Below are 144,179 nucleotides of genomic sequence, written 5' to 3' on the forward strand. Positions count from 1 at the left end.
GGAGCAGACAAAGCAAGGTGTCTGCTCTCCTCTTCTCCTCCTGCACATCAGAAGAGGATCTGTAACTATGGTGCGTTGCCACGGCTTCCCCTGGGTAACGCAGCTCTATTTTTAAAGAGGCCGGGTCACTGGGAGCTCTCATTCAGTGGCAGACTGACGCACACACACTTGAACACGTACATCTGCATGTACACAGAGTGAATACTCACATCCTCTAATTATTCTCAGTACAGTATGCCTCTCAACATGCAGACAGGTGTGCTTGAGGCTGCTCTGCTTATCTTTGCTGGTGCAATCACCTCTGCCCTTCCAAGGCATTGATAAAAATGGAAAAAATGGATTGAAGTGATTGACTGAAATGGAAAAGATTTGTCTAGACTGGCCATGACTGGAACAGCACATACATGTGCAATGCTGTTTGAAAACACAGGTTGTTTAAAAGAAAAGCGCTGCTCTGTTTTAAGGCTCAGAGATGCAAACAATGAGAGTGTGTTTCTGTGCTTTGGGGATCATAGGAGTATAATGAAGAGGCGAAAGGTTTCCCCTCGTTTCGCAACTACTACTGTGTAGACTATATACACGATTTACGGTGACATCTCAGACGACACAACAAGTATATACAGTATTCTACATCAGTGGGGAAAGGAGGGATAGAAGGAGATCCACAGTTTACCCTACTTAGACTGGTTATTATTGCTGATGCATGATAGGCACAATAAAGATGCAATGTGTTTGTCACACTGTTTACACTATCAGAATCACTTATTACATGGTGTTTTGAATGTATTTGTAATCATTTTGTGTACAGGATGAGAAAGGTTCTCATACGGTGATACAGATCATGAAAATATATGTTGTTTTTTTTCTGAGTCTCCTTCTATCCTAACCCCACAAATAACAATCTTCAATAACTGAACATCAACAATGTGAGGATCTCCTAGATCCAGGAGCATCCTGCGGTCTCAAAAATATCCTTCTCCTAAACTTGTTGACAAACTGATGAGTACAACGTAAAGCATTTTAGTGCCGCACACACACACCTTAACCTCAGTCAGAGCTCATTAACAAACAACGCCTGTATCTAAGCCTGCGGTATCTTTTCTAAACTCCATCCATCCCTCCCTCTCTCTCTGCGCCTGTAATTCGTTGAAAGATGAAAAAGGTGGTCATATCTGGTCAGACTCACATTCCCATGATCCCTTCATCACAGCTGGGATTGAGGGCACTACAGCTCCTATTGCGGGAAATAATTACAGGCAGGGAGTATGAGGGCAGAAAGTAGGGGATAGGGGCTCTGGAGGTTAAGGTGATATGAACGCTGCAACAACCGGCAGTGTATTTTCTCTCCCTCTTGACTTGAATTTTGGTGGCTCCCTTTTTTCCTCTGTCTCCCTCTCTCCATGCAGGGCTGGGGCTTTAATGGATGGGAGGTTGTTTGAGCTCAGTGGATCATAGCTCAGACTCTGGCGAGCCAATGTTTTGGTAGCCTGTCTTGGTGCTGGTGCCGTAGTTGGTGTTGGTCATCTCCTGGGTGCCGCCGGGGCCTAAGTAAGGGCGTTGAACGGGCATCGGGGAAGGAGCCTCACTGGGGTTCTTGCTGAGGATGAAGCGCTGCTCGTCCTGCTCTTCCAGGTTAGAGATGTCCTTCATCATGCCTTTACGGTAGGAGACGGACAGTTTGTTGGATCCGTCCGAGATCAGGTTGAAATGGCGGAGGATGAAGACGATGGGTAAAGGCAGCATGGCCACCACTATGAGGGAGTAAGCCATGGCTAAAGCCCAGGGAGGGTAACTGTGGAATCGTTCTGCTCCCTGGAAAACAGAGGCACAGAGGCAAGAGGATGAAAACAACAACAATGCAACAATGATATTGCATCTCTGTTGATGTTTTAACTCTTTCTTTCTTTTCTCTAAAATTCACAGTGTGAACCCAGGTAAAAAAAAAACGAACAACACTGACCTCAGCCTCTACCCAGGCATTGTATCCTGCAGGACTGATGGCCATCTCAATGACAGTGGCGATGATGAGAACCACCAGGATGGCTGGAGACACGTACCTCCACATGTAATAATAGAAAGAGTACGGCCTGAAACCAAGCATGTCCTCCAGGTCCTGCATGAACCTGTGAGGAAGAGAGTGGGGAACTATTTTAGTTTCTTGAGTCTAACTGCATCATCATCATTCAACATTTATTCAGTCTCACACTTTCTTACGGATTTTGAATGCTTTCTTAAACATGTGGTTAACATTCAGAATAGCAACAAAACAACAAACAAACCCAAATTAGTATCAATGTTAAGAAAAAGACTACTGTTTGGGTAAAAACAAGTACATTTGTTGAGTCACATAACAATGGTTAAATTGTATGTAAGCATTTAAAACACTCTTTACAAATGGATCAGATACTGCACATCTCTACATGCTCTCTTTTAATACATTTTATTCAAGGGGTGGCTTCAGTCTACTTATCTACGAGTTACCTCTTAGTGCCGTAGATCCAAGCTACAGAGATGTTCTCCAGGATCACGACCACAGTGAGAGGCAAACCAGCGGAGTAGTCGTCAAACATGGTGACGAAATAGTTCCCAGAGCGCTGCACAAACAGCAGGCCTAACAGGAAGGCTATGACACAGCAAGCCACTGAGAAAGAGAAGAAAAAACAGCTTGTGACGATCGCAAATACTTTCAGTTTATACAGTTGGAGAGATTTGAATTAGAGACAGTCGGCTCACCACACAGGATCTCTTTGCGGATTTTGAAAGCATCGAGTATGGGTGTGGTGATACCGGTCATGGTGCCAATCATGCTGCCCAGACCCAAGTTGATCAGCATGAAGAAGAACATGACAGACCAGAAGGGGCTGGCAGGGAAATGTGTCATGGCTTCTGTGAAGGCGATGAATGCCAGACCAGTGCCCTGAACCGCCTTGAGGATGTAGAAACAGAGATGGTGGTCAAAGGTGGCTAATGATGGCTGAGGAACTGAATGCAATTGAGTGATTAAATGTGGGACACCCACTTTCAGTTTAATTGTTATAGTGAAGCTATGTCAGGACTCTGACCTTGTTGAGCTCGTCCTCAAGCACGCAGGCGTCCAGGCCCAGCTGATCGAAGATGTCCTCCTTCACTGTCTTAATGACGCCGTACATCTCCGCGTAGTCCTGGGTGGACAGGTGGGAGAAGTTGATGTGAGGGGGTATGAGCTCTTTGCTCAGCACACCTGTGTTTAGGAAGCCAATAATCTTCTCTGCATTACTGCCAAGGAAAATAGAAAATGTGGAGAAGGATGTTTTTGGTCAGTACAGGTTTTACTGAAACAACTGCTGAAGAGGGATTAGTCAGGTAGCTTTTCTTAAAGTAGAACACACTTACTCGACAACACACTTCTCATTCATGATGTTCGCCTTGAAGCCAAGGACGGCAAATACAACTAATGTTGCGAGGATGGAGGTCACGAAGTTGATGACAGACACCAAGGCTGCGTCAAAGTGGCAGTTGTTGTCTCGTTTGTTGTAGCTGGAGAAAGCAATAACTCCTCCGAAGCCCAGACCGAGAGCAAAGAACACCTGTGTGGCTGCTTCTCTCCACACCTGTGGCTCCAACATCTTTTCCAACTAGAGGGAATACAGGGAGAATGTCATATTTTCTGTCATTTAAACTCCAACGACACTGCTTCATGACATAACTTGAGGTCAAAAGTTAATCTCAGTTTATTCCAAAAACGCTAAATCCATTGAGCCCTCCCTCTGTTGTTTACTACTTTCTGTCAATTGACATTATATGATTACAACCTACTTCGATTACTACATTCAACCTAAAAACATCTTCTTACAATGTTTTATCACTGTGAAAAACAGTGTTTCATTTCATTTTACTGTACAATATTTAATTTACATTATGTTCTTGTGTATATCTTATTCTATTTATGTGTGTTATGTGCTTGCACTGTTTTTATTATATTTTAATTTTATTTTAGAAATTGTTTTATGTCTTATATAACTATGATGCATTTTTGGAGGAGCTCAGGCTACAATGTAGCTTATCTGCATGTCATTGAAACCTTTGAATCTTGAATCTACTGATTTGTCTATGTTATTAAAGATATTCACCACCAGAGGGAGACAACAACCCAACACAGGACTCACTGTGTTAAATGACATTCATGTATGAGTGGACTTAAATGGGCCTGCTTGGGTAGCAACAAAAACAATGAGACATTCACAGCTGAGCAGCTTGCAAAGACAAAGTGTCACTTATGTTACATATCTGTTGTGCTAATAGTCTGTGAATGAGTGATTACAACCAAGACTACATTCCAGCACAATGCAATCACTTTGTTGACAATCTTAGCAAAGAACTACACATTGCTTTAATGTTGGAAGTTCCCCCAATCCTTTAGATGCAACGCTGTTACAGAGTTTTATCGTTTTGCTTTTTCTCTCACCTTAGGGGTGAACATGTGAGCGATGCCGTCCACTGCTCCCTTCAACATCAAACCTCGCACCAAGAAACAGAAAAGCACCACATAGGGGAAGAGAGAGCTGAAGTACATCACCTAAGGGAGAGAGAGAGAAAGTCAAGTCCCTTACAGAGTGTTGCCATGGACACGCTTTTCTAAGGCCTCACACATGGAGGACCAAACTGCACAGACACACGATGAATCAACACCAGAACTGACTTGTGTTTGCTTTGCGCTAAATCTGCAAAATCTTTCCAAACGTGGAAAGGAGTCTTTGAGGTTTAGATGGATGAGTCAAAAAGCTGTCCTCCAGCGTTGCAGGGAATCAATGCACTACTAACAATACTAATTGGATTACCACGATTAGTGTTTAAAAATAAACTGTCAGACCTTGGCGATTTGAGTATTTTCCTTTTTGAAAGTGTACGCTGGATGTTGCGTTTTGAGATATGACTCACTCTCTGGATCGGGATAACAGGATGTTGTTGAAGTTGTTGCCAATAGCAGCATTTAACATCTGCATCCTGAACCGGTCTTTGCTTGGTACAGTTTAAGCTTATTAATGTTGCATATTTCTCTCTTTCATAATATAAATGAGATCTGAAAATAGACTACTGCTGATGAGAGGCTTTAGCATCCAAAGTATTAGCAAAGTGTATAAAACACTCACTGATAAGGATGAATTGTAGATTAAAAATACCTCCTGGAATGATTTTTTGTGAGCATCTTTATAAAGTCTATGTTAAGGTAAATTATAGAGAGCATTGCAGGGAAGACATGATTTGGTTGGAAGATATCATCGCTCCTGCTGGGGAGGGGTGTTTCTACTAACATGTTTTATGTGGTTGATTGTTAAAATGTCTTAAACTTGTGTTAACCCCTGACCTCATTACACCTATTTAACCAAAAACCCATTCAAAAACCCATTGGCTTTGAGGCAAAGGAACAGGAAGCGCGAAAACATTTTTTTGTGTTTTAACTCTTACATGTTCCTATAATTTGCAGGCTGTGCCCCTGCTTATACAGTAAGCCATGGAGACCCCGTACCTTCCCAGATGACTGGATGCCCTTGATGACAGCCAGGCAGACCAGGATCCAGGCCACCAGCAGGGACAGGACCATCTTCCAGTTCAGGCCGCCAGTGTCATCGATAGAGCTGGTGATGTTGAGAGTCTGGCGGTACCAGAAGTATGTGGTAGCCGAGCTTTTATCACACTCTGGCACCACAACTGCAACAACATCAAGGACAGGGGGAAAACAATGGCATAAACGATGCTGCCAAAGTGTTATTTTACAGGGATACAACTTCGGATATTATCATATAAATATATTTTGTAAACAAACCACCATGGAAGAAATACTAAGTATATTTGGTTTAAAGTAAAGTAGCAGACCCAGAATGTCCTTTGCATTTGACATAAAAAACAGCCCTTCAGGATCAAAAAAAGCACTTGATACTAGTGCTACAAGAACACAACAGAATACCTTTAATCTGCAAAGAAGAAGAAAATACAAGTTCTTTTAACTGTACTTGTGTAAATGCACCTGGCTGTTATACTTTCCTCTGCTGCTCATAGCTTAACTAAATCCCATTGGATGCTCCACAGCATCCTAGCGGCATATTCATTATCCTGAACGGTGTGGATATCCCGCCCTCTCATGGTGATGTAAGCTGATGCTGTCTCTCGGCCAGAACCTGCATGTGCCTCTGCCACAGCAACCAGCTGCTTGTCATTCGAGGTACTGACACTGTCGGCTGGGACATACCATCTGACAGAGCTCGCAAACAGAGCGGCTCTGTAGGATAATGTGGAGGGATATCCCAACAGACAGCACACACACTTATCTGTTAGCCTGAAGATGCTCTGCTGTTTCACTGCAGAGCCACAGCGAGGCAGTTTCAATGCAAAGACACGTTCTGCAGCTTTAAGCAACCTCTGTTATCGTTGCAACTGAGTTGTGCGGTACATTGTGTTGTTCGTTCACTGGTAGAGCTACAAAATGTGTCGACTGATACATTATTCTATCGACTAAAAAATAAGATGCAACTTGATAGTTGATGTCTTCATTATCTCATAACATTCCTGCTTTTCACAGTTTTATATCATATTCAAGGGACTTCCTTTAGGTTTTAGACTGACAAAATAGGACATTTCAAAACATCACGTTGAACTAAAATGTACATCTTTCGCTATTTTCTGACATTTATGTACCAGATGATTAATTGGGAAAGTTATCTGTAGTTTCATGGACCCTAAAAATATTGTTATCTGGAGCCGTACTCACTTGCTTGGCTTCCATTTCTCTGGATGGGGCATTCAGCCCAAGGCAGTGGATACTGGAAAGACTGGAAGAAATAGAAGATGCTCCAGCCGATAATCACATTATAGTAGAGGCCCACGAAACCACAAACCTGAGGGGAAATGAGATAAAACAGCAATACCCGTCAATCTGAAAAACAATAACTGTCTCCACACATAAACTACAGACAACACAGGGGATGAACAACATGGAGTTTGTTGAGGTGGACGCATCTTTTTGGAGTCAGGGTACAGATGCTGAGCCCACAACTTCAGTCGGGAGTGTGTATGAATTATTGAGCTGTTTGCTCTCAGCAGCCAAGGCTGGGGTCCTCTATGAGGAGGTATTTATAGCTGCTGAATCTCCCTCTGCCACATCAAGCCTGTAACACGCCTCACTGCCCCAGGCCTTTCCCTCCAATCTTTTGCACTAGATTGATTAAAACACTGTTAAAACTAGTGACAAACAGAGAGACCGACGCAGTTCATCACTGACTGCCTGATTTAGGCTGATGAGGATGATGGGATGGGGACATGAATAGTCACTATACTCATGCAGATGATGGGGATAGATTATGACAGAGATTATTTGCGCTGATCTTTGCATGCCGCTTGCTGTAAAACATCAAGAGGGAGTATTACAAGCCAGTAGAAGACACCAGTTGACTGAGTTACACAGCACATAGGTTGTCTCTGCACATTACATGTCCGACTGTGAGTCCTGAAGTGAGAGAGTGACAAACTTATATAAAACACAAACTCAAGAAAATTGTTGATGTTTAAGAATCTGAAATACACATAGCATTTCTTCAAAGCCTGCTGTTTTAACCATTGACAATAATTATAGCAACACATTACTGTTTTATAAAAAGGATCATAAATTCTCACTAATAGGTTTATTAATGATCTATCCATTAAAAGCAACCCGTTGAAGTTGTTAGTTTGTAAGTCCACAAAAGGCATCTGCTCTGTGCTTTTCTTCTGAAATTGTAACTCTGTATATTGTTTACAGTCTGTACGGCTGCCTGGAAAAATGTGACCTGGCCTTTTCCACTATATATTGAAGTCATTAATAAATCAGGCTTTATCCAGTGGGTAGGCACTCTAACAGTATATTCGGAGAGGTTTCTTTTAAAGTGACAGGTTAGTGGAAAGAAGGGCAGTTGTCAACTTTACAATATACTGTACATATATTCCAATGGGAAGTTTCCATGGCAGAGAAAAACCTCCAAAATCTCCCCAAAAAACCTTCTTAAACCTCTCTGTGCAGTATCACTTTAATGTGGGATCATAATCTGGCCACGGAAATGTTTTGACTAGGAATAATAAAATGTTTATGTCAGATAGTTTTGCTTATGTTTGAAACATTTAATGGATTGAATGCTGCTGTACCTTGTCAAACTTTTAAACATTAAGAAATAATGTCTAAATGTACTTATGTTGGTGCTCACCATCAGACTGGAGACCCCGATGCCTCCCAGCTGAGGGTAGACGTAGTTCCAGACCCCGATGCTGCCACGCCTGATCCTCTGACCGACTGCCAGCTCCAGGAAGAACAGGGGTATGCCGATGAGGATGAGGAGAATAAAGTAGGGCACCAGGTATGCACCTGTGAAAGGAAGGAAAAAGGAAGGTGTCATTAATGCAGAGTGTACAGTTACTCTGGTTCTGTGAAATCCATGATAGCTTATCCGAGGGACATTGTTTATTCTCTATTGTCAGGTTCTATTTTTGGCGTTAATTCCATATTATCCATCCGTCTCTTCCCATTTTACCTTTCACACTCTCGCTGTCTCTCTCTCTACATCTACGTCAACCTAAATGTACCTCTCCAAGAGACAAAGCAGAGAGAGAGATAGTCACGTCCAGTCTGTCCTGCTTACGCCAGGACATGAAGGGACACCATGGAGACAAAACCATCCACAGCCATAGAGGACGGGCTCATGCTGACGGGCAGCAGGGAGGAGCAGCCTGCTTCCTAAAAACAAATGACGTTCGACTCGATCAAAAACACTGATCCGTCATGAGGGGCTATTAGAGGTAGCAGCAGACAAAGGAAGCAAAGACAGGGACACAGTGTCGTCTTACCGTGTGGTATTATTACCTGGACCGTTAGAAGAGACTGTGTTGCTGCTTACTTTTACTCATCTTTGATGTTTATTCTGAGCAGCAAACAGACAAAGGAAATCAAAACGATCAAAAAGATCAGGAGTAGCTCATTACTTTTAACTACACCTTCACCTTTCATCTGGCTCTCTCGATTTCAAAGGTTGGATATATATTTGATAAAACTATTTATGGCACGAATAAGGCGATATCAAACCAAGATACATTATCGTGGGCAGCTATATAAGTTAGGTGTACAGCATTAGTTAAAAGCAAATACTGGTCTAATCAAACTATATCTTTAAAAAAATATTGAATGTTTATTTTGTATTCTTTTTCTTTACTATAACATAAGTTCCTGTCACTGAGCAATACCTCGCTCTCTACTTACTGTATTTCCATTCATTTTTTTAGGCCTTAGAACCATCCAGAGGGTCCTTGTGAAACAAGTAGCAAATAAAGATAGTAAACCCTTTCCTCTTTAGCCTCCTGTGATAATTCCTTCATCCGTTTGCCTTTACAGCTATATAAAAAACATTAAAGCGGCCAGAAGATCCTTGTCATTTTTTTGTTCCCTATTTCCCCCCCAAAAAACATTTACTTGGTACTCTTTTTTTTTTTTTCCGAGCTGTTCTCCTTTGCAGGAAACACAAATGTTAACAGCAAAGTAAGGACAAATGTTAACATACATTATGCAAGTACCACCATGAGACACAAAGCAAGATAGTACACATTACCTACTTAAATTATTTATTTGTAAGGCAGGATAAATTAATTTGTCTTCCGTGCTTCACTGAGGCTACATAGATGAGGCGAGTAAGCCCGTCATCATGATCTTCTGTTTCCCATAGAATTCATTTTTTACTATATAACAATATTTGATTTATTGATTATTGTCTTTATGATTAAAAAAAAAATAGCTTATAAACCTTCACTTGACTTGAACGTTGAGAGACAGAAAAAGATAAGACATAATAGACAAGAGACAATTTGCCTCATCTCTGGAACAAGCCCCGGCAAGACAAGGCAACACCTCCTAATAAGTGAAAATCCAGCGGGGATACATACTCATTACTGCACACACTGATTAAAACGATCCATCTTTGTTATATCATGCATTTCAAATACCCTCTTTACACACACACCTCCCACTCAAGGTAAACCAACAATGTCTGAAAGCCCAGGAAATCAGTATTTACTCTTCACTTCCTCCATCTTAGTCATCACCACCCTTGCAGCAAATCACAATACCGAAGAGATAAGCCTGAGAAACCTGCAAGAAAAGCAAATAAAAACCAGACAATAAGATCTGAGAGCGTATTACCAGACCCCTCGTTTTGCTGAGGGAAAATTATCTCATCTTGTAGCTGCTCACAGCTGAAGTCTAAGAACTGTCGAAGAGGCTGACTTTCTGACTTGCACTATTAGTTGGCTAATTGTTTGACAGGTTGCAATTTATCAAGGAGGAGGACGCTGAGCTGGACTCTGAAATGAGGAGGGAATCACACTAGGTACTTGTTATGAATTTAAATGTGTTTGGAAAACAGATTTTTGTAACATGATATGAATTATAATCAGAATCTTATTTGCTTCCTTGTCAAGACTAAGATGAGAAGATTGATACCACTCAGTGAAAAGTATTGTGTTTCTCATCAATGAAAGTGCATTTCCTTAAATGTTAAAGTAAACTTTCAAAATGTTAAGTAAAATGGAGACAGAATAGTATTTACATGATATGGTTATGTGAACAAAGTAAACTTCATAAGAGATTCTATCGTTTAAACCTGGATTATTTTAGAAAAGCCTTGTTGCAGTGTGCATTCATCTTTATTTCACTTCACTAACTCGCAGATGGTTAATCACTCAGAATAATGTCGACAGTCTGTCTGCAGCCTATGGTGCTTAGATGTTGTGGCAGTTTGGACAAGGTGGCTGAAACTGTCACCATAATGGATTGTTCATGAAGTAAATGTTTTCAATCAGCGAAGAGTGACACTGTTAGTGCTGTCTGTGTTAGATACAAGACAAGATAGAAAATACAGAATAATTTAACAGGAAGAGGAAATAAGAGCTAAATTAGTCAAAATAGTGAAATATTGTCTTTCTATAATGTGATGCAACTGAAGGTTGACCAATTCATCCATACATTTCACACCAATCCTAGAGACCAGTGGACATTATCAATCAAGTCATGTCTCAGGAAATAGTTGCTACAAGACTGTGGATCAAAAAATGCAAATGTCATGCTTAAATCAAAGTTGTCACATGCTATTTAGTTAACCACTACAAAATGGCCGCTTATCTTTATCAAGGAATTGCAATGTGAAGAAAATCAGTTCTCCTCAGTAAGTTAACCATCAATGAAACAAAAGCATGTTCTGTGTAGGAGTAATGTGCAATGTCTGTGTAATGCCTGAGTCTTATAACGGACAGGAAAACCCTGCTGTTAGCAGATCATGGCTAAAGGCTAAAATGTTTGGCACATAATTATGTTAACAAAAACTCACCTAAACACAGTCAATATAGAGGTCAGCGTCGAGTCTGAAGTCAGGTCTGTATCACAAGTAAAATGTTGATAATGTTGTTTTTTGACAGGCCAATGACATGGATAAAGACAAGTTGATCCACTCACCTCCCCCGTTCTTCTGGCACAGGTAGGGGAACCTCCAGACGTTACCCAGGCCCACAGAGAAGCCCACCTGGGCCAGGATGTACTCCAGCTTGTTGTTCCAGGCAGGTCGGCCGTCCTCGGCGTCTGGGTCAGGGGAGGGGATCAGGGCCTTCACTGGAGCGGTGGAGCCAGGACTCAGACCCATACTCATCTGACTGCTCTTATAGTCCATAGGGTGCTCCAGGGACAGCAGGTCAGCCACCGACTCAGTGACCGGCTCATTGCTGTGCTCCCGCTGCGTCACCTTGGTGTTCTTTGGCATGGCTCTAACACCGGAGCTCCTTCAGGCTGAAGGCGACAGAGGCAAAAAGGGAAATCTGAGGTGACGGACTGAAGGGGGATCAGGCCGCAGAAGGGAAAGAAAGTTGTGCTTACTTTCTTTAATCTGTGAAGAGAAAGAGTTGGAGACAGAACAGAAAATATAGGTCTTAGGGAAAGAAGTACTTTATCTGCATTAACCATAAAATGCCAAAAGTGTGCATCACTTTTCCTGTTTGCTACTAAGCTCATGCTGTAGACTATTTAAGATTGGTAATACAACTGCAGCAGTTTAGGGCCATGAAGTGGGGTATTTCAGTAATCGCCCTCTTTATGCTGAATGAGACAAAATGATTGAATCACAATTAATTTCACAGCAAAGCCCATTATGCTAAAGTATAGTCATGTGAATAGCAGAACAATCTGTGTGTCTGTTAGTCTCAGGCGAACATGGGGCTATAAAACTAAAGCCTTTAAGCATAAGCTACATTGGTTAATAACATCTGTATTTTCATCACAGAATTTTAACATCATGTCTGCAGTGTGTTTTAAGATTGCAGAGATTTTGATTAAAGAATCCAAGAGCAGATTGATCCTGAAAAGAGAAACCTGAAGTCAATTCTTCAAGTTCTCTGGTATGTGTCACCTTTTCAGAGGCCCTTTGCAACTCCAATCCAACACTAATCCTGTGTGTAGTGCCCCCCCCCCTCCCCCCCAGGGAAATGGTGTAGACAACAACACAGTATAAAAGCTACTGTGTTGTAGAAGGTCAGATTCTCCTGCATAATTAGATTTCTAACCCCGCTGCTCTTGAATGATGTTATAGAAGGGATCTTTAGTTCAGGTGAGGTGGCCTACTTTAGCTGTAGAACACAGTCGGAAAAAAACGTAAACACCAAAACGAACCCTTGTCAAATTAAATGAAAATTCGTAGCAGCAAGCATTCAACCCTCAAAATGGCATGAACAACCTTCAAGAGTAATGTTGAAATTTACATGAAAACATTGTGAGTCATATAGCATTCATTGCAAATGTACTCTAAAGGTCAGCTTCACAGTGAATGATGTGTTTAAATGCCACTGCATGAGAGACGTAAACCAGACTTTGAAGTTTTCAGGTTAAGATGTTCAGGACAAACAAGATCCAACTTTTCACTTGAGAGCAGTGAAACAAAACCAGAGGTGTTTGATCTAGAGACAAGGCCCTTTAATCTGAAATCAGATGCAGCCAACTGAAAATAGCAGGGAGTTTATTCACAGTGACTTCTCAAAAAACGGTTGCCAGCCGGCTGGACTCTAAGCCCACCCAAAAGGCTGCTCCAGCAGCACGCACATCACATTCCTCAACAGTGGCTGCTGACTGAGCCCCTCCAGTCACGATACACAGCAGCTCGGAGGCTGAGAGCTCGACACAGATCCTAGAACAGTAGTGACCTTTCCCACAGCAGTCTGCAGCTACACACACTGAGTCATCATCAAACTCTCAGCAAACGAGTTTTGAAGCAATGATGTGCATGTTTGCAAACACATTTTTTGGCCACACTGCAGCGTTTTTGGATGTTAGGTTGTTTAACGCATGTTTTGCCTTCATTTTCTTATGAATGGAACTGTTAGCAACAAACCACTCATTACTTATGAGGATGGTGGTTCTCACTCTTTATAATTGTGTGCAGTGAAAGTTGTTTTAATTTATGCAGAAATACACCAGCAACTTTCAGACATTCACAGTGTGTGCTGACACAGATGGCACATGACAGAGACAGCAGGACTTCACATGCAGTGCAAGACAGTGTTACATATATGATTCAGTTATCAATCTCCATCTGAGGGAATGGTGAGTGGCCAGAAGTGTTTTTTTGTAAACTGTGGAGAATAACATGCATTAAATGAGGAGCGTTGAGGATCAAAGAGGACAAATGAAAATGTGCTGCAGAAAGTTAAGATATATTTACTTTTTAAAGAAATACGACTGGTGGTGACAGACTCCTGGGAGGTTTGATACCTTTAACTGTTTATCTCCTGATTCGCCATGGACAGTTTGGTTTTAATGATGTAACAGCAGAGGTTCTTCTACGAAAAAGTGATCCACTTTTATCTCATCTGGTTGCTAAGCAATGGCTCTTCCTGCGAAATTGAAATCCCATCCCTGCACCATCAGAGGTCGCCTATCTCTCTTCTCACCACCAGAACAGTCATGATATTCCATGAGGGTCTGCTGCAAATAACATGGAGCTGCTATGAGAGGACTAAGTAAATGGGGGACGATAGATATTGGCAAATATGGAGGTGATGCTCAGTGTTATGGGATCTATTGGAGGGTGAACAGGCAGCATCACAGACAGATTAACTGTCAATGTAAAATATAAAGTTGGCACCGGTACCACCCCCAGAGAAATTTGATCTTAAACACAAAATGCATCCATGCAGGTACAAAACAGCACCTACGTGGAAATGTTCAGGTATGCTCTAAACACACAGGCCCATCTACCACAGCTGGGGACTGACTCGTGGATATAACCTTTGATGCTTATTCAAGGTCAAATGAATCACATATAGATGGAAATGAAAAGATGCAGGAAAACCGAATACAAGTCAGCAGGTGATCAGCAGCACCGCAGATGTTGTCATATTTGAGATCAAAATGTAGACACATGGCGTTGCGTCGTCAGACACGGGGGATTGATGAGCGACGCTCACCGTCAATGTTGCAGCGAAAGCACCATCTGTCAGATAGAGAGGTGAAAGCTGACGTTCGTCTGTATCGAGTCAAATCTAGAGGGTTGTTTTCGGTGTGAGGCTGGTTATTCGAGCGATTCTCGACAATGCAGTTTATAGAAACAAACATAGAGCCTTTCTATATTGATGAAATTGTGAAAATGGTTGTGATTCTTACCTCTTGTGGTGTGCAGAACGGGATGTACCGTCCGACTCAGCGTGACAGTATGAATCCAAAGTGAGTGGTGTGCGATCTCTTCATTCAGGCTCCGTATACATATCTGCGCGCAAAGAGATGCGAAATCAGCTTGCAGTCACACAAGGCGCATGGTGCGTAAAGTCTGACGCAGGAGCTCAACGCCTGCCACACGTTTGGTTGCAATATTAACATCAATTGGTTCAGAAAAAGGCTTATTGCGCCGTTCTGCAGCTCTGCAAAACAACTGCCCACACCTCTGGTGTCCACGTGCTTATGGCTGTGTTGTGGGATAAAGCAGTTCCCTCTAGTATGGAAAAATTACTATGGCAAGTCACGACGAAGTCTGACGCAGGTTTGACGCACCCGTTCGAGCGCACGTCAGTCGTTGATAAAAAAAAAAACATCTGCAGTGTTCCCAGGACGATAATAATAAGAGCACACAGGTAGCCAAACGAAGTGATTGAAAATTACCCTCATGCAAAGGATGCTTGGATTGTTCAACATTCTCATCTTCCCTAATGATTGATATTATTATTATTATTATTATTATTATTATGAGCACATATAAACTGATCGAAATTAGTCATACATATATTAGTCATTACTTAAATTACAGAGGCTTGATGTTAATAGACATGTCACAATTTCGCTGTTGTACCACAGTGATGTAGACTAAAATAGTTGTGAAAGGACCGTGCTCCCTAATGGATGTTTCTCAAGTGTAGATAATTTGTGGCAAAGTCATTTTTCTCTCTGACACCAGCAATGTATCCTGCCCTTGGCTCCGTCTGCCACTGCTCCACACTCCATATTTCTTCTCTCAGTTATCTGGGTGGCTTTTCATTTTCAGTAAATAGACAATGTATGATCTATATTTTTTCTCTCTTTTTTTGTTGCCTGCAATTATCATTAGCTACTCATACAACTATTTGGTAAATATTTTTTAGAACATGGTAGCTTTCAATTAGATGTGTCAGGGGGTCTTGGGTGTAATTTTAGACAATGTAGGAAACTGTATGAACAGTGCAGGTGCAGTCTGTACTGTAGCACGGTAACATCCTCCATCAGTCACTATCTCAGAGCGTGAAAATGAATCTTTCAGACGGTGTGAGTCAATCAAGGACACAGAAACTGTTTGAGGGATTACAGCATTTAGAAATGTGATGTGCTACTAGTGTGGCAGACACTGAAGGATTTCCTGTAGGAGTGACAATTTGTGTTTCCACTGATAACTTCTTCTCTATCATCATAGAGCAAGACACTTATTAAAAATGTAAGGAAAGTGATTAGACTGCTCAAGCTTCTGCGGTTGTATCATCTTTTAATCTGTGCGTCTTAAAAAAACCATACAGTTTAGTTCTCTTAACCATGCTGTATGTGTTAACCCTGGGCAATTTTGTGCTTTCATCAGAACACACACACACACACACACACACACACACACACACACACCACACACGCGCACACACACACACACACACACACACACACACACACACACACACACACACACACACACACACACACACACACACACACACACACACACACACACACTAGTAGTACTGCATCACCCGACAACACAAACCCAGTATGCTTCCTGTCTCCTTCAATTCACTCATGTGACTCACTCTCCAAGGGCTGACTGCTGGGATCAGTAGCCATGGCAACCACCAATCATATGATGGTTACTCATTTTTCCTTCTCTTGTATATCCCCCCCCCCCCCCCCCCCCCTCGTCTTGAACCTATTGGTGCTCTGCAGTACCAGTGAATGGGCCACTGAAGTAAAGTAAAACATCCTTCCTCCTCCCCCTTTGACTGAAGACATGACAAGGTTAGTTTTCCATCCTGGGATACATCGCTTCTGATCTGTGACTCTACCCACGTAAACGCGTAGTTCATCACACGTTTAAATTATGCAGCAGGAGACACATTGTGCCAAGCCTCCTCTCTGCTGCAGCATTACTCACCTTACAGCTCCATGAATGACCACAGGTCATAACTCTTGCAGTGATGATACTGAATCATAGAGGCAGGCATTGTGGAAGGAGAATTAATTTTTTCATATTTGATAAATGGTGAAATTTCACTCACAGCACAACATCAATACAGCCCTCCATCATTTCAGCTTTGACCTGAAATATCTTGACCTTGAGCTGGCTGCTCAGGCAGCAGAGAAGGTGGAGAGGGAGAAGCTGCAGTGAGGCCCTTGGATCCAGCTTCAATAATTCACATGTTGTTAAATTGAATTGACATCATTACTCAATTGTATGTTGATCATCAGCTTTAGAGCAAACTGTGAATGGTAGTTATGTTGACATATTTAATAATATTGTGAGGATCCCATTCACCATCAGTGGAGCACCAGCCCTTATCCCCACCCTCAGGAGAACCAGGTTGCCAGGTCACAAATTAAACATGCTATAGCACACTTGTGGCCAAAATCGGATCCATGTCACAGGGGGTGTTTATGAGCAGCTGAGGCTTACTAGCAAACACAATTCAACTTCCTCTCTCTGCTCCCCCTTTGCCTACTACTAATGGTGCAGTCCCAAATCTGGCAATGTGCTGACACCTTTGCCCATCTGCCTCTGGGTGTGAGAGTGCTGCCGTTGGAAAGAGATTGACAAATGGGTTAAGTCCCCTGACTGACCACCTGCTGTTTTCCTGGCTACATATCTTTAATAAGATTAAAGATATGGAAACTTTAACCATACAAGTGCAACAGCCCCATTTACATTGACCTCACATTCTACCTGTCTTCTTTATGGAAATGCCGCAGACGAAACTGCACTGAAAAGGTGCGGTTCTTTCACATTAGTTCAATAAAACACAATAATAAGGTTCCAGGACAGATATCTCATCAAGTATTCCTCCCTGCCCTTTTCTTGTTTCCCTTTACTGCCCATCCCTGCTGTTTAAGTGACAAGAGGCTCATTAGCACACAGTTAGCGTCACACCTCTTCCCTAGATAAGGAGCAATACACAAAAGTCATGACCGCGAGAGGACGAGCAAGAGTATTGACACCTGTGATGAATGTATGCTGAAAAAATCAATGGCAGAAATTTGGCCTTGAGATTGTGTCTTAAAAACAAAATTAAGTTGGTTACTTATGATGGCATAATCATGTAGACACAACAGCATCTGTTTTGAGGCTGTGAGTCTGTTGGATGAATATGGCTAACCCTTCTCCGACAAAAATAGACAATAAAACTGTTGGATGAAAAACAATATCAAGAGAGTTATTAACTACTATGCTTTTGTGAGTTCAGAGGTAGACAGTTTGCCTGTTATAGAACGACAATAAAAACCAGCCACTGGCATTTCATCAATCAAACATGTAAGAACTTTCAATTTGAGAGAAAAAATCTCCCATCTTTTCATCACTTCACATTGCTGACGCCTGCAGCCACTCTTTATCTACCCCTTTCATGTCAATTCAAAATGTAGAGATTGTTTCACATTTGGTTGATTTATTTAATAATTCACATTACGAGAGTTTCTTCAAATGGAGAATAAAGACTTAACTGCAATCCACTAATGCCAAATGCCTCCATAAGTGCATTGCTCCCTTTTGCTGTGTGTGTGAGGAGATGAAGCCGCTGGAAATAGATTACACAATTTATCATGTCAGCAGGATTACCACGTCACAATGTTTCAATCCTCTGCAGAAGAGAATGCTGTGCAGTGTGTGCCTTTAATATATGATGGCCTGATTGTGAAATTGCTATGCAAAATGGCGGAAACTAATTTGAATGTTAATTTCCAAAATCAATGATTTGTGTGAAATGAAACAATATTCACAATTGTTGTTTGCAGTTTTCAGCACTTCCACCATCTGCTTTAACATGACATTTAAAGGTCATAATATAAAGATTTTGATGATAGCGTAAACAATGGTCATGCCCTCCAGTGCACCAGATGGCTTTTCAGACCCTGCTGTTTGAGGGCGAACAGTAAAGAAATGCAGTATAGACTTTCCGCTATAGCCCATAGATCAATGTGTATTCATTCTTATCATGCGTAATGGAAACTCATCGGGCCTTGTTGACATTAATGGGCATAGGCATGGGAAAAAACAACAAAACAACAAGGGAGCTGTTGGTTTTCATGTTTGACCTATTCTGTAAACTGAGCAGTATACGTGATTCACATCATTTATGATTACAGTTTTTATTTTATTATGCAATGTGGCTCAACCTAAAGCTTTTAATGCCTCCACAGTGCAATAGTAGAGACCAGAGCAGCAATCTAAACAGCAACATGATATGCCAAAGCCTCGCAGACCCGGCAGTGACCTGTGAAAAGTCCACCTCACTGTGGAAGAAATTTCTCTGCCACCTCTGGATGACTAATCCACAGTGACTGATGCCAGGAGTGCATGGCAGCGCTTAAAGAAGCAGAGCATCCTATCATTTATGTAACAAGATAAAACACTGTGAACAAAATGTTTGCACCCTGCTGTTGTGAACCTGTCAGCTGAGTTCTTGTCAGAAATCTGCACCCCCTGGTGAGGAACAGGGTGTGTATGTGTATATGTCTATGCATGTTGTATTCCTATTGAGTAAACTCCCTGAGTTTTACAGTCTCTGTCTTGTTTAACCAGACTCAACCACAGCAGATACCGCTGTGTATTAAGGATGTCATGATGTCTTTTTTCAATTTCATGATTTCTTTATTTATGTTTTATATTTTCTTATCACGCATGCTTTGCTCAACTACTGGAATAACACAACAAGCCATATCCAAATTAAAAGTGAAACCTTTGTTGCCCCTCTCATGACAAAAATAAACATTTACAGTAAGGCTTATTTATTCACAAACACCTAATGGACAAATGACTCACATGTCCTCATATGATAGGGGGTTTAAAAGCCCTGCTCACAAACAAACCCCAGCCTGACTCAAGCTCCCCTGCCTCTAATACATCAGACGACACTGTGTGAGGACTGCAGTGCTTATTCTAAGCTGCCCTGAATAAGGAAAAGCCAGGACGTCAAAGTCTGCACACTAAATCATATTTTGTATCATTTATCCATCATTTAGAACAGCTGTCTCCAACACGTCGCTCACGAGCTACCAGTCGCTTGCCGCCCCCTTCAAAGTAGCTCGCCAAATAGTTTACATTTAAACCATAGACTGTATATGTAAGATTTAAACACACATTTTCATAATATGCCAATTTAATTTGTCACCTGTATATAAAGTACCGCTCATCTTCTATCTGAAGATATGTTGCTACGATATTTGTTTTCACAAAATATGACACAGAGCGCTGTTACCAATCGGTATTGCTAACAATGGCTAACCCGAGGTAATTGCTAAATCTGTAAACAAGGCGCGTTCAGCTTTTCCGACTTTCCGACCTCGAATGTGACGTCACTCCCAGTTCCGACCTCCGATGTAAACGCGGCAAACACCGAACGCGGCATTAGCTTGACCATGGCCGCTGAATGCAACAAGAGGCGTACTTTTTTCACGAGAATTGGGAAATAGACTTTTGTTTCACAAGTGTAAAGGACAAGTGTGTTTGTTTGATCTGTGGAGTAAGCGTGGCGGTCGGTAAAAAATGCAATGTGGAGCGCCATTTCACCACAGTCCACAGCACCTTCTCACGGAACTTTCCCGCTGGTAGCAATCTACGAAAAGAAAAGATAAAGGACCTGAAAATACAGCTACAACGACAGCAGTCTGTTTTTACCAGACCAGCACAGAAGGCTACTGCTTGTACGGAGGCCTCGTTTTAAAGTGGCGCACATCCTGACAAAACGCAAAAAGGCCTTCACTGATGGCAGTGTTGTAAAGGAGGCCATGACCGCGGTGGCTGAAACATTATTCAAGGACCATAAATGTAAAACAGAAATATTGTCTGCTTTTGCTGATGTACAACTTGGTGCAAATACAATGGCAAGGAGAGTGTCTGGGAAGACAGTTGGAAACTGACATTAACAGGTGTAAATGGTTTTCTATTCAGCTGGATGAATCTGTTGACGCGAGCGATACAGCCGAGCTGGCTGTTTTCATCCGCATGGTTTTTGATGATTTCACTGCGCATGAAGAGTTTTTGACTTTACTTTCATTGAAAACTACAACACGGGGAGTCGATATTTACAATGCTGTGAAGAACTACTTCACGGAACAGAAAATCCCTATTGAAAAGCTGGTGTCAATAACCACTGACGGAGCACCAGCGATGACAGGTCGTCACTCTGGATTTATTGCCCGATGCAAAGCAGACCCGGAGTTTCCGCCATTTCTGGCCTACCTTTGCATAATTCACCAACAGGCTTTATGCGCGACGGTCATGGGATTTGAACATGTCATGGAGCCGGTTGTCAAGATTATCAACTCCATCAGAGCAAAGGCTAAGCAACACAGGACCTTCAAGCAATTCCTGGAGGAATGCACTGTGGCCTATGGAGATCTCCTGCTCCACACTGACATCAGATGGCTCAGTAAGGGTAAAGTACTGCAACGTTTCTTTTCCTTGCTGGGTGAAATCAAGATTTTCTTGGAAGAGAGGGGGGAGGACACCACCTTGTTATCTGATGCAGTGTGGGTCCTTGATCTTGCGTTTTTGACAGATGTAACTGAGAAAATGAATAACTTGAATGTACAGTTGCAAGGTAAAGAGAAAGACGTCTGCAACATGATCAGTGCTGTTAACGCGTTCAGCGCAAAACTGGCCTTTTTCATCCAGCAGTTGAAGGCCAAAAGATTCCAGCATTTCCCCTCTGTCACAAAGGTTTTGGAAACCCATGCAGGGGTAGCTGATGCTTTGAACACAGAGAAGTACTGTGACCTCTTGATCAAGCTTGGCCAGGAGTTTGCAGACAGGTTCAGAGACTTTGAGAGACTTGAGCCCTGTGTGACATTAATTGCCAACCCATTCATGAATGTGGACATTTGTCAGATTTCTGGGCAGATGGCAGACCTTTTCTGTATCGATCCTGTGGAAATGGAAATGGAACTTTTAAACCTCCAAAACGACATACAGCTGAAATCTCAACAGCATGCTGAACATTTCTGGAGCTTGGTTGAGCCAGAAAACTATAAGAATCTGTGTCAAGCAGCTCTGAAGACAGCTGCTTTGTTTGGGTCTACATACCTCGGTGAATCTTCTTTTTCTGACATGAATGTCATCAAATCTAAGTTCAGAACAAGACTGACAGATGAACATTTGAAAGACTCCATAAGAGTGAACCTAAGTGGGTATATTCCAGCATACAGTTCTCTTGTTGGCACCATGCAGTGCCAGGTATCTCACTAACTAAAGGTGCTTGACTGAATATGTAGGCTAGTGAATAGATTACTGAAAGTGTGATGTGGACAAAGTTAAGAAGTTATAATTGTTCAACATCAATAGTAGCCTATGTGATTTCAAAGGTGTGAGTTATTTTTTGACAAAGTGTCAGTGTTTTGTAAATGTTATGCAAAAAATGTGAGTTTAATGTGTTTTATAGTTTGAACAGATAAAGAAATGCATATGCTGATGAGTTCAATTTGGGCTATGTTTTCACACAAAGTGTGAGTATTAGAGGTCAGTGTTTTGTAAATGTTATGCAAAAAATGTGAGTTCATCAGTGATAGCTGAAAAGAAAGACATGCATAGACATGCATACTGATACATATTTAGTTACATTTCTGTATTTTGAGTGTGAGTATTGGCTGCCAATATTTTGAAAATGTTCATGCAAAAAAAATATGTTGTTGAAAAGAGAAAGAAATGTTTTGACGTGCAGACTTTGAGTTTAATTTGAGTATTAATGTTCTTACACAAATAGTGAGTGTTGGATGTATGTTCCGTATATGCTTGTGCCAAACGAAACCTTATTCAGGGATTTAGATACGTGTGAATAAATGTTACACATGATATAAAACACAAGTAGCTCTCCGTAATTGTTTTTCTTTAGAGGTAGCTCTCAGAGGGGAAAAGGTTGGAGACCCCTGATTCAGAAGATAAGGATAAAACACGGTGCTGTAATTCAGAAAGCATCATTTCCGCAGTATAATCCCTTACTCTCTTTAGGTTTTACATTTAAAAACCTCAGTTTCACAATCCGTGATTTAGATTGTTTTGGGGTTGTCTTTGCAGAGTCGCACTGCAAAATAATTGAAAACAGATGCAGTTTCTAAGTAACATGACAAATATGCATGTAACTGTTCATCACCAAATTGTAACTTAAAGTGTAGAGTATATAATTCCTGTGTATTTTGTGCATCAATGATATACTATCATCCTTTCTGAGAGGAACCCCTTTATTTGTGGCTGAGGCTGTACTTAGCAGTAGTGGTGTAACGCTCTGTATTATATTGACAGTCTTTTTAATATTTTCTCTCCTCATTTTGTAAATATTGTAGGAAAAAGTGAGTACATGTAATAAGTGCTTTTAATGTTTTGATGAAAGTTATGATTCTTGCAAGCCACTGTGATATTGTTGCACCCTCTACTGGATAGAATTGAAGCAGCAACAGCAAATGTGAATTTAAAGACCAACCAGCATAAGAGATCCTTTAAAACGGTCAGTATCCTCAATAGACCTGTGGTGTAAAATGAGAAATAGGGGGGACAAGTTTAGAAAAACCATGCACACATTGATGATAAGATATAAAACGTGTACCTTTGTAATGTTGTCCTGTTAGCACTAGTTAGTTTAGTCCGTTGTAAGTACAAGATCAGTAAATGACAAATATTGATTGATATTTCACACAGTTTGCATAATCAGTCTCATGTCTCAGAACGATTAGGATGGTAATCTCCTCTCCTCCCTCCATCTCCTCTCCGGCTGTCGAGGCAGGCTGCTGAGATCTCTGCTGCGGAGGGAGGGCTCCGCAGCCATCTGGGCTGCAGCAGGGAGTGGCAACCAAGATACACATTTAACCTTCATGTACCATCAGAAAGACCCACCGAGAAATAACAGACTATTTTATGATTGATTAGAACAACAACAAAGAAAAATCCATAAAGATGTAAGTGTGTTCTTCTTTTATTGTGACAAAACACCTTCACAGTAACAAAAACATTGCTTTGCACATTATTGGAAACTGCCCAACTTTGTACAACATTTATCTTCCAGGTCTGTTGTGAAATATTCTGGGATGACAGACAGCTGCAGGCCTATGTTTACTCTGGGAACCTCAAAAATAAAAAGAATATTATTCAGAGTGATTCTGAAAAGTAAAAATAAAAGGTGTTTTCAAAGCTCAATAAATAAACAAGGACAAATAATAAAGAATACAGTATTGAGTCATAACTTGTAATACTGTGTGACAAGGACCATAATGAGCAAAAGTGCACACAAAAATGTATAAAGTATATATAGTGTCAATACATCTGGTTTTTGAATGTAGGTAGAAAACTAAATGCCAGGTCTGGGATTTGTTTGATACCTGCCCTGCTCTCCAGACTGATTCCCTGTCCTTGTTCAGATTCATGTCTTCATCTGTAACAAGGCCAGCAGTCGCTGTCATAAATTCAGCTGTTGTTCAGACGCCCTCAGATTTCGGCCAGCTACAAGCTCCATCAGCAGACAGCTCTGTCTGCACACCGCCTCTCTCTCCCTCTCCTGGAGACAAACGACCTCATCTCTGCCAGCGCTTTGTGGCCGCCATCGATTATCACTGCATGTGTGTCGTTCTCTCCTGCTCACCCTCCCATTCTGCCTCACTCTAATTCAATCCCTTGTTTTCTTCACACCTCGTTTCATTATCGATTCGAATGCAGGGTTGTCTGGAGCTTGATGTCTCTTTCGCTGTGTGCTGTTTTTATATACAGCAATAGGAAAGCCCGCAAGCTAAAAGCAAATACACTAACTAGCCATCGACTCAACAATATTAACATGCTTTTCACAAGTCGTTGATTTGACAAGATGCTTTAAATGATTGTTATTCCTGCTGTACAGATGCTAAACTTTGGGGTCAGCAGCATGTTGCCTAAGTTAAAATGATCCACTGCAGCCATGAATACTGGCAACTGTCTGCCATTAAAACCATAAACAACAGAGTAAAGGGAGAAATGACCTGGTCATAAAATCTGGCCAGTCACTGGGTTTGATGTACAGTTCTGGGCTCTATAAAAAGTTCCTTTGCTCTGAGCTCCACGGCCATTAGTGGGAATGATTATGGTCATATATTTCAACCTGTAGTCGCCTACTGAAGTTTTAGGTAATAGCAACTCCAAGGTCTTGCTCCTGACAGTGGGGAAAACAAATGATTATTATAAGAGGGTAAAGGTAATTGGCCATAATTCACAGGCCCACAAAATACGTTTTGGCTGTAATCAAAGCTGGTTTCCATACACTAAACGTGCCTGTTTGACAGGCCGTTTGTCTGGCTGCATAACGTTTTTACACTCCCGCCTCTTCATATGGGCAAACTTGAAGACGAAAATGACTCCGAGTTGCATGATTTCAATTATTTTAATTTCTCCAGCAAACACGCTATCTAAATGCATATTCGGCTTCAGGATAATTATAACCTTATTTTACATACTTACAAGATATAGTCGGGACATGCTGGAGGAGGCATACATTTCCTTTCATCAAGTAAAGCTACCACTATATTGTGATAAAAATCGAAATGTTTTTATTCCACCATCGGCTTATTGTCTGATAAGATATTCCATTGCTAAATCAGGAAAAGTGCTTATAATGTACTCAATTATCTTCCCCTTTATATATGATCATGGAACACATTTTTAATCACATAAGTCAAAAAGAGTGGCAATAAGAGCAGGACAGTTGAGGTTGATATAACTGTTAATCACCACTAGATGGTATCATTAATAACATTGAGATTCAGAAAGTGACATTGAAAACTAGCTGATGACTGAAAATCCATATAATTAAAAATGTGCATCTGTGTCTCACTCAGGACAAACACAAGCTGCATGTCGCAAAGTGGCACGGGACCAGGAAGTCATCGTTGTATAATACATGCACAAACTTCCTGCAATTGTAATTGCTCTGGCAGAGATATTTTGTGTTTGGTTACACAGTAATACTGAAATACTTACACAATAGCGAATGGGCATACACACTGATACCTGATATCAACTGGTACTACAGCACTAACGTTAGCAGGCAAGACAAAACAAACACATGGTTTCTGTCTGTAACTATAGATAACATGAAATTAATTTAAGAAACAGAAGTCATATTACTTGTGTGTGTAGGAAATATATTATAGCTTCCCAATAAAACAGCAAGCAATGGCAAATGGCAAAGTAAAAAGTATTAAAAGGCAATAAAAATGTTTCAAAATGTATTCTTTGAAATACATTGACACACACAGACTTCAATAAGAGCAGTTGCCTGTTTGATACACATAAGCTGCTGCTCTTTAGTCTTTTTCCTCGGGGTCAAAGGTAAAGCCCTGACTTGGTGAGGCCAACATGCTCTTGTTAATAAAACAATAAACAGCAGTCTTCTCTCAATAACCCCCCAGTCAGCACCCTGGCAGCAGGGTTAGCTTTCTGAAATGCACACTTTCATCCCTTTACTCCAAACTTAAACTATAACTACCATACAGGCATGCACAGGGGGCGTGCATAGAAATGTAACATTTGATCATTCCAACCGCAGGAATACAAGTCTAATAATAGTGATGCTAAATCCTGTTTACACATGAATGCAAAAAGGGAGTTTATTAAGTCTTTATTTACTCTTTGCCCACCATATGTGATGTTCCCGAGTGTTTGAAATCTAAGATCAGTCACAGAGGGGGGGCACTGTGGCTCTCAAGACACATAATACTCTGCGTGCTCCAGGGCCGGTGAGAAGAAAAAGAGCACAATTGGATTAGATACCAAAATAGGGTCAGTGTTTGTTTTAATCAATCTGGTGACACAGGGAGCTCTTGAAAGCAACGGGTAGAGGAGCCTGGAGAGAGAGAAAACGAGAGAGAGAGGAAGGCGGAGAGTAACAGAGACAGATAGTGAAAGGGAAGGAGAAAGGGAAAGAGAGAGACAGAGAGGGCAGCCGGGGTGATTGGTCCCCAGGCTATGGCTGCATAATGGAGACTAGAGGCTGGAGGGGAAGCTGTCTGGGGGGCGGCTGGCCTTCAGAGTTCACTATCAGGTCTCCAAACCATGGGGACAGTGGTCACTTCCACTATCCCAGCATTTGTCAAGATGAGCTTTGACCAACATTTGGTGTAGCTGGTGTGTTTTTCCACACAACGCTAACAAATCATTTGACAAAGAAAGAAATGAGGTTCCATGAAATCAAATATTTATCTGTTAAAGATTACTTAGATCAACAGCAAATGTTGCTTTGTTGGGTTTGTGTTGACAGGGTTTAAATAAAGTTGTCGCAAAAACATTTGAAATCTGAGGCTGGGAATGTCAACTGTCTTGTCTCGGTCTGGGATATCTAATTACCAAACATTTAGGCACAGCGGATAAGATGTTTATGAAGTGAGAGTGCTCAAGCTTATGATTCAGGAAGATAGTGTGCGCTTTCAGGCCGAAAGAGATCTCATGTAAGGGCAAGCCTCTGGCTTTTATTCCATCTAGGCCTAGGTTGTTGCAAGATTAATCTCCCCAGCCAAGTCGGCAAATGTTGGCTCTTGAGAAGCGAATAACGGTCGCAGCTGACTAGACTTTCCATGGCAGGGCTTAAAATCCTGACTAGGATAAACCGCTCAATTTTAGATGTCAAAAATGGTTTTCCTATGTCTCGGGATAAAATCATTCTTCATTGGGGGATACGTTTACTATAAACGTTTACACTATTGTTTCCCATGGACAGAAACAAAAACACCATTACCCATATCTGTGATGTCACATCTCAGCTCCCTAAAGATGCTAATAGGGTGCTGGAGTCTTCATCAAATGGATGCATTTTCTAGTTCATTACCAAACTCAAATCCAGTTTCTAATTTATGTTCAGTGTGGCGCCGCACTATATATCTAAATGGTATTACAGATTAATGTTTACGCTGTCCGGCTTTGCAAGTTACTCGGTTATGAAGCTCCAGAAAACCAATGAGTGCATACAAATTAGAGCTGTTTCCCTTTCAATGCCACCCATATTCAATCCTGACCTAACAGTTTCGTTCCACAAACAGTAGGAAAAATTCAAAGAATTGAACTCTTCAAAGTTAAAGATAAAGAAAGAGGGCAATACAAACCTTAATCATATTGCTGTGTGTAGCTGCTCAAAAACATATGTTGATATATATTTTAGTCATGTGTGCAGTTCTCTTGGTTGTGCGAGTGTATTTTTGTGTATCGGAAAAGGCAAAGGAGCATGGAGAGTGTCCCAACTCCTCTACATATGCATCAGCCTTCTCCATGGTGTTTGGTAATGCTATCCCCTGGCCGGAAGTGCAAATCCAGCTGCTGCGAAGTGGCCATAAATTAGATTTTCTGAAACTTGGTGTAGACGTAGTCTCCAGTGTGTCGTTTACTGGAGTGCTCAAGCCTTGCTTGCCAACTGCAGCTTTCATTATCATTACCTAAATCCCTTAAACTTTGCTGCTCAATTGTCACATACCTCAAATAATCTCAGATGTGCATCAGCTCTTTTTCCCGCTGCAGGGCTGCTGCTCTACAAGTCAAAGCAAAAAGTCAGTTCAACGTGAACCTCTAGCGGTACAATTTATCTGTTTTAAAAAGCGGAGACATGTTGAAAACATTACAACTCATGCTATTGCTCTCTGAGTCTAGAGGTTGGTGTGATGTGCCTGCTGAAAGCTTTTCCAAATCACAGAGAAATCAACTAAGCAAGTTCACATTTTTGCAGCTGCTTTCCATTCCTCAATGTGCAGAGTAATTCCAAACAGTTTATTTTCTATCGAGCCACTTCAGCCCCCAAGGTCATTTACTTTTTCTCTTTCTAAACAGGCAGGATTCTCACATGTCCTTTCTTGCTGAAACTCCACTCAGTCTAATTCGCTATGCTGATCTCTTCTTCCCCAGCAGACTTGTGGCAGCCCCGTTCAGTTGTGTCAGAGTTCCTTTAATTTACAGACCTCATCTTCTGCTTGCAGATCTTCTGATAACTGAATGAGGCCTGTCACACGAAATACACATCAGAACAATCATTGCATTGATTTTAAAACATGTACCCTTATTTAATTTACTATGGTTGAGAGATGGCACAAACAGTGAAGTATACCAGTTGTATGTGCCTTCATGTCTGTAAAATAATTGCATGTCCTGTACAATAAAAAGAGATTTGAAAGCAGAGGATGAGTCACAGTAGAAACAAAACCCACGCCACCATGCTAGCTTCAGTGAGCTGTGGGTGAAGTGATGCATTATGGTCAGTAACTGGGTGGCTGTTTGGGGGGTCGTGCTCTGTGCCCAGGCCCTCGGGGCACCAGTAGCAGGATGGGCCTGAGCATCCGCTGGGAGGATGACCCTGCCTTTCCCTGTGGAGTTTGGCTTGTACAGCTGTATCTGATTGGACAGGAACAAAGAGCAGCACTGCACCAGGGGGTTTGGCATTCAGCAGATAAAACAACGGATCCCCTGAGACAAGAATCTCTATATTCTCATTTATAGTTCCCAATTGTGTTGATCTGTATATCTGAAAATAATGGGATGATGTTTTAAAAATAACCTGCATCATGTAACTGTTTCTGCAAGGCAGATATGATGGGTTATTATCTCGAAATTTTACCAGCAGTAGGCATAATATTGTTTTAAATAACTTTCTTTTGTTATATTGTCTCAACACAATTCATACATAAATTGATTTTTGCTCAATTTGTTGAATTCCTTGTTTTATTGCTCTTTTATCTCTCTATCTCTCTATCTCTCTATCTCTCTATCTATCTATCTATCTATCTATCTATCTATGTTGTATCTTATGTATGTTATTTTGGTATTAGTTATCGTTCAGGTGGCTTGTAGGCGGGTTGAAAATCTGGTAGTACATGTTTCACATCGTCACTGCTTTGTAACATATATTAAATATCGAGTCTAACAATAACAGATAGCAACAGAGGTAAATGAGCTTTACATTTATCACATTCCTTCTTTCAGCTTAACTCCCAAAAAACGGAGGGATTCATTGTGTGGAGTTTCGAAAATAATTGTGTTGTGACTTTCATACGTTTCAATCGAGAATATAGCTGACTGTTTTTTTCCCAAAAATGTGAGAAAGCTAGGCTACCTCCTGAGACTTCCTGTGCGTCAGAAGTTTCTCATCTGATGCGCTGGAGACAGAGGCCGCTTAAGCAACAGAGCCTCAGAAATACAGACCTGTCTGTCTGTCTGTCTGTCTGTCTGTCTGTCTGTCTGTCTGTCTGTCTGAGACTGACACTGACACAAACACGACTTTAAAAAGGCAACGATCTTTATAAGACAATTGATAAACAATCTGTAAATTAAAGTCAATTGAGCTTTCGGATGATTAGGTTACGTTCTTCTAATCAAAGTTGAAGGATCAACTAAAGAAATATAATTAGACTATGTGAACGGTTTATTATTTAAAACTGCCGAGTATATAATATAAGCAATGCTTATTCCCCAAAAAGTGGGGAAAACCGGTTAATTTACTCCCCTATATTTTTAAACAGAGAGAAGGTTATATCATATTTGTGAGATGAAGTCGACTGTAACATCTTTACGCTTTTTTTGTGGACGCAGAGCACAATAATTATTTCGTTTTTTATGTATTTCGATAGCCAAAAATGTTTTATTCTGATGTATCACAGTGCAGAAAAAAACACTAGCCTAAAAATGGCAACAGATTTTTCGTCCTTGGATAAATAACCAACACACTGTTATTTTTTGTTATTTGTTAATCTTCTGAAAAATGTAATGTAAATCATTCGTTCTTTTTTTCGGCTCCAGTTCATTATTACACAACAGGATTAATATATACAATTTAATCTGTGAGACGAAGTGGGGAATTTTAAAAACCTACATTTAAAACTCTGAGAAGAAACTCGTTTGTTTCAATCAGCAGCAAACGATCCAAATGTATCTCCGGTGAAAACGAAATTAATCTGGAGATGGGTTATCTCCTGAAAAAAATGTTTCACCTATTTTATTATTTTGTTCATTGTGCTATAACGACCTCGAAAGGGTAAATAGTGAATTCAAAATATAAATTGACCAGACTGATAACAAAGACGACATTTTGCGAGTTTAATGCACGATTTAAAACGCTGTCCAATGGTGTATCCCATCCTTATTCCAGAATATATTCCACATTTATAAATACATGCTTGTTAAAAATCATCAATGTGACTGTTATGTCCCACTGAAAATCATAATCTTAGATTATAATCTGAATAGGTGGGAAAAGTTATTATCAAATTGGTTTAAATATCACTTATCATTAATACATCTCTGAATTGATAATACACATTGAATTGTCCATTATTAGCCTACACTCTGATTATTATTATTTTAGTTGATCTTTTAAGTTATTTTTATTTAAATGTACTTTTCAGTAACTCAAGAATCCACTCTTTTTCAGTGACAGATGCACATCAGATTTTCTATCAGGATGAACACAGGTGCGTCTTGATCTGAATATATACACTATCTACTCACCGGAAAGACAAGAGCACCTGAGGAGGTTCCTGTCCTCTGGCTCTTGATAATGAAAGTCCCATGATCTCCACTCCACTTCTCGACCACCTCTTATTCAATCCCCGGGTCACGGGCAGTGTTCGAGGTTGTTGTAAAAAAAAAACTGTATCAATAAGATTATAGCCGCAAATTGGAGCTAAAGTGGTCCAACAATTCGTCTTGCCAGTAACTCGATGCATTAGTCTACTTTTTACTCAACATCTTTTAATAAAACCAGTCATAAGTAGTCTAAATCATAACTCAACCTTAACGTTGGCCAGTCATTTTCAAGGCAAACATATAAACGAGGCTTTAGCCCAAACTACCAAAGAACTGTAGGCTGTGCTTCCACTTCAATTGACCATTTCTAATCTGATGTTATTTTAACTTCGTCAATAAAGACGTTTCTAAACTATTTTAAAGACTATTTTACCTCAATTTCCAAGATTAACTAAAGATATACACGGTTCAATTAGGTCTATATACCTTTATAGAATTTAAACAACATAAAATGCATAAAATAGCATCGTTACCGCATAACATTAAGCAAAACCACTACAGATTTATTTTTGAGGTAAATTGCAGGCTATTTCTAAGTCTACTCTGTTCCGCGCGCGTCACCAACAGGACCTCTTATTTTAGAATTATTTATTTTTTAGCTCTGGCGTGTGCCTGCAGTATCGGGGCCTTTAGCTGATACTTCCAGATGGTTTTGCTGAGTTTCATGTTTACGGATTCCTGGAGATTGTGAGTAGGGAGCGAGGCTGTATCGTTACCGGCGGTCTGTCCTTCATTAAGAGCTGTTCCTTAGCAGAGAGACGAATCTATCACGACAGACTCAGCCTTCATAACCCGATGTTCGTGCAAACACACATGCAGCATTTCTCATTCCTAGCTACTGTGCCGAGCTTGCATCCCCACCTAGCTTTCTGTGACCACTATAAAGGAGGTTAATGCTCGAATTGCTACATTTCTAAATGATCAGAGTCCAAGATGGCACCTGCATGTGCAGGGCCGGAACAAGACACCTGTGGCACTGGGCCCTAAATAGGATTATGTTTGGGGGCCCATTTTATTGCAATTGTAGGCACTTCGCATTGCAATGAACCAACTTTTATGTTACATTAATCACCCATCATGTACAAAATATATTCGCCTGTAGACCAGGGATGTGCACAAGACCAAGTTGCCTGAACTTGCCATTTGAAAAATAGTTGTCCATACTTTGCTGCAGTGGGTGCATAAACACAAGTACTATATAATTGAATAGCAAATCACCATATCTTCTGGACAATGTATTATTATGATTTGAAATTACACTTTAAAGAAGACACAAAGCAATACTCTGACAGGCATTTTTATAAAACACATTTGCAGAGGGAAAAATGCTTTATGTAGACAGATGTCATACATGTTAAAAAGTTTCACTTCACAAATTATCCGGTTTAGTTGAATAACAATATTTGACACCACTCAGATACAGTACATGCCGATAAGTGAAAGGTACAATAGGGGTGGGGGATCGGAGGGTCTCACTACTGCTTATATCGGCTTGGGCTCTTAGCATGTTGTCTTATTGTGAGTAGTTCCTATTGAAATTATTAGTATTTAGTTTTTTCTTTTTACACAACTGTTTCATAAGTCATTATAGCTGTCTCTATATTTATGCTGGGAAAAAAAAATGTGCAACGTAAAATAAATCTATTGAACTGCTACAGTAGTTCATCTGTTGTTGGCCTTGTTATTTTTGGATTCTAAAAATGTGCTCCTTATTTCTAAAACTGCCACATGAAAGCAACACACAGCAGGAGATTCACTTAACAGCAGACAGAAATTGTTTCTGATAAATCAACCAATAACTGTGTCCACATTTAAATTCAAATTTTAACAAAAGCTGCAGCACTTGTCTGTCTGCACTGTCTAACATCAAGGTCATTTGGCCTAAATATCACCAGGGATTTAATTCACCTTAATATATCACAAACTTTGTAGTAGTAAAATTAACGGAAAAAAAATATATCCTTTTCAATGGTTTGATGCTCTGGCAGAGCAGTTTGGAAAATAATATGATCGTACAGTAAAACAATAACATATATCTGTTCTTTTTGACAGATACGGCCCTGCTCATCTCCAGTGTGTTGTGGCTAACACTCGCTGGGCTCCATGACGCCTCACAGGAGGTCAGACAGAGGACAGCAACCCCACTTCCCACTTCCCTTTCGAAAAACCTCAACCCCCATCGCGACAGCGCACCATCTTAAGCTTCCCAGAATGCACCTCTCAAACCAGCTGACCCCCAGGTCAGCAACTGTCAATCACATCCTCAGCTGGCTCTGCAGCTTCTGGACATAGACTGGAGGATGTGAGAGAGGCCTCTGAGAGGAGCCCTGGCTCTCCGCATATGGGATCATCTCTGTGCATTCATGGCGGCTAATTAAATTAGCTATCCTTCTCCTATTCTAATGCAAACCTCAGGTTGAATCGCCACCCTGTACGTGAGAGGAAAGGCCCCAGGCAGTGATAACCAGACAAAGACAGACAGCTTGCATGAAGCACAAAGTTTTACTTCATTCTATCTAGCTGTCTATATTTGTGTTTCTATGGCAGGTCGGTCTTCTCTTCTAACTCCTCCATCTTCATGCTGTTGGATGATCACACAGATTGTCACTGGAAAAGGTCAGACCTTTGCTCTCCTCACTCAAGACTGTTATTCACAATTACAACATCACAAAGTTATTATATGAACTTTGAAATGGTATGAAATAGTGAAGACTAGTGCTTGTCCGATTTGATAGTAGTTATGTTTTTGTATCATGCAAGCCGCTGTACGTTTCCTTAAGTTGTGTGTGTTTGCAAGCATGAGGATGAAAGGTGTAACAGGGTGTGACAAAGCCCTGCAGACTGACAGCCATGCAGGATGTAATGGAGGGAGGGGTGGAAGTGGCTCTCTATCCCAAGGGCCGCAGGGTGCGCGGTGAGAGTGCAGGGTCACCTTTATCCACGCTGTCTGTGCCCGGTGCTGGAGGCAGCTGGGGGAGACCTGGGACTCCCAACAGGCTGAACTGATTTCCTGTGCAGGGTCATGCCCAGGGCAAGCTCAGAGGACAAGGGTTTAGGACCGCGGGAGCTGGTCATGGTATGGACATCGAGTTGATGTTATTTTCTGCTATTTCCCTTCTTTTAACCACTACTTCTTTCCCTATGAGTGGGTAGAGTTAAACTCCACACATCACAAAATGTGCGTTTTTATATAAAGGACAATGCTCTCTTAATGTTGGACTTTTCAGTGCATGATTGAAAGGACATCCCCCACTCTCTTTTCGAGTATAATTAAACAAACCACAGCTCACAAACGTCCCATACAGAATCATAGGAGGCTTTGATTCCTCAGCAAATAGCATTCCCATAATCCTCTACATCTTATGCTCTCTCGATGCAATATTCATATAAACACTGTTACCTGCGGCGGCTCTGAGATCATAGCGCAGACGTTCTTCCTCTTGCCCACATTTCTGGAATGCATTTACTCAGCTGGGTTTGAGCTCTGCTGCCCCAGGCTACAGAGGACATGCTTGTCACGAGCTGTAAGAAACATATCCGTGTCCCCCCTGTGTGTACATCTTAAAAACCATATACTCCCCTCTAACATAATTATGAGGTTTTTAATGGTGGTCAGCCAGACAGTTTGACAAATGCTGGCAAAGTACACATCGTAGGCTGAAGTTTAGGTGGATGAATACACTCAGAGTGTGGGAGGGTAAAAGGTGGCATTGTGGTTGTGATTAACATGACAGCGTGGTCTTTTTTAGCCTCTCCGCTCTACTGACTTTAACATGTTAATCTAAGTCATGTTACACATAAATGTCATTAGGCCTTATATCTAAGGTCACTAATCATTTTAAACTTGAAGGAACTCTTCCTTTCCATGCAAGCAGCTATGTCTTTACAATTTGTGTCCAGATGAAGGCTGGGGATTTTCATTTTGTTTATGACTACACTTTAAAGAGTTTCTTGTTAAAGAGAGGAACATTTTAAAGTATTATCTGCACATTGGAGTACGAATAATATTGTCATTACAATTGAAAACATGTTTTCCAGTTGGTTTATTGTTGTTTTGTGGTTATACCGAAAAAACAGTTGCTAGGTTTCTGTTCTCTATTTGTCATTGAAAATTCTGAAGTTGGAAGTTGTACAAATAAAAATTCAAGCAAGAATTTAAGCTCACATGTTGCCATCATTTACATCCCATCTTAACTGTACTTCTCGTTGTACAGCCTTTTTTCACTATGATCTGTTACTGTGGACACTTCAGGGCTCAACATGGAATCAAATGGGGCTTATGAGGCCTCTTGGCCCAAATGGACCTCCTGTTTACACACTTGTCCATCAGCTGAGGAGCATGTGGCCTCAGGTATCCACAGAGATGGTGAGATGTCCCCAAAACCATCGGTACTGTGTCTGAACCTGGTAAGTGCACTCTATTTAGACGAGGTTTGTCTAGATCGGAGATAACATGTCAATATCAAAAGCCTTTTATCTTATGCTGAGTCCAACTCGAGACATTCAGTCAGTTTTGAGCTGCGGTTTAAATGAATAACTTATTGTGCTCTGTGCAATGGACATACAATTTATTTTTATATTTATTAGTTTTATAATGATCAAAAATAATTGTCAAGTGAGTTTAAGTAAAACTCCCCCAAAGATTTAGTAATTGCATTGCATTAATTAAAACTGCATTTCACTAAAGCAGGGAACGTTATAACATGCTTAACTATTGTGATACTGTTTGTATCATTTCCGAAGGACATTCAGTAATATTTATTAAAACCACAGGACCAAGGACGTCGAAAAAACGGCGAAAATAACACTGTATAACAAGAAGAAACATCGGTAAAAAGTTAGTATTTTGTGTTTAATATTTTAACCAATATAATAATAATCATGTTTATTTCGATTTAGCATTTTTCTGGAATGTTACATTATTGTTAAAATTGTCGATCAAAAACATAAATCTGTCCAAAAGAATAGTCTCGCTAATGTGAAGTTCTTTGTTTGAGATTCACATTATTTAGGTTGCACGATTTCAATAAAAGACCAAGTGACATTTATGCCGTAACATCGTTTAATCAATAACCCGGATGTCAACGCATTTTCAACATACATTAAAAAAGTATTTATGACCATTTTTGTTCCAGAACCAAAACAGCCAAATATCAGTTAATACATCGTCTTTTTTTATACATTTTATTTTATGCTTATGTTTTCGTACGAATTTGTTTGACCGTGGCAGTATTTTGACCTTATTTCCACATGCTTTGTAATTGCATTAGTCTTTTTTCAATTTTATTAAATGATCAGACATTTGTGTCACAACAGTGAATTTAATAATTTGTGACATCCAGGATGTTGGTGTAGGACTTATTCCCGATTCTCATTTAGGTGCAGAAGAACACATGGAAGCAAAACATCCCATATCAATATAATAAAAACATATATATATAAAAACATATATATATGTATACTGTAGTTTAGCTGTTAAATATTTTAAGAGCTAGATCATACATGCATCATTTGTTATCAAAAGTTAAAAAGCCTCTTTCTGACGAAGAATAGGAAAACATAACATTTAGGCCCAATCGTTATTCTGATAAAATAAAAATACAATGGAATAAAATAAAGTAATATTACATTTGAATGCTGATACAATAAATAAAAAACAGACAGTGCCATAGGCGTAATTGAACTGTTAAAATGTTGTTTCATTCGTTCAACTCCGTGCGTAAACATTCGAGTGTCTGCTTCTCCTGTCCTACTTGGTTTGGTGATTAGGTCCATAACATCATATGAAATGGGAATTAAATGGTTAATTGGAGGGACAAAAACCACACGTGATTGAATTTTTGGCGGATTATATCAGACTGCTGGATGCCGTAAAAGAGACGCCACCACACACACACACACACACACACACACACACACACACACACACACACACACACACACACACACACACACACACACACACACACACACACACAGCCTCTCCCTCTCTCTCTCACTCTGTTTTACGCACGCACACACACTCCAACTCCCGGTTTCACGGGTCTTTGTTTCTGATCTGTTAAATCCCACCCACTTGACAAGAACACAGAATAGAAAAAAAACGTTCTCAGTCAGGCGCCCACACTATCAGCGCCCAGTCGCTGTCTATACTGCCCGCTGGACCCGTAAGATGGAGACGGAGAGTTGTTTGCCTTTCTCTTCGCAGACCAGCAGGAGGACGCCTGAACACTCTCCCAGACTGGAGCACGGCGGCTCCTTTCTCGCCTGCGATGAGCTGCAGAAACCCTCGCACCTTCCTCCTCTTCCTCACCGCCTCAGCCTGCGCGGGGATCTGTACGCCGCTGCCATGGGGAGGTTTGGGGACGCTGCAGCGGACTTTACGCACGGCGCGGCCTCGAACAACCCGCCCGGCTCACCGTCCAAACACAGCAAGTTCTTGGAGAGTATAAACCCGGACCCAAAGGGGACAGCGACAATCGGCAAGACGGCTTTTTATGAGGGCAACTCAGAAGGTGAGTTGGAAAGAATGTAGGCCTATGTGTTACAAACGAATATGTAAAAGCAACAAATCATCTTTCTGCTAACTATAAAAAAACGAATATGTTGTTTGAAAAACACTGCATTTTGATAAGTGATAATAATAAGAGAGAGACATAATAAACAAGTATTTTTGCCAAATTTTGTATGGTGCTAAAATCCTTTCTACAGTATACCACAATGCACAAGTGGGTGTCAAAACAACAAATGGAGAAATAAAAAAAAATAATAATATCTATCCTTTAGAAAACATTGTTAAATTTAGCAATGAATTAAATTACACATCTAAACTGCTTTTCAGTAAATCTCTTTTTCCTGCATTTTGCACGCTTTTCAAATGTATCCTTTTAAAACTAACAATTATAACAAAGTGTTGATTGGCTCTGACTGGTTTTGCAAATGAATGCATTGTGATAAAAATGTCAACACATTTCTTTCACTTGACTTTCCTTAATTTAAAGTGAGAGGTTAAAGGTCAGCTTGCAGCAAGTCAGGTGTGTCATTAGGCTACCAGTCAGTTACCAGCTTTTAGGTTTCATATTTTTTTAATTATAGTCCCTACACTCTTATGTTTCTTATTCTCTTCAGGAGCATGATTTTGTAATGTAAAACACCGGAACTGACTTGGATTTTGCCAGCAGGCGTGCTTGAGTCAGACATTACAGCCTGTAAATGTCAAGCTAGGAAGTAAAGTAACAAAATGTACATTTGCAACCAAACACTGAAGGAACGATGCGCTCCTTCACTTTATTTATTGCTGTTGACGATTCTGCAAAGCAACAGAGGATATGAGCGCAGATGATCTTTGTGATATCTGTGTCCAGAATAATATACAAGGCTTGATTCAAGATCCTGCCAAAGACAGCCAATAGACTTTTTTCACAATTAGTTATGATAACGATATCAGTTGTCCTGTTTGAAAATGGATTTTATTACTTTTCTTCTAAATTGGGTTTTAATAAGAGTAGGCATGTGTGGTCTTCCCATTTATCTGACACACATAGATCCACCTATGCTTGTGCACCGTAAAGTGTTCAGTGTTATTTGATTTAATTTGTAAATGACTGTGTATATTACTCTAAATAAGTAGGGCTTTGCATGCATGTGCAAAAAAGGTCCCGTGTGTGTGTGTCTATACAAACTTCTTTTCATTTGTATGTTTTAGATTTTGGGTTCGTTCACCTTCAAAGGCAGACACGTTTTCCTGTTTTGTATACAGCGGAAGCAAAGTTCCTTGATTGTAGGACAAACCGAAACATTTATAAACTTTCAAGCGTCTTCCCACTTCAATTTTATTATTAATGTTACTTACAATGGATTCTTGAACATTTAGTACAGAACAGGCAGCATTTTATTAATGAGTGCGTAATGGTGAGTTGATCTGAAATTGTTTCTCAATAAACTGCTTAAACTTTTTTAAATGGAAGTATATATTTTTCCAGCAAAAATGGCAAAATGGTTTCTCACTACTTTACAACTAAAAGGTGGTCCGAATACATGTAAGTCTTTAAATAAAAATATTACTTTGAGACTGGGATGGTCTCAATTTAAAGATCTTTATTTCTATATCTTCTAACTATTGGCATACAGATTTAAAAGCAGTGAATATATATCCATTAAATGAACTGGAAAAATAAACTGAAGTTGAATTACTTCTGCAGACCAAGCAGCCCACAAAATAAAAAGCTTACATTTCTACCAAGACTGTGTGTTAGAATGTATCCCCTTGCTCCCAGCATGATGTTCCTACCTATACATTTTGAATTTATCTTATTTGCCTTTTCCTGCATTTCACAAAGATCTCCGGTTACACTAGAGTCAGAGCGGATGTGGATGTTTGACAGGGTAAAAGCTATACAATGTCCTGCGGCCCCAGTTTGAAATTTTAACAGAGAGTATTTGCAGCATGAACTGCAGTGTGAGGTTAGATCTAATGGACATGAGGAAATTAATGTTGCAATGAAAAGTGCTCTCTGTTGGGCCCCATATTGAATTAGGAGAATAGTAAAGTAATGTCTCAGCAGCCCCCAGTAAGTGAGTGCCTGCAGATAGACGGAAAGAGATTTTGTTTTGGAGCTCAGGGTGAAACATAATGAATGCAGACAACAACATTCAAACACTGCGGGAGGGAGCAGGCTTTTCCATGGTCGGTTAACGGGAAAGGGAATTATGCTTTCAGATTTCCCCCTTCCGCTAAATGTCAAGGGCAGTATGTACATTATTTATTTAAAAAATCAGGTGACTTTAACAGATAGGAATTTACAATTTTGTGCTGTTTTCTAGTTTTCTTTCTTTTAATGTTAATATATGGACAATGCAATAATGTTTTCCATATAATAACTTGGTTTGTCGGTTGAGAAAGTGCACTGTAGCATTTTCTTTTTATAAGTTTCCAAATACAAATCAAATCAGTTTTTTTATTGATTGTCTTGTGGGTTTAATTCAAACCAACTCACTGAGAGTTTACTGTGGGATGTTTCAGCTAATCAAATTAAATTGCTGTTGAACTGAATTAGTGTTGTGCGTGTTGCTTTGTCCAGTACCACAGTTCAGCCTCTTATAGTTGAGTTCAGGAATCAAATTTAGAAGCATTCAAAACAAGCAAGATGTTCAGACAAAATGTTTGATGCGTTATGCTGTTCAATTAGATTTTGTAGAATTATAGAAATTTGGTCTTTTTTCCCAGCAATGAAAATGGGAATACTTGATCATTTAGTTATTTGCAGTGCTGCCTAACATGCAAAGAGATTTGGTTTCCAGCACTGGCCTTTTCTGTAAAAAAGTGTGTTTGTTATTCTACATTTTTCGGCAACCATCAAAACTTTATATTTCTTCACTTTATATTAGCTTTACTTAACCACAAAAGCTCATTTTCATTTGAAAAACAGTTTTAACAGACTCAACAAATAAGTTGAGAGGATGAGACTTAAACAATGCTAAAATGTGTTTTGACTTTGTCTTCCTTCAAAAGAAATGCTACAAAATGTACCAGATGTTGATTATTTCATATTAAAGTAAAAATACACTCTGAAAATCAGTGGTACCTTTAAGCCCTAACAGCAGTCTAAAAGGCTTACAAAATAAATATATTTTGATGAAATGACAACACAATACTTTACGTTTGTGTGAATATTTATTGTTGAGTATATTACATTTTCTGTATGCGCTTCATGTCACAGCCAGAGAGAAAGGAGCTCCAAAGACAATGGGCTATCCTGGCCTTGGCACAGACTGTTGTGGGAAGCTGAAAGAACCTGGCGGGGGTCTGCATGGCGACTCTATCGCCGACTCCATTGACCTATCGGGCAAGAACAAGAAACGACGCAATCGCACCACCTTCAGCACCTTCCAGCTGGAGGAGCTGGAGAAAGTGTTTCAGAAGACACATTACCCTGACGTGTATGCCCGGGAGCAGCTGGCCCTGAGGACCGAGCTCACTGAGGCTCGGGTTCAGGTGTGTTAGAAAACGGGATGAACATTTTTCAATATTTTCTGAAAAATGTAAAGACCAAATGTATATTTAATAATCCAAAAGAAAGATAATTATAGATTGCTGCCCTGAACAAGATCAATTGTCTCTGAAAACGTTCATGTTCTTGTTTATTTTTGTATTGAAAGGTTTGGTTCCAGAATCGTAGAGCCAAGTGGAGGAAACGGGAACGCTATGGGAAGATCCAGGATGTCCGCAACCACTTTGCTGCTACATATGATATCTCTCTTCTCCCTCGCCATGATACATATCAGGTAGACCACCGCTGATCTCGCATGACATGCATGTTGTAGTGGAAGCGTTAGTAAACATGTCACCCTGCTGGGAACTTGTTTTGTTTTCAAGCCCATCCAACCTTTGAATATATTGTATCTTAATTTTGGGTTAGTAGCATTAAGAATGAAATGTTTTCATGTCCATTCCATCAAATTCCAAATGTGTCTTATCTTAAATCTCCTCACGTGCAGATGCAGGGCAACCTGTGGGCCGGGGCGGCATCCGGGGGAGGCGGGGCTCCGGGTGCTGGTTGCGTCCTAGGAGCGGACTCCATCCCCTCGTCCTGTATGAGTCCATACCCTCACTCCCACAGCAACCTGCAGGGCTTCATGGGTATGCCCCCATCCCAGAGCCATCCCCATCCCCATCACCACCACCACCACCACCCGTCTCACCATCCGGGCATCAACGGCCTGTATTCACTCCACAGCTTCCCAGGCGGCCTCGGTCCCCATTCCATGGAGGGGCCGGAGACCGACTACAAGCCGACGGGCCTTGTGGCGCTGCGTATGAAAGCCAAAGAGCCAGGCAGCATCCTCTCCTGGCCTACATGACCACAACAGAGCCAGCTCCACATTATGCACTGACTGAGCCAAAGCATACTACATCCTTGACCCATACACATCCCTCAATGTACACACTCCCCTCAGCATATGTTTCAAATAATTCCTCTTAACTGTTATGTGAGCCAACTTCGAGGCTTTCTATCATTATGAAGATTTTTAAAAATATGAATTTCATAAACATTGGGGGCCACTTGAGCCTCAAGCACGAAACCCTATTGTATATAAACTATTGTTACCAGTTTTAGATGAATATCCCAATGCTGAGACCAAAGAGGAAATATTATTTAAGCATGTAAAAATTGTAATTATCGTATTAATCATTGTTTTTTTGTTTGACTGTTGTGCTTTATAGTGTGACCCGTAATAAAGGCCTCCATCTAAATCTTCTGTCTTGTTCAGCAGGGAACTAGTTTTGGGAAAATACATTAAGATAATGGGACACAAACAACCTCAGCTTGAATTATTTTATGCTATTATAAAAGACAAAACTAAATTGTGACTCATATTTAACTAGGAATTTGGTTTGCGAGTCAAAAATCCTTGGAGGCTGTGGTTGCCATAAACACAAAGACTTCTGCTGTGTAGGAAGTGAACTTCTTCTTACTAGGGAAATACACAAAAAGAGTTAAGGTTTGCAGCATGGGCCTCACTTCAAGATCCTTCAGGTAGCACCTTATGTATCAGCAGCGTGTGGCAGGCTCATTTATGAGACGCGAACTGAGTTGCCACACTGCTTTACTTATGATACAGTAAAGAGCCTCCCACTGAAGGATGGCTTTCCATTTGACGTCAGTGGTCAAACATGACCAACTGAGTAATCACTAACAGAAGAAATCGGGATGACAATGTTTTGATTGTGCTATCCACTAAAGTGATTTTAAATTTTTAAATACTGTTGTGTCTATTGAAAAAATAAGACATCAATATATTCCTGTGGCATACATAGTCTTGTATTTATTCTGAATGCATTCATAAAGTTTTTAGGAAATGCAAGCTGTGCTTTACCCCAAAACAATTAACTTTATTGTCAAGAAAACACTGAATCGCATCGTACCATCCCATCTGTTGAATATCTTCCACAGATGCACAATCATTTAAATCTGTGAGGCATTGAGAATGCAACTTGTCACCATTGGACAAAACACGTCCAAATCCTGCTTACTCCCCAGAGGTGATACTGGCTCTCCGTTCCTTCAGTCTGTGTCGGGGTTTTGTGTGAGCCACTAACATGTGGTTCCAATAGAAGAAAGCAGAAACCCATCAGAAACACTTTCCACACCCACAGCTTCGAATTCCAGCCAGGCCCTGGGAGACGGCAGCCCTCACTGAAGTTTCAGTCCCCCTGATTAAATCTCAGATTAAGTGGAGGAGATAAGGAGACCTGTCAGTAGGGATAAGGGATTGAGGAGATGGTCATCTTTAGGAAAGCTGAAGAAATAGCAGATGGTGTATCAGTGCTCAATTTTAATATTTGTTTTTTGATAAGGAGTAGGTTAACCAAATGATCTGTCCATGAACAGAAGAGGAAACTCAGTGGCTTTGTGAATTAGATCTGCAACTCTTGAACACTGCCAGCACAGATGTAATAGAATATTTGACAATAAAATAAATGCACCATGGTATATTCCACTTAAAATAAGATCACAATGAATGATCTCTTCTTCCAACAGTTTTTATTACATTGTCATGCAAGTATCACTGACGTGGCACAAGCTTTGATCTGTATAAACTCAATACATCATGCTGCAGAGGCCCTGTATGATTTGTCACAAATGAAAAGAAAAATGTTTAGGTAAGAGTGCGCAATGCTGGGAGAAGTTATTAACTGAGTATCACTCTGTGTGTAAGGGTCATCGGGTGAAGACTGCCACTAGGGTCTGGAAATTACTATACCCTCAGTCTCATTAATGGACAAAAAATATGATTTAATGCTCATTAAAATCTGCACAGCTGCCTGCTGGCCACTGTTCTGAGCTTTGATCTCAACAAGATTTATCTTGGCCTTGAAGTGCAGTTATTGTGACACATCAGATCCTCGTGAAGTAGTCAAACAGCATTAAGCTGAACAATGTGTTAGCACAGTGCTGCCAACTCAGTACCACATTCAAACTGTGGAATAGCCAGTTGTTTGGCTGCTTTCAGACATTTATAAGTGCAAGTTAATATAGCAGTTTATTATCTACAGGAAAAGAAACACAGTGACAGACTGAGTAGAACTTTTAACAATAATATGTTTTAGAGTGTTTTATTTAGTATTATTTTAGCATGTTTCAAACTAACGTTTGATTCATTATTGGGAGGTGAATAACCCAAATAGTCACTTTTTATCTGCTTTCAACCTCTTCAAACTATTAAACAACATGCTTAGACGTAACCTATGAAATTCCTTTATATATTGTACTTAACCTACAACACTTTGAGGCGACTTATTACTTATTAACTTGGTTATTAACTCTTTTTTTAAATCACACAATATGACTAGAGCTTGGAAACGTTACACCTTTGAGAAGTTGCCAAATAACTTGTTGATCGGCAGCTTGCTTTGTCCAGACACCTACGGAGAAATCCCTATCCAAGCCAAGGTCATTTTTAAGGATTTGTGAAGGGTTTAAGTGCTACTTAACCTTTCTAGCTGGGCTGTTCAACTACTGCCACCTTGTGGTATCCTATTCGACTATCCTAGGTCAACTTGTGTAAACAGTTCCTCTATCCCTCTCTACAACATAATTGTTGTGGTTCCCTGTAAAAGGAAAAGTTAGTATGTCAGTAACCATTTAAAACAATAGATCATTAATGCATACTAATGTCAGCATTACTCTCTTTTTGCTTCAAATATGCATTGCTTGTATACATCTGTACTGCTTTTAACAACTGTATGTCCCATTGCAACATTTATACAACACGGCCTGTTTTTGTTTTGATGTAATTTATAAAGTCTTTCGTGACGCCCTGGCATCTGATTTCTGACAAAAAGTAGGTCATTGGCAAATTCTTGCATTTTTTGGGGTATATTTATTCGTTTGCAATGTCTCTTTTCTCAAAGAAATCACACTCATAAACTAAAAAAGACGTACTCCTGCAAAAAGGGGACATTTTAGATATTTAGTCAGTTTGTGTATACTTTATTTGACTGGGAATGGACACCATGCAGAAAAAAGAATAACAAATGACATTCAAATATACACTCAATTAATTATAAATGTCAAAATTGGTGCCTGATTACAGGACATAGAAGATCTCCTCCTTGTTTTTCCCACCGCACTTAATTTCTTTATAAAAAAGTGAATCACACATTAACACTAATTTCCATCTAAATGGCTCAGTGGATGATTGACAGCTGCTTTAAAGTTTTCCACCCACTTTTTCAACCAATCAGGACGAATGGGCGGGCCTCCACAGTAATCTTTACAAAATGGCGACTGTTGTTGTTTTGCCGCAGGGTCAGTGAATAAATCCGTTTTTCATTTCAATCGTTCTCTGCACATATTTGCAGAAACAACCGTTAAAAGCCAAGGCGTCCCGAGGGTCGGCTCCGTGTGGACTGAAATGAAAGGTAAAGAGCGGTCGCCGATTAAAAAACGCTCCCGGGCCCTGGACGATATACGAGACCGGGGAGGATGCCACCCGACCAGCAAGAAAATGGGGGCTCTCTCCGTGTCCACCGGGAGTAATAATGGGAATAGCTCGACGAAAAACGACGGAGGCTCGACGAGAAGGAGTCTGCTGGCTGAAAAAAGAGACAGAGATTTCGACGGGCACAGTCGGACTGGAAATAATCACGGCTGTCAGTCTGCAGTCGCCAGCTCCGTGGGTAAAAACCACAGCCTGAGCCTGACGCTGGATTTAGCCCCTGCGAGGACCACCTCTCGGGGGGAGCAGCGGGTGCAGCCGCCCGGTGCAGAGAGTGAGTACAAAACCCTCAAAATAAGCGACCTGGGCACCCAGCTGAACGACGAGGACATAGAGGATGGACTTTTTCATGAATTTAAGAAATTTGGAGATGTGAGCGTCAAGATAAGCCGCAGCAACGACGAGCGGATCGCGTTTGTGAATTTCAGGAAGCCGGAGGACGCTCGTGCCGCAAAGCACGCGCGGGGCCGGCTGGTGCTGTATGACCGGCCACTGAAAATAGAGGCAGTGTACATCAACCGGAGGAGAAGCCGCTCCCCTGTGGAGAGAGACTTGTATGGGGCAGCTCCCAGCCACAGACATTTGCAGAGACCCCTGTCGCCCACTGGGCTCGGATACAGAGACTACCGGCTGCAGCAGCTGGCCCTGGGCCGGCTGCCCCCTCCCCCGCCGCCCCCTCTGCCCAGAGAGCTGGAGCGGGACCGGGAGTTTGCCCTGTTCGAAGCCAGGACGCGACCAGCTTTCATTGCAGAGCGAGCAGCCTTTCGAGAAGAGGATTTTATATCTCCAGAAGATGACCAAAGAGCCAATAGGACGTTGTTTTTAGGCAATCTGGATACAACTGTGACTGAAGCAGACCTGAGGAGAGCTTTTGACAGGTTTGGGATCATAACAGAAGTGGACATTAAAAGACCCACACGGGGACAAACCAGCACATATGGATTTTTGAAATTTGAGAATCTGGACATGGCTCATCGTGCTAAATTAAGCATGTCTGGCAAAATAGTGGGACACAACCCCATAAAGATTGGCTATGGTAAAGCAACTCCCACCACACGCCTGTGGGTTGGGGGACTTGGGCCATGGGTTCCTGTTGCTGCCCTGGCAAGAGAGTTTGATCGCTTTGGCACTATAAGAACCATTGACTTCAGAAAGGGGGACACTTGGGCCTATATTCAGTATGAAAGTCTGGATGCTGCACAGGCGGCATGCACACACATGAGGGGCTTCCCACTGGGGGGTCCAGAGAGAAGACTTAGAGTGGACTTTGCTGACACTGAGCATCGCTACCAGCAGCAGTTCCTGCAGCCTCTCCCTATACCACCATTTGATATGGTGGCAGAGTCTTTTGTCCACCGTGCCACACCTGAACCCCTGAGGGTCAGGGAACGGACTCCACCTCCTCTTCACTTCAGGGAGAGAGAGCTCTTTCCCGGAACTGAGTGGCCCAACCCAGCCATTCGAGATCGGGTTCGAGCCTCACCCTTTGAGCCTCTGGAGCACTTGGAACGTGAGCGACGGGCACGAGAGCCCTGGTCTTTGGAGCGAGAGCTGCAGGGACGAGAACCTCCACGAAAGCGACGTGCAATGGAAGACGGACGCCACATAGACCCCTCCCCTGACAGCACTGAAAGGACACTAAGGCGTAGGCGTGCTTCTCCAGATTGCAGTCCTGGAGGTAGCAGCAGAGACGGAGGGCGCTTCAGTGACTCAGATCGGCCCCTTCGGGGAGAGCGACCCTCCCCCGCACGAGAGGGCCACAGCAGCCTTGAAAGAGGCGGGGCTGAGCGGAGACTCAAAAGCCAGAATCTCTCTGACAAGGGACCTTTAGGCAGCGGTGTTTCAGCAGTTGGAGAGCGTAAGCGCAAAGCAGGTGACGGTGGTAAGGGGCCGGCCAAGAGGGAACGTTCTGAAATCAGTTCCAAGGGAGGCCAGGCGTCCAAACCAGATGGCAGCAAACTCGGTTTGGCCTGGCATGGCATGCTTCTGCTCAAGAACAGCAACTTTCCAGCCAACATGCACCTGCTGGAGGGCGATCACAACGTGGCCAGCGACCTACTTGCAGAGGGCACATCAGGAAGGCAGGTGGGAGAGCTAAAGATTACTCAGCGTCTCCGTCTAGACCAGCCCAAGCTCGACGAGGTGTCCCGGCGCATCAAGGTGGCGGGTCCCGGTGGCTACGCCATCCTGCTGGCAGTTCCTGGTCCCACAGAGGATTCATCTTCATCAGACCCTGCATCATCAACACAGCGTCCGCTTCGCAACCTGGTGTCCTACCTCAACCAGAAACAAGCAGCCGGAGTCATCAGCCTGCCTGTGGGAGGGAGCCGGGATAAAGACAACACGGGGGTTCTTCATGCTTTCCCTCCCTGTGATTTCTCCCAACAGTTCCTGGATTCCTCTGCCAAAGCTCTGGCTAAAAGCGAAGAGGACTATCTGGTCATGATTGTGGTCCGTGGAGCATCTTAAAAAAAAAAAAAATCTGAACTCTCAAGTGTTGTTAAAAAATAAGGAATCTGCTGTATGTCAGTAACTATTGCATGCTGTGTGTTCTGCATTATAGGGTACACTAGTATGGTTCCTTAGTGTTTGTATGTTGCCATGTAATCCACTCAAAGGACAAATGGTGCCCTCCTACAAAACTAAAAGGACGTGTGTTTTTTGGAAATTATTTTTGAAAGGTTGTATGAATTGCTTACGAAATCATAAACCTGCAGTAATTCAGTCAAATTACAGGAAAATATGAGGAGCATTCATTAAATACATTTCAGTTTCATTTAAAAAGAAATAGACGATAAAACACTTTTTTGGGGTTGATTTACCCGTTAAACATTTTAGCTTAGCCAACTCTTCTACAAGAAAACAAATTGAGAATTTACAAATGGATTGAGTGGACACAATAACACCTCTACTACGGTAAAACCAAAAACAATAGCCTCCAAAGCTACTATAGGGCCCCTTTCACTCTGTTACCAAAAGCTGGAAATGACAAGCTTAACAAAGGTCTGGGCTATCATTCTGCTTACCGTTAAACTGTATAGTTATTATTGTGTCTACATCCTGAACAGACGCTTTAATGAGAATCAAAAAACATCATTTTTTTAAGCTTCAAGTTACAGTGCAATAATATTTCTGCTCTGTTATCTGTTTTTAATGAATGGAAACCATTATTAGACATTTTTGGAGGTTTTCATTGAAGGTGTAGTAGTTGAGTTGGTACTGCAAAGCTGATCAGGATGAGAACCCTGGTCACACTACTCTTCTTCAGCTCTTCACAATCAGGTTTCTAGATATCTTGCCTTCACCAGGCTTTGATATCAACAAAATAGTTTAAGAGGTGAATGGAGTGTGGTGTACTGAAGAAGAGTTGTGTTTTAATTTTGATACACTCTCACTGGCCTGCCTGTGTGTGTGCTCAAGTTACCAACCACTTTGAAGGTCTCACCAGTTAAAGGGTCAATAGTGAAGCTCACACATTGTTTGAAAAGTTACAAATCAGGTTCATACTGTTGATTTGAGAGTATCTTTTATTCATGTGTTCCTCAATATTAGAACACCAAATTGCAAGATAGACAATGAATTCAGTTTGTTTAATGGTAAATCTAAATAGTCAACTCTGTGGAGTGCTGAATACTAATTCGCCCAGGGAACCGCCCATAACAACAGTCATAGCTTAGTAAAACAAATACTAACATGTTTTCACATTTTATTTTGTGCATCCCTACCTTAGAAATGGTTGTGTAATGTGATCTTTAAAAAAAACTACAGTAGTAATGGATAAAAAAAAAAAGCTTAGAGAGTTTTGTGTTGTTTCATTTATTGCTCTGAAACAAGTAGGTCCTCTAAGAATAATAATATTCAGTATCAGTAATATGTTGGTACAAAGTTACAGGAATTTGCTATTTGTTCAGTAAGTAGGTCTGTGTAAATCAAAGTTTTAGAAATTATTTAACAGTTCATGTTTGAATTTTAATTTTAGAGGTATAAATTGGACTATATCTTACTCATGCCTGCCAACATGTTCCCAAGGCCTACTTGCCGTGTTTTGTTTTGCCATTGTATGTTTGTCATGCAATAGTAACCCACCCTGAATTATGATTTGCTGAGTTTGGTTTAATATGTATTGAAAACATTAATATGTCAGAAAATGGTTGTGTGTGAACAACACAGCCACTTCAACATTGGACTCTATGAGGAGACGAATGCAGAGCTGAATCCTCTGCAGAGATGTTTGTGAGTCCTCCCTAAAGAGGCTACTTTAAAGTTGTGTATCCCATCTGCACCTGTGATGACTTCTGTTTAAAATGGAAAATTGAGCAATGTACACTTTGATGTCATGGGAAAGGAAAATCCGTAGAGCCCATGCGAAGCTGTTCACATACCTGCAAGTGCGTTTGGGCACTTAATGTGACCGATTATCAATAAATTGTTCATTTGAAGGGAAACATGTTTCTTCGATGGAAGTGAATTGAAGAAAAACGCTGCACTGCCTTATTGTGTTTCGAAGGAGTTGTCACTTGAAATTTTGTTTCTGCACACGAAAAGGGAGACAATTTGCAGATTGTTTAGCACCAGTGGAGAAAGACCCCGTTTCGTGTGAGGATCACTGTTCGCTTACAGGCCTGTTCTGAGCTCGTGAGTTGCCCATCTTAAATTACTCCCTCATGATCCCCTGTTATACACTCAACGTTTCCTGTTGGCATGTGAACACCTGATCAGGATGGAGGAGCGTCGCTGCCTCTTGTGAGCAGCCAGTTTTCAGTGTGAACCAATGATGGAGTTCGGGAGTCGCGGGCGGGAGCAAACAGCAGCCCGTGCCAGTTTCCTGTTGTTTTACTCTAAAGCTGTTCATGTGCATTGTTCCTGGTTCTGAATAGGAGCTCAGGAATTCCCATCACCGGCCGACACACACTCCACACGGGAGATTGTGGGGGACACTGCTCGGAAATTTCCATAGCAAGCTGTCCCCCTGCAGAGGCCCAGCTGAACCACTGGGCTCATTTGTCTTTATTATTCTTTGCCCAGTTATGATTTGATTTGACTTAATTTTCGGCTCAGGGCAGTGGATTGGCCCATCTAGGAATATTGTTTGTGTTCTCCTCTGATTGAACCCTCTCCGAGGAGACGAGTGAAGAAGTGTGTTTGCTGTGCGCAGGCTTCACTCCATCGTCTGCCGAGGTCTGCTGCGGCATGGGAATCAAAACTAGCAGGCCAAAACGTGTACTGTTTTTGACACATGAAAGGAATCCACATGGCGGACCACCCCTGACCCCCCAACCAAATTCTTCTAGGAGACCTGTTTTTATGTTTAAGTTTAAGGCCACAATATACAGGGAAGAAAGTTTTCCATTTCCTCCTACCATCCATTTTAGTTATAGCAGTGTGAAAACAAATGCTGTGTCCTGTGCTGAGATGGACACCTTTCTTCACTAGAGAAACATTGCCCTCTTGAGGACCATGAAGCTCCTGCTCCCCTCTCTCAGTCTACCTGACAAATCACACTCGAGCACAGCAGACAGCGAGGACAGAGCTGGTGTCACTCTGCGACTGCTGTATAGAAACAACATGAGGGTGAGTAGGGAGAAAAGGTGCTGCCTGCCAGCTCTGTATCGATGGCTGAGGCAGCAGAGGTAAGTATCAAGTGTCAGCACCACATGTTTCACAGTAACAAATGCAAAATGGCTCTAGTTTTCAGCCAAAGTAATAACCAAAGTAATGTCCACTGATGGTAATTGTGTAAGACAGCAGGACCATTGACTGCCCACAGTCACACATTGCACATACTGCTGCTTCTGTCAGCAGCTTGAGAAACAGCAAAACAAAATGATGATGAAGTGTCCTCAATAGTGTACATTTTAAGACCTGAAGGTATACTGTTTTGATAGTGTACTTAAAGTATTTGATTTCCATTGATTGCTAAATTCATGTTAAAGGTAGATTTTTTACAGTGAAGTTAATGCAGATGTTGAACCTCCTTCTTAGATGATTACAAACAAATCCCTGCACATTCAGTGGTCTTTGGAATCAGATGTAAATAATAATGATAGCCATCCTTCACTTATAGATTCACCATGTAATTTATTGTCAACAGCCAGAATTGGGAAAGGTTCAAATGATCTAATTGTTTAGTATGACGTGGTCTGTGACATAACCAGTGCAGGCTCAGTTATTAAGACCTTATTCGTTCGCAGCAGGACAAAACAAAGCTGTATTAATGTTGAACATGTCAGTAAGTCACATTATACTATTAAGTATTAATATCAGTCAGTAAAATGTAATTTAAATGAAATTTAATGACATAAAAAAACAGCTTTTGGCACAAAATTGCATTAAAGATGATAATGACTGCGTACGACAAACGAACATCTAGTAAATACAATTAAGAATATGAATGTGAGATTTAAAATTCCTGGACCTTATAAATCCATCACATGACACCAATTGGCTCTACTAATTTAGCTTGTGAAAACCTCATCAATATGTGGCTTATACTTGACTTATTGTGGCATCTGGCACTCACTGATCTGATTGACCTGTATGATTTATCATCCGCTCCCTATATGTTGAAGCTGCATGAGCAGCTACTTGCTATTTATCCTTCCGCCACAATGTGTCGAATAATAGGAGTTAACTAAACTTAGGAAACATGCATCGCTCATTCATACATCGAGCAGCAGTATGATGCCTAGTGTTCTGTAGTGCTTTGAGGTATTCGTTATTCGATATTATACCTTCTTTAACCAAAGATTTTTTTTAAATCACAAATGACCTTTCACTTGACCTACACCTGGAGAAAAGAACAAAATGAGGTATGTCGAGTCATAGTCTGGCATAATTCCTGATAAAATGTGTTGTCTATAATCCTTTAAGTTTTCCTTTCTAACCACATTTTAATGTCATAATCATGTTTTTTGCTCATCTAATATTGTTTCACTCCTAGACAAATAGTAATCTTTAGAAGCCACAAATGTCACATCTTCATTTCACATTCGATGTATCCCCGCTGACTGTAGTGCAGTTTAATGCAGTATAAAAAACACTAACCTTGATATGCGGTGGATTAGCCATGACATTTTCTAAAATCAAGTGGCTATACTTGCATTGACAAGCATTTCCAAATCGATTACACTGTAAACTGCTGACGAGAATAAAATATGTTTGTATGTTTCCTATGCAGTGATCCACTGGACCGGAGGGGTTGCATCACTCTGTTTCAGGGCCGCCGATGAACACACCACCGGGTGACAACTACTGTAAGTGTTTGCTTTTATCAACATATAAACACACATTTACCAAAGTGAAATCATTTGTTGGGTCTTCTTTAAGCCCAAGACTAAAGTGAATGTTATCATTTAGATGAATAATTGTATTTGTTCACTTCTGTATGTTCAAAGTGTCAATAAAACATGTTAAATATATTTGCCATGTGTGAGTGTTTTCCTTCCAGTCTAGATAGATAGCAGTGAGTGTGGCATCAGTTCATTTATAATCTGAATCAAACAAGAACAGACTTGAGTAACATATCAGTTTATTGCGCTCTGTTACAAAATGGACTCTAAGGACTTGGAACAGGATATCTATGATTGATTAAACATATGTTCTAAAATATCAGTTCACCAACCCAGGAGCCAGAGTAGTGACAAAACAATAATTTCCCATAAATGCATTTGCTGCAACAAAAACAAAGATAACTCCATCAAGTTTCAGACAACACCAAAGGGGACCAAGACATTAACTCTTAAAATACACAGAAGCAAGTATACTGCATTCCTATAGTTCCAAACCGATATCTAATTTTAAATTGTTCTAAAACATTGCATAAAATATTTACTTCAGGGGCCCTCGTTCACACATGCGTACAGATGGTGAATGCAACTCGTGAGCCAAAACAGCTTTTGTGCATGACTGTCGTTATTGAAACAATACAAAGAGCCTTGCTCAGTATTGTGAAAGTGAGATGAGGGGGAATAATGTGGTACTAATTGAGGCAGCATTCTTTGAGTAGAGGTTTTCCTCCGCCACGAGAGGGCAGCATTACAAAACCCATCTCTATCACTGCCTGCTGGGCCCTCAGTTAAGACTTCAAAGTAATGAACTAAGATGGTCATGGTGGTCTATACTCATAAAAAAGTACAATCTAATTGTACTTGTACTACATTTCAAGTTGTAGGTAGGTCTCTAATGTGTCTTTGGCTGACATCACAGGAAGGTTAGTAAAGATACAATACTGTACCTTGTAAGGCAAACAGTGGTACAAAACAAAGAATTCATCAGAAAACACAGATAACCCTTCATAAAAAAAGATCAAACTACCATATATAAACAAAATATAATTATACATTGCATTTCCATTCATTGGCTGCCTGCAGGCACTGTTAAGGCTGGGCAACAGTTTAAAACCAGTCCAGTTTATATGGGCAATATGTGAGAAATGCCTTTATAACATAGTTTTTCAGTGATTTACAGACAAAAACAATGACACAGAAGACCCTGCTACACAGCAATACAACTGTGATCAACATATGTAGGAAGCATTCCTAAATCTCAGGCAAACACATCTCTCCTAACAGTGTATGTGCTACGTTCAGATGATGTGCGAGTGAGCTGTCAATGAAAGAACTCTGTGTGCACTTGCATAGAACCGCTCACAAAAGATGAGCTAGACGTGACCGTTTCGTTATATGGAGGTAAAGCATGATGTGAAGTGTCAATGGATTCGAAAAACCATTCAAATAAATCATTATTGTCCCACAAAGAGAAAGAGGCAAAGGCTGGTTTGTAGTATTTCTAATTATTTAAAAATGTTACTACTGAGTTTGAGATAATAAAAAAGTACAAACTGTAGATGGATTAAAAAGTGATCGAAAGGGTTGAACTGTCATCTCAAGTGTAAGCATTCGAAGGAGCAGAGGGGACATCAGTGTACGTTTTAGATAGGAAGCTGAAATCACTGTTGGGACTGAAAGCAATTAAAATTTCCCATTTTGTTCCCTGTTGGCAGCAATTTTTATTCAACTGATTAATGTGGTTACACTATCAGCTGAAGAGTAAAAGATGAAGGCAGCTGAAGTGAAAGCGAAGCAGCTGAACTGTCGTGTGGAAAAGGAAAGTTGAAGTGTCACCTGTAAAATGCTACATGTTCACTATGTGGATAGTATGTGAGCATTGATACGAATTATGTCAGTTTTAATTACAAATGAGTTACCTTCAGGTGTCCGTTGAACAGTAAGAGATGAAAGTAAAAGATTTTGAAGTTTGAATAGTTTGTCCAACATGCTGCAATAATTAAAGGACGAGAGAAGCGTCTATAATATGAATAATAAAGACATAAATACAAGAATATGATTATACCTCTAAATAGTAGCACATGCCATACCCCTGTGCTCACAACACACTTGTTGGTGCAAGAGATTAAATGACTAAAGCAGTTGCTCCTTTTTGGCTTTAAAGAGCAGGTTACATTTTGTGTCCAAAAAGTAGGCTGCAATTAAATGAATGCCAAATATCTTAAAGATGCATTCAGAGATTCTCGTACAATACACTCTTTTTCAAATTTGGTAAATTAATGCTCAAGGCAGACTAGCTGTCAGTCATGTTTAATGAAAAAAACATAAACAGCCCTGGCTCTGTAAATGAGAAAGATTAATGGCCATAGAACACTGCTAATCAGCAACATGGGGTAATACAGTGTGTGAAAGGCGGGGGAAGGAGGGGTTGTTTTTTGTTGACTTCAAATATCAACCACCTTTTTCCAGAATTGCCGACTCCACCTATAACCGTCTGGCAGTGAGAAGAAGGACATTTATTGAAGCATATTGAAAAGTGCGTGCCAGTGAGTGAAGGTTTGTAGAAAATAAATGAGTATTTGTTCATGGATGCCATCACAGACAATAGAGGAGGATTGTGGATAACATGATTTCAAGCATAGCTTAGTTTCCAGCAATATACAATGCAATGCAAAGATACTGCAAAGTGAAAAACGTTTTTTGTTTTATTTTGTATTTGAAAAGATGTGTTGTGTTTAGAAAAGTTATTGTTGCAAAGTAACTAATGAGTTGTGCTGGAGAATATATATATATATATATATATGGGATTATCTTTAGTTTGGATGCATATGCCTCTTATAAGAACATGAATAAGGGGTAAAATATTTTAGCAAAAAACACATTTTGGCTCTTTAGAAAGTTCATCATCCTGACTATTGCATGTTCTCAGACATGGTGTGTGGTGCATGTGGTCTTCTCGGCCCGTTACACTGCTGCTGAAATAAGGGTCCCTTGGGTCCCGACTTTAAGCTGGAGACCAAAGTCCAAGGTATGCGAGCCCACGGCAAGTTATGAGCATGCTGGTTCAAGATTGCAGGCCTTCCCTGGATTCATTCCTACACAACGCCGTTCTGCAGGGGGTCGGGGGTGAAGCAGCCGTTGGTCTTACAGCTGCTTTCCACTGTTGTGGTCCGGGTCACTTTGTTTCTGGCCTTCCAGCGCTGAGCAAGAGGCTCCAGGAACAGGGAGACGGAGGAGAGCAGATAGCAAAGCCCAGCCAGGTAGAAAGAACAGTCGTAAGTCTGAGTGTAGTCGTACAGGAAGCCTGCAAGACACAAGCAGGACGTTTAAGAGTCTGGCGATTTATTGATTATGACACTGAGCATTTGCAAACATAACAACCCCAAAAAATATTTTTAAAGAGCACTTTTTATTGTCAAATATTATGCAATTGAATTCCAGTTGTATATGTTTGCGTTAATGGATAGTTAATATTTTCAAAGTTATGTTTCTATGTTTTGAAGTTGACACGAACTTCGACACACTTCATTTGTTTATATTACAGAAAGGGCAGGTCTCACCTTGATAGCATGCGTGACTTCAGTGTAAAGTATACTGCAGCTGACACAAAGGTTTCTGTGTTCCTCTCTCTTTTGTCTCTTGACATTTTACTTCAGAAAAGTGACACCATATAAAAGGAAGTTATGGCCACACCAAAGCTGCATTTCTTTTTATAGTTGACAGACATTTAGCCATCCTGAAGAGGTGGTTATAACAAAAGCAATGTTGTCACAACCTGTGACCTGGAGGAGGGACCGTAGTTTGCCTAATTGATCTTACTTTACGAACCACAGGGATGGTAAACAGAACCACATGCTATTTCCGTAAAGGGGGTCATAAGTCACATTTTCAACCCAGAAATCCATAAGCTTCTCTTGGAGGATTGCCTAACACAGTGAGAAGGGGCCATGTCAATAGGTTCAATGGAACCCCACGGTTTAACTGGGGCCAAACAATACCCAAGGGCACAAAACATGTTTTCTTTATTAAAAATACCTCACATATTCTCAGAAAAGAAATGTGGGTGAAAATACAAGATTATCATGATGAAAGATGCTGTTCAAGTCCTCTGCAAGAATGAGCGGTCTATATACACACCATTTCATGTGTTACACAGATGATTGGCATTTGTTTTTTTTTCGGACTTAGAAAAAGCGTAGTTTGTTAAAAGGAATCTGCCACAACATGGTGTAACGACAACCTGACTCCAGATTAGAAACAGCTCTCCTAGACTAACAAGCGCAATCTGCCATCACTTAAACAAAGTGGCTCAAACCCAGCCATGGACACAACGCAGTTATTCTTGTTCTTTGACTGACTCCTAGGCAAGATGAAATTTGACTCGACTCTGAAGGCATTTCTGTCAAAGCAACCACATAGTCCCAGGCTGCATTGATGGCTGCACCAACTATAGGTCATTTTTCTCTGGTGTCTGAGTTGTCACACCCCATAGTGACTGCCTACACACAGACACACACGGTAAGGAATTCAGGGCCCCATGAAAATATTTTACACAACTACCCCCTAAAAATTATATGTGTTCATAATGAAAGGCTTATCTACACCTTTACTGATCACTCACTCCGAAAAATGACATCATGGTTACAATCCAATACATGTGCAGTGCATATGTACGTGTTTGTTATTGTGTGCATGTGTGAAAGTGGGTAAGCACATCTGACAGAAGGTTTTCCATGTAGTTATTTTCTCACCTGCCAAAGGAGGTCCTGTGAGGCAACCAAGGCCAACAAAGAACATGGAGAAGCCCATGGAGTTGTTGAGTTTGTCCGACCCAACAAGATCTACCTGCAAACCACAACAAAAACAACACATTCAAGCTGAGGCTTTTGATGAATAATCGACAGGATTGATTACTTATAAAAAATGGTGCTGCATTTAAGAATTACAAAAACAAATACCAGGGACGAACACTTTAAAACTAGGAGTGTATTAGTGTGTGTTTTGCTTAACCTCAAAGTTGGTGTTACTTAGTTTTACGACAATGTACCCGAACATTTGGGAGATACAACTGGTATAGACATGCTGTCTGAATTATATAATATGTTCAGATGGGAGAATAATGACAAGTTGGTAGGTTAAACATGTTTAGAGTACTATTTGCTATTCTCCTAATGTAAATCCTTCACTATTATACATTGGCCAAATCCTTAGTATATCTCTTGACTAAATTACAAAGATAAAGGAATTATTTTCTTACAGACTCATAACATAACATGCTTATGAGTCATTTAACCACTTTGGGAGTGGCAGCATTTTCCTGGCCTGTGTTTGAGTGTTTCGGTTATCCTTTTATGTGCATGTGAATTACAGGTCGTAGGTTGTACCTCTAAGGCAGGTGCCTGTCAACATCATCCAAATTAAAAGCTCACTGAGATAATTAAAAAAGTCCTAATCTGTCGAGTCTAAAGAGGTGAGATTCAATTATGTTTTAGGAGTGGCAGGCATACAATTGTTGTTCTTGTAAAGAGATGTTAATCTGGAAAAAGCAAAAACTGGTTTGGCTGAATCCTCCATTCACAGTCAGTAAAAAAAATCAACCATAAGTTTCGGAGGCATGTTTTGAGATGGGCAGTCGCCAAGTGAAATCACACAACCCATTGCACATCCTCATGTTTTTGTTCACAGGTGTTTTATGACCCAACGATACTGAATACGTGCTGACATAATATGTTGCTCTACACTTGACACCAGTTGGAACACCTATCCAACGGTCTGATTCATGGATACATTTCCCTTTCTGTGAGTGACACAATAATGACATGAAGCAAAGTTCTTATGGTACAAAGCCCTAAAGCAAATACTCTGATACCCCTCAATGACCTTTTTCGCCCTTTTTCAGCAGCTGACGTTATTGGTATGCATTGCTCCTTGGCTGTGACCCAGGCCATATCTGAATTGTTATGATCAGCAATAAACTGGTGTTGACTGGCTTAGTTTGAATATATTAAAAGAATTTGTACTTGTACTTAGCAATAGTATTTTAGCATTGTCAGTTTTGCATGTTGGTGTAGCTCAAAACACCACCTAATCTAGTATTTTGGTCTAACTGGGTTGACGGAGCAGAAGTGTGAGGAGAGGTGCACACAGTTTGGAGGTTCTTTCAAATAAGTCAGCGCAAAGTGAGTTGTTGCTACTGTTTGTGTCTTAGACCCGTAACAATAACCCGCAACAACAAAACAACAGTGGTCTCAACCGGCTATCAATCTTGGTTCATTACTGGAAATTATGCATTTCAAATTTGGGGATTTATAACAAAGGACTATACAAGGGATGTAACAATTGAGGGCTGTCTCCATTTCTAACTTATTCTTACTTATTTACAATAAGCAACAAATGAGTCCACTATTTCCAACCTAAAAGCTTAACTGTGAATTTAAAGTTACCTGTGAAGTAAAGCATTACTGAACATCTAAACCCTACTGTACTAGTGATAGAGGTTCATTTGTCTGAGATGTTAAAAATGCATAGCCATGTTCAGAGAGGGGTTTTTCCTTACTAGAACAGGCAGCAGCAAAGCCATGTATCCACCACAGAAGATGGCGAAGAAGATTGCGTACACCATCAGCAGGATGTAGGAGGTTGCCAGTGGGGAGAGAAGATTGACTAGGCCACAGAGGATAAGGTAGGCCTTGTGGTAGTGGTATTTATGGAGCAGGTTCCTGTCTGTCACCCAGCCCGAAGCCAGCTGTGCGATTGTCTCTGTGATACCTATAATGGAGGAAGACAGGGCAGACTTGTTAAATTCAATGTACATCTTATCTTATCTTATCTTACTCTGGGAGGTGAGGAAAAAAAGGCTAAAAATGAAAGGCAAGCAAAAAGGAGATTTTAGTAAATTGCTATTTTATTAAGCTGTATAGTATACCTTACTGTTTTTTATGCATTCAACCAGAAATAATATGAATGCAAAAGCGTTACTGATATCGAGTGGATTATCATGTTTGATTAAAGTAAAGGAACTAACTGTTTCTTTAAGAAAGGAGTTAAAGAAGAGCGGCAGGCAGGGGAATGCTAGCAATAAAATATTCAGGCAGTGACAAGAAGCTGCTCTTTGGTAATGGAGTCTTTAATGGAAACTAAAAGACAAGAGCATCGCTGCTCTTTTCACCTTAAGATAAAAACGTCTTCATACCCAGGAAGGTTCCTATTTACCATTTAGAAAACAGATCCAGTGCAGACCATCCAGGTAGGAGTATAATATACTATTGTAATGCAAGATACTTTTTTAAGGTATGGCTGCAAGAATAAAAACATATTAATGGGATCTATCAATGCATATTGTTCAGTCAGGCCTGCAATATCTCAAATCTCTGTGACACCATAACATTTAGCAAACATATCCATTCCCTCCACAGTTTTAATAATCTGGGTGAACCCGTCATTAAAGTTACACATAATCTCCAATCATACCCATTCACCTGCCACACCATCGGCTCCCCTCAAATCATATGCAGATGTGTGTGTGTGTGTGTGTGTGTGTGTGTGTGTGTGTGTGTGTGTGTGTGTGTGTGTGTGTGTGTGTGTGTGTGTGTGTGTGTGTGTGTGTGTGTGTGTGTGTGTGTGTGTGTGTGTGTGTGGGGGAAGAATAATGGTCTGCAGCAAACACAGGTTTGCATTAACAACAAATGTAACATCGATTTCAAGTATCAGTTGTTGTCCTCGAGAATGTTCCCATAAGCGGTGGGTGGCAACGTATCTCTGTTAACATCTGTAGTACACTGGCAACACCCAGGCAAACTACTCATTATGCATTCCGTCCCATCTGATCGATTGTATGCTCCAGTAGGGTATGATGACTGGGCAGATATGTGCCGTTCTCTGCTGAGGTCAACTGGAACGGGATAGCCAGGGGAAACTGCAGTAGTGTATTGACCGCCGCAGGAATAGCTACAAGCAGGAGCACTGAGCCATTGATCAATGACACAGACTGGTTCTATGCAGATCAGAATTACCCATCCTTTGCTCAGCCTCTGCACCACAACTTCACATCCTGTTTAATTGTGAATGAAGGTTACATTAATCTGCATTAATCAAAAGATGAATATCATGAATGAGGGTCCGCCTTATCTTCGCTCTTCAAGTCTTCAAAAGGAAGTTCAGATGAATAAACAATGAAATGCCTCGTCAGTGAGAGCCCCAGCTTTTTCTTACATAACAGGCCAGAGCGTTTCTGTGCTCCAAGGTTAGAAAGATGACATGAGGCAGCTGTGCTGTGTTTATGTGTCCTCTTCTATCGACCCAAGACAGTGTCCTGGAGTGTCCCCTGCTTGCATACAGACAAGTTGTGAGTTTGTTTGTGTGTTTTAGCCTCAGCAGGTTAGTTCAGTGCTGCAGCTGTTCTTGTAAAAAAAAAAACTGGTACACTGCAGTTTAAATTTGGCCTCCCCAAGTAGCACATTTGGCTTACTGCATCAGGGACCTTATTAATTCTGTCCGTAGTGCTGACAGGTATAGAGGTGTACACTTTGTGCATGCTTTTCGGCATTAACAGACAACAGGGGGTTGTAAGGCTTGGAGAGTTGCCTTTCCCTTTGCTTCAAAGAGGGACATTCTGTCACTAGAATAAGGCAAAGTGTTATAAAAGGCATGTTGGTTTTCCCAGCTTCTCTGAGGTGGCAGTTGGCTTGTCTTACCTCCTCTTTTGCACGTATTGCTGCCTCAGTGCCACTCTGCAAAGTATCAGCCACTTTAGAACTGGACTCAAACAACATTGGGAGCCTCTCTTTGTCACAACGCCAACAACTTCACTCGGCTTGCAGTTGCTTAGCAACTCGGGGTAGCGCCAGTGTTGGTGGCAGAGGGTTGACGAAGAGAGAACCCCGGACGATAGTGGCCTCCCTCCCTCAGCCGAGTCAATGGGCCTCTATGACAAGCGCTGGGTCGGGGAAAGAGGGACAGCGGGGCACTTGGATGGTGGCTTTGTGGTGTGGGTAGCACCCTGTCTCTCTAACTCCAGCTCTCTTTCTGTGCACATGACCAGAGAATATGACAGAACAAACATGTCCGAGCCAAAATAATCTGTCAGTCTTGCTGCTCGCTGGCATGGAGCTCTGAAGTAATGCCACAGACTATCAGGGAAAATGTAGACAACTTTATCCTTTGCTTTTGTTACATCTCCAACATTGTAGAGATTGGTTCAAAAGCCCATCATGCATATTTCCAGTTAGCTTCAGTGAATCCTGTGTTTTTTTTATATGGTGGGGTTTTTTGGCACGTATCTACCGCAGTTTTGTCTAAATCCATAAATGTTTCGTTCTAGCTGTGTTTCTGTAGGTTTTTCATATTACTTAAAGTTCCCACACTTTCATCCAGCAGTGGTGGTATCCAGCTGCTGCTGCCATCAATGCTGACAAAAAAACAAACAAACCATTCAAGTGATAACTGATGTTACAATTTAGCTGTCATTCTTCTTTTGTATCTTAAAGACACCTTTCTCCTACTGTCTCCGTTTTCAGATGACTGAATGCTAAAGCATAGATTTCAAAACAGAAGCATGTAACTCATAAACGCACAACCCCATCTGGTGCATTTCAATTATTCACAAAGTCTGAAGAGGCACTCTTACAGAATTACATGGTGGTCAAAATGTTAATGCTGTATTTGTTCATAAGGAGTGGCCTCATCGATGGCATACTGCTGAACCCACCCACCCTGGTCACTGGTCCAAAGTTCAGCTTTTATATAAGCACATTCATTACATAAGACTGCAGAGTCTGAGCAGCTCACAAATAATTAATGCCTAGAAGGAGACTGAGGACTTTTTTGTATCGCTTTTAAAACCAAAGAACCTGAACATCCCTCTGCACAGTGGCTGTGAAATTCCTGCTGAGCCACATTGAAAGATGAACGGCTGCAATCTACTGTCTATTCAACCAGGAGTGGGATGATTTATAAAGAGCCTCAATCCGGCTGTATTTCAGACACAGTCCCATGCAGACTAAATACAGAAGCTAAAAACTACTACAACACAGTTTGTCATGAAAACTGTTTCATTGATGAAATCCACCAACACGTGCTGTACATAAGTGTAATTCATATGTGACCACCAATACGTTTTCAACACACTCAACTTGCTGAGCCGGCAGTGAGGTGAAGGGTGGAAAATGGTGTTGAAGCTCAGGTTACTTAATTATTACCTGTTGGCAGGAGTGTAGTGCTTTTTGATTAAAGATGGGATTGCACGCAAGCATGCATTGACCTGCACAGTTAAGTAGTGTCTTGCATTGGTTTTGTAACCAGTAAATCAGTCCGCATTGATTTATGATATATTTATAGTACCAAAAGCTTCTTCAGCTCATGAAAACAAGGATTGTTCTGTTGACGGTTGTTCACTGTGTTGAACGTTATTAAATATTCTCAAAACAACAGCAGGCTGCTAGAGACACATCAGATCAGTCAGTTATTATTTGATATTCGGTTTTGTATTGGTAATATTCTGTCTTTATTAATTGAATCTATTTTATTTTTTATCTTTTCATACCTTTGTTGAAATGATGACCTAAAGAACGCAAATCAAGAAAAGCACAGGTTCTAACAACAACAATCTTGTAATTAGTGTAGTAGGTACCAGGTGTATCTTAAAAACATAGTATAACATTATGTGCAATGTTTGCCTCACCTGCCACAGAGATGATAAAGGAAGCATCCATGGCACCGATGCCCAGGGTTCTGGCTCTGGCAGATAGGTGAAATAGGGGATGAAGTAGGCCAGCTGGCTGAAGACCAAGGACCAAGTATAGATACAAAAAAATGGGTCCTTCAGCAGGGAGAAGTCCAAAACTTTGGCTTTTGTGACGGCCACCTCACTCGGTGTGCTGGCATGCGACGTCAGTCCAACAATGGTGGACCCATTCATGCTGCCATTGACCTCCGCTGAGTTGTCTGGTGTTGTGGGCTTACACTGACACAAGTCATTGTTGGACTCACGGCCATTTACACCATTAAGGACCAGTCTGGTCAGTTCAGGGTTTGCTGACTGGTCAGGAAGCCCCGGAGTACACTGGACCCCCGGGTTCTCAGTGTCCCTGTGAGGGGGAGGAGGGGACGGGGTTGAGTCTGCTTTGGAGATGCCATTGGATAAGTGAGAGGAGCCATTCAAACAACTCTTAGTGTATTCCTTCTCTGAGGAGCTCTTGAGCGAAACAGCCGGGCTCTTTTGAATGGGAGAAGAGGTAGGGCTGGACACGGAAGGCTTCACATTGATTGGTCGCAGAAGCATCCCAGTAGCCACCAGATTCAGCATGAGACCGCCAAGAATCAGCATTGCGCCTTTGGGGGACAAAGAGATGTCAGGACCCAAAATGTTACTTTATATTTGCAAGGTTACATTGCAAGTATTTCTTCTTACAAAAAAAAAGAAATACACCAGAAAACATACTCACATACAGTGTGCACCAATTATTAACAGATTATTCCTACATACCTTGCCAAGCATACTTGTCCAGGAGCAGCTGAGTGAAGGGAGCAAGGGCAAAGGTCAAACCCATCCCAGAACGCCCAATTGCATAAGCTGTCGCTAACCTCTTTCGGAAGTACATCGCTGTGACCACAGAGAAGGCTTGGTATAGTAGTGCAAAACCAATTCCTAGGAGGAGAAAAGGAGATTATTATTATTATTATCAGATAATATGTCCTTCAAACCAATGTGAGCAGATAAGAGAAAAAAGAATTTAGATGGTTAGAATTGATTTCATGCAAAGGATGACCTTTGTTCAGTATTCTTGTTACAGAGTCTTTAATGAAACTGCATGTTTGAATCTTTGATGCTTTGAGCCTTGTCCAAAACTTCTACTCACCAACTATCACTCCCATGCTGATGTAGAGGTACACCACGCTGTTGGCGAAAATACTCATGATGAAGCCTCCACTAACCAGCACTGCCCCGGCGATGGAGGTCGCCCTGGTTCCTAGCTTGGCACAGGCCACAGAGGCAAGGGGTGCTACGGAGGATACAAGAGAGGAAGCACAAAGACATAGATCCTAGACTTTTTTCATTTTTTGCCTGTAGACATGCAGAGAAAAAGTAGCTTCAAAGTTAAATAATTGTTTTCTCTTTTTTCACACCTGTTGATAATATAAAGGAGTGAAGGGACACAATTATATTGGAAAAACATCAGCGATATCATTTTATTCATATCTAGTCTATAAAATCAACAAAAAGCTGTGTAAGCAGGCAGAGTTGCCTTTTTTCAGATACAAACCTCCAGACAGACGCAAACTGGACATGATGGAACCAATCCAGCTGATGCTCTCAGATGAGCCTCCAAAATCATCTTGGAAAGCCACAAAGAAGATCCCAAAACTCTTCAGTGTTCCCATTACGAGGATATTTACCTGCACACACACAAGAGAGGTGAGATAAGTGCTAGCAGAAACTGCATGTGAGGTAAATGTATTTATATTTATTTTATGTTTTTAATATTATTTATATTTCAGGCTTAAAAAAGGTTGTTGTTACAGGCTTCATTCTGTGGAACACACATATGGAAACGATATGGAACAAATATACATTGAGAAGTATTTTTAAATAGTTGGTTATAATGTCATTTTTCACTGAAATTACTCATTGGGTGTATGTTGATAAAAGAAAACCCATCATTGTCTCAGAACATTTCGAAATTGAGCTAAGAAATGTTCGAGATACGGTATCATAAATAACAGAGGTGAACATACCAGGAAGCAATGCAGCACCACCATCCAGCCCCAACCCCCATCTGGAGGATCCTCATACTGGATATCTATTTCCTTCTCCTTCTTCGTGGTCATGGCATCCTTCTTAAACAGGTTCATGGTTACCTTGGTTTCACTAGGACAAAAAATAAAGAAAACATTACTAACTTCAGAATTATTTAGGCTGCATAACATGACCAATTAAACATATCATATCCTATTCATAGTCACACAGTGTAGCAGTTTAGGCACAGAATTTCTCCAAATAAGATGTCTTTATTATTGTTTAAGTGGTTTACTTTAAACAACTTTCGTCAAGAAGTCAGAAATCTTTCTGGCCAATTAAAAAAGGACAAAGGATATTTGAAATTAATTGTGTACCTTTATGTAAGGGTGAAGAATACAACTGTGAGGGGAACAGACAGTAGACAGTAATGCTGTTTTAACTTCTTAAGTCACTGAGCTGTGAAACAGGACAGTTACAGTGCAGCTAAACATGGTTACTTTTCCACCTCTTTTGCTCATATTACAGCTACGGCCCTTGACTCAATAACTCAGCAGTGTGCAAATACTTAATCAGTTCTATCTCAAAGCTCCCAATCAGCATGTAAAAGCGTGTCCTCACAATGATGGGCTAAAGTTTGCTTCAAAGTTGATGATGTGTTAGCTTTGTGATGTTCAATTTATGAACTTAAAAATCCGGAGGCCTTTTCCAGGAGGCTGTGATAATAAGTTATCTGGATAACTGCAAATTAAAACCTAAAAAGACTCTCACCTCCTTTTAGTAACTGAGTTTTGAACATTTTAAAACCACAAAGGTGCGTAAGTGCGGTTTTGGATTTAACTATTCTGGACACAAGAATTGAATCTACAGTAATGACTTCTCCTTTCATCCAATGCTGTTACAGCACGTTTGTTTGGGTAGTTGAAGTTAGGCTACAGATCAGAATAACCAGAAGAACCTGTGTAGTACTGATGATAAAGATTCAGCAAAGATGCAAGTCTCGCACATGGCAATGGAGGTGAAAACATGTTCATAATATATTACTGAGTGAACTGATTATTGAATGATTCTTTAACTACGTGTCATTGGGTTAAGACTTGGAGAGTGAACCTGTGCTTCTGTTATGAGTTGGTTGAGTAGTGACTGTTGTTGAGAGCCAGCTCTATTGCAGTTTATCTTGGCACCCGAGCAGTAACGTATGATGTTGAATTTGACCCTTTCCTGGGACATGTTTCAAGTGGATTCTCCTCCCAGGACTTTGACTTGTGTCTGTATATTTTGAACAAGTATGGATAAAGAAACATGACATTGTATATTCATGGAAGTCAAACATGGAGAAACGAATACTCATCACAATGTCTGATACTGGTCAATTTTAGGATTTGAACTAGAATTAAGTCAAAATTAGAGCTGCATGGAAGGTTGGAGTTGTAAAAAAAGCAAAGGGTAAACTCTATATACTATATAAACATTTATGTTATGTCTTCCTGAAGCATCAGCACTGACTCACAGCATCACAAAAGGATCTATGTTGCAGGTGAGTATTGAGGCACATTGGCTGGTTTTATAGTATACTTGTTGCTGTGCAGATTTTTGGTGATTACACAATGACATGATCCTGGTGTTATGTTGTTTCCTGTTTTATTGTGAATAATAATATTTGGTCCAATTGTGTCTGGTCTCGTTTTACTTTCCAGTTTTCCAGCCTGTGCGATTTTATGATTGTGTTCACCTTCCGCCCTTTAGTTTCCCCTGCCCTCTCCAGCTGAGTCTTGTCTCTGTGATTAGTCTTGTAAGTATACTGTATATACCTGTCTTCCCAAGCATTCGTCATCTATGTTCCTGTCCTGTTTCCCTCGAGGTCCAGCCTGCGTTTCCTGACCTTGCTCCTCATTCCCTCCCTGGTCTGTACATTCAGTTTTTCTTTGTTTGTTTTCCCTTGTCTGGTCCCCCTGTTTTGTGTTAAGCTGTTTTAGTTCATCAGCATTGTTTAATAAATGATTGCTTTTAGTTAGAAATGCCATCTTCTTTGAGTGCCTTTGGGTCCAACATCCTTCCTGATGGTCTGTTCTGCTATATATTTTTTGATTCAATGAACAGGCAGTGTTATTTCCATGCAAAGATAGAAAAGCTATTATTCTGCTGTACTTTTCTCAGTGACCACGTAATATAGTGCTAATGAGCTCTGAATTAATAAAGGTCACATGTCTTGCATAGCCTTAAACGCTGGAGAGCAAAGAAACCTTGAACAAAGTTAAAGGAGGGGGCATAATAAACCTCTGTTTAACACCAGTCTTTTATTGTCTGCATCACTTACCCAGTCCAACTAAGACATGTATAAGAAACAGAGACCACATTAGGCAGAGAGCACAGAACGGATTAAAAGGGGAATGAATTGCGCCAGTGTACTGTGAGGAAAGTATTTCTCCCCCATGGGCTGCACACACGTTGTCATCAGAGTGTGCCTGAGTGCATGTTTGTGAATGTGCTGGAGGTCTGAGGGTTTGAGCGATGGGGGATTGGAGATCAGAGCTTTGTAGCGTGGTATTAACAGCGTGTTACTGCACACTTCCACCACACTTCTTCCATTTTTTTATTGAGCTTCAAGTCTAATATTAGACTTTAGTAAGGTTATCAGTGAATAGTTTTCACAATAATATGTGCCCAGTTATCAGTTATAGAGTTATGAAGTATTTCTCCTAAACAACAAACAGCATAATAAATTCATATTAACAGATTTTTTTCATTTCCCTTACCAAAAGCACGATTAACAAGTCCAAGTTTGTCGAGAAGTCTTCACTGATCAATCTGAAAACAGCAGTTTTAAATGTGCCATGAGGAGTTTTCTTAAGAATTATGTTGACATTCATTGTTTCTCACCAAAAAAACATTATTTGCATCCGTGAGCTCTAATAAATGTGTGGAGAGCATTTCCTAATCTGGAAACCATTTCTAAGCTGATTTTTAAAGTATTTTAAAAGCACTGTTAACATCCATTTTTACTAGCTTTCAGGTTCACTGTTGCTGTTACTGATTGATCAGTGGAATAATGTGAAATTATAAGGAGGAATATGTAATGTACTATGAAGCAAGTATGAAAGGACTGGGTGATTTCAATAGATCACACAAGGCGAGAAGTTTGTCCCAGTCTAATAAAAAAAAAAGTCCACCGCCTCGCCCACCGGCAGGGGTAACTAGTGCTTGTGCAGACATGATCTTTCGCAGATGTCCAGTACTGGCCCTGACCATTGTGCCAACCGAGGCATGATTTTAGCTGGTGATTTGATGATTAGATGACGCAATGATCTGTTGATGAGCAGTTATATCAGAACAAAAGAGTATTTCTTCATCAAAAGATAAACAAAGAACATTTCTTTACCGGAATATTTTTATCTTGGAAGTGTCTTGCCAGGCTCCCAACTACAGATACTCAGATGGTTCTGTTCAAACGAACCTTTTGCTGTGTCACACTATACTGCAACTCAACAACGTCAAATGTTCCATCAACAAGGAAATTAACAACAACCATTGTGCACATTTGGAAGACAACCACTTGCATTTTAACTCATGCTTTAGCTGAACTTTAAATTGCATTTTTGCACAGCTTGTTGATTTTACCCCCGTCTTTTACACTGTGAAAGAAATTGATCTATTTTTGTACAGAATGGCCAGCAAATCTGGATGCTGGAGCAGACACAGCATAGAGAGTTCAAAGTCTGCTATTATCCAAAATCCATTTCAGACTAACAACTATTTACAAAGTTCAATGGGTCTCACTATTTGCTATTTCTTTTGACTCCTAAGCCAGCAAAACTGTGTCGATGTTTTAAAATACATTTTGGCCCTTTCACTTAATTTGAAGAATATTTATCCCCCAAAAAATAGATTTATGATAAGAGCTTTTCTCTTTAAATGGGCTTGTTGAGTTACCTGTGAATGCTGGTTTGGTGTGACACCTGAGGGCCCTGGGACTGAAGAATAAACTCAGAAATCCGGTTCTCCAAATGGCATTCTGGTTGGTTGAAGGGCAATTATAACTATGACTGCATCAAGATTAGCTTTACACCTGAAACAATAAGTAAGATGACACAAAAACATTCATTAGAATCGATGCGGGTGCACACTCACATTTCTGAAACCTGAAATCAGAGACACAAAAACTATCACTATCCTTACAATTAGTGCCAATCCATCTGAAAGATTTTACAGGATCAAAATTCATCTTTTTGGGACAGAAAATGTCTGAAATTGGATTGCAATCAACCTAACCATTGTTGAGATGTTTAGATCCAAACTAATAATAACATTGTCTGCATTAAAATGGCTTCACAAAGGTGGTAAATGTACTTTTGTGAGAGGGGGTGACAGGTCTTTAGGATTTTTCTTTGTTTTAACATGAACCATTGCAGGAACAAATGAGTGGATCCAAATTGTAATAGCTTCTCAGGCTCTGGGTATAAAAGGTACCCAGTTATTCTTTGCTCTCAGCCGACTCTTGCTCAGTGGTCAAAATGGCTTTTATAGGTTTAACATGTCAAAAGCTTTCAACTCATGTCCTGTAAATAATCCTGTTACGGTTTATTTACAGCAGGGGTGTCCAAACTTTTTTCACCGAGGGCCACATACAGAAAAATATACGGAGAGCTGGGCCACTTATAAAGGTGAATATTGCCTCATAAATTAAGTTATAAGCTAGCAAAACAAATCAAATGTAGGTGAATAATGCGCAATACTTGAAAATGCTTTACGGAAAAAACAGCCTATATCCCATCTCTCTTTAGGGTGTCATTTATTTTGTTGGCAGCTCATTCCTTAAAACAGAAGCCTCAGATTGCTTATAATAAGAGTAAATATGAAGGTTACATTTCAAGCTTGTTATAGAAATAAGTGATTGGGTTTTCTTTATCAATTAAGATTTGTTAGAAAATGTTTTAAATGACTGAATTTATTTAAAAATTGGGCTCATTAACACATGAATACTGTGTAATATATGCTAACATATATATTTGAGAAGTACAATATAAGACAAGCAAAAGTTTAATTTGTGGGCCATATTCCATTATACTTTTAGAATTTGCAGAGGGCCGATTCAAAAAGGCATTTGGCCACCAGGCCATAGTTTGGACACCCCTGATTTGCAGCATGACTTTAATAAACTTGATCTGTTTGAATACCTTTGAGTTAGGTTTAAACAATGATGAACAACAAACGGAATCCTTCCTTTTGTTTTAGGCTGTTTACAATCTTTACCTGCTCTTAAGACAAGATCTTAAATATCAACACAGGTATGCATTGGGCCGAATTGCATAAAGCAAAACTGCCAATAGTAAGATTGGCAGAGATGAGCGTCAAGTTGGCCATGATCTGATGATGAGGCAAATTGTACAAAAATGCTGACAAATAATGATCCTTCTTCTCTCCAAATGTGCAAAAATATTCAGTTGTGCATTGTGAAGAGTGAAAAAGGTGTAGTCTAAGAATAAGTCAAGTCTGCTGACTGTAATAGATCCATTACATACAGCACACAATAAGACCACAGGGAAATATTGGGTAAAATAATACATGTCCTTCTGCAGCATTATTTTTCACGTTTTCTAAACAACAATTTTCTCTCTCAAGATCTCTTGCTCAGCTGAACTTATCTAATGCATACAGGTGTATTTAATTAGTTGAGAGGTGGTTACTCTGGTTATTAAAACTCAAGCAATTTATTCTATATATTTGTGTTTGACAGAATGTTTTATCCCTCAAGATAAACCCAAATTCAGCCCCTGTAGTTTACAACTACGAGGCCAGCCTAGCTTCTGCATTGAGTTGTGAGGAATGATGAGATTACGTAGTAAATGCAGGGTTTTCATCTGAGGGCTTTTGGTTTAGTCTCGGAGGCATACACAAACCCGTATTAATGTAGGGAGAAATAAGAGAGGTCTTACCGTGTGTAGCTGTGAGCTAGTTGTTATCTTCACTTTGCAGGCCTGTTGCCCTGGAAGGTAAGAATAGTTTTTCAAGCAGATGCAAAACTTCATGCACACTGAGGGCGTCATCGGACCCGGGGCCAATAGATAAAAAGTCTAAGAGACCTCACTGACAATCTCAAAATGGGTGAAAAGCTTTCAAATAAAAAAATCTTTTGGGGACAGAGAGAGTAACATTTTGTAGGGTAATGTAAGCTAGATTTCTCACGGGGCAAAGTTTGGTGTGAAAAAACTATTTCACCAATTAAGACAATTGATTACAATATATTTTGAATAAAAACGTTTTTCGGTTAACTTATATTCAAAACGATTGATGTATTGACTTAAATATGCAAATAAGCGCATACCTGAAATATCCTTCAGTCCTCGACCAGCTTCTGCCGCTATGTTCAATTAGTTTAATTTCAAGCGTAATTTTTGGTTTTCTCGCTCCGGGTTTGTGCGTCCTAGAAAGGCGTGCGCGTCACCGGTAAAGTACTTTTTGGCAGAGAGAAATTGCTGCGGGACCTGTTTGTCCGGGGATGACCGTGCCATAACTTTGCCTCTATGAGCGTGTCCTTCTGAGTTGCATCTCACATCTCAGGCTCAACAGCGCTGGCTCTGCTGAGGAGCCGCAGAAGGCGAAGCCAGGAGGAGCCACGTGACTGAGGCGTAGCAGTAAACCTCATCTGAGGGAGGATAAAAAAAAGAAGCTCTGCGGTCAAACATCAGAGCCACCGCAGATTTTATTCAGGTCCGAGCAGATGCGCCACCAAGATGCACTACACTGTCAGTCCCCTCACCATGGGTTTTTCTGACACCAACGAAAGCCCTTCTTTTTCTTTTTAGTTGGGACACCTTTACCCACAGATGAGTCAAATTTCTCCGATACATTAATCAAGCATATGTCACGTTACCTGCTCCTGTGATCAATACATTCTTGGCAGTTTTTATTCATGACTGTAACGTCTGAACATGTTTTTTTTTTTCATTTCAGGGATGAAACCTTGAAACCTTGAATAGGACTGCATTCAAAATGTGAAGAAACAGTATAAGTGTGTTTATGACTAATTATGCAGCACGTAAATGAGTGCTTTTTCTTCTTTTTTTAATCATACTGCTGAGGAGGTTGTGCATTTCACTGAGGGATCAATAAAGTTTATATTAACCTATACTAATACATGATCTTTTTATCAAAAAACTAAATTTGCCTCTGAATAACAGTAGAGTAGAAGTAAAAGGTATCGGGAATTGGAAATACTCAATGCAGTTACTTTCCACCACTGGAGATAAATGTCATGCTGCTGCCAAAGAAAATAACTTGGTTAACCACGAAACACTGAGCAAAGGAGAAAATAATGAACACTTGACTTGGCAGAGGGCAACACAGTGTCAAGTTAAAGTTTATTAAGGGTTGTTTTTTTGAGCATGCCTTGGATCAATTATTATAATTGTTAACAAAATCAGTCACAGCATGACATGGCAGTAAATATCATGATACAAGGTTTAATAGATAAACAGATACACAGTATTTCTTAAATCTAGGATCTGAGTGTGCACGAAACAGAACAAAGAAACTCAATATTTCTCTTGCAGACTTAAGGTCTCTCCCACAGTTCTGTACATTTCTTTACAAAAACTCTTCACTGAGTCGTGTCGTCTTCAAGATGCAATCTTGTGAACAGCTACTGTGATGGTCCCATGACTCCTCACCAGAATGTTTCTACAAAACAAGCAAACAAATATTATTTATTAGACAAACTTTCACACGATGGAACAAGAAACATGTATAGTACTGACTTTCTGATTGATAAACAACATCAACCTGTCTGTCATTTGCCTCTACTGTTATGTATATGGTAGACTTTGACTAATTCAAATGAAATCAATTACAAAAGCATTTATTAATATTGTCTGTGATGTAATGACTATCACAATTTATTTTAGTATCATAGGCATCACAAATAGTCCTAACCTGACATGAATAAGGTTCTAATTTAGCATAATTGTACGATTTTAAAAATAATACATATCTACAAATATTGAACGTAGGCCTTTAAACCTTACTTATAACCTGCAGTAAAAATATGAGAATTAATGGCTTGTCACATTTTGACACCTGATATCTGTCCCGTCATCAAGTCATTGATTTGCACCTTGTTGACAAGTAGTGTAATCCTACCATACCTACAAGTCACAGCAAAGCAGTGACTATAACATTTAATATGACTTCTTTCTAATAATTATAAGTATAAGTTTTAATTAGTCACTGCTACTCTTGAACCAGGAGATATTTTAGAAAGTCCAGAAGGTGGCAGCATAGCCATACAAATGACAAACTCCTTTAACAAGTCTTGAAGCATAGTTTAATGTACAAACAATGGTCACTCCTTTGACTGAGTCTTGGATGTATTTCAACAGTTTTCCACTCAGTGTTGAGTATTTCCAATAAACAGCAGATCTCCTAAATTCAGTGGGATAGATAAAAGTTTGTGTCAGCACTCACCCTGACTCAGACTCCAGGCACACAGTTGGGCTGTCTGTTGGGTCTTTGGAGAGAGCTGCAGCTTGTTTGGCCAAAACTGACACCACACCGCCATGTTCATCAGACAGGGAGCCGCGGCCTGTTAATGTGTGATATAACAAGTGTTACTGTGCATTGATTAAATATTATCCTGAGGTAACTGAAAGGCATCGTATTTGCAACTTCTAGATGTGTTGCACCTACAGTATGCCAAAGCTGAAATGTTACTTATTGTTATTGATAATCACAAACAACCTCTTGTTTTTTAGGAGCAACATTACAGAACAATTGCTCAACCATGTTATATAGGATATATATTCCACAGTTAATTCCCATTCAAGAGCAGTTTTAACTTTTGTTATTAACTTGTTATTAAAAACACAGTAAAATGATCAAATTCAAAGCTTTTTCTCTAATCAGTTTAGACATTTAGAGACTTCTGTGATGGAAATGGACTACACTCTTGATTACACATAAATCTCAGATGTGTTCATCCACATGCTGACTGTGTGGATCCCCAAAAAAAGTTTAATATGTTAATGGTTCATAGGCATAGGTTTTCAGTAATATGGTATTGTAATTGTGACAGCCCCCTCTGAGCAGGCCTATCTCACCAGGAGGAATGTGGGCGGAGTTTTATTCATCAGAGGAATTAAGCTCACCTGGCTGCATGACTCGATACACTAATGGCAGGCTGCATTAACACTAACTTGATTTTGTTACATTTTGTTTATTATAATAATCATTTCTACTTATTATGTTGAGTTACAAGTCAGACTCCATCTTTTGTACAGCCTTGAGCCCCGTTGTGACAAATGAAGGACTTAGCTGGACCTTATTAAGCCTGAGGGTAAAGTGAAGTCTAGGCTTTGTAGTAATTTGGCCTGGTTTGTTTTGTGTTGCCATGTTAACCAATGTTGACTCAACATTGCAGACTACATCCATAAGGTTATCGTCTCCATCTTGTGAGGGGTCCGTTCTTTAAAAACACCTGTTTGAATCTTCCCTTGTGAAAAGGCCCGTTTGTTTTTGTTTTTTGTGTGTGAATACATTCAAGCAACCTTTTAATAAATCTCAGATAAAACGTGTGGTTTTCTTACAGCCCAGGTTGTGTCCCTGTTGATCCGTGCAGAGCACACCGACTACTGCTGGGTTTTTCATCCTGAAAACACAGACAGACAGAGAGCTTTCAATCCCATTCAACGTCCCAACAGTTAAAATACAAATTCAAAAACAGTTTGATATGGACTTACGTATCATCAAGATGCTGCTCGAGGGTCGACTCCATTGTTACCTATCTTAGATAACCTAACTAGTCAAGTTTTGTGTTTAAGAATGTGTTGTTTTGGTTTTCTGCTTCCTCAAAGCTTCCGGGTAGAGCAGCTGATCGTCACGTGCACAAAGTGGTCCCTGCGAGGTCCAAATTTCACGAAGTGCGCTAAAATAATAAACAGACCAAACACTTGACGTTAATTATGGACATGCAATTTATTACATATAGATAGATCATTTTTTGTCTAGAAATATGTAAACGGTAGTGTTTAAATGTCCTGTAAAGAGATTTCATATTCTAGGCTATTAGCATTTGATATATCATCTTAATATAGCCTACTGTAGATGTATACCCTGCCATGGTTTTTGCTATGTGGCTAGGTCCTCATACACTTAAATTACTTTCTAAACTGGATTAGTTGTGAAATTAAATCATTTTCTCTCTGTATTTCATCATAGATGGGATCCCCTCTTCATCCAAGCCCCTGTGATAAATATATTTGGATATTCAGAGTTGCATGAATATTAGATTACTTGAATTATCCCCCTCCCCCCTCCTGAATAGAAATCAGGTTTATTGATAATCCACTTCCCACTTTGTTCTCAAGCATTGCATAGGCAGTCACGATTAGATGACTCTCCCAGTAAACTGAAGTTGTCAAAAATATCTCCAGTGTCACATGTGCCTTATTCAACAGTGTTTTGGAGAAACATGGAGTTCAACTTAGATTTCATCACAGAGAATGTAAATCATTTTAATCAACATGTATCAAATCATTATATTGTGGCGCAAACATTATTGATGAGATAAACTTTAGCAATTTCATTTGAACTTTACCATTGGCTATAGCCTACTATATTGAACATAAAATATAGCGTTAATAGTATGGGTCTTATGCACCCCCCCCTTGTTTCTTGCAGCCTTTTGTTGATGGATTTTGCGTTTTCGTCCAAATTTAGCTCAAGGCTGCCTCATGAGCTCACCTCCTGCATGATTTCTGCTGCCTGTCCCAAGATGGCGAGGCTCCAATGCTCCTGCTGACAGGGCAGAAATGGGTGAATGTAATTATGTGTCCGCTGCATTGGAGGAATCCATCACCTGCACAGAGGCAGGGTAATATGCTGCGGACTGAGCCATGGGGTATGCTCTCACTCTTCTCCTCTATCTTTTCACATCTTCCTTGCGCTCTCATTTTTCTCCTCACATCCTAAATCAGAGCCAATGACAACCTGCAGCTCATCATTTTCCTCACACGCACATAGGCAAACACCAGTGTAAGGATATGCATGGCATGCTAAATATTTACAAAGTCCACATGACCACAACACATGACACCTTCTTCTCTTGTTTATGACACCACATACATTCATATAAGGAATCTTTAATCTTGTATGATGGCAGGTTGGTATCAATACTAGACCCCATCATGATATACCTGTTGGCCTCTTTACAACAACAGTAAATCCCCAAATGAACCCAGAAAAAATCTGACTCAGAGTCAGTGTGTCATCCCCCTGTCATAGACTGTGTAATGGCTAATATAATTGAGGGATTTTGCTATTATTTATGTTATTTAGCAGAAATTAAGATTTCTTTTATAGTTTGTTTTCCTTTTAAGTGACAATAGTTCATAAGCAATGTTGATTAATGTCAACACATTAACTCCCACTTTCAATTTTGTTTTCAAATAAGTACATGCTAATATAAAAAAGGCATCATTTTAGAAATGGAATCAAACTGAACCGAATTATACCTCAAAAATACCAAATCTGAACAGAGTTTTCTCTTTCCAAAATTTTTTTGCCAAATACATAGCCTATTTAAAATGATATGCATAATAATTCATATGTTAATATTATCATTAATTGCAGAAAAGATTGTGTGATAAACAGATACATTTTAAACCTAGCCTTATAGGCATTATTTCCTACTGTAGATAAACTCCCAAAGTTGAGAGCCGCTGTCACAATACTTGGCATAACGGCACACATATTTCATTCTCAGACGTAGCACAGTTCATGAGACAGCCTTTGGTCTCTTCAGTAAACTCATTATATGGTTTTGATGGTGATTTGTCTTGTCCTGGCTTGCTCAGACCAATAACTCTGAATGTCATGACACCTGTGCCCTTTTTCTCAAAGAGAGGCGTCAGATTCATTTTAGTTCATATAAATGTCATCACTTCTTGAACAGTTTTCCATATTTTTGTGTTGCCTTGACGCACTTGAGTAATGGAAACTTTGTCAGCCTCTGCTTTGAGCAGATCTATGTTCAGATCCAATGCATCAGGCTTACAAGCAGGGAGGAATCCTGTGAACCTCCTTAGGCCGTCATGCAGATGAATAAGATGACAAAGCTTCTGAGGAGACTGGCAGAGAGCACTTGGGGAGATCTCAGACATGGCGAGGGAGGGAGGGAGGGTTGGGTGGGGGTCGGAGATGGATAAAGAGAGGAGGAGAGACTGGCTCCCCCCTCTGAGGAGTTCTGGAAACCTTCATGACTGACTGTAAAGACGGGGATCAACTGCCAGGTGCCGGACAGACCATTAACTGCTGCTGTCCAGTGTTGAGGGTGTTGAGAGAGTCCAGTTCTCCTGTTGCTGTCATGGGATTCAGGGCGGTGCTGCTGTCCTTCCTCCTGGTGTCCCTGAGCTGGTCCAGAGGAGCTGTCATCACAGGGGTGAGTGACAGTTTTCTGGCTCTGCTGCACACTGCTAATTGATTTTTTCCCCTGATATTATTTCCTTTTATAAGTATCATGTTTAATCTGTTTTTAGAGAGTGTCAAACAACTTTAAATAACTCCTTAATAACTATTTGTTGATTAAAGATAACGTTTTATTTCATTAATAATGAATTATTATTATTATCTTCTGTATTTACTTACTTGAAATACATTGAGACACTACCATTTTATGCTGTGTTTTAAATGACTTATTATCTAGGGCTTTAACTAATCATTGTCATTATTGCTTAATCTGTCAGTTTTTATCTTTTTATTACCAGATTAATTGTTTAGTCTGTGAAATGTAAAAAAATGACAATTGCCCACCACCATTTTTCTGAGCTGTTGACGTCTTCACATTTGATTTATTTGTTGTCTTCTTTCCATCCAATAATTTTTTTAATAAAATTTAAACAGAGAATTTCAGAAGCAGGAGCCAGCAGACATTTGGTAATTTTGGTTGATAAATTACTTAAACATTTACTTACTCACTTGCAATCAGTTTTGAATACGATCCCTTGCCTTTGCATTTATTGGATACTAAATATCAGACAATAAATTTGCAAACAACACCGAACCCTTTTCTAGATAATTTTTCTAAATTTGATTACACATTACTGACAGGAGACCACATCCTCCTCCGCTTCATGTCCAATGGAAAAACAAGATGAAATTATCTCAGTCCTCGGATTGATATTCTTTTGTAAATGAATTAGGGAGATGGCTGCAATGGTTAGAATGGCTTGCACTGTATGATAACATCCCTATGACAATAAATACAAATAAAATGGATTCAAACTAAAAAGAGTATCTCTATTGGCACAAATAAAACTAAGTCACTGGTGTTCTCTCTCTCTCTCTCTCTCTCTCTCTCTCTCTCTCTCTCTCTCTCTCTCTCTGTGTGTGCTGCAGGCCTGTGACAGAGACGTGCAGTGCGGCTTTGGTTTTTGCTGTGCCGTCAGTCTATGGCTGAGGGGCCTGAGGATGTGCGTCCCAAGAGGTGTGGAAGGGGATGAATGCCACCCCTTTAGCCACAAGGTGGGGAGAAATGTGATGTCACTAATCTTCCTACATCCCGCTTTCTGACACGCACACAAATCATACTCTGTTACCCACTTTTGTTTTCTACGTAAGTTGAAATTCAGATTTTTATCAAGCTCCAGGCAGGTTGGCTGCAGCTTTAGAAAAGCTGCTGATAACTGCAGAGGCTATTGATCTCATCCAGAGTGAACCGGCCAATCAGAGCCATACATCACTTTGATCATCTGGAAAAGGCAACAATTAGTTCTGCTAACACCACATCCATCTCTGATACAGACTTTAAGACCAGTTTTTAAAGACCTACAGCTCCACTTGTCAACTGTGAAGGATTGAAAGTGTCAGATTATCCCTCCCCCTCCTTTTTCCACTCTCAGGTGCCCTATCCAGGGAAAAGGCAACATCACACCTGCCCCTGTTTCCCCCACTTGGTGTGCACGAGCTACGGTGAAAGCAAGTACAGATGTACTGAGGACTTCAAAAACCTGGACTTTTAACAGACGATAAGACATTTGGATGAAGGAGAGCAAAGCAGAAGCGGCCTTCAGATTGAAGACCGGCTGTGAATCAGAAGCACATATTTAATCTTTACTGACTGTAATCCTCATTGTGTACTTTATGCACTATAATAAGTAGTTGGATTATATAAACCCACACATCAAAGACAGAAACTGAAATGTCAAAGTTTAACGTATAAAGCCAAATCAGACATGGAACAATTTTAATTTACAAAAAAGGTATTTGTTGAATTGAAAAATGTGCTCTTCTGTTTTCAGTTTATGTTAATTTATCAAAAGAAATGTATAAATATTATTGTCAATAAAACTATAATAAGTTATTTTCCTGTTTTCAGTTTGTGTCCTGATAAGACATAATGGGTAATAATATGTCAAGTGGTTTTAATCGCAATTTGATTATGACAAAGGTCATTCAAATAATGTCCTTTACCTCTGTTAACATACCCTTGACTTTGACAGTGAACTGACTGACCAGGAGCAGCTCCTAAAAAACATTTCCAAAAGAAGAATTAGGTTTTCTCAGTTAACGGTTTTTCATTCATTGATATTTTATAGTGTATGAATGTTTATTATATGAAGAGAAAACATCTCTTCTCTTATAAAAACAGACTCTTGGCCTGCATTGGTATCTTTGTTTAAGTAATTTAATGATTTGCCCTCTATTGTACATGAATTGTATTTATTGAAAGTAGTAATAGCTCTGGTTTTTATAGTAGTAGTATTATCCATTACTGAAATATCTTATTATTATTATTAAAGAAAGGTTACATTATTTGAAAGGATTTAATCACAAAACCATGAATCACCAGCTACATTATGAGCTGTGGCGAAATTCAATTTCTGAAAATCAATGTTATGGAAGCAGCTTTGAATAATACATTTTCAATTTTGTTTTTAAAATAATGAATTTATCAACTATGCAAATATGACACATAATGTCAAAATAGGTTCTTGGTTTGCTACAATTTGTTACCACTTCAATAGTTCTATATTACTTTTGTTTGTTACTGTTATCAGAATAACCTTAGCTCACCATTTTGAAACCGTGGAAACTTTCCATATCAATGTTAAACAGAAACTCTGGATATCAGATCGCTCAATCTAGATGTCAACACAATATCTGTGCACTGTATCTATCATACATTTGTTTTGCCATTAATATAATAAATTGATGTGTAAGATAATAGAAGCCAAACCTCTTTTAAGAAAAGTCATTGCTTAACTCTTCAAGTTCATGAATTAAGAGAATATAAACGTCACTGATCAGATAAACCTTAGCACTGTGATAGATGAAGGATTTCTCTTCAGTAATTTAATAGACAACAGCAAAACAGTGCTGTTTTCAGAATAATATGTCCTAATAACTGTGATTATTTAGACAATATACAAACAATATAGAACATACATTCAACTTATCAGCCTCATACTTGATTTTACAGTAAATTGCAGATAGGAATTCCAGCAAAGTTTCCATTGTTAATTTGTTTAACGGGGTATTTGCTTTTTGATAAAAGGGAACCATTTCTTATCTACAGCTGATACATGATGTCAAGTCATGTGGAAGGGCATTTGGAGATACAACCTTGAGTTGCATGTATTTAAAGGCTGTACTCTGCCACTTGAACTTCACTTGTCTAGGTCCAACCATAAAGTGACATGATGAAGTGGCTTGTGGTCCTGTCAGCCCTCGTGGCTTTTTCCGAATGCTTCAACAGGTAAGTCCTGCCTAGCTGGCTGAATTACTTTGACATTTTACACATGAATAGGCTGAAATGTGAAAGGCAATATGTCCATCTAGTATTCCTGAGGGTAAATCCAAAGGCTATCTTGCTTTGTGCTATCACACCTTTCAAAGTTGCACAAAGATTAAAGTAGAGCTTAACTTCTTATTTTACCGGGTTTGAACTCCCGTACATTTGTACAACTTCCTGATTCTTTATTTCACCTTTCTGAGCATAGGATTCCCCTGATCAAGGGAAAGACTGCCAGGGAAGCCCTGCAGGAGAAAGGATTATGGGAGGAGTACAGAAAGGAGCATCCATACAACCCCATGGCCAAGTTCTACCAGAGTGGAACTGAGTCCATGACCAACGATGCTGATGTAAGTCCAGACCCGAGACCACGTTTGTACAGTAGTTAACCTCTGCTAGCATACTGCATAGCATCTATTCATTATTAAGTTGAAAATAAAAATGACGAATGTATTTTGCAGCAACATTACACATTTTATTGCTAAATATCAAGTCCAGTTCATATTAATCTGCATATGTCATTTTGTTGTACCTTTTGTGTCCCTCTAGCTTTCCTACTATGGTGTGATCTCCATCGGCACCCCTCCCCAGTCCTTCAGCGTCATCTTTGATACCGGCTCTTCCAACCTGTGGATCCCTTCAGTGTACTGCACCAGCACGGCCTGCCGTAAGTGTTACTGGGACCACCACTGGAGCACAGGCTGAAAGGAGTTGAATCTTATGCTTCAAGCATTTGGATAGTGTTTTACAAAGTGGTGGAAAGTAACTTTATTTACTCAAGTACTGTTTATAAAAACACTTTTATGGTACTCTTACTTGCAACATACAAATGAATGCAAGCATAATAGTAACTAAGCAGTTTGATAATATTAGGAGCCATTGTGCAGCATCAGTAATACCTTTGAAACTATAAGTATATTTCACTTAAAATAAGTGTGTGCTTCTATTTAGGTAAAACTATTATATTAGGAAGTCTACTTGTAAGGCAGTATTTTAAGTTTTGTATACTTAGTAGAAATTATTTTTGACCTAAAATGTAACAAAGACCTCCATCCTCTGCAGAGAACCACCGTAAATTTAACCCACAGCAGTCCAGCACTTTCAAATGGGGATCCGAGTCTCTGTCCATCCAGTATGGCACCGGCAGCATGACTGGATATCTGGCCAGTGACACTGTTGAGGTAACCAACCGACCTGGAACAAAATGCAAAGTCTATTTAGACTTCAAACAGCCATGACTCTCTGGTCGGTTGAACTTTGACTGACAGCTGTCTTGTGTATCCAGGTGGGCGGCATCTCTGTGGTCAACCAGGTGTTTGGACTCAGCGAGACAGAGGCTGCCTTCATGGCTAACATGGTGGCTGATGGCATCCTGGGATTGGCCTTCCAGACCATTGCCTCTGACAACGTTGTGCCTGTCTTCGACAACATGGTCAAGCAGTCACTTGTGTCTCAACCCCTGTTCTCCGTCTACCTGAGCAGGTATTGAAACAGTGTGGAAGCTGTTAGTTGGCAGTCATTTCATATCATATTAATTCACGTTTGACATTTGTTTGTTTTATCCTCTCATAGCGACAGTGCGCAGGGCAGTGAGGTGGTCTTCGGTGGTATTGACAGCACCCACTACACTGGACAAATAACCTGGATCCCTCTGTCCTCTGCCACCTACTGGCAAATCAAAATGGATAGGTACAATGGGAACAGAAACAAAATATTAACCACAAGCATAAGTTGCACAAAGATTCCTAATTTGATCGTCTGCTGTTCCTCCTCAACAGTGTTACCATCAATGGACAGACTGTAGCCTGCGCTGGTGGTTGCCAGGCCATCATTGACACTGGTACCTCCCTGATCGTTGGCCCAACCACTGACATCACCAACATGAATTCCTGGGTTGGAGCCTCAACCAACCAGTACGGAGAGGTGAGTCATACCATCACACCGTAACATTTGAAGTACATTTTCCCTATCTGCTGATCCCAGAGTAAACAGACATTTAGTGCTCTGACGTCAAAACTCTCCAATAAAAATAATTAGGCAGGACTGGGTTACTTGCTTTAGCTGGAAACCTGGAAAATAACAATAAATACAACTACTTCTGCTACAAGATACTCAGCTTTTTGTGTGTCCTTCTTCTTGCAGGCTACAGTAAATTGCCAGAACATCCAGAGCATGCCTGAGGTCACTTTCACTCTCAGCGGACAGGCCTTCACCATCCCTGCATCTGCCTACGTCTCTCAGGTCAGCTAAAACCCCTGCCTCAGAAAGAATTCTCAACAATATAATGAGATTCTGGGTGGTATAAATACATTTTCTGTTGTCTCTCCACAGAACTCCTATGGTTGCAGCACTGGCTTTGGCCAGGGTGGCACTGACCAACTCTGGATCCTGGGAGATGTGTTCATCAGGCAATACTATGCCATCTTTGACTCCCAGTCTCAGACCATTGGCCTGGCCCAGTCTGCCTAAACACATGATGGATAATATTTAAGTGTGTTTTTCCCTGATTGAAAATAAAAAAAAAGTGCAAAGGACTTCTGTGGAAATACGTGATTCAACCATTTTGTAGCTGCCTTTGCAATACATTGATCAGAGCAACTTGTATTTTTTGTGTATTTTTAAGTCGGACTGTGATGGTACAAGAAAGATCAGACATCAGTGCAAGATAGCGTCTTTAGAAACATCCTCAGTCTTCTTAGTTGTGTTTTTACAGCAATGCACTGAAATGTCACAGGAATAAGAATCTGTTAGGTCTGTTCATTCATTCGCTCTTAGCAGAAACTTGACCTTTATTGAGGATACAAAAAGGATTGCCAGCTTTCTTCTGTAAAGGAAGAAGAGGCTAGGAATAGAATATTGAGCGACTCTCAGAATAGCTGGGTTGTAATCTGGAAGAAGCTGGTAAGTGAAGCATTGATATAACAAAGGATAACCTGATGACATAACCTGACAACTCTGCTGCTATTTCTGGGAACAGTCTTGAAAGGAATCATAAAAAAGACACGGTCATTTTTACCAGACAATGTTCATTTCTTCAATGGAAAAATCATTTTATTTTTAGTTTTTTTTCACAAACAACACCTGCTATACACTACACTGTGGATTTAGCAGAATCTAAGCTTTAAGATTCATCAAATGAAACACCCCTCAGCTCACACCTGCATTTCCAAGCATCTAAGAGAGTGGCAGTGGCCTTCAGGTATAACATAAATGCGAAAGGCCCTGTCTATAGCTAGTTTTAGCTTGGTTAACACTTTGTAGGCTACGGTAAAATACAAATGTGCGACATAGTGGACTCTTAGAGGAGGATCAGCTCCCATATGAAAGGATCTTTATCAGAAGAAAACACAACATCTCTTTGTGAGATGATTATATACAAAGAGGATAAGATTATAATAAAAATCATATTCCATATTTTAAATTTAAATCCCCCTATAATGGACCTTTCATATTGAACGATCATAACTCACAACTGATTAAGAAAACAAAGATGATGTTGATTTAACCCAGCATGGGTCGAGCTCTACTAGCCGAATGTATGTTTTAATCTTTTCAGTATGATGAGTGTCAAATGGAGTTATTTTCAAAAGTACATTGGTGGAACAAATTAAATCGATCCTATCAATATCAGAAACTAAACTAAACGTTCACAGGTATTCACTGATGGATTGCCAGTGTGGAGTACTCCACCATCCCATCAGGCTCTGTGCTCCTGGTTGAGTCGGGGGCTCCCACTTGTGTTTTGTGCTTCATCAGGTTCGCATACACCTCTGTTGGTTTCTTGTTGGCTCTGAAGTCCACTGTTGTGTATACAATGCTACTGATTTCCTGGGAGAGACACATTTTGTCAAGAGACAACGTTGTGAAGGAAGTTTAAAGCATAAACATTCTATCTGCTTTTGAAAACAAGTGACAATGAATCACAGCCACCACGTTCCCTGTTTTGCACTCACCGGGGCCTCTTGCTTCAGTGACTCACACTGAGTTTCTCCATATTTGTCTACAAAGAAAAGCAAAATCACATTTAAAACAAAATGTTTTTCTTTCATACACTCAGATATTTGCTATTATCAATTTGAGGTAACTGCTTACTCGTCTGTTTACGTTTTGCCTTGACCCTGCAACAAACCACACCAATAACTGAAATGATCAACATCATCACTGTAATGGACACAATGACAGCAAGTGGCACACCAAAACTCCAGGGAACCCTGGAGAGGAAAACAAATACATGTGTTATCTTCTGTCAGACATCACTATTTTGCTGGCATGCAACAAGAAGTGGGTAAGGTGCAGAGAGAATACCTGGGACTGTCACTGCGGTCTGGTGCCACAGCCGGCCCGGTGGAGTCTGGGAGTGTTGTGGAAATGCTGACAGTTGTTGTCAGTAAAGGTCTATGGTGACCTGAAACCTCTGCACAATGCAAGAATAACACATAAGCTTCTAGAGTGTATGCTCGGAATTAGAATTTATAATTGCTTACTTTACTGAGGATTAAAACATAAAATATAATTTGCAAGTGAGCCTTGCAAGCGTTATTGTACACATTTGTTGCTATGTCATAATTGACTTTTAGAACTATATATTATTAGACTGCTTACCAGACACCTCAACATAGTAATCACTGTAGATGAAGTTTGGAGTTCCTAGCACAATGCATCTGTAATAGCCTCCGTCCTCAAACCGAACTTTAGATATTTTGAATTCTATCCATCCGTCCTTTTCAGTTGCTGTAACTCTTCCTTTCAGTAAATCACAGGTAAATCCAGCACTGTCCAGCAGCTTGTAACATCCTCCTGGATAGAGTTTACAGCAGGACTTGCTGTAATTATTGTAAAAGGAAGGGAAGTTGAATCTCAGCAGAACTTGTTCAAACTCCTCGATCCTCTGCTGCCCTTTTAGATGAGGGAGATCTGCAAAACAACAAGTGTTTATTCACATAGACATGGGAGAACAGAAATCCTTATCAAATTTGGCAGTTAAAAAAAAACATACCTAATAAAAGAAATAAGACAACGGAAAACTTCATTTTCAGTGTGACGCTCACTGAGGCTCAGCATTTTTTGAAAGGTTTTCACTCTTTAAAGAGGATTTGAGGCCCCTCCTTGCTGAAGAAAAGAGGAAGTTGTCACTTCAACAGTTGGAGGATATGGACATGTTACCGTCTGCGTTGACTCTGTGAGGATTGCTGTATACTTGTGATATAATTCAACTTTACCTTGTTTTAACACCACGTTATCTGTTTGTTTTATGCAGACACATGGAGGGTGAATACCTGTATTGTACGACACACATTTAGAGGATGTTGAGTATGCTCATGGTGAAACATGTAGTTTTATATATCTGTCTTGAATAACATTATAAATATTGTATATAAAATACTGTGGGATCTTTTCTACATACTATACTATGACTTTTTTTCGGATGTTTTCAACAGTATACTAGGACCTTTTTGAACAGAACTGAGGCTTTCTTTGTAAACATTTTTAATTGGCATTTCAATGTCACATAATATACTCTTACTTTTTTTTCAAAATGTTCAATGTACTATAATATAACTTTTTTTAATCAACTGGCTTTTGCCTTCATTCATTTAGCAAATGTCCCTCAGGCGAAGCAGGTTGAGGAACCTATTGAAGAACATCACATGGCTCCTGTCCTGACTATGCATCCTTCCCTGTACTTTTTTATTGCTTGAATGTTAACACATGCTGGTATTTCCTTTACCACTTGTTATGCAATACAACACCACAAATTACAGCCGCACTATAAATATGGAGTTGCATCAAATCATTTCAGACAAAGCATGACTCTTCGGTACCTGCTTTGCTTGTATAGTGTGCGCTGCATAATGATGTAATATTTTAAAGCACACCTTGAAAAATCAGTTCCATCTGTGTTAAACCTGGGCATTTATGGACATATGAAAGAGTGGACACTTGTATACACAAAGTGTTTTATTTGGTGTCAGCTTTCAGCCTATTAAACACTTTATATTCACCAAATCAAAACATATCCTCCATTATGGAAAAGAAGAAAAATGCAACAGATATTTACATATTTATACTAAGTAAACACAATTTTGTGGCATTCTAACAATTAACATCATTATAACAGATCAAAAATAAACAATCACTTTTCATTTCAGTCCATTCAAAAACTAAAATGTTTACATGGATGCTCTGTATATTTTCTAAAACATGATATAAGCCATTTCCTTTTCTTTGATAACATTGTCTTGCAAATGGAGGCAGTTGTGGCACGTAAACACAAATGATTTTTATTAATTACAATATAGAACAACCTTGATAAATCAACTTATAAATGCACAGCCCCTATGATTAGGTTAGAAGCAATGGGTGCAATAATTAGCATTTACAAAAAATCTTATTAAACAGTGCAACTGCCCCGAGCAAAGGATGCTGTGGAGGAGATAAGCTTTAGTTCACCGCCAGCTGAATGCGTAAATAAGTTGAGGTCACTGTACTTGTCAGTTCAGAGTAGTCTGTAGGTTTGAAAAGCCGTCTATTCGTCTGTGAAAGTAATGACATCGTACTGGATGCCTTGCTGCTGGAGTTGCTCCAGCTGTTCGGGTGTAGCTTCAGTGTAGACTGTCTGCGTCTGCGTCATGGCTGCGTCTGCTACAGCTACAACAACAAAGACAGTCCACTTAGTTTGATTTGTTATCAGGCTGCTGGAACATGGTCATAAAGGTGAACCCAATGGACCACAAGGAAGCATTTTATAATGATGCCTGTTCTTAATTACTTTTGTATGTTATACAAAATGACAAATAATGTCTCCACAAGCTTATTTTTACCTGATAGATTTGAATGTCAACATCTGAATATAGCTTAAAAGTGGTATACTTTGAAAGATGCAACATCCAAAATCAGTGGCCTTTGAATTTGGGAAATACACACAATTCAACACTGAAGTGTAGGATTTAAATCATGTGAAGTGCAATCTGTTCCCTAAGACAGCCAACCTGTGACAGCAGAGTGGGCGACGGCCTCCATATCTTCAGGATTCACAATCTGTTCCCCCGAGCTCACGGGTATATACTGGATCTGACCATCATGACTGACAGCAATCTGAACACAAATAAACATGGAGCAATACGTTTTTGTCAAAAACATAAACCTGTCAAAGATGAGTATTTTAGGTTACTTGCTCCAATCTTCAACTGTAGAGGGAAATATCTGCTTACCTGTTGCTCCTGCAGAAAGGTCCCGTCGTGCTCATACTGAATGATCTGTCCATCTTGCATCTGAGGAGCGAACAGCAGTAACAACAAAACATTATCACTCCTTTTAAACACTCCATGTATCCATCAGTTAAAGTGACTTCTTATGAGGTTATACCACTGACCTGTATGTGGTTGCCATCAGCTAAGACTACATACTCCTGAGGGATTAAGTGCTGCACTCCATCTTGTGAGATGATATACTGAACCTAAACCAGACAAACAGTTGGGATGAAAGCTACATATTGTAATAAGGGCATTGTATGTCAACATTTCTGATTTGCAATGATTGTCATGGAAGAAGCTCTTACCTCAGTCACCTGGTTCTCTCCTGTCATCAGGTGCTGAACTGTTTGTCCATCTATGGTGGTTATCTGCTGGATGTATGTCCCTTCCTCCTGAATAATGTACACGTTTCAGTTATAAAACACAGAGTTGCTACATATTGTATGTGAAAGAAACTATTTGTTAATCATATTATGTTATAAGCAGGGGTGACGTGATATACAGGTATATAATACACATGATAATAGTGTTTAATTAATCCAGCATTTATGACGTTATTCCCAACCTTAGTTATGTTTACAGACTCTCTTGTCTTGAAAGTCTTGTAATGAAAATCTGATATTATGACAGCCTAGTTCGAAGTATGTCCAGTATAGTTAAGTGCTGCACCTGGTCTGATAGTCCCTGTTCCTGTGCTACAATGATATGCTCCTGTCCCAAAGCCTGCAACCGCTCTGGGGTGATCACCGCTTGATGAGCCTGTAGGGCTGTTAGACACACAAAAACACACACACACACACAATAAGTTTGAGATTATTTTACACAAAATGTAGACTTAAACAAGTACCAGTTCGTAAAATAGCAACCAAAATGATTTATTAATCTTTGAATTATTTGCTGTTCCTTACACTGTAGTGTTGCCAGGGCCTCCTCATCACTGTTCACTATGATGGTTTGCTGAGATGTGCCAGTTCGCGTCTTGCGAGCGGGATGATCCTGACTGTGGAGACGCTCCATATGAAACTTCAAATGGCCATTACGATTAAACCTAGACATTGTGCAAAAAATACATCATCATTAGCGGCTAAAGTAAATATACGTTTTGTGACAATTTTAACAAGTTAAGCTCCGAACCTTTGTCCACAAAGGTTGCAGGAGAACGGTTTCTCATTGGTGTGTGTCATCATGTGTCGGCGCAGGTCTTTCTTGTTCTTGGAGGCAAAACTACAGCTTGGACACTTGTGAGGGCGTAGGTAGGAATGCAGCTCCATGTGAGTCTTAAAAATAGGATGTTAACCATATTCAGAAAGAGTCAAGGTTGGAAAGGAAGTTCAAGACGAAAATGCTTTATCAAAAAAAGAGACGCCTTCTTAAACATTGAAAACGCAGTGGAAATTGCCATTGTTGTCCTTCATCTTGAAACTTTATTTGTTGAGCTATTCAAAATGTATAGTGTCATAACTGCACCCTGTTAACAACCTTGGTTTTATTTATGGAATTACTTTATTAATTGATTATTGCCTGTTCATTTTCAATCAAAACAAATGTGTTTTGGATTAGATAAATTTAAAAAAAAAGAAGTTGAGTACAGAGTTGTAGGCGCACCTTGACCTCGAGCCAGGAGGTAGAGGTATAATCACAATCAGGACACTTGAAGGTGTTGGGGTCTATGTGCGCCCTCTTGTGGTTCTCCATGTCAGAGCGCCCGTGAAAAGACTCCATGCATATACGGCAGGAAAACCTCTTTGTGCTCAAACCGGGAGAGCCCATGGCAGAGGGAGAAGCTGGAGCTTCGCTGCTCAGCTGTTAGAAGAAATTCCACTCAGTCACAGAGGAGTGATACACAGTGTTATACTGATCTACAAAAACAGTTGATCTATTGCATTTACCTCCACCTGTTGCAGAACACCATCAGGTAGTGCTGACGTAAGGTAGTACTTGTCACTCTTCATGCTCTCTGATTCGGAGACTTCTACAGCCTGACAAGGACTGCCCTCTTCGTTACTGAAAACACAACAGTTCAATGATGTTATCAAGTGTTGAGATTGCACAAAGGTCATCAATAAAGATACATTAAGATACAATAAACCTCCTCATCATTAAGGTAGTTGTGTGACTGTGTTTTCCAGGCTATCCTATACTGTATGTTCTAACAAGTAAGAGGAAATGGTATAGTGAGTCATGTTACCTGTATCCAGGGCTGTGGATCTCTTCGGCCGCCTGTTCCACCACACTGAAGTCCCCTCCACTCTCGTAGGCTTCGATAGCAATCTGGGCGAGCCCTCCTGTTTCAGAAGTGGCTGCCTCAAAGGCCTCTTGTAGCACCGTCTCACCGTTCTCCGAAACGTGGAAGGTCACAACCTTTTGTGCCTGTCCCGGTGCTGTGGTCACTGCACTCCATGTGCCCTTTTCTAAAGGTTTGCCTTCCGACTTAAGGACTGCAACCTGAGGAGCATAATCAGTCAATAATACTTTCTACATAAATGTTGCCTTCTTATGTAAACTGAATTATTTTTGACGAGTTATAGAACCAACCTGTAAGGCGTTGCCCACCAGTTCCCGGGCATTGCTCATATTCAGCAGCAGGTCAAGGGCATTCTGGGCAGATTGATCACTGGATTCAGCTGGAGAGCACATGGTGAAAAAGTCAGCATTTGTCTGCAAACTGATTACAGTGCCAGAAAAACTAAAGAGAATCCTCTTGAATGACAAGAGGCCTGACCTTGTTCATAGATGATGGTGGTGTTTCCCATAGCGTCCTGGGACACAGATGCATTTTCCAAACCCTGCATGGCTTGTAGTGTTGCAGAATCCACTGCAACCTTTAAAAGGGGATAAAAAAAACAGTTATCATCTCCAAGTGCCATTAACTATAACTTTAATAACACAAGCTACAAATTGGATCTCAAATAGACTCACAATAGTGTTCTGCAAATCCTGCGCGTCATCGGGTTGTTGTTGTTTGAGCTCCTCTATCTGCTGCAGGGTGAAGAAGGGTCTGCGTCGCCTCCTGACCGGCTCCTCAGGGTGGGCTACAGACCACTCGTCAAACGTCTCAGGGTGGCGACACTGCACATGTAGACGCAAGTTCTTCCTGTGCTTGGTCGTGAAGTGGCACAGATCACAAGAGAAAGGCTTCTCTCCTGTAGATGACACAAATAAATAATACAGAGTTAAGAAGTATAGTGCAGTCTTATAATAGGTAAACATAACACATTTAAGCTGAGTGTTTTGTCGCACTGACCTGTGTGTTTGATGGCCAGATGGGAGACCAGGAACTCCTCTTTGGAAGTGGAGTATTTACAGTAGTCACACTTAAAGGGCCGGTCATTGGTGTGGGACAGCTGATGGTTGAGCAGCAGTTTCTTGTTGTCACAAGTGTAATCGCAAAATTCACACTTGAACCTGGCACATGCACATTGATAAAAAGGTCACTGTGATATTATCATTGCTATAATCAAACAAAAAAATGAATAATGTTGACTCATCCCAGTATATTCTACTTTAACAGTCTGAAACATGACAAAACAAAGAGATGGACAAAATACTGACTTGCTGTCTCCTAGACTCTGGATGTGGGTTAGTAGGTGCATTTTGAATGTGTACCGTTTCTTGAAGGATTTTCCACACTGTTAAGACAGAACAGCATATTTAACAGGAGTTTTAGAGTAGATTAAAAAGGTCCAACAGTTATTAGTGCACTCACTTTTCTGCAAGGATTAACACAGTTATGCAAAACAGAATTCTCTTATTGAACAGGTCAATCTTTTAATCAGAGAAGGTAGTGGAATTAAAACACGCTTCTTACAGAAGTACCAATCATATTGCAAAATGATTATAACTTGACCATATGAAGAATAATTTGATCTTAAATCCTATATTGGTGCAGTGTCCAACCATTCTGTACAGCAAACATGTAAGTGCAATGATGCATAATAGAGAACGAATTGAAAATCATATGTTCAAGTGTTGTCATTTAGAGCAGGTGATAATATTTCTCCCGTAGTGGTCTCTTCTCAGAGTAAAACATCTCCTAGAGTTGTTTGGCAACCAATTAAATACTCTGTGCCATTATTTTCTATTTCCTTTTTTTAATTATTATTTCTTACGTGTTCTTAAATTGTATCTTTATTTTCTGACCTTATCACACATGTGTGGTTTCTCTGAGCTGTGGGTCTTCATGTGCTGGGTCAGTCTCTTTTGCATGGGGTAAACTCTGTGACACACAGGGCAGAGGAACTCTGACACTTTTGGTACCTGCAACAACAAGAACAGATCCCAAAATGGTTACATGCATGCTAACGAGCAATAAACAATTATTCAAATATAGGAAATGTCTTACCAACTCTGTCTTTTTCTTTCTGGAGGATGGAAACAACGGAAATGATAACAATTATTAAAAAACATATTTGGGAACTTGTTTTGTTTAAGTGCTGTATATTATCTAAGTTACTTACTTATCTTTGTTGTGGACTGTTGAGTGGCGAATAACATCTTTCTTGTAAACACTTGTGTAATCACACTCTTCACACTTGAACGGCTTGATGCCCTCATGATTGAACATGTGCTCCTGCAAAACAGCCCACAAGACTTTTAAGGACGCGTTAAAATCTGCAGGAAAACTGAGCTTTACCAGAATGCTGAATCATTGCAACTGACCTTAAGTGAAGACCAGCGCTTGCAGCGATAGTTGCACTGCAGGCACTTGAAGAGCTCTGGGTCATTGCCTTCATGAGAGTCCACGTGAAAGCGCAAATCCTCTTGAGTGAGGAAGCGTGAGCCACAAATCCAGCAATTATGAGGTCTCAGGAGCGGTTTCAAAGATTTATAGTACCGACTGGAAGATAATCAAGAAGGTACAATGAGTTTGTTGTCCTATTATGTATTACTATTTGGAACACAGCTTTATTTAATAGTTTGATACTTACTTTCGGTTTATATACTTCTTATACTTCTTGCGAAGAAACCGCTTGGAGGGCCGACCACGTTTCCTCTGAAAAAATTCCTCTGGCTGTGTGTTGGATGAAGGGTCTTTGTTCTCAGAGTCTGATTGGCTTATTGCTACCTCGGCTGTGTCTCCATCGTTCACCATGGTAGGACTGTTGTGTAGTCCGGACGAACTTGCCTCTTCAGGTGAACTACCATCCGCACTAACCCTGGGCTTCTTAGCAATACTTTCTGCTTCTGTAACAACCAATAAAAAAGAGGAATGAGCAATGCTGCAGTAATAGGCTGGTTTTGTTTTATTTGCTTTACTGTGTTAACCTGAAAACAAACCTTTGTTGCTGTAGCCTTCTTCTATAAGACTATACTTCCTTGGACGGCCAACCTTACGCCTAGGACGACCATGAGAGGATGAAGAGATTGGAGGAGCAGATTTCTTTAAAATGGCAGGTGGTCTTCCTTTGCCATCCTCATCTGCTGGGGTGTAATCACTATCCTCTAACAAAAAAAGTTGGAGAGAGAGGGATATGCAAATTTAAATGTTACCCTTTTGACTGATTCTTAGTCTGAAAAGTGTGCATGTTTGTCTGCCTGGGGGTTTAATGATAATCTTTCTCAATGACCTTCAGCATCATCAATAGCACCCGAATCCACAATATCATCCTCCTCTTCTTCTGCTTGTTTGGGCTGAGCAGCCTCAGCTTTTGCTGCCTTCCTCTCTTCAGCTTCCTCCCTCTCTGCCTGACGACGGGCAAACGTCTCACTTTTAGGAGGCCTTCCTCGTTTACGCTTTTTTGACATTTCCCCTAGAAAACGCACATTATAACAAACTTTCTTTTAAAACTGGGAACAAAGAAAAACTCAAATAAGATAAATTGACATAAATATTGAACAACCCTTCCTTACCTGCAGGTTTGAAGTGTTTGTCTCTCATGTGGTTGATGAGTGTGTCTTTGGAGGCACTCTTGTATGGACACATCTTACACTTGAACTGCTGAACAATCACTACTTCCATCATCTCCTCCAGCTCAGCCAGGTTTGGTGCTCTGTGTCCTGAGCCTTCTGGCACTGTTGAAGTCTCCATCTCCCTGGACAACCCTGCTTCATCCTGATGCCCCTGGGAACCCTGGGGCTCGTCTTGGCTGGGTGAGCACTGTTGGACTAGCTCAGGTTCTGCATTAGAGGTGTAAGTCCCACTGCTGCTGATGTAGGTCCCAGACTGGCTCTCACTGCACTCCAATGCCTCAGGAAGCCCAACTGAACCTGCTGTGTCTGCCAGAGGGTGGTCCGAAGAGGAGCTGTCACCCTCATAGATGGAGGCCTCTGGGCCGTTGCTGCTCGCCATGTAACAGGAGTGCTGGGGTTGCTGTTGAGAGTGCTGCGGCTGGTCTGGAACCTGGTTGTTCTCATCATCTTCATCATCGTCCCTTGCTTGATACCGAGAGCATCCTGGTTGCTCGGAGTCTGCAGCTGCAACACACTCCCCTACATACTGGGCAACATATTGTCTTAATGTCTGAGTCCGGTGGTCTGCACTACTGTCAATGTAACTGCGTGAATGATGCGGTCGCACCCCACCGTCCACTGTACACTCCATGTACCCAGCACTGCACTCTACAACATAGTGACCCCGGCTGGTTGGGTTCGAGTCAGCCCCACTGCACTCCACATATCCAGGCAGGTCCTGGTCACTGTTATCCCCGCTGTAGTCAGGGAAACCAGACTGGGAGCGGGTCTGGTCGGGCTCCTCGCCTGAACACTCCACATACGAAGATGAAGACTCACCTGTCTGGTCTGGACCATCTGCACTGCAGTCCATGTACTGGGAAGGGTGGGAGTGCTGGGGCTGGTCAGGCTGACTGCTGCTGTCCTCTGGGTAACCCGAGTGACCCGGCTGATCAGGTTCGGGGTGGCCCTGCATGTCTCCCTGGTCCAGACAGGTGGAGGTGGGTCCTTCAGAAAGAGCTTCTATGGCTATACGATCAGAGAGGGCTGAAGATGACATTGGGGCTACCATAGGAGCTCCTATTGCAGACATATACATGGATTGTACACACTATTAAAAAGGATATTCTATGGTGTGTCAGTAATTGAAAAGGTATACTTCATCCGTAAAATTACAATTTTTGTATATCTGTGTTCCAATCCCAATACATTTTTGAAAGTATTCCTTTAAGGTGATTTTAAATAACAGTCACTTGTTAGAGGACATTCATACATTTTGGTTAATAGACAGGTGGTAAAGAAAGTTCATGATGACTGAACAACATCCCATCAGAGTATTCACTTATATATGTAAACATGCTGCCAATTGTCTCATGAACTTTCAAAGTGTTTTTAATGGGCTGAGAGTAAGCAGTAACAATATCACACTTACCGTCATCTGGTCCTTGTAATATCAAATATCGGGTTGTTTCTGCACCTCCATCTTCTGCACTGGTCACAGCTATGCAACCTGACAGAAGAACAGTTAACAGCATCAGATACCTGCTACCTTATTATACTGACCCCACCCTAAAGTTGCTCAGGCAATGATAAAACAGACAAAACAGAAAGCAGAGTGTCAGAGGAAATACCATTCATGATGTCAGGGCCGATGGTGGACTCTATGATCTTGTCAATGGCAGACCCGAGATCTGATGAGGTAGAAGCAGTGGAGTCAGAAACCATCATGGATCCTTCAGACGCAGCACTGGAGTGGACCAGCACTTGGGCTGAATCAGACACCAGCACCGACTGAGTCACTGTCGAGACGCTGGACACACTGGTGGACTGAGCCACTGAGGAGGAGTCTGGGAGATGGACTGATGAAACTCTGGCATCTGTACTGGAGCTGGTTTCTGAGGCGAACACCTTGAGGGACAAATGGTGATACCAATGTAAAGACATTTTTAATACAAAGCATAACTGCTATCTAGTTTTGTTGCATTCTGAGTTTCTTCCACACATAACCATATTTTAAGTAAAAGGCTTACCACAAGTCCCTCTGAGCTCTGTCCCACATGGCAGTCAGACTCAGGGGCCTGTGCATGAGAGGCAGCTGCATCACTGCTGTCTGCAGACATGGCCTCTGATGACTCCACTCCCATGCCGCTTTCAGACGGCTCCTCCATCCCCGAAGGACCAGCATCACTGCTGCTCTCCACCTCATTCTCCTCTGAATCCATGACTTTAAAAATAAAACATGAACTCAATATCAACTTTTTAAGTTTGTGTAAATTGTATTGCCTTGGGCATAATTTCTAATGCACTGTCTTAATGAATGATGAACATAACTCCAGATTTGTTTCATGAATCGTTTTTATAGTAAAGATTTTATGGAAGAAAAAAAAAGGTAACTACGTTCATTCATTCACTTTCATTGCTGTCTTTCAGATGGGAAAACAACTTCAAATTAACAAGAGTTTTTGTTGAATGGTTTTACTGTCACCTTGAATGTAGGGTTTACATTTGGTGTGTCCATATGATGTCTTTTATATGAAACCTGAAACCAATGCTGGGTTTGTAGGAATGTAAATGACTTTGTACCAACTTGTTCTATCTAGGGGGGTTTAAATAACAAAAGTGAATTCATTCAGAAACACTTGAACATAAGTGTACTGAACATTGTAATTTTTCTTGGAACTATATTCTCACTGCCCTACACCAAATGGCTTAGTGAGTGGTGTGATCAACACAATGCAAAGCGTATAGTAAGTGTTTGGCCAAAGGGAGATGTTGTACCACTGATCCTTTTCTGGATATTGTTTTTAACTAATTCATATGAAGTATGTTTTGTTATTACTTTGCGAGTGTAACAAGCTGTTTATCTAGGAAAATAAGGACCGTTAGCATTCACCTAGGCTAATGCTTACATATCTGTCAAAATTAGTTGGGTATTTCAAGTAGTTTCACTCTCTTTGGTGTGATCAAGTGTCTCTATTTTGGGTTTGGACAGTTCACTTGTGGTCTGGTCTGTTGTGACCTGTTCGGTGACATCAGCCGTCAAGTTATTTAGAAACATGACGCCAACAGGACTGAACGTTTGTAAGCTCACGATTAACAAGACCAGCTAGCATTAGCCTTTAGCATCCTTGTCAGCTCCTCTCTTGATCGATTAAGCTGTAAAACAGACATTATTGTAACGCAATGAGAGTGTGGGTGTTTTAATACGATAACGCTATTGATTACAGATCATGTCACTGATCTAAACAAGTCGGCATAACCGATGTAATCTCGGATTGTGCGTAACAGCGTCCTACACAGTGTTAGTTAGCCATTTTAATCGGGCCCAGCTGCCCTTCACCCTGCCTGCTCCGTGTCGCCATTTTCCAGCAGGCAGCCCAGTTTTACACTCAGGCATCTAAGGGCTCTACTGGGGACCTCGAGGGCCTCAGCCGCGGCAGACCGCCCTAATACTCTCCCTGAAGAAAATGAAAATATTTTCCTCCTCCGGCACTACAATCTCCACGCTTTATTCTTACCGTTTGTGTTCGAGTAGAAAGGTATCCTTTAGTTCAGATGCGTTACTAGGACAGAAAATAGTAACCGATAATTGTTGCTTCATTCTAGTCGGGCGCCATGAGACTCTCCTAGCTTCCTGTCTGTGCAACCGGATCTTAATTATTATTTTTCTTGAAAATGATCGTGTTGTTTGACTAAAGGTGGATTTGTTTGTCTGTTTCAAAAAAGCATGTGTACTGATTGGTTGATTGATTGATTATTTGATGTCCCAAATATTTGGTAAATGTGATGTTTGTATTCCCTTAGTGGACTATTGTTTTTAGAGGAAGGACAACTGCGCAAATGGATGCGGAGTAATATGCAAACGCATAGGGCCGCTGTTAAACTGCAAACTGATGGACCTAAAATGCTCAATATTCCCAGAACGTATCTGATGTACCTTCACTAAACAGAAACATAAAGTTCGGCTGCCTGTCATTTTATTCATATTACTCCTCATGCATTAAACCAGGCTACCAAGGTCTCTCATGTAAATATCTCAGGATTTAGTTCAGGAAGTATTAGTTTGAGTATATCTAAAATTATTTTAAAAATATGACATATTCTGAAACTGTTAATATGCTACATGATATGTTTTAAACTGAAAATAAATTGCCTAACTTTTATGATATATATAGTTAACTTTACAGTACTACCAGATGTCCTGCTAACATGTTATATGAATATTCCTATTGAAAGAGGAGTCATTATCCTAATTTCTTTATGATGCGTAAGTGTGTTTATAACCTGTCTTAATGTCACATGTTGTCAGTGTTAATTTTTCAGATAATGAATACATCATAAAGTAATAAAATTACATTTATATCAGGTGGTGGCTCATACGGTTGTCTGTTGTGGGACTGTGGACTCGAAACGTTGACTAAATATAGCATCTGAGCATGATGGGGTTGCCAGTAAATCATGGTTTAGTGAATGAATAAGACGGACCAGTATGGTGTAATTCTCACATAATGTTTATTGCTTTGAAAGTACAAAACATATCAGTCTCATAAATAATTTCAGTGAAGGAGACATACATTGTCTTCCAGTGCAAGTAATTGGCTTTGAAGCCATTTTTCAAAAATACACACATATATTTATACAAAACAAACAAGCGTTAGGACAAAAAAATAATAATATTAGATATTACTATAAATACCAAAAATATTCTAATACTGTTTAGAGTCTGAACCGGTCAGACATAAAGAAATTATTAAGTAAATCTGGAATCCAGATAACCTTCAACATGAATTTTGTTGTTCTTATTGGTCAACCAACCAGTTCACAGATTAACTGACTAATTGTAAGGCAGTGCCAAAAATCACAATTTTTTCTCTTTTTTGGGCCATTGCTGTATGTTATAGAATTAGCCAAGGTCAATGGTGGCCAATTATTTACATACCAGAAAGCACACACATCAAACAACAGGCGCTATACTGCATCACTTTCTCCCTGACACCTGCACAGGCAAGAGAAGTAGGTGCTACCACAATAAAGACGATTTCCAGCTCATCCCCATTTCTTTCATCTCCTCAGTAGCGAGTGCGTGAAGCATCTGAGCACTTGAGAAGGTCATACTTCACGTAGCCAACGCGATCCACCTGCCTGCGGGAGTTCATACGCCAGTAGAAGCGGTCCCGGCAAAAGTACATGTGTCCTGTAGCAGAAATATTGGGATTTGAATGACTAGAACACAACATGAGATTTTTTTACATCAACAATCTACTGTTTTATGGCAATGTTATCTATTGAGCTCAGTAATTACTATTTGAAATTACCGTTGTACTGGAACACATCATGAGCATCATTGGGGACGCCACCAAAGACGGCATCTGTGTATCTGGGGTACCCTTTGTCGATTTTCTGGGCTTTCACATCAAGCCTGTGTTGATCATAGCAGACAATGTCATTGAACAGGTAAAAAACAACGCTGTTTTAACTCACAGACTTTAGTTATGTTACAAAAAAAGCTTTTTTCAGGCCTTTTTTGAGTTTCTGGGACAGACGTGATTCCCATCCTGATGTCAGGCACACTTTAAACATACCTCCAGTAGTTCTCCCCACTGAAGAGCAGCACTTTGCCTTTTCCCCTCTGCAGTGCTCCCTCCACCTTCTGAACACTGTTAGGGAGGCCAAGCTTCTCAATGCTGCGGGGACCCAGAACACTCTTCCCTGTGTACACCCAGAATCGTGTCCCTATAGAAAGAAGATGATCATAAGAAAAAATTATGTTTTGCACTTCTGTCTTTTGTAATAGAAGTATATTATACAATGCATGAAGCTCCATTACCTGAGAAGAAGTACAGTTTCCTGGTCAGAGTGTTCTCAAAGGCAGAGTCGATGACTGCTGGCAGAGCGGGCCAACTCTCAGAAATAGAAAATGGTCCCTTGAGCCCTCCATCTCTCCCGCTAGACATCTTCCAGTATTGTCTGTTGATCAACACATGCAATGAAAACACTGACACTTCCTGAGTTTATTTTTTTTGCAAAGAAGAAGAGACTGATTAGCTTACCCATCATTGAAGAAGTGTAGCTCTCCATTAATCACAGTGATGGTGTCGAATTTGTTCAACTTGCAGGCATCTATGCTCGGATCAACAGGTTTGGGGGTAGTGGAAGTCTCATCAGGGTCTGGGTAGGCGGTAGTGGGGGGGGTGTTGGGCTGAGGTGGGGTGGGATCAGGGCCGTCTTTGCGCCCTGAAAAAAAAAATGGTGTTGATTGTGAGAAATTGAAAACTTTCATGTGATTTTGCATGATAACGCAGTTCATCATGACCTTACCATAGAGATATTGAATGCCTTCAATGTCGTCCTCATGAAGGGAGAAGTCTTCCACGAAGCTGTACATGGGGTACATCAGAGCCTCTCTGATGTTTGAGTGATCCAGGCCGAGTGCATGACCAAACTCATGGGCTGCCACCAGGAACAGACTGTAACCTGGAGGACATACAGTAAGGAATATTAACAAAAGGCAAGTGTATCTAATCCCCTTTCCCTGTCTTAATATTCATGTAACTCACCTTTGTCAGGACAAAAACCCCATTTCTGATCTTCATCATAGCTGTCAGTGGTACCGCACCACAACTTGCCGTCTCCTCGTCCCTCACTAGTGCAGGAGTCGTACTCTTTACCCAGGAACACAAAGGGGAAGTGGCAGGGCTCTCCCTCAGAATTTCCACCAATTACAGCGGTCTCTGTCCAAACAAAGACATAACAGCAATAGTAAGAAAACAAGACATTGTGGTGGTACTCGACAGCATTTATGGATTGTGGTTTCAGTCACTCACCACGACTGGGACAGAACCCATATTTCTTGTCAGTGTCAAAGTTGCTTGTGGTGGCACACCAGCGATAGCCATCATCACGGCCCTCAGTGGTACAGCTGTCATATTCTTTGTCCAGAAAGACAAAGGGGAAGACACACTTTTCTCCATCTGCGTTTCCTCCAAATGTGTACAGCACTGTCGGGAGGAGAAAAAAGGGTAAGCAGGATGAAGCGCGTCAGCATGCCACTAAAGAAATTCCCCTTATCTGGGGGACCTGTGACCTATCACTTCCATTGCAGAATAAACTGTCAATCTTACGTTCACTTGGGCAGAAGCCAAATTTCTTGTCTTTGCTGTAGTCTGCTGTGGTGGAGCACCATGGCAGGTTGTCCGAACGCCCTTCAGAGGTACAGGTGGTGTAGGATTTGCCCTCGAAAGTGAAAGGGAAGTGGCACATGGCACCATCAGCATTCCCATAGAGAGTCTTCACAGCTTAAGTGAAAGAAAAAAGTAATACATTAAGCACTATATAAAGCGAACACCGGGGGGAGACATCTTCTTAATAAATGTTGGGGGTAGAGGAATATATGTTGGTATTTCTGATTACCTGGTCCTTCTCCCAGGGTCCAGTACTCATCATCGTCAAAGTGGGCGTCACCCTGAATACCCTCACCCGGGGGATAAGCATGGGCCAGAAGTCCATCCTTACCATCAAATGGGTATGGGTCTCCGTGGTCTGAGTGAAATATTACATTTTACTTCAGTCTTTGATTTTAGAATTGCCTTTAGTACAGCAAATACCATTAAAAGACCAGCGCAAAAACACATACCGTTTTTTCCAAATGAAATCATGATGTCAGCTGTCCCATCAAAGAGGCGGGTAAAAGTCAGAGGGGCCACATCACTCCACACCTTGAAGGCTCTGGCAAAGGCGTCGTCAATCAGAGACATCTCCATGTCGGGGGTATAGTTAATGATCCTGTGGAAAAATGCAGAATGACACTGTGCTGTCAGACTTCTCGTAAACAATGTAAGTGAAGAACTTGATACATTTAAGGTATTTTACTTTACTTTATTTTTAATACTACTTCATGCTTTTACTCCACTACATCTCGGAATGGGTTTTTTCCATTTATTTTGACACCATTAGGTGCTACCAACTTTGCAACTCCAGATCTTTAATATAAAACAAAAACAACCAATAAATTAAGATGTATTACTATAGATTAAGTTACCCAGCAGTTTATAAATGAATTAAAACTAGCCAATATATATAATCATTCATGCAATAATAATTACAACATACATTGAGAGAAATGAGCCATTCCGCAAAGTCAGAACATTTACTTTGAATAGTTTAAGCATAATTTGATGCTAATAATTACTTTCATTTTATGACATTTTTGAATGCAGGACATTTATTTGTAACAAAGTGTTCTGAAATTGTATTGTTTTTACACCATCATATCAAATGTATTTTATGAAGTCAACTAACTTATTTCTCTCTACTCACCTATAGGTGACATCTTGATGGTCCCATTTGAGATCTCCATCAAATGTTTTGTAGTTGGCCACATCAGGAACCCCGCAGCGTGGTCGCTTCATGGCCTCCAGTGTGGACTTATCCAGCTCTCCAGTCTCCTCCAGCCCCATCTGCCTCTGCATCCTCTTCAAAGCCTTGGAAGTGGACACCATAGACTGGAAGCCACTGCGATGATGTGTTTCCATGTAGCCAAACTTATTCAGATAACCCTGGCAGGAGAACAAATAAATGAGTCCAGGCGGATGGTCATACCATTTAATGAACAGGATAAATTAGTTTCTTATAAAAAAAAAATTAACAATGGTTTTGAAAAAAAAAAAAAAATCATATCCAAGTATTTTTGTGACATCTGTTCTAACTTTTTAAATCATAAATTCAGTGGAAAATATATTTCTTGCCATTAACATTGTGTTGGAGTTCTCTGTTCAGGTAATTGCTTCCCCACACAGCTTGATTGCACACTGTTTGGGGAATATCAGTCTATCAAAACAAAATGAACCATCTGCTACTCACTTCTGCCAGCTCCGTATCAGTCATGCTTTTGATGATGTCTCCTGGGAAAGTGACAGAGACGGACTTGAGGGGATGGCTCCATCCATCCTGTATGCTTATCCCCAAAAATAAACACACAGCTAAAGCACAGAACCTCATTATGAGATCTGCTGTAGATTGCTGCAAAATGTTACAAAAAATGTAAACACTAAGAGCTCTTGCAGTGAACAAGTGCTCAGTTAGACAAAAAGTTAAAAAGTTGATCAGTGTTTCTCCTTCAGTGTTGTCTTTCCTCTTCTTCTGACTGGTGGCTCTTGTTGTCGCTCCTTTGTGCCCTTGGTTGTGGACATGGTTTTTATCCTATTTAACTCCTTAGTCATTTAACCTCGGCCCGCCTACTACTAACCTCAACCCTCCTACTTACATCTTGACAGACAGCATGGGGAATTTCCAAAATATCCACATTTAGCTTAACCTAGAAGCTAGTAGGTGGTTAGTTTTAGTTTTTTTTAAGCTAGAAGGGGTGAATAATGGCAATGGTGGATAAGACCAAATATGGAAATTGTTAATGGTTGCATTGGTTGGTTAAATGTATAAAATAAAGTGTCTAAAAATCGAAACAAATGATCAACTATATATACCAAATAACTTAGAAAGCTCTTAAAAGGTGCAACTACATTAAGAATTTCAGGAAACAAGCTAAGGAAAACATATTAGATGATGAATGCACATTTACATTGCTATCCTTTAATAATGCCAAAAGCTATTCTGCGCATGTAAATGTATTTTTAAATGAATACAACACACTCATCATGGGACCCAGCCAGACAGAGTAATGATATAAAAAAAATAATATAAAAAAAGTTTGTTCCCTTCTTTTCGTAGAGGTGTTTCCTCTTTCTCTATAATCGGATGCTAAATGAAATGTTAAACTGGTCCCTGCGGAAAGTCAATTTTTACAGAGTAATATATTGTTTTATTTTTTGAGAATTTAAACATTAAATGAAATGTTTACTATGCAGATGATTTAGGAGGTTAACAAACCCCTAGTGTGATTCTTTGCAGTATTGCAATGTTGCTGTTGGAGAGACTTTTAGGGAACTACCTGCTTCATCATCACTGTACATCATTGCTGATGAAACATCTTTACTGGCTTCAACCCCAAAATGACTCAACTCATTAGCAATGTGCCATTTGGCCATATTGCACATAATGTTCCAGTATTTTCCTCCAAAGCGGATCTTATTTCTGTTTTTCTCATGCGATATTACATTATACTCAAGAGTAACTTCTGCATTGGCTAATATGTAACCAAACTATGTAAGTACAAACTATGTGAAATTTTTACCTTGCACAATGTTGTGCAAGGTAAACATGTTGATATTTTTAGGTATGTATCAGTATCAGTATCAAGGTATTTTGGGTAAAGATGTGTCTCTACCAGCATATCAAGACTTGCTATTGAATGGCCAAAGCGGCAGATGAGGGGCTTTTTTTCAGTGGGCACAGTGCTGACATCCTTTCTTCCTGTACATACATGTTTACTCAGTTTGTCGTGGCATTTTAGTCCTTTTCTTTTCAAATTAAAAGCCACTTTCAGGATGTCAGAGAGGCTGAAGAACAGGAATTGGAAACTGTGTTCTTTGTTGATATTGGATAATACAAATAAACGCACAAACGGTGACTTGCCTGGACTTGGATCATTTTTATCTGCATAAGATTCGCTATCTGGTGCCTCAGTGGCAGTTTACTTTTATATATTCTATGATTTTGGCCGCTACACAGTTGCTCTGCTAAATTTTCAGACGCAGGACAATAAACAACCCTTTCGAAACTGACGAGTTACTTCACAATATCCCTGTTTAAGCCCATGTTAAATAGTTGTTTCTAAAAAATAAAAAAATATATGCAGCACTTGGGACCTAATTAATTTGATGAAAATAATAAAAGTGCACATCCACACAGACTCACTAATTATATTATGGTCAAAGAAATCAAATTCTTCGTGAGAGGAAATGTACCTTGTTTTGTGGTCTTATGAGGTTTTCCTTCCTCAAATTTAAATCTATGGTTTCCTGATGTGGTTAATGTTTCATACATTTTAACACTTGCGTCACGCACCGCCCCATTTTCAAGAGTATTTTTGATGTGTCTAAAACATATTGTCATATCCTCTACTAATGAAGTATGATTCATTTTGATTGTCATTTTGATCCTGTTGTTTGTTAAGATTTTCCCATGGAGAGCAGCAGCCATATTAAAGTCTCTATTTTGTATATAGATGTTTACAAATGTGGAGTGTAAATCTATTGTGTAGGATCCCACAGTCTTTATAATAGGCACCTCAAGATTTTAACAGATCAAAACACAATTGTTTGTTAAAGGGGATTCAAAATGATTTCTCATCGTGTTGCCCTTTTCAAACTCTCACTTTGCATATGCACATTATTCACTTTGCTTTAACTGGAAAATGTCCTTTCATTTCAGTAGGCATCGATTTTTATAACAGACATTTGGTTAACACATAAAATACAGAATACCAGCTACTGTAGTTACATAACACTTTTTTACATATATTTTTGGCCACATGGATTACTTTCCATTCAGACTAAAGCAGCTCTATCCAGCTTTAAATACACAAGCCCTCTTTCATTTGATGCAGTTTTTATGGTCATTCAGACACAATCATAAGGTTATTTCTGTTTATATGTGGCTCCTCAGTGGATCCCCAGGCAACATCAGAAAACATCTGCCACTGATTTTACATGGCGTCAAAGGCTTAATGAAAACGGCTCCGTGTATTTTAACAAATGCCACACTTCATTTGGTTTTGCCACTTTGCTTCCAAAAGCTGTCTGGCTCAGAACCTCGAAAAATACACACATTTTTGTGTGGCATACATCCCAAAATTGCCCTCAATCACAGCACAGCCTGTTGGCACACACTACCACAAATCAGCCAACTGCGTCATCAGAGAGCTGGATAATTTCACAGCAGAGCAACAGGACCTTCTCAGCTCACGTTGACGAGATCTTTGTGATTAGCTTGACCATGCAACAACATAACTAATATCAACAAGTCACCTTTCTATTTGTTCTGGAGTTGCTACAAGACAGAGCCACAGAAAATGACAAGATCCTTCATATTATATGTCCCAGATATGGCATTTTAGGATCAGTATTAGCTCAGGGGGAAAACTGAAGCACTGTGTTTTTCCCAAACTCAGAATGTGTTATACCCACATTTTCTTTAGCTGCTCAATATCCTTCAGTGTTAACAGTTCAGTACTGTAGCTAGTCCTGCAATGTTGTCTTAATTGTGTTCTTAATTGTGATTGGCCTGTTTTGTTTCTACTCTGCCTTGTTAAAGCAAACTGTCTTACGGTATGTTTCTAGCAGGCAGTTATAAATGCAAAAATCACTTCCTGTCTGCCACAGTTGATGTGGTTCCTTGGCCAGCTTCCACATTCAGCTTATGGGATCTGGTTTGTTGACTTTGCGGTGGGACATAGAGACTGTGCAACATACGGGGCTGTCACTGTGTTTGATGTGGAGGGAGTGTTACCCCATGACCAGGTCCAGGTACTTTACCCACCCCCACAAGTTTGCTGGGCCTTGCAGTTTATTCTGGGAATTGCTTTGTTTTTATAACCCAGTTACCTCTCTCAACAGTATATTTTGGGTTTCCAAGAAGTTTGCCTCTGTGTTTCTTTCGGTTTTTTTCTGATCGTTCTATGTTGTTCATTTTATTACAGCAGAAAACTACAACACTTATGAATGGCATGTCTAGTGTATTGTCTCTGAATATTGTACCCCTTTCTAATTTGCAGAGATACTATGCATTCTTGTGGGTGAAATTACACAAGGAACACAAAGAGCCTGAGAGCACAACAAACAAACTGAGAGCCAAAACAAAACCGATCAAAACAAGCAATAGCCAGGGCGGAAACCATGTTGTGCCCTCCAAGCCCTTAAGTGTCACTCATATAACAGCTTGCCTGTAATGAGTCATCACAAGTCAGCATGATAATATGGACGAAAAAATTCCATGAACAAACTTTAAACAGATGCCAAAAGTTGTGTACAGTCATATGAACTGGGACTGTAGGAGCTTTGACTCATGTCTCACAGAGAGTTAGTTCTGCTTTACTACCCACTTTATCAAAATCTAGACTATTAGTCACCTTCGGGATAATGTCTTGCTTACTGTGCAAACACCATTTTCAGTGTAACAATCAATATATGACGTAAAGATTGTGGGAAAAGAAAGCCTTGTATGTTGACTTAAGTTTGATGAGTTTCAACTTTGCTTGACAGAAAATTAGGGACTTGAAAATGGATTGGACTTGGAAGCTAAAGATTCTTCACTTGACACAGGACTACTGTCATTTCTTGACTGAGTTTATTTTATGGTTTCAGTTTAAATATTAAAAATAAAGGAATATTGAACGTAGGCGATGTTGACATCTCACAACACGTAGTGCTTCTATGTATTGTTGCCGCCATTTGATGGTCTATGGGTCTTTATATATATATATATATATATATATATATCAGAAATTCACTTTTATAAAAGGTATGTTTTTAGTTTTATTGCATTTTTTTAACTAAAAATGCAAAGTTCTCATACAAATGAATTGTCATACTTTTTGAACAGGTAAAATAGATTTGCAAATAGTATCATTATTAGACCGAAACAACCCCTTCTCTTTAAAGACAACTCCAGGTCAGGGGAAGGGCCTTACCTGAGGACTATTTAAGGCTTGCATGAGAGTTGAACCAAATGACTTGAGTCACACGTCTGACTCGTAGTCATGTGTCATCCTCGTCACATCCGACCCAGAAGGTACCAAACAACATATGGGATAGTTTAAAGTATTTCACTCCGAGATGACTTGCAGATACTGTGAAGAAATCTAAATAACCCATCAAAACTAAATGCAAACCATAGTTGTGCGTCTGTTAGTTTCTATCTTGGTATCAGTCTCAACCTCATCTGGCTCACATTTACAGAAAAACTACTTTTCCCAATCTGTTTTTGTGTAAATAAAGTTCCGGCACGCTGCCAGCGATCAAAGCACAGAGTCAAGTCAAGTTGATCAAAGCTGTTGCAAGTCATAAGCCCTTACTGCTTATCACTGTTTTTGTTCCCATTGCTCTGGCAGTGAATCGTTAATGGTAACCAAAGAAGAGTGGAAAAATGCACATTTCTTCTGCTTCCATGCAGGTACTCTACAGGATTGGGACACTTTGGTAGTGGTGAGTGAACAGGATGTGACAGAGAGTCCTAGAAGTGCTTGTACTGGTGTTTTGCAATAACTTTGTATGGATACATACGTGATTATCACATTCTTTGTTGAGTAACTTGAGGCTTTGTGAGAACCAAACATATCATCATAGTTGTGTACATGGTTCACCTGTGTGAGAAATGAACATGACACAAGTAATTGAGGGATGCAAACACATACACACAAATGTTTGGCATTCTCTGATATTGACAGTAATGTAGAGTTTGTGATGGGGGATGAAATGCAACAGAGATCCGGGGAAAATGTGGTTCTTGGTTGGTGCTTTAACCCCCATAAGACCACTAGGCTGCCCCAGGGAGGTGTAATTTTAAGTTGTACTTAAATAATATCACTATAAAGAAGCAGGCGGGGTTGGCTGTGAGCCATGCATGAGGGTAGACTGCGTCTGGCGAGGCGTGGGCTGCAACTGTAGAGCAAGTCCAGGCAGGCGGAGTTGTGTTGACTTTATGAACAGCCATCTTTCACCACCACCGTTAAAAGCTAATTACTGCCAGTCATAAGCAGTGGCCTTTATGAGAGTTCCATCTCCTGCCATCCAAAGCACAGCCACAGGGAGTGACAGCAATGACCACGATGGGAGCTCTGATTGCATCAAATATTATTATTGCTGGTTTAACTGCACATGGAGCAACGCCTCCGTAACTTTTTAAAGAGTTGTTTTCAAAATCTGCCACAGCAAACTGAGGGCCTGTGAAACAAAACAAAAAAGTGCTGTGATACAGATGGGCCCTTTGTAAGATTCATATATTTTGAAGTGTATTCAACAAGTTTTTAAAACCGCTTCCTGAAAAGGGGGAAAAGCATGGGAAATTCCCCTTGTTGATAAAGGACAAGCAGCTGATAGCAGGCGGGAAGTGAGTCAGGGTCAGCATTTAGCTGCATCTGCACACTGCTTTAGACTTGTTGAGGCAGGCAGTATTCCTACCTTTTGATGTGTGTTTGCTGGGGTTTGAGCTCTCTGTGACCATGTGTGGGTTTGCCAGATTTTAATCTTGCATGACCTCAGATAAATGCAACATTTCCCCTCCAGGAAAAAAACCCAGATTGTTGTGTACACACTGTGTCATTTTCCTGAAATGCAGCGAGGCATGTTGAACCCTTGCATTACTGTTTGTGGTTATGTTTTTGCTGATGACTGTGCCTGTCACTGAAGTGGACAGCTACATATTCACCTGGTATAATGTTATCTCAAGCATAGCATTTTTACCTTAAATAACCTGATTAAAATCCCTAAGGACTGCACAATAAAAAAAAAAAGTATAGTGTACTTATCTTGTTGATCATTATTTTTAAGAAAGGTGGGAGTCCTTATGAGGATGATGGAACGTTTTCAGAAAGATAGATTTTCTGTGAGATAATCAACAACTTCAAACAACTGTTTCAAACTTACAAATCTAGACTGATAAAGAAATGTTGTGTACTATAGAAATAGAGGATAAACTATCTTGCAAGTCCTACTGTGCATTCTTTTGAAGTGGAGGTAATTACTAGGTTGTATAAGTCCAACTTAATCGAGCATGGTTTTATACTGAACACTTATCATACTGTTTTACCTAAAACTGCACATTATCTTGTTTATTAATGTAGTTTCCAGAACCATGTGTCTGAATGTGTGTATTGAATCTAATGTGCAGATAACTAATTCTAGTGTCTTGAGTATATTAACCAGCTAAGCACATCTCGAAAGCTGCCATCAGAAGATTTTAATAAAGGTCCATGAAACTGAAAGGGGCCATCAGGACCTGTGGGAGAAGCTTAATGAAGGAACCAGATGTGATCTGGGACCTCTACAGTAAGCACTGCAAATGCTCAGTTGTAATCAAACAAACCAAAACACTCTTCACCACCAGGTGGCAGTCTGGCAGAAGGACTGTTAATGACACACACAAAAATAGTGAAATAGAGAGGGGAAAGAGGAATTATCAAGCCATTACTTTATGGGAAAACCTTAAACCAACGGAGGGGAATCATGCTCCTATACAAAGCATAAAAAACATCGCTGTGTGATCTGCTCCATAAAATCTTATTTTTCAATCCTTTTATTTTTTGCAATTTCCCTTAATGTAGGTAGAGTCAATCTTCTCCTCCTACATTTACAAACCTTGCTTCAAGGTTGGTTTTCAAACCACCTCCTGAGGCAGATATTTTATAGACAAAAAGGATCAAATATTGATGTTGTTCTAATTTTGTAAGACTGTTTGGGGAATAATTCATTGATAAGGGAATTAGTTTGTTTTATTGGTAGAACCCTAATGCTGTTTTATGGAAGGGTTTTTACACACGCTGTGAGCCCCTATAGCTGCTTGTCAGAGGTTCAGTGAGTGGGATGAAACCGATTCTGAAGGACTGTAAAAGACAATTGATCGCACAGTTCTTTCAGTCTCAGCACCTTTAGGTTAAATACACAGCTAAAGATGATAACATCTTCTGCCCCTGTGTAATTGCTTTGCTATACAGCAGTTGTTTTTCTCAAATATATTTAACATTATTACATCTTAAGATTCTGTGTTCAGTTGTTGCTTCATGCAAATGTTCCATCTGCTGCAAATTTCCATCCACTCATTTTTCTTTAACATCTTCCCATTTTTATTCACATCAGTTTGGATGTAGCCTCTCATTAGCTGCGATGCCAACTAGGAATTGATGTTCCCACATTTCTGTATCATAACACAGATGAGTCTGACACAGATGCTCCTTCAGCAAGAGAATTGGTGGCCTTGTTTTTATGACTGATTGCTTTTCATGTGAAATCAAACGTGCAGAAGAATACCAACATACATGTGATGGTGGATAGTGTTCTGGGGTTTACTGTATGCCATCATCACACTGTGGTGCTGTTTCTCTATGTTTGTGCTATCATTTCTTTCACCCTTAAAAGCTCTGAGTTGAAGTGTTTTTACAGCTGTTAACAAAACAGATGTTGCAATGTTAAATAAAGTGTTCTGACAAGACGCCTTGTTTTCTGTTGTGCAGCAGCACGAGAGGCACCACACTGCTTATTCATGATGCCTGATCAGAGCCCAGGTAGATCAAACCGCTACTCCATTTTAATGAAAAAGCCTTTTACAGGGACATAAATATCATGCGATGCATTTTCCCCTAAGCCTGCCCTGAAGGGAGTCTTTTAAGGATCAGAAGGTCAATGTCAGATAGATCTATTGCTAATGTATAGCGCTAAATACTGACCTCAACGTGGTTGAAACAAACCATTCTGAAAAAAATATTTATCCAAATGGAGGACACTAAGGTCAGGTAGAGTGAAGGTCACTGCTCTTTTGATAGACCGACATTCCAATTGTAGTATGCAATCATTTCCAAAGACACCATTACCCAAATTCCACAATGTAGAATTCCCCTTGCAAATGTGCAGCACATAACCTAATGAAATTAGTATAGCAAATACTTCACAACATAGAATACAAGGTTGCTACGCCCTAAACCTGGTTTTACTGCAGAATGTGAACATGGAGTAGTGGAAGGAGCAGCCCCTCTTCTTCCCTAAGGATCTGTGGTCAGCCCCCACAAGGACAGTAGTTCGCTGCAGTGTAAGGTCACCCCTGTTGTTCTATCGATACCTAAGCTCCAGTATTCCCCCCCCCCCCCCATTTATGTAGTTCTTATCTGAAATCTACTTCAACTTGATATTCAATCCTTCCCTGAAACTCAGCATCTTAGCCCGGGAAACCAGGCAAGCATGATAAGAATAGCTTCCAAGGTTGAATTACTGTTATACTGTATGTGAAACAGTCCCAATATTGAACCAGACTATTGATTAATACAAGCTTTCTGCACATTTCATGAAAGTGTGCATATGCGTATTGTATTTTCTGCTTTATGGATTTTAGACAAGCTTTATCTGAAAGAGAAGACTGAAATGAATCAGTTGGCAATGACCAATATTGAGTGTAGAAATGGGTTGTCAGAGCTGTGACAACTCTCGACTGTTATCTAAGAGCCACTCGCTGCATTATTGCAGCGGTAATGATAATTCTGACAGCGCTGCCAAGCTGCAGCAAGGTACCAATAGAAAGTCGAGGTATCTGGTGTTATAAGTGGGGTTTTTCTTGAATAATTACACAAGTAGAAATGGTGACTCATCAAAAAATACTGAATAGGTGGAAAGTAACATACTTATCATTCTTTCACAAACTGCTTGTAAATCACTGTTGTTATTATTAAATTGATAACGGCTATTAGCGCCTACCGTTAAACCTACAATAACTTTCTTTCCCTTTTGGAAAGCGGTAACGAGCTGTAAAAACAACACTGAGATCTTACAGTCTTGTAATATATGGCAAAACTTTAAAATACTGCTTTTTATTTAGACAACCAGCTGATATGCAGCATTCATTTGGAGTCGTGTTTATGGCCACCTTAAGAAGACTAAGTCCAGTATTCACTCTTTTAGATCTGTTTGTGTTTGGTCATATCTGAATATATCTTAGATCAGAAAAAGCAGGGTGCTACAGACAAAGATGAGAGTAGTGGGATAAAAAAACACTTAGCTTGCAGGCTGGGAAACAAACCAATGAGCTGAAAGGCGCTATAAACCCCAGCAGAGCTAAAAGGAACTGTGGATTCGGGAGGGGTTCATCATTTGTAATGACCCCTCTCACATACAAATTGTCATGTCATCCATTGCTAGTTTGAAAGTTGTTACAACCCCCACAGATTGATTGTAGCCACTTTTAAATGATTGTATGAGTTCAGCAGTGCACTTTGTACTTCACTATGCAACCATTTTTCTCCTAGAAATGTTATTCAGAAATTACTCAATTGGTTGACCAAATACGTAGAGGTGATAGATCGCTATTTAGATTATATTTGTTGAGTAAATTAAACTCTAAATTACTCTACAACACTTAAATCACTTAAAACCTGATTTTCTAGAGACAGGGCTTGATTGTGGACTCATTCCTTTATCCATGAAATACCATGTAATAAAAATATCACAAGTATGTATATTTCAATGTTCTATTTGAATACAAATGTAAATTGTAAAAAGCATTAACTGTAAAAGCACATTACCACATTATATTACACATTTATTCATCCTTTTTTCCCTTTGAATGTGTCTTATGTACAGTCCAACTGGCCTTTACACTTTGCAGGCAAATCAGGATACAGATGTTGTGGATTGCATTGAGTCGTCTGTTGTCTTTGCCCATCTGCACTTCAAATGTTCACTGCCTTCTCGTTCCCGAGAGACGCTTGTCTAAACGGCAATAGGGAATATTTTAGACTTAAATAAGAGATTGTCATCCATTTAAGAATTGTCAAGAGCTTTGAGTCTTTACAAGAGACGCAACAGAATTACTTTACATTCTCATACAATGTTTTTATGTCAGTGGCATTGAACATTGTTAAATGACTAATCTACAGATGCCCCAGTTTGGCATTATGCAAAATGTTAAACTTACAGTGTAGTTAAGATACTCACAATCTTAAAGTTGTCTTTTCCACTCCAGTCTTTACTAATTGAAATACTGAGTAAGGCCATGGAAGCCACTGTTCTTAGTGGTAAGTCATGATAATCACCAGTCAATGTAGCAGAAAAAAGGGAAAACACATCTCCAACAACCAGCTGCCAAGGAGCTGGATAAAACAACAGCTTTAAGTCCATCTTGTCTTTTTCCCCCACGAGTAGTCGTCGTCCTGCGGCTTCGAGTCTCCTCCACGCCACTTCTAAGAGGATAAACCTTCCCATTCCAGTTTCTTATCCCTGTCCATCTCTTTAGTAATGGATCAGCGCTGCTGGGACCACAGAGGGCTCCAGTGGAGAAGAATTAAGGGATTACAAAACCCTTCAAACAGCAAACACACACACACACACACACACACACACACACACACACACACACACACACACACACACACACACACACACAACTTCTTACTGCAAACATCTCTCCAATTTTGGCACTTGCTCTGCCACTGTTGTGCAATTAAGACCATGAAGAAGAGATGACCCTTCAAAGCTGTGCTGCTGAGTCTCATATTTACATTATTATTATTACTACATTCATATTATTCAGTCACTGCTAGTATCAACATACACACAATATTACAGTAAGATGAATCTGCTCTTTTGTGCGTATAAATGTTCTTTAACCGCAGGTTAAACATTTGGTAAACCAATTTCTGACCAACCACAATAACTTAAATTGCACATTTTGTAATATCCACTCCAACTGTTTGACCCTTAATGAACAAAAGTTAAAGCTTAATATCTTCAGTCTTTTACTAAGATAGCCAGTCGGTGTCAAAAAGACTTCCATTATTGCAAGTTAATAAATACCTTTTTTGTGCTCTGACCAAACCGTCAGTAAATCCACTCATCCTGAGATAAATTATCTTCTAGTATCTTGGATTTATGATTCATGTCACCTCAGCCACTAAAGTATTGTAGCGCTTCAGGCTCCTCATTAGATTACATTCAAATGAGGAGAGAACCAACACTTGTGCAGTGATCAAAACTTGTCAGCCTCTGATTAGATCCTTGGGTTAGACTGTGTTCTGCTCCAGTAAGGGTGGATGTTCTTTAGGATGCTGGGGAGGTTCATTCCTCTGGTCCTGTTGCTGCTCAGATAGAGGAGGTGGATCCGATTTTAGGATTCCCTTCTGAGGTTGAGTCGCTTGCTGTGGCTCTGGATTGGGCATCTCTTTCCTGTCGCTGGGCTGAATCTCCAAAGCTGGTGTATCTTTGCAGCAGAAGTACTGCTGCCAGATTTTCCTGAAGGCCGTGCGGAACTTCTTAATACGAAAAGCGTAGATGATTGGGTTGACAGCAGAGTTTCCGTGGGTGAGCAGGATGGCGATGTAGAGGAGGACTATGGGCTTCTCGCACTCAGGGCAGAAGAGTGTGATGCAGTTGATGATATGGAGGGGGAGCCAGCTAACAGCAAAGAGAAAAAGAACCAGAGCAAGCGATTTAGCAAGATTCAGCTCCTTGTCATAGTACTTGTTGGGGTCGGTGTGACTGGTGGTGAACTTCTTATTGTTAAGTTGCTTGTGGATCAAGTAGAAGATTTCTGCGTAGATGCCCAGCATGAGCAGCAGCGGAGGCAGCACCCAGCCGAAAAAGTTGAAATAGACCATGTAGTCCATGCTGATGACGTTTTCGAACTGGCAGGTGATGATGAGGTCAGAGCTGATGGAGCCGTTCTGCTGAAGGCGCTTCAGGTTGTTCCAGCCTAACATAGGCGTGAGTCCCACGATGAAAGCCACCGTCCAGCATATCACTACTGCCAGCCCTGCTCGCTGAGTTGTCACCACCTGCTTGTACCTGTAAGCAACACAGTATCACGTCAGCACTTTCTCTCACTGCGCTGTCAGGACATTCATGCTTTATTTTGTACTTCATTTCTCATTCTGTCAGTTCCCTTGGGCTGACAAAAGGTGTGATTCCAAAGGAGGAAATATCATTCAAACCACAAGCCCATGGATGTAACACACATTCCCTTGCTGCATAGATTTCCACTTTTTTTTCAACAAGACTGTGTGTGCAAACCCTTATCAGTTGACTTTGCCCTTTGCAGTAATGCTGCTTCTCATGCATCTTTTGTTTAGAGCAAAACTGAATTATAGTTCTCAAAATTATCTTAACATAATTCACTAATTTCTTACAGCAGTACAGTGGACACAAGCTAATGTTACAACAGGATTTGCAGGTTTGGCTTTTTATTGTTTGAATTGTTTGTGGATAGGAATCAGGAGGTAGAAAAAGGTAAAAGGTGAAGAGGCTGTAAAATCTTATCATTGCCTTTGAACAATGACAAAGAGAGACTCAGATACTTGCCCAGAGGCAGGGAAGAAGATATCTGATCCAGCTTGTGTTGCTCCCTTTGGAATTACTAAGGGTTAATATTTACAATGTCTGCCTTGGTAATTGTAGTGGGTATATTAGCATTAGAATAACCTGACCTTTGCTGAAGTAGAGTCTGAAGCAAAATAAAACCCCACAGTTTAGCCGAGAGCATGTGTTGGATTAGTGTTGATCAGGGATGAATGTGTTAAGGTCTGTTTCTGATGAACGGCAGATCATTATTCACACACTGAGCCTGCTCAGAAGAGATCAGATACTAATCTAACAGCAGAGAGTGTGGTGGGAGAAATAGAATATTCTCCCTCTTGATAACAAATAGTTGTATGGGTTTGGCAGAAACTCCTAGAATATTTGATTTAAATAACACAAGGGCTCATTGGTGTGAAAGTTGGCCTGGAAGGTTTTAAAGGACTAAGTAGTAAAACACTTAAATTCCCAGATAAATGCTATCATAAACCTGGGAGACTTAGTGGAGCCTTAGACAGGGGATTAACGTTTGAGGCATCACAGCGATATTCTCCTTAAGAATAAATTCCCCTCTTCTACTTAGCTTAACTTTACAGCCTTTCAACACCACATCTCTTTTGTTTCAGTCTGACAGTATAAAACACTGATGGCATCAAATAGAAAAGAGGGATATTGAATACTTGACCGCAAACCCAGCCTTTTTTTCTGCCCTCCAGAAACACAGAAATGTATTTCTCCTGTATACAACCCCACCCCTAAATGTACTAATCTTGTCACTGTGCTACTTTTCCACACATATCATCATCTCCAGGGACTAATTAACGCTGCTAGTTGATCAGATATGCCCTTAATAGCTGTCATGTCAGTAATTGTGAATCAAATCTATTTGCATACAAATGGGTTGACAGGATGGATGAATACTATTAAGTGAAACAAAGAGCCTTAAGGAAATTGATTCCCAGCAGCACAGCACTGGAGCTGTGACTGTTTCTAAAACATCATCATCAACACCATTCTTACCACCATGCACTGTTATATCCACGTGGCACAGATGGTGAGAAAAACCTGTGCTTCATGTTTGGGTTCTGAAAACTCATTACCTGATCGGGATCTTGACCCTGAGATAGCGGTCAATTGCAATAGCCAGTAGGGCCAGAATTGAACTTTGCGTCAGGACCAGCACCGTGCACGCCACGAGAAGGCAGCTGTAAAAGTGAGTTTGAAGTCCGATGCTGATAGTGATGGCCAAAGGGATGACGAGGGCTCCCACTGCAATATCCGCCAGAGCCAGGGAGACGATGAAACAAAACGTGGTATCTCGCAACGATTTATTAATTTTCACCGCCCAAACCACCATCACATTCCCGATTACGGACGCTAGTGCAATCACCACCTCCATTCCTATGTAGAGGGACTGCGTTGATAAAAGTGCCCCGGGCATCCTTGCAGATGAGTCTGTCCTTGATAAGAACAAGATTGATTTCAGTGAAGCAGCCCTATACGAGAAGCCAACAGAGCAGTCTTTGGCTGTTATTCTTTTGTCATAACAATATATCCCAAATTAGCTGTGCATCCACCAGTTTCAATTTTCTCACAATCTCCTGGTTACCAAATCGAATTTGGAAGGAAAAATCGAGTTATTTTGAGGTGAAGAAGCGCGTTAACCACCAGCCCATCAAAGCAGAGGGTTTTCCTTTGGAGCAGGTGATGTGGCTGTTGTGCGTAGCTCCTCTCTGTGGTCTGCTCCTCCACTTGGGTGAACGCACCTGCTCCTGGTGAGAGCCTGCAGCATCCTTTCCAGGCACTCCGACTTATCCAAGAGGGCGCCTCACCTTCATCTGTCCACGTTTTTAATGTAACAATGCAGGTTTGAACAAGGCAAATAAGAAGCTTTCTTCCGGCTCAAAGCGCGCACAGTTTGATCATTTGCGCAGGCGGGTACTCCCTCTTTCTCTCCTCTCGCTGTGCTTTCAGTAAGAGTGATAACGCAGTTGCCAAATATAGCTGTTTGGTTTTATCGCATTGTTTGTGTTCCTTTCAGATGTGCTGTCTTTGTTTCTATGACATGCATACTCATGCTTGGTTTCACTCGGTGTCCATATATATCCTTTGGCGGGTGCGCCTGCTTCATTTTCCATGCAGAAATAAATAAATGCAGTGCAGCCTTGCGCGGGACCGTCCCAATGAAGTCAGTTAGTGCAGAGGTGATTTGAACTCACTCTCTTTTTCTTTGTTTATGCTATGCACGCCTCCCCCACGCCCTTAAAAATGCTAATAGACCTTGCTCGGTTGCCGATTGTTCTGGCAGTGAGTAACGTAGATAACGCTATCGGAAACAACAGAGATAATATATACAACACGCTAAGTGATGAAGAACTGAATAAACAGTGGCACAATTATGGCTCAAACAATATGAGTCTCACTGTTTTCCTCATTTGCAAACAACATCACATTTAATTCAAAACACCTTAGAGAAGCATGAATCGGAACTACAAATAGATATCCAGGTCATTCTAAATATATTCATTGTTACAGACTTCAAAGACCTCCGCTCTGAGCCTTAGGCCAGCCCTATCCTCCACTAGCTAATGCAAAACCTATGACACAAAAACTGGAAAACTTATGACTGATTTAGATCTATTGATCAGCATCAAAAGGTTATTCAGTGGCAGGATCCCAGTGACACATACCCATCCTGTTGCTTTCTGACACCGTGACCTCTGAGCAGCCAAGCATTGCGAACACTGGGAACTACAGCATTGGCATCTTGTGCTCCCTCGCTGTGGTTCAAAGGCTAAAAGCAGGCAGCTGTGTGAGCTCTCTGAATATAGTGTCTTTTTTTCACATTGGATCAGAAATGACTGTATAGACTGAATGCAAAAGCATCACAGTACATTGGCCACTGTAACTCAGGTGTCCTAATATGGATGCAGGCCCTGTGTTTCGACTCAAATGTGATTCAATATGAAACAAAAACAAAAAAGGTAATACTTTCACGATGGGTGACCATATGTGATGGCAGGACAGCCAAAAGTCAGCTGGAGCTCCGCTGAAGACAGTTCCCATCTGTGATCAGCGTCATAGTCAGAGACATCTGTGTGGGGTATAGGGGTCAGCCAGCATACACTGAGGAAGGAAACAGCCATATGGTCTGTTTGCTGTGATTGGCATCAGACTTGTGGCATCATAATGAGCATGATAGTGGCGGTAATGCATGAGAAATAAAGCTTTATAGAGCAAATGGTGTAAGTTAATATAAGGACAATATGACTGACAATTCAAACAGATTCAAAATGTTTTTCTTTAAAAAAATAAGCTTCACCATCAAGCTTGCATCTCCTTCTTTCCTTCCTCTATTTCAATCAATGTACAAATTCCACTGTTAGATTAGATTGAGTTTATAGATCCTTAATTGAGAAATTGTCTCAGCAGCAGCATGTTAAAAAAACATTAAAGAGAGAACATATAGGAAATAACAATAGAAAGATACATATCTATAGTACGATTATCTTAATACAACACAATATAAAATATACAGAATAAGTATGAAATGTCATGTCTGTTATGTCAGTTCTTAGTTGAGAGAAGCAAAGGGATTCAAAAAGTGGCATACATCATTTCAGGCAGTTTTCTCATTGTGTTTATCCTTTTAGCAGCTTAGACTCTGGGAACACATCATGCTCAGCAAAAATCTCATAAAGCTGTTTGTGCTTGTTCACAGCCAGGGTTGTCAATGAGGACACATCTGCAACTGGCCACGTCTGAAGTATTAAAAGTTCCCTGTATCTCAAACTGACTTCTTAATAGCGTGAATTCCCTTTCTATGAAGAAGGGATACATTTGAATGAACAACCCTACAGTACTTCTATGACTAACCAATCTGCCATATCCACATAGTCAGAAAATGAGGAAATGCTTCAGTAAACCTTTGTCAGATTTTGCCATTTGGGCATGTGTGACCAGTTGAGTGCTTCATTCAGTTTGAGCAGATTTACTTTGATGCTCTTTTTCCTGCAAGTCCTGAATCAAAGACATTTCAGCAGTTACACATTTCTACAGTTTGTATGTGGCCCTCACACGGGTCAGGGTTTTTTGATTGCTGAAAAGAAAGCTTTTCAGTTGTAATGTTGGCTTCTTTTAATGCAAAAAACTTAATTAAACTTAGATCCTCTTAAATAGATGACATAATGGACCACTAATGGGCACAGGCACAGTGTCAAGTCGTCACAGGCTTGTAAAGCACATCACCATTTTTGTTCTGACACAGCCTCATCTCAATGGCTTTAAATGGATGGATGAAAACCAAGCACTGAGCCGTGTCTATATTTCAATGAGCAAAGACCTCATAGACATTTCTTCCACGGTGTCTGGTTAGCTTGCATTTCATTCAAAAAAAGAAATCCTGCCGATTAACTGCAATTGTGTCCCAACGGACAGTTGAGCCCGGCGCCGCCAACATTATTAAATCTGACAAAAAAACGACTTGGGACCTGTGCCTGTTAGCCAGAAGTCCTTTCAGGAAAACAGTTTTGCTATTACAAATAAGACTGGGCCCATTGAGGAATACATGGCAGTGTTGTAACAAGGGACACTCCAGTAAAAACAATACAAGATGGATAACCTTGGCTCTGTCACCCAGAAGACCTTACATAAAAATATCAGATAGGAGGCAATATGAGAACACTTAAGCACTCGATTTATCCCCTGGACAATTGAACAAGCACACAAACAGCCTTAAGTATTATAGCCACTGGGAAACGGAATGGCCCTCTGTAATTTAAATGGAAATTCTCCAGAAAGTGGTGCATTACAGGGAAAAATACAGAACTGTAATACTAATCTCTTCCCTGAAAGCTATTAGTCCTCACATCCATGCAGCAATTAACTTGTTTTTTATAACACAATTAATATAAATATTACAAGATTAAAGTTAATGATATTGTTTGCGGTCATAGAGTGAGATCATCTTGGCATAATGTATGCCTCATGAATAAATTATTTCTTAGTATTGAACAGGTGACAAGCTGATTTTATTGCAGGACAAAGGCAGTCGTCATAATTAAATGTAACATCCATGTTACCCAGATTTAAGCTGCATTTTACAAAAAGCAGTTAAGTAAGTCTGCTTCTAATAAAGAACATACTTATCCGGAGGACATAATCTTAAAATGTACATGAAAAGTATTTTGTTATGCTTGGATTTTCTTCTTTTGTCAGAGAAAACAACCTTGTGGTTATACTGATTTTGGTGTAAGAGCTCCTCTCAGAGCTGCCAGCTGGCTGACACACATCATCTTGCCTACTAGTCGCCCGGTGTGGCCGTGAAATTAACCACTAAGCACACTTTAAGCTTCAGCTGACAAGGTGAAAATGAAAAATATCAACAGTTAGTCCAGCAGCTTGCTGCCTGGACTCAAACAGAGAGTTCCCCCTGAAGGGGTTTTTGCATGTGTGAGTCTTTCAATTTAGCCTGCTGAGGGTTTTTTACTGGCAGGGCCAAAGAAAGGAGTTTGTAAATGCTGGGGTTGTGAATGATTGATCGTGTATAATGTTAAAATGTGTTTACCCATTCAGCTTTACATTTTTCAAATGTTGAATTATGATGGAAAAACAGCCAACCTCAGGCAATTGAACATTTAGAATTCTCAGAAAAAAAGGAGTTTCTAAGTTAATGCCACATAATGCCAATAAGCATAATCACATTACCTTAATGGTCAATTTGTGCCTTTTACACAGTCCCGACTGAGATGTACAGGTATGTATTGGAAAGCAGGCTAGCATGCACAAATTATGATTTCTATACGTTTTCAGGCAGGTTCCTCTTAAGATAATAATTACTTTTTTCAGTGGTTCTGTAATAGATGGAGCATTTCGGGGGATTCTCCTGTGTGTTTTTTCTCTGAATGTGTGAGTTAGTGTTTGTATGTCTGCTGATCTGTGAAGAGGAGAACCACTTCAACAGAAAAGCTAAACCCAAAACATGATCTCTGTAAGCAGCTCTCTCCCCGGGGAGAGCGCCTCCACGTCATTCAATACCAGCCCTAAATAAGATTACTGTGCAGAAAATACTGAGCCTCTGAATTTCCCACAGCTCTTCACTACATCAGTTTTCACATGGAAAAACAGACAGCAGCAAGTGCCATTCTCTGCCTCTCACAAAATATTTTAATATCCAGTCTGCAATGACCACACTGCACAGTAATGAACAGCTGATTAGTGCGAAAACAAAAGTCTCTTCCAAGGACGCTTTGCAGTAGCCTAAAACCAATATTATTGAATTAAAACACTACTTGAAGCCAAATGTGTCAATGTAAGTGATGAGCCTGCATCCTGTTTTGATTAAAATGGTTGACTTGACTCACTGTTGTGCTTTTTGGTGCTAATTTTGATATTATATAAATTGGCCACCCTTAACACTGTTTAGCCATTGCTAACAACGTGGAAAGAAATGTACGATTACTCTCAATTTCTCCTCATGGTTTTACCACATACCGAAAGGCCTCTGGATAATGAGGCAGAATATTCAGTGCCTCTTCACCGACATGTGCTCCTATTAATGCTGCACAACAGTAATTGGAAGCACTTTGACAGCAGCACATACAGTAACATGCCTGCCACAGATTGCACATGAAATATTGATGTTCTATATCATATCAGCTAGTGATTACAAATGTCTAATTTGTCAACAGAGTTGATAATTAGTGGGGCACAATGTGTAATGGCAGGTTCTTCTCATGTGCTTATTACTGCATAAACAAGTCTCCCACTAAACAATTAGATCCCCAAGTGAGAGGAATAAAGCTAGACCTGAATAGTTATGGCTTTCAAAACACATGTCAGCACTTCCCTTTGAAATCAGCCTATTTTTGTTATTTTTTTCCAAAGCGGTAAACTCTCTTGCATATTGAGGCAACACAAAGGAAACTGGTGGAGGGTCAGCGAAAGACAGTGAGAATATAATTAGATAAAGGAATAGGAGAGAGGCATCAGTTAGGGGCAGATGAGACTACAGATGAGAGAGTTAATAAAAGGAAATTGAGGGAGAGGTTGAAAATGTGTAGGTTCATGACAAACTCTAATCCATTTAAGAGGGGTGGTCAATTCCAAATCAAAGGACTTAATGTGGCCTCTGGTGCATTTCGCACTTCAGAATGTGTCTTTTAAAGTTGCAGCCTTTGTCAACCCACTTTGCTGTGATGTTCCTTTGAAAAGACGATTTGGAAAAGCTTGTCCTGACGAGCGAAAGAAACTAGGTCAAACGTGCAGTTTCGGCTCTCTGTGGAAGAGGTTCTGTGCTCAGCTTCTTTGATGTTGGCTCGATGATTTCGGAGGCTGTCAGGATTCAATGTTGCAAAAGAAAAAATTAATAATCAAGTCTAATTCTATATAGCAGCACACCAAACAAGACGCTCAAGTATTTAGGTTGCAAGGTTTGCATGTAAAAGCCTTAGTTTGAATCGAGGATTCCAATTATTATACCGCACGACCAATGTGGGCTGAGACTGTGCACTTGACTTGGTCTAACATGCAGTTTGCATGTAACTAATCAGACTCAGACAGACAGACATATTGTGGAGGTTGCAGATTAGATAGGATGCATTTTTTCCTCTCATTTATACAGATTTTTCTAACATTTTTGCCCATGATAAGTGTCTTTCTAATCATGTATTGCCTGTGTCATATATAATACAATGAATGTTGCTCTCTCAATGGGAACATGAAGTTAGGTCCCTCATTTCTGTGTTATATTAGCTGTGCATTGATTGGCAAGGCAGGCATTGCAGTGTTTGTTAAATGAGCTCTAGCGAGGGGGGAGGGAGGGGGGGTCTTAAGGGCATCCATTTGTGTTTTTGAGCAGAAAACTTACTGTAATTTCAAAAACAGAAATGCCTGTCCATGGCATCTGTTGTGAAGACTGACACTATATAAACATGTAAAACACAATGACTTCAATGACCCTCTGACCTCTTCTTTAGCACTTCAATCATGCATGTGTGTGTGTGTGTGTGTGTGTGTGTGTGTGTGTGTGTGTGTGTGTGTGTGTGTGTGTGTGTGTGTGTGTGTGTGTGTGTGTGTGTGTGTGTGTGTGTGTGTGTGTGTGTGTGTGTGTGTGTGTGTTGCATTAGCATGCAGGGATGGCCCTTGTGTTATTCACTATTCACTGGTTCTTTACCTTCAAACACAAACAACTTCTGTGCATTTCTTATTGTATGGAAAGAAAGTCTTAAGGCCAACATCTGCTCCTCCTACAGAATAAATGAGGCTGGGTACTTTTGCTTCAATGATGTGTGCATCATTTACATTGCATGCCAGCATGCATGGCTGGCTGCAGCATTTTTCCATTTCTTTCAATCGAGATAATCCCCTATACAGTATATACCAGCAGATATCTTGTATGTTTTTTTCTGAACCGTTTAAAATATCTAAAACTTCATGCAAACAATGTTTACAGCATCTCCTTACCTTAACTGCCTCCAGCATTGACACATCTCTATAAGATGCTTATTTTGCAAAAAGCAGTCTAAATGCTTTAATTTGCTGTATATGTTATCTGGAAATATTACAGAAAAAAATAAAAAAGCTGCATGGTCAGTTTGTACACTGACTTGCTCTTTAGCTTGGCAGTCAAAATGTTCATATAGACACTCTAGAAACCAATACTCACTTTGCTCTTTTATTAACATTGGACATCTCCAAGGGGTGAAATATTATATCTAATAGTTGAAAACAAATAACCAGTCCTGTCACTAAGAAGAGAAGGAGGTGATTTTCCCAAATTGCTTCCCCCAAAGTCGATTATTTATGGCATGTTCACCCTTTTTGAACGCTCAAAGAGAAACTGGAAATATGTTTCAATGGATCCCCTGCCTCTTGCCACTCTGAATTCCTTTCAAACCATCTAAGGCCCGCGAGGAGACGTGATAGTTTATTAATAAAATAAATCTGTGCACTCCATGGCCATTTGCCATTTCAATTTAAAAGAAATAATGCAAATTACAGTAAATCAATTGTTGGTTGGGGGATCTGGGATTATTAGGCACCATTTGGAGCATTTAGAGAGTGGTGTGTGTGTGTGTGTGTGTGTGTGTGTGTGTGTGTGTGTGTGTGTGTGTGTGTGTGTGTGTGTGTGTGTGTGTGTGTGTGTGTGTGTGTGTGTGTGTGTGTGTGTGTGTGTGTTTACACAAATGTGTGGTCTAAATATTGGAGCTGAGACAGGAAATAATTACAGAAATGTGAAATGCATTATTCTTGCTTGTGTGTGGATGCTGGAAAGAGCCAGGCAATAAGTGTTCTGCAACGTGAGCGCTTCTGTCACAGGGGGAGGGGATAAAATCCCTGTGAAATATGTGGATGCATTATTTACACTGAGAGGAGAATAAGTGTAGGCACCATTTTAATCTGTCATTTGAATTGTCATGATTAAATTATCAAGGCAATCATGAGTGTAGTGCACTAGGCATCTTTAAACTGAAGTAGTTTTCACAGGGTTTAGCCTTGATCGATTTAATATATAAAGGTTTTTTATGAGCTTTTAAATCCGTTCCAGGACAAATTGAGAAGATTGGAAATGATTGTGTTTAAATACAAGAATCAAGAGTGAATTTATCTTGACTGGCATTTTAATTATATTTTTGACTGATTTGTCATCCATCCATCAATCCATCCTTTTAAACAAGCAATCCAATCCGTTAATATGTACACCTATCCATCATCAATAGCTGTTCTTTAACTCCTGATTGATATTGATCCTGGCTGTTTTGTTTACAAATTGGGACTTACTTACTGCCAGTTTAATTAGTCATGACTTCCTTAATCTCTCCCCAACAATGAATATTTACCAACATGTTTGACACCAGGATAGATTGATGTGAATGTGCACAGAGGTTAAGTATACATACAGTATGTGTTGTCCGTTTTTGTATGTGCTACTTCCATATGCAGATTGCTTCATGGCTTTGCTTGTGCATAAGAAATTCTCTCTGATTACTACTTGACCCAGTGACCCTCAAAGAGCGTATGATGGCCATGCAAAAGCTCTTGATTAGATACTTTGTTTGGAGCTAATGCATTACTTCTGCACTGGTACATGCTCCCTCAATCATCCACCAGCCTCCTTGTGGGAATTCATGTTTGTTTCTATGGAAACAGATACCCATGTGGGAATTTATGCATTCTGAAATGTTTAGTTGGGAGAACATTAAAATGATATTATCACACAGACACAAACAAACTTACTATTTGTGGTGGAGTAAGGCTGAATGTGTTTAAGTTTGTGGTGGACAGGGTCAGTGGATGTTTAACACCTAGCAAAACAGATGAGACTGCTGTTGCAAAACCACCCAGTGAGCATGTTACCCCTCATTTACCCCAAATCCTTTTAACCCAGGCATCTGGACTATGGATGCAAACAACTTACATGTTGTTATGCATGGGCAATCCAGGTCTATTCATATACAGAAGTGAGGAGACTTGTGAGGATAAATTAGGAAAAAAGGAGAGAAGGCGCTCTGGGATCAAGTCCTCCTTTTTGCAGGTATAGGACCATTAAGGACCAGATGGGCTGCAGGTAAAGGAATAAGATGCCAGGCCAATGGGGTCATGCAATTGTGTTAAATACAAGACAAGTGATTAACAGGAGGTTAAATTATAATATTTGAAGTGTTTTATTTAGTGTGTTATATTCCTGTAAGAGTATTTGTTTAGTTGGCAGGGAGGAACTGGAACAGTCAGGACAGAGTGTTATTCAATTATTTATTCATTTTCAAGGTACTTTCTACTTTTGTTTATTTATTTTAGCTTATTCCACCTCCTTCCTCTATCCTGCTCTAGGCAAGCGCAAAATCTCTAGAAATTTGCTAGCCCACCGCTGGACAGGTTTGGGTTTCATTAACAGTTGACTTGAGAAGGGGAAATAAGTATGGGAATCAGGTCCCCCTTCACCATACTGTCCTCCATCCCCTGGAAACCCTCGTTGGCCATCAGAAACCAGTCATTAGGTGTTGCACCATTCTGGGGAAACGTTCACAGACGACGTAAAGAGATATCTATAATCAAGGTAGTTGAACAAACAAGCAAATAGATAAATGGAAACTTGAGAGAATAAAACAAGATACACCAGAAAAACAGGTTCTAAAGTGTACGTTTGTGTATGCACATGAAAATGTCTAGGTATTGCTGTTCTTTCTATGTGAGGGAAATAAGGACAGTCATTCGAGGACAGTTGGCTACTGGAATGAAAAATGCAGAATTTGCCATTAAATAAATAACAGTGAACCCACGCTGGAATCTCAGGTCAGAGCCAAAATAACTGTCCCTGAGAAGAATACCATCAGCGTTCCCTAAATTGAAAGTTCCTTTTCCGATGGCTATTGAATGCTTCATTACAAAGAGACAGAGAGGGAGAGAGTTTAGAATATGTTAAAGACACTCCTGGACTCAAAACCAATCATTGTCAATGCTGGCAGCAGACAGACAGACCACTGACTGACTCAGTGTTTCTAAAGCTGAGGTGTTACAAGACTGAAACAGCCAGTGGCATCTTCCTCCTCTATTAGCATATTCATGTGCTAGAATTGATTCTGTCTGACACAACTGAACACACACAGGCTTCAGCTGATACCCGAGGGTGTGCTACCTTACACTGTATATGATATTTTAAATGATTTAACAGGAATAAATAGTATATATTTTCAACACTGATATTCACATTTAGAAGACACCATCTACCATCTATGACAATGGCCTGTCCTATTATACATTATGAGACCATTGAATTACATTCTAATAATAAGCCTTGTTTCATTGGTGACAGTATAAAATACATTAGGTTATGTATGCAATACTGCCTGCAAGAGTGTTTTCATCAAGTTAAAGACCGCTAGTTTAAAGTGACCCCCTAATTTCACTAGCTAGGTCACTGCAAATTAATTATAGCTCAGGTCAGCGTGATAGACAGCTTTGGAAGAATTTTGTTGTAAAAACTTGACTATGTGCTTATAGTCAAGAAACACTCAAATGAAATATTAAGCTATTTCTCAGGCGTCTTACAAAACAAGGTTAAACAAGTCTGTCCACAAAAACAACAAACAAACCCTCATTAAAAGAAATACACTTTTCAGCATCAAAGCGCTTCAGTCTCCAACTGGGAACAGTCAGAGCTTTGTCTGTTCATCAGAGATTGTGTATTTGTTCTTAGTAAGATAAGTTTAACAGTACTTTGTTTTGCTGAAATGTTTTTGAAATCTTGACGTTTTCTTTTTACGACTTCTATCAAGTGGTAGTTTGTGAGTCAATCTGAACTAACTACAGGTACTAAATAGTTATTCCTCTTAGATCAGAATATGGAGAGATAACATTGTCAACAAAAGATTAATCTTTTTTTCCTGCATGGGAAAACACGTTGACAGTAATTTCCAGAGATTTATGGCTGCTTTCAGAATAAGAAGGTCACAGCTGTCCTTCTGGACCCAGCGGCATACAAAGTACAGTTTGCGCATGTTGTAACAATGGCTAATAGATCAGTTCCACATGTCCACATAATGAATGTGGATGTAGAATGTGGAATGATAATCACTTAGGAAAGTTATTTGGACACAACCTGTGTCATTTTCATCCCTCCATCTATAAGCAGCCTGTGTAAATATGACTGAACTGCAGAGGTGTGAAAACGTCCTTCATACATTTCCCTTTCCATTTCTATTGCACGGTAGTTAGCATGCAGCCAGGAAGGAGAGTCTCTCTAATGTGCATGTGCATTGCAGGTGCCGTCAAATAAATATTCATGACACAATCTGTTATTCTGTCATCTCATTTCTTTACTTCCCTTGGTGCTGTCCTGTTTGGCTGATCTGCATTACGGCACTATAAATTAGTTCCAGGGGATTGCATGAGCATTGACACAGATTCATTTACATTTCAAAAACACTTTATCTAAATAACAATAGAGCTAAAACATGTCTGCGTAAAAGACAGGGGAAAGGATATCAACCCAACACTGACTGAAGAGTTAAGATATCATGCTTGCATTATGTTCAACTACGCACTTCATGGCCATAATGGCATATTAATGTTCATTTATTTGTTGACAGTGTGTCAGAAAGTGGCTGGCTTTTGTTTTCAGGCCATAGTGTATAGCTGTACAGATATATTACATTAAACAGGGTCTCTATATCTCATCATTTACAGGAAAGGTGGAAATAAATCCCCTTATTAATCCCCTTTCGCTAAAAAATTCTTCTGGTACACAATAAATATTACGATTATTAGATTGACCCTTATTAACCGCCTTCAGATGAACTTCAGAACATTTCATTTATTTCTCCATGAGTATTTTTGATTTAATGTTAACATTGATGTTCCCCTAACCTTAGAATGAAAAAGGACCAAGCAACACTTCAACCCTTTTACGTTTGTATAGATCCAAAAAGTATTTGCATATAGTTGCACATCTTTAAGACACTTAATTCAGTGGAAACAAGAGGTACAGCTAATGTTAAAATGTCATGCGATTTGACATTGGATGTGTACTAAAATGGGACCACAGAGCAGTAACTACTATCGCAATGTTTTGCAGTAAAGTCTAATAAATAAAAGGCCATATAAAATCCCTTCTGGTCTCTCATCACTGTTACCAGAGTAAGAGTTCATTTTAAGGTTCTTTTTTTAACTTATAAGACATTGCATGGTCTTGCACCAGCCTACCTCTCTGAGCTTATTACACCACATACATGCACTTCCTTTTTGCTCTCTTTATGCTGGACTGCTAGTTATTCCTGCAGTGAAAAAGAAATCTACAGAGTATTTGTCTATAATGTTTTTGTATCTCTGGAATGACCATCCACTATGGTAAACCCAGACGAAAACCTACCTTTATTCACTTCATTACAGCCAAAACTGAGTCAGTCCATCACCCCTTTAGCAGTCCTTTAAAATGTATGATTTTATTTCCTTTACTCTTTTTCCATTTGAATTGTTAAGCATTTTGGAACAATGCTGCGCCTAAATACATTTGATTGATTTTGTAGTGCTGAATTTTTTGTTTTCCTGTGAAGCATTTTCTATCATTTTGTTTTAATCGATGCTGTATATGAAAGGTTTAGTAGTTTCACTGTATTAACACTGCCCTGATTCCATTCATTGATTCAAGATGTGCAAAACTGTTTTAATATATTTAGTTGTTAGGGGTGTTAGGTGTAATAAATATTGCAGCCTCTAGGAGCCAGCGGTGGGGCTGTACACCTCAGGTCTTCCTGACTCAGTAAATGTATTTTGTTGATTTATACCTCGAGTCATATAGCAGATGTCATCCCGAGTGATTTGATTCTTTGGGTGTTTTTGATGTACAAGCATTTAGGTATTTTAGATCCATGTTTTTGCCAAACAGAGAAAAATAAAGAACATTTCAGTTTTATAGATGCCCAGTCATCTCAGGCGAAGCATGTAAACCAGCAAACACTGTGTTATATATTGCCTTCATATATTTTGTTAGTATCTCTCATAAATTGTCTGTGAGATGGACTGAGCAGTGCCCTGTAAGGAGGAGCAAGATTGTCTCGGCTGAATGAATGTTGTATGGTTTACTGACGAATGAGGACACAGATTAAAACTCACACACAGATGTCAGGATGCTGGGATCCAGATAATCCCAGTGGTGTTGAGGTATCTGCTGAGCTTCTTTAAAGCAGTCAAGTCTGCATAAACTACCTCAGCCCTAACCCTAACCCTCGACTGAGTTTCCAAACAAAATGGTAATAGAACAATGTGTAAGAATCTCTTACCAATATCTGAAATGAACTGACCACATCAATTATTTCTCGTTCTCTAAAGTCACAGTAATGGGTTGTTTAGTTTTACAATAGTTTTTATCAACTCTTTGTAAGTGCATATGAATAATACATGCCGAGGTCAAGGTCTTCTGTCAATGCTCTTTAAAGGATCTACTGAAGTGTCCTTACCACAGGGTAGGACATCAGGATCATGCTTCTATGCATACTGATTATATAGTAAATTATATGTTAGAAAGCAAACACAAGGACTTGAAATTGTGCACAAAGTTCTAACCCCATGTTTAGTCATTCATACCAGGCTATTTTCGACAGACAAATTCCGAGTTGTTCCTTACACGTCACAGCTAAACGGCGTAGCCTTTTTCTGTGTCATTCACATGATTGTAAAAGATGATTAGATGAGCCAACAGGCTTACATGTTAGTTCCTCCAGTGTTTTTTAAATTACAATCCTGTAAGGGTTGGTTCAAACAATTTTATAAAGAAACAATCATATGTTCTCATTTCTTATATACATTTGGTTGTATCTAGACATGCAGATAAAAATCGTAAATTGTTATTCAAGTGTAATCAAGGATGATTATCTAGGTAAAAGCAACAATCAGTTAAAGGCAGTTACAAATATGTGAGATAGAAAAAGCTTGTATGTGTCATCCTGAAGGGAAAATAAAAAACAATGTGTTTTGTCGTTTTATTTGGAGGAGTAGTTAGAAACGTGGCAGAAGCCAGGGCAGAGCAGAGTTAATTGTCAATGGGCCAGATGTCAAGTCACTCTGCATAAAATAAGCTGTGTTCAGCCGTCCACACGAAAGTGAAGCATTTAACATCAAACCGCATTACACAGCTATGAGTCCAGGACAGTTAACCTGCATTATTGACCCATTCACATCTCACTTTGGAACACCATTTGTATTTGGTTGTTGCTTTAAAGTGCAAAGGGTAAAAGATTTACCTGCCTCTTACATTATTTATAAATTCTAGATACATTTGTTTTTAATACTGCTTTGTATTTGGAGAATTGCTTGTGAACGTTGTTAGAAATGAACATGACAAGTATGGAACATTCTGACGTACAGTATTTATTTTCTATTTTTGCTTCACAGCTTTTCAGGAAACTTGTAATCTGAAAATGAAATGCTCTCCTGCTTCACCTTGATACCCAAAGGTCACATTGACTTAATTAAAAGAGCACTTGAGGGAACACCTGATCCAAAATCAAATCAACAGCAGGACCACTCCTGGTACTACAGACAAAGAGACCAGAAAAAGCACACAAATGCTTCAAGGTAAGCAATGCCACGGGACAAACATGCTAAATTATGGATGACATGGAGAAGTGAAAGTGCAAGTTCTCTTAATGGAAAACTTTTTAAGGAACACTGTGAGGTACTGAGAGAGACTGAGAGAGAGAGCTCTTCTCAGTTGAGGGCTGTGGACTTTGAATGAATATTTTATCCCTCTGTCTCCATCTTCACCCATTCTATATTTCTTTATCACTGTGTTTCTGACAAGACAAGTTCCGCTCTAACAGAGTGTCTGCCTCTTGCTTTGGCGTTTTGCAGCCTTGGCCACAGCCTCAATCTCAGCCCCTCGTTCCCAGCGAGACCAATCACAGGTCACGCCAGCCTTCAAGCCATGGCAGCCCTGTGCTGACAACCAGCCAGTTGAATTTAAGATGTGGCATGTTGGGGATTTCTCCTGCCATCAAGTTGCAAACCAGGTCTTTTTTATCACGCCATTGCATTCCCCATCCTCTTTATTTTCTAACCTTGTTTCTGCCATCTCTCTGCCGTCTCTAACATCCCCAGTATAAGGTCTTTTCTCGCTTAACCATTCCAGTTGTTTGATGATTCTGTACCACATCTCCACTTCGGTGACCCTTCTTTTTCTCTCTTTTTTCTTTTTTCTATCTTCTTATCTCTGCACGAATACTACATACAGTTCTCCAACTCCTACACCAGCCACCCACAAACACACATTTTTGCTCTCTTTTAATCCTGTGTTTTTTAATTCACCAGCTGCACGCAGTGTTAGCTTTACACTCACGCTGGCATAAGGGCGTTGTCAATTGGAAGAGGGATGTAAAGTAAAAACTCCAGGGTGCTCACAACAGGAGGCTGACCAAAATCTCAATCAAAATACAATCTAGGATGACACTTAGCTAAACCAGGGATCTGACGGCTTAGCCCCGACATGCAATCATAGAAGTGCCAATTTAATGGTGATGGCGTTTCCCACATCCTTGGGGATTTTCCATTACAAATTGCCATTATTTGTGTGAGCATGAAGGCTGTGTGTGAATATGAATGTGTGCATGTTCGTGTGTGTGAGTTTTCATTTCCTACTTGCCAATATATGCCAATCATGTCACTTGCTTATAGCTGTTGGAGAGCACACACTGAGACAGGGTGGCTGGTGAAACAGGCAGCACTATTCCTCAGAGAGCATTCCCTGTCTCGGCCCCATCACTAACAGCTCTGAGCATCACCTGGCTTGCCTCACTCACGAAGGAACATTATGTTACAAAACCATCGCTATGCATGCAGAGGGAGGGAGACATCAGCGCTTGCAGCATGTCATCGCCTTGTCCTGTGGCTCTTTCCACCTGCACAGGTTGAGGTGATCAGCAGCTGCACAGAAGGTTTTAAAGGTTTCTGTTTCTTCTTAACAGTATGTGAAAATAATTAAAGATCTGCTGCAAGAGTAGCCAAGTAAGAAGTTCAAGTGTGAAGACAAATACTCCAACACATACTGCATAGCTACAAACAGGAAACATCTATAAAAGGCATACATACAGCAAGTGGTCATGATCACATGAATAATGAAGGCCCACTCATGCTGCTCTCAAAATAGTTTGCAATATGGCAGCCTGGCATGACAGTAGGAGTATACTGAATATAAGATTGCATCTCACATTGCTGAAATCAATAGTTGGCAGGTCAACAATTCTTCAGTTTAAGAATCTGACGCACCATCATCAAAAGGATATTCAAGGTTAAAGAGAAACTGGAGTGCACCTGTGGACTTTGGCCCACCTCTGAACTGTCAACTGCAGAGTTAAAAATGTAGGTTTCTAAATGTTGGGGGAAGAAAGTGCAGCTATAGTGAGAAAGGGAACACACAACGGAATTTTAAATACAACCCAGTATAGTCAGTTTTTTGAAGACCTTAGTATTTCCGCTGTCTAACTGCTGCCCTCCAGCTCTTACTCACAATGAGAAAATCTGTGAAACATTAAAGCAAAGCCAGATTTTTGATACAACAAGATAGTACAATTGCGCTCATCCCTTGTGGGCTACCCTTTCTATGACATGGAACGCAAAAGCACTCCTTAATGAGTAAAATGGGGCAAGCAGTGATATGAGAATGTGGGGAGTTTAGCCAAAAAAAGTATCCTCTTTCAGATGCTATTTGATTACAATTTAGAGTACATGAGAGGAATATTTTGTCTGAAAGAGATTGTGTTGGTCAAGCTCTGCTCCACACTTGACATCAGGTCATATTTGAAAATGTTGGCTTAGCAGGACAAGCATTTCAACCTTTCTCCCCCAAAGAATTCCTATTACTCGTGTTCGCACACAACTCCGTCTGTCTGCATAATAACTGGTTCAGTGAATGTCAACAATCCACTGACATTCTTGAGCAGAGAGATAAGGTTAACAACCCTTTAAAAGTGCTGAGGTGCAGAGTTCTCCAGCAAAAATCCCCCCCCCCCCGGTCTTTCTCTCTCTGTTCAGTGGGCTTATCTTTCCCTGCAAGATGAACAAGCACACTTCCCAGTAAATGATAGACTGAAAGCTTCAGATGATTTGCAAAGAATATCTTTGGCATGAGTTGTCTCATTGGTGTATTGGAGTAATCTCTCTAAGTAAACATGATAAAGACTCCCAGCTACAACTCGATACTGAACAAGATTACATAAACTGCAGCATCGTAACACGCAAGGAGTTGTAAATTGCCTTATTAAAATATATTGTTGCTTTTAGTAATTCAGTTTAACATGAACAAACGCTGCATTTAAAATGGGCTCAGTTTCACTCAGAATAGATTTTTCCGGCTGCGATCAATAACTTAACTATTCAATGTATTTTTTGCATTGGTATCCTGCTAGAGTAACTGTTGTGAACATAAAATTGGAAGGCTTGATTGATAAACCTGAGAGGAGAAGTGAAGTTAAGGTAAAGTCAAATAATCTACAGATTCCCACTTCTTGATCCCAAGCCTTCATCACCTCTGTAGAAAAGGTCGCAGCACAGACATTGCCTTTAGTGTCTGAGCTCTGAACATGCAGTTCCTGCAGTGGCAGCCTGAGAAGATACTAAAAATATCTTGGTCTGAATCCTGCTTTAAGTTAATTCACTCCAACAGAGTTTGAGGCATACAGCACTCTGCCAAACACTCTGCCAACGCGACCTCATAACATGATAATGAGTACGCTGCGGTCTGCTGACAATAAGATAGACGTAGCTAATGTAGACGCATTTGCAGCAGATTGAGATCGACTGCTTATTCGACAGAGTGATTAAAAAACCGACAAATCAGTAAGATTTTTTTGTTAGTGTCTCTGGCTCAGTTGTTACAAAAAAGAAAAACATCTAGAACAGAGCGGTTTCTTCTACTGATACTCCACAGCCAGTCTGGAAAATGATAGAGCAACGTCTCCAACCTCGACAGCCATATTTGACATGAGCAAAAAAATCAAGGCAGCAAATTAATTTATTATATCCTGTCTATTTGGGGATAGCGCTTTGAAAACTCAAGAGCAAGTGCTCGGATAGCTCCAATGAAGCAAGCTCCAACCCGTGCTGGCTGCTATTTCTGTAATCTAGCTGCTCTTTGCTGCAGTCCCCAGTGAATAGCAAACATCTTTTGTTAACACTTTGAGCCCTGTGTAAGACCTCGACCCTCCAGGGGCTTCTGAAGGTATTAATATTTTACTCCCTGTACATAACATGAATCTTAAAAGACCATCAAAATGACAGGTTGTGTTTATCTAAAGGGTCAGCTGACACAGCAGATGGAGAGAGGTGAACGTGGATCCAAATCTTTCAATCTCAGTGGAGGGGAATATGGAAATCTGCTTCCTTCATTGTGCAGAAGAAGGAAATGCTTTTCACAGTGTAACCTTTATCAGGATGCCACTCTGTCTGAGCAGAGGGTAGGCTAGAGTATTTTATATCACACATTTTAATTAATTGCTGTTGTTTTAAATAAATAATTAAGGCTACAATCAATATTTTTAACTCTGATATAACAATGCATCGCATTGTGTGACGTGTGTCTGCTGGAGCTAACATGTTTGCCAACTTGAAGGTGACCACCCCAGAGTTGTGTTAACAGCATGTTCCCACTGCCCACAACAGGCAAACAGTTTTAGCAGGTAGCAAATTGTTGTTGTTATTCATTGTTGTTCATTAATCTTAATTTCATGTTGTAAATTGCACATTTAGTAACTTCTACATATATCTTTAATAGTTGTATGCATGCTTCTTAATTAATATCAAGCTATCTTTGTCTCTTTATTTGCTTTAACAATGTACATTTCCCCTCTGTAAGACAAATAAAGGTATTGTAATTCTTAGTTGTTTACTTGTAAGTATTTATCTGCAGTATACACCGTGTTTGTACACTAGATGTTCTATTCTACCTTAAACTTAATGAGTTGATTGTAAACACATATGACCTTTGATTTACCATTTTAAAACCTTAACCATAAAATAGGTCCTTGTAAAACACTGGGTTCTTATAAATCCGTATAAATGTATTTACAAGTGTGTGAGGCTTTAGCTCTTCCTACAACCAGTGTAATCTGGTGCTGTGCAATTGCATTGCTCAACCCACCGCCTCAGTGGATATCTAAATTTCGCTCAGTCCTTGAAGTCTGTTAAACCATACGGGCGATAATTGAGACAAATGAATGCTTGCTGTTATTGCCTCATTATTGGAAATCAGTCTTCTGAATAAATGTGCAGTTCTGTGCATTTAGAGGGATCATCTGCCTGCTGTGTTCTTATTCTTAGAAAGTGACTCAATTTGCTTCACGATTGAGTCATATTGGTAATTTCACTCGTCTGAATGAGCTTAAAATTAAATTAAATTAAATGTAATAATGAAAACAGTAAAATATAATTAGGAAAATTGTGAGGTTTATACTACTCAGCTTTTGTTGACAACAGTCATTTGTTTCAGCGTGTCAAGGTTTTGTTTTTAACTGTTTTATGTACCATTTTTTCAGTTTTTCTATTTTTCATTGGGGTGGATTAAGGCCACAGAGCAGCAGACAGGCGTTGCAAACCAGCTAAGCCTAATAGTGTTGTGGTACAGTATGTGGCATTGGTCAATGCCAATAAACATTTAATAAATTGGAAACACCTTTCAATACAGAACAGTCCAGAACAACAGCAGCACTTTCTAGCTTTAAAAATGACCAGGTGCAGCATCATGTTTCTGCACACAGTGTCAACAAAGAATGAACATTAAAACCTCCTCAATGATTGAACATATTGCAGAGCTATTGTATTGGATTGCATTTGTTGTACTGATGTACCCTATAAACGGGTCAGTATACTGTATATGTGATTCAGGTGGTCCAATGTATGGCTGGGGAGATCTGGTCAATATCTTTTATCACATGTAGCCTATTTTTTAGTAATTCAATAAATAACCAAACAGTCTATATGAGGTCAATCACATGCTCTTGCTTACAGTAAATATTTGATAAACAAAAGTAAAGATTATATTTTCTTTTGATTAAAGACACCAAATTAAAAGTTTAAAGTGAAATAATAGAAAAGAAATAATCAATATAAATGTTCTGTTTGTTTATCCATGATTATTATACAATTATATATATATATATATATATATATATATATATGGAGAGAGAGAGAGAGAGAGAGAGAGAGAGAGAGAGAGAGAGAGAGAGAGAGAGAGAGAGAGAGAGAGAGAGAGAGAGAGAGAGAGAGTGTTGAGGTATTGGTTGTTAGTATGTGTTTGTGATTATCAATTTAGAGGACATGAAAGTGAATCACAGTATATGATTTCCTAACAATATGATTCTACTAAGAGACAATCAATTATCACAATCAATTATCACAATCAATTATTGCTGAGCTTAGTTTAAAAGATGAGCATGATGCTGCAGTATACTTTTACACAGGAGCTACAGTCCACTGTAATTTACCTATCCTCAACTGATCTATGTCAGATGCATACCCCTCTGCATGACCTTCAAAACTGTTGTATCAGCTGTCTCAGTCCACCACAGAGTCCTTACATGTGCACATGATTCACCTCGGTATACACTGGCTCTAATTGATGCTGAGCAGGACATCCATAAGCATTGGCATCTGGCTGAGGGCACAGGAAGAGGAAGAGGAATGAGATAAAAGAGCTTTTTTCATTCACTTCTCTGCGGTGAAAAGCACTCTCACATGTTTACCTGAACATTTTCCATTTCCCCTGTACGCACATATGGCCCTTTAAAAATATGGCTTTTTTTTTAAAAACACTTGAGTTTTACCAATGTCATCCTATACAGATGTAAAAGGCAAAGGAGCGAACAATAAAAATTCAACAGCTAATTAAATATGAAAAATAATTCAACATGCTGAAATCTAATACTTAGAACAAGCCGTTGTATATTCATGCAGTTGTTCTGACTGTAAGTACCGTAGAAAAAAGATACAGTATAAGGATTTACTTGTTTTATTCATCTTATTAGGGCTACCATTATGATGATGAGATTCAAATGTATCAAGATGTGGGGATAGGAATTGTGGTGACAGAACCTAGAAAACTGTGAAGAGAGATGAAAAACATTACGGTTGGAAAAGACAACACAGGCATCTGAAAAATAAAAGAGCAGGAATAGAGGCATCTTTGGGGAAAAAGACAGGGAGAGATGCCATAAAAGTCTTTTATGTAAGCCCAACTGGAGCTGCATGAATAATTTGGAACATTTTCTATTGCACTGTGTATATCCTAAGTTTTGTAAATAATAACTAAAACCTAACAAAAAGTGGGTTAGCCAAAAAGCCAACTAAGAGTAAATACTGAGTGTCATCTCGTTATTTTTGTGCTGAAAACCCTGCCATCACTCATTTTCGTTTGCCATCAGCAATCTTATATCACACCCCAAAAAACCCACTTATATGCAAAAAAGGCAAAGAGTTGCAGCACTCATGTGGTGGCAATTGCAAGCTTTATTTTTTGACTAAAGACACCATTCTCTTATTTTCAAATTAATATTCAACATAGACAGAATACACTAAACCTAAAGTGACTTTAAAAAAAAGCTTCTTTCTCTGCCTCTGTGCAAATATACACAACAGCCTAATCCTGCCGGGATGAGAGAAGTTAAACTGCTATCATAGAGAGTGGTACTGAGCTCACATTTGATATTAACTGGCTCTAAGTGATTGCAAGCCCCGCAGACAAAGTTCATGCTGATCGCTGCGGCAGGACATTTGGAATAAAAGGCTGAGAATCTCTAGAGCCAAAAAGGTCCACTGAAAAGTCAAACAACCTGTTCCTTGACTGCTTTTTGTTGATGTTAAATATCATCTAAAAGATTATATGTGTTGTATAAAATAATATATAAATACATATCTGTTTCATACAGTAAATAAATACAACATAGGCCATGCATTGATTGTCTGCCACTCCCAAGTGAATACAGCAACCATTTAATTTAATGCAAATCAAATCCATATTACCAGGCACATGGGAGCATCAGCTAGAATGGCTGAATTGCCAAATAGTGATTTTAATGAAGCCGCTAATGAGGAGTACAGCCTTGTACAGATTGACACACTGATACCTGGATTTCCACCAAACCTGCTGTTTTGTCCTGTTAATATAGCCTACTGTAGACACTAGTAACACATACGACATAAATATACTTGCGTGTGTGTGGGGGGGTGGGGGCAGTTGTATCATTAACAGCGGTGCAAAAAGTTTTCCTGACGTTTGTCCGCCCTACCAGTCAGACTTTAATAGACCTTAACAAGGTTACCCCTATTTTTCTTAGTTCCAACCACTTCAAGGATGCTGTCAGCAACTAAGCAACAAAACACATCACACCTCCACATTCCCTCAGAACAACAACAGAGCATTTCCCATAATGACTCCCATCGGGCAGTATTACAGGCAATGTTTGAAACAACAAGGGAAGCAGCCACAGCTGAGTTTTCTTGCAGCCCAAGAGCACCGTAAGACGAATGAGAAATTATTGTAGAAAAGTTCTTGTGTAGTAAATGCAGAAGCTGTTCAATGTGTGCATTATGGACTTAGGAAGCACTTTGCTACATCATGAGTTAACACAGAATTGTTCATACACGTAAGTATATTGCCGCCCTACAGTTTCTCTGGGCTAAAGTCATCAATTATTCATGATGTCTTTTATTACAGTTTAGTGTGCAGGGCACTACTGGCACGAACAAGAACATCTTTAAATTTGTGGTATCTATTAAGAGTAACATAAGTTACATGAACTCTCAACAGAAGTCTTCAAATTTACCTTAGATTTCAATTCTTCAAACATATCTACCTCGCAAGATTTGCCATAAGCTCAAAGTGTTTTGCTCCAATAACGTTCACCCATGTTGAACTTTTATTTGAGCCTCAGCGGGCAGACTTGAAGCTACATTAAAACCCATTTTTCAGGACTGAATGAGAGTCTCTCTCTTTTTCAAGCGAATAATGCTTTTACCGCGGATTTTCAGTTTTCCATCATGTAATCTCTGGGCTATTTCGGTAATGCATCTACAATATACTTGTTGTTTTTTTGTTGTAGAGAGAAAGCACTATCTAAAAAGCTTAGAGTTAAATTCTTCTTTACATCTATGAAAAAAACCAATCTTAATGCTGAACCCCTTCTGTGGAATTCAGCCCTGATCTACAGTAGTAGAACTGACATGATGTTCAAAATCACAGCAGCAAACCAGTCATGCAAAAGATGTAACATACACAGAGTGAAGCAATGTGTGTAAATCTGATCACTGAATAATCACGTTCCTCTTAACTCATGTGGAAAAACAAATAATACACAGCTGGGTGTCCAAGTCATGGTTGACTGTACATTTGAGGAATAGTCAGCTTGTTGTCAGAGACTACAAGAGCTCTCGTCAATAAACAAATGTGTGTGTTTCAGCAAAACTGTACAATGATCTTGGGACTCCACTAAAACCTGTTTTTGAATCAAGCTTAAAACTAGTAACAGGGCTATTATTCATGCCAGTGCCAGGCTGAAAGGGAGTTTTACACACGTTTCAAAAATTCAATACAGCACTGAAAGCATTTGCAGTGTCAGTGTAGTAGATAATGTTTGAATCACCAAATCTTCAACCACTCTTTAGGGGTGTGTCCAGTTTGAATTAACAGCAGATTTTCTTGTGCATTTTTTTTTTTTTAACATTTAGGCAACACCAAAGGATGGAGCAAAAAAGTATTACAGTATGTTTCTCATGCAATATTCATTTGGTTCACATTGTTATCCTCGCCTGTACTGCCGAGGAGGAGTCTATTTCACTTTCGCCTTAAGGAGCACCAGTGGCATCCGTTTTGATAAAAGACTGATATAATTGATTAATGACCCGCGCTCAGCTTCCGCTCATAGATAGAGAGAATTAATGACTTATGAAGCTTATTAGAACTGCACAGTCTTACAGAGCTTGCAGCCCTTGTATGCGGTGATTCTTCCTATGTCTGCGTCCTACCAGGAGAAATTCAAAAGGACTTGGAGCCCTCCAGGAGGATAATTAGAGTCATCTTTGCCTCAGTATGCAGCATTGCAATGACAGCAGGCTACGAGCACACTCCTTTGCATAATGTGGCCCCTAAAACTGCAGCCTTCGCTGGTCGACAGAAGATCTTCAGCAGACTGACTGCATACTTCACCGCCCAGCCCTCTCCTGAAAGTCTGATGAACTGGGCTAATCAAATCAGATAAGTGGTGGAATCAACGCGCTCTCATAACCCACAGTATATCATGGAGTGTCATGGTTTGAAGCCTGGCCCCAAATAGAGCTCCTCCACCTCTGACACTAGGTGTTACAGTAAAGAGGAAATTAAGACAGTCACAAGAAACTGTCGGTAAAGAGATTTAGACAGCAGTCCAGCACCATCGTGCCAACATATAACAGCAACAGAAAAAACAAAGACCTCATGAAAGCCCTTTTGAGGATGAATGGAGGGTATCAAGTCAAGAAAACAAAACAAATACATATCTGTACAGAGAGAGAGAGACTGGAAGAAAAATAGAGTGACAGAGAGAGAAATAGCAAAAGGCAGATGGAATATGTGAAAGTGCATGCCAGAATGAGAATATGTCTTCTCACCAGCTCGTTTTGGCTGGCAACTTACCCCCGAGGGGGACATCTTTGGCTTCACACACATGTCCATAAATATCTCTGCGAGAGTGTGTGTATAGCACCACTGCATCCTCCCTGGGGGATGTAAGAAATCTGACTGTACAAATTTGTTGACCCGGATAAATGAGGGCAATGGAGATAGCACACATTGCTCATTATTCACGGAGGATCAATACATAGTGATGCATGACATATGAGAATCCACAAGAGGTCATGCATGGGACATTTTTTATGATTCAAGATATTAGAGGATATAATCATTTTTGCATCTTTATTCTCTCTTTTTTTTAATTATACTTATTTGAAAAACATATTAAAATGATAACGTTGTGATTTTTAGTGAGGATCTTTACTAAACAAGTCTGTAAAGACTATGATGTATAGGCAGAATAATCTCTGCAGCACCACAGTAGTTAATTCAAAATAGTGTTTTAAGACATATTTTGACTTTAACAAATGTTTCACCTTCTCTAATTTGGGTATTGAACTAGTCCATATTGCTATTTGGAAGACATTCATTTTTATTGTTTGGCCATATTTAAAACAGGCATAGAGTTTCAGTTTAGTAACATAGACAAAATAATGGAAAAGGTGACATTAACTTACTGAGCTCAGTAAAAGTGTACATGGTGGATTTAAAGCATTGCTGTTCATTACTGTAGTGGCAGATCACAGACTGCACAGCCATCTGCTGTTGACGCATCTGACAGCACTTTTGTTTTCTCTGCAAAACAACATGACAGAGAAGACAACTCATCCTCCTGACCTCAGCAACCTTTGCCTCGATGAATGTAAACACTGTTGCTGCTTTTTCACTGTGCTTGTGTCCCTATCATTCTGCACATTGGTTTTGTGTATAATTTACTGTTAAAGTGTAACACATGATCTTGGAGTGAGCTTTCCATTGTTAGTGAGTATGATAGATATTTGTAGAATTGTTGAAGTATTGCTGACAGTATACATTATACAGCCATGTAACTCCACATTTTTCATAAATCTTTATCTCTACATGTATTGCAGCCATTCCAGTGTCTGTTGAATTCCAACACAGAGAAATGCTGTCAGTAGTTTATAGAATACAATAAAAAAAGAATGAAAAATAAAGGAACCCAAAAACATATAAATAGTAAAACCGGAGAAACTGGTAATGCTGTAGTGGTGTCTTGTTTTTTTACGGAGCTGTATGTGGTATACATTGAGTTATCCAGGGTGTTATATAAATTATCCCAAAGCCTTTCACTAAGAATCTAGGCTCATTGATAAATACTTTAATAAGATGGTTCAGATCAGCAACGCTACTGTGCAGTGGCCTTTGTTTACTGTATGTGTCAGTTATACT

General features: G+C 40.1%; 9 protein-coding genes across 9 annotated transcripts in view; 4 read left to right on the forward strand and 5 right to left on the reverse strand.

Moving 5' to 3' along the window:
• Positions 1 to 14,996, reverse strand: part of slc6a17 (solute carrier family 6 member 17) — a 17,591-nt gene extending 2,595 nt beyond the window's left edge. The window contains exons 1-12 of the mRNA XM_063892886.1: positions 14,687 to 14,996; positions 11,498 to 11,921; positions 8,211 to 8,368; positions 6,746 to 6,872; positions 5,507 to 5,688; positions 4,445 to 4,555; positions 3,373 to 3,614; positions 3,063 to 3,255; positions 2,734 to 2,926; positions 2,482 to 2,641; positions 1,961 to 2,123; positions 1 to 1,812 (exon numbers count right to left, since the gene is read on the reverse strand). The exon at positions 1 to 1,812 is cut by the window's left edge and continues 2,595 nt beyond it. Coding sequence (XP_063748956.1) covers positions 1,450 to 1,812; positions 1,961 to 2,123; positions 2,482 to 2,641; positions 2,734 to 2,926; positions 3,063 to 3,255; positions 3,373 to 3,614; positions 4,445 to 4,555; positions 5,507 to 5,688; positions 6,746 to 6,872; positions 8,211 to 8,368; positions 11,498 to 11,798 — 2,193 coding nt within the window. The 5' untranslated portion in view covers positions 11,799 to 11,921; positions 14,687 to 14,996 and the 3' untranslated portion in view covers positions 1 to 1,449. The remainder of the gene's footprint in view (positions 1,813 to 1,960; positions 2,124 to 2,481; positions 2,642 to 2,733; positions 2,927 to 3,062; positions 3,256 to 3,372; positions 3,615 to 4,444; positions 4,556 to 5,506; positions 5,689 to 6,745; positions 6,873 to 8,210; positions 8,369 to 11,497; positions 11,922 to 14,686) is intronic.
• A 22,477-nt stretch (positions 14,997 to 37,473) lies between these two features.
• alx3 (ALX homeobox 3) lies at positions 37,474 to 42,501 on the forward strand. Its single transcript, XM_063892862.1, has 4 exons — positions 37,474 to 37,816; positions 41,021 to 41,295; positions 41,460 to 41,585; positions 41,799 to 42,501. The coding sequence occupies exons 1-4, from the start codon at positions 37,474 to 37,476 to the stop codon at positions 42,159 to 42,161; spliced, it is 1,107 nt and encodes a 368-aa protein (XP_063748932.1). The 3' UTR covers positions 42,162 to 42,501.
• A 3,091-nt stretch (positions 42,502 to 45,592) lies between these two features.
• On the forward strand, positions 45,593 to 50,248 carry rbm15 (RNA binding motif protein 15). The gene has a single exon (XM_063888855.1). It carries the CDS (start codon positions 45,720 to 45,722, stop codon positions 48,270 to 48,272), a length of 2,553 nt encoding a protein of 850 aa, XP_063744925.1. The 5' UTR covers positions 45,593 to 45,719; the 3' UTR covers positions 48,273 to 50,248.
• Positions 50,249 to 53,314: 3,066 nt separating this feature from the next.
• Positions 53,315 to 72,373, reverse strand: slc16a4 (solute carrier family 16 member 4). Its single transcript, XM_063886417.1, is given in 12 exon segments — positions 53,315 to 56,393; positions 57,841 to 57,934; positions 59,646 to 59,857; positions 63,768 to 63,839; positions 63,842 to 64,417; positions 64,572 to 64,733; positions 64,945 to 65,088; positions 65,350 to 65,482; positions 65,822 to 65,954; positions 69,753 to 69,888; positions 71,756 to 71,805; positions 72,145 to 72,373. Coding segments are annotated over 9 exon segments (1,719 nt in total). The 5' UTR covers positions 65,939 to 65,954; positions 69,753 to 69,888; positions 71,756 to 71,805; positions 72,145 to 72,373; the 3' UTR covers positions 53,315 to 56,184.
• A 790-nt stretch (positions 72,374 to 73,163) lies between these two features.
• lamtor5 (late endosomal/lysosomal adaptor, MAPK and MTOR activator 5) lies at positions 73,164 to 75,726 on the reverse strand. Its single transcript, XM_063898249.1, has 4 exons — positions 75,554 to 75,726; positions 75,401 to 75,462; positions 74,283 to 74,400; positions 73,164 to 73,499 (listed from the first exon to the last, which is right to left on the reverse strand). Exons 1-4 carry the CDS (start codon positions 75,586 to 75,588, stop codon positions 73,439 to 73,441), a joined length of 276 nt encoding a protein of 91 aa, XP_063754319.1. The 5' UTR covers positions 75,589 to 75,726; the 3' UTR covers positions 73,164 to 73,438.
• Positions 75,727 to 78,028: 2,302 nt separating this feature from the next.
• prok1 (prokineticin 1) lies at positions 78,029 to 80,090 on the forward strand. Its single transcript, XM_063892590.1, has 3 exons — positions 78,029 to 78,252; positions 79,209 to 79,334; positions 79,712 to 80,090. The coding sequence occupies exons 1-3, from the start codon at positions 78,070 to 78,072 to the stop codon at positions 79,829 to 79,831; spliced, it is 429 nt and encodes a 142-aa protein (XP_063748660.1). The 5' UTR covers positions 78,029 to 78,069; the 3' UTR covers positions 79,832 to 80,090.
• Positions 80,091 to 81,416: 1,326 nt separating this feature from the next.
• On the forward strand, positions 81,417 to 84,137 carry LOC134869341 (pepsin A-like). The gene is made up of 9 exons (XM_063890890.1): positions 81,417 to 81,567; positions 81,812 to 81,953; positions 82,153 to 82,270; positions 82,666 to 82,784; positions 82,889 to 83,085; positions 83,176 to 83,292; positions 83,382 to 83,526; positions 83,746 to 83,844; positions 83,935 to 84,137. Exons 1-9 carry the CDS (start codon positions 81,509 to 81,511, stop codon positions 84,070 to 84,072), a joined length of 1,134 nt encoding a protein of 377 aa, XP_063746960.1. The 5' UTR covers positions 81,417 to 81,508; the 3' UTR covers positions 84,073 to 84,137.
• Positions 84,138 to 84,733: 596 nt separating this feature from the next.
• Positions 84,734 to 103,922, reverse strand: LOC134869625 (uncharacterized). Its single transcript, XM_063891465.1, is given in 49 exon segments — positions 84,734 to 85,431; positions 85,557 to 85,603; positions 85,696 to 85,814; positions 85,909 to 86,017; positions 86,206 to 86,517; positions 86,600 to 86,650; positions 88,132 to 88,251; positions 88,593 to 88,698; positions 88,815 to 88,874; positions 88,976 to 89,059; positions 89,162 to 89,248; positions 89,526 to 89,623; positions 89,765 to 89,904; positions 89,991 to 90,133; positions 90,462 to 90,659; positions 90,746 to 90,860; positions 91,045 to 91,301; positions 91,392 to 91,480; positions 91,579 to 91,678; positions 91,776 to 91,999; positions 92,101 to 92,261; positions 92,409 to 92,485; positions 92,997 to 93,113; positions 93,199 to 93,217; positions 93,314 to 93,426; positions 93,516 to 93,693; positions 93,785 to 94,040; positions 94,134 to 94,298; positions 94,424 to 94,606; positions 94,707 to 95,825; positions 96,178 to 96,255; positions 96,377 to 96,653; positions 96,776 to 96,969; positions 97,695 to 97,816; positions 98,264 to 98,309; positions 98,312 to 98,375; positions 99,884 to 99,939; positions 100,061 to 100,164; positions 100,328 to 100,478; positions 100,573 to 100,712; positions 100,796 to 100,979; positions 101,064 to 101,219; positions 101,303 to 101,476; positions 101,570 to 101,743; positions 101,867 to 102,040; positions 102,156 to 102,284; positions 102,379 to 102,527; positions 103,062 to 103,300; positions 103,605 to 103,922. Coding segments are annotated over 49 exon segments (7,767 nt in total). The 5' UTR covers positions 103,743 to 103,922; the 3' UTR covers positions 84,734 to 85,260.
• Positions 103,923 to 113,950: 10,028 nt separating this feature from the next.
• adora1b (adenosine A1 receptor b) lies at positions 113,951 to 118,621 on the reverse strand. Its single transcript, XM_063892958.1, has 2 exons — positions 117,784 to 118,621; positions 113,951 to 116,176 (listed from the first exon to the last, which is right to left on the reverse strand). Exons 1-2 carry the CDS (start codon positions 118,122 to 118,124, stop codon positions 115,396 to 115,398), a joined length of 1,122 nt encoding a protein of 373 aa, XP_063749028.1. The 5' UTR covers positions 118,125 to 118,621; the 3' UTR covers positions 113,951 to 115,395.
• Positions 118,622 to 144,179: the final 25,558 nt, after the last annotated feature.

The sequence above is a fragment of the Eleginops maclovinus genome, chromosome 1 (genome assembly GCF_036324505.1).
Source record: "Eleginops maclovinus isolate JMC-PN-2008 ecotype Puerto Natales chromosome 1, JC_Emac_rtc_rv5, whole genome shotgun sequence".
Classification (NCBI taxonomy): domain Eukaryota; kingdom Metazoa; phylum Chordata; class Actinopteri; order Perciformes; family Eleginopidae; genus Eleginops; species Eleginops maclovinus.

What these genes read in the sequence shown, in the direction of transcription:
- alx3 (XM_063892862.1), top strand. Translation starts at nt 37,474, where the DNA reads ATGGAGACGGAGAGTTGTTTGCCTTTCTCTTCGCAGACCAGCAGGAGG. An exon ending in TCACTGAGGCTCGGGTTCAG is followed by an intron (nt 41,296 to 41,459) that starts GTGTGTTAGAAA and finishes TTGTATTGAAAG; the next exon opens with GTTTGGTTCCAGAATCGTAG. An exon ending in CTCGCCATGATACATATCAG is followed by an intron (nt 41,586 to 41,798) that starts GTAGACCACCGC and finishes CCTCACGTGCAG; the next exon opens with ATGCAGGGCAACCTGTGGGC.
- rbm15 (XM_063888855.1), top strand. Translation starts at nt 45,720, where the DNA reads ATGAAAGGTAAAGAGCGGTCGCCGATTAAAAAACGCTCCCGGGCCCTG.
- lamtor5 (XM_063898249.1), bottom strand. Translation starts at nt 75,588, where the DNA reads ATGGAGTCGACCCTCGAGCAGCATCTTGATGATAC. An exon ending in GAGCAGCATCTTGATGATAC is followed by an intron (nt 75,463 to 75,553) that starts GTAAGTCCATAT and finishes CTGTGTTTTCAG; the next exon opens with GATGAAAAACCCAGCAGTAG. An exon ending in ACAGGGACACAACCTGGGCT is followed by an intron (nt 74,401 to 75,400) that starts GTAAGAAAACCA and finishes ACACATTAACAG; the next exon opens with GCCGCGGCTCCCTGTCTGAT.
- prok1 (XM_063892590.1), top strand. Translation starts at nt 78,070, where the DNA reads ATGACTGACTGTAAAGACGGGGATCAACTGCCAGGTGCCGGACAGACC. An exon ending in GAGGAGCTGTCATCACAGGG is followed by an intron (nt 78,253 to 79,208) that starts GTGAGTGACAGT and finishes TGTGTGCTGCAG; the next exon opens with GCCTGTGACAGAGACGTGCA. An exon ending in GCCACCCCTTTAGCCACAAG is followed by an intron (nt 79,335 to 79,711) that starts GTGGGGAGAAAT and finishes TTCCACTCTCAG; the next exon opens with GTGCCCTATCCAGGGAAAAG.
- LOC134869341 (XM_063890890.1), top strand. Translation starts at nt 81,509, where the DNA reads ATGATGAAGTGGCTTGTGGTCCTGTCAGCCCTCGTGGCTTTTTCCGAA. An exon ending in CCATGACCAACGATGCTGAT is followed by an intron (nt 81,954 to 82,152) that starts GTAAGTCCAGAC and finishes GTGTCCCTCTAG; the next exon opens with CTTTCCTACTATGGTGTGAT. An exon ending in CATCTGCCTACGTCTCTCAG is followed by an intron (nt 83,845 to 83,934) that starts GTCAGCTAAAAC and finishes GTCTCTCCACAG; the next exon opens with AACTCCTATGGTTGCAGCAC.
- adora1b (XM_063892958.1), bottom strand. Translation starts at nt 118,124, where the DNA reads ATGCCCGGGGCACTTTTATCAACGCAGTCCCTCTACATAGGAATGGAG. An exon ending in AGGGTCAAGATCCCGATCAG is followed by an intron (nt 116,177 to 117,783) that starts GTAATGAGTTTT and finishes TGTTGCTTACAG; the next exon opens with GTACAAGCAGGTGGTGACAA.